Below are 124,630 nucleotides of genomic sequence, written 5' to 3' on the forward strand. Positions count from 1 at the left end.
AAAAGGTGCAAACTTCCCAGTACAAACTTACAAAGCAAGTTCTGGGAATGTTATGGACAGCATGGTAACTGAAGTTAACAATATTGTCTAGTATATTTTAAAGCTGCAAAGACAGTAGATCTTAAAAGTTTTTGCTCCAAGAAAAAAAACATTTATAACTATATGAGGTGATGGATGTTAGCAAATTTATTGTGGTAATCATTTTGCAAGGTATACTTATATCAAATCATCACATCATACACCTAAAATGAATGCAATGTTGTATGAAATCTCAATAAAGCTGGGTAAAAGTCATGTCTAACCCCAGTGATCTGATGTTGTCAAACATTTGGAAGTATGTGTACCTGGATCCCCAGTAGAAGAATAGGAGAAAAGAGACAGGCCAGGAAAGAGAAATGATTTTTTTTTAATGTTGGCCAAAATTTTGTCAAACTTGATCAAAAACAGTAATCCATATATGCAGAAAGCACTGTAAATGTAATCAGGATCAATACAAATGAAATGATAACTGAGAACAGCATAGTTAAATGGCTTAAAACCACCGATATACACAAAATCTTAAATGAAGCCAAAGCAAATTCTGCAATAGATACAAGGAAACAATGTTGCTTTCTTGTTGTTTAATTGTTGTTGGACTTCTGATTCCAAACAATGGAAGATCAAACTGTTGAAACCAAACCTTTAACGTACTGGGGAAAACAAAAAAAAAAAATCTATCACCCTAGAATTCAATATCCAGTGATTAGAATTTTCCATAATGAAAGTCAACTTGTGATAAATGAAGGCTGAAAGATTTTGTTGCTTGACTGTAAAGGCTGCTACTAGGAGTTTTTCAGGCTGGAAATAAACCAAAAGAGGATACCAAGTGGAAATCTATATCTAGAGAAAGAAACAAAGAGCCCTGGAAAGAGTAAATATGTAAGTAAATGGAAATATTATTTTGGTTTTATTCTTAATTTTTTTTAAATCTAAGTGACTGTTCAAAGTAAAGAAACAATAGCTCTAGAGTGGGGTATTTATAAGATATGTAGAAGTAAACTACATGACCACAGTAGCAAGCAGAACCGCAGAGGGCACACCTGGAATCATAATGTTGTAATATTTCTTGCGTTCTCGATGGAGTGCTACAACAGCAATCAAGGCAGACCGTGACTAAGTTAAGGGTACCTATTATAATCCCCAGAGCAGCTATAATGAAAGTAATACAGACATTTAGCTTAAAAAGCCAATAAAACATACGTAATGACATAATAAAAAAAATCATTCCAGAAAGAGACCCAAAAAGAGGAACAAAGATCATAAGAGACAAATAGAAAACACATACCAAGATGGTACATGTAACCTTGACCATATCAACAATTATAGTAAATGGAAATGCACTAAACACTTCCAATGAAAGGCAGAGATTTTCATTTAAAAGGCATTCAAGAAGGGGAACAGACATGCTCCTGTCTGAGGATGGACAGGTTGGCCTTGCCCACCTTCCCTCTGTGTTCAAGGGATGAATGTTAAATACAAAATGTTAAATACAAAGGCATGTGGACAGATTGAAGGAATAGAAAAAGATCATAGAAGCGGTAAGCATAAGAAGATTGGTGTGACTGTATCAGACAAAACAGAATTTCGGACGAGGACTATTGACAACACAAGACATTGCCAAGTGAAGAGAGCTTTGCTAGGAAAGTCATTCAAAACAGTGCCCAGAGGATATGAAGAAAGCCCGGCCAGTGCAGGTCTCCTGTTCCAATTCCCCAAACACCATGAACTCTCGACTTTAATGAATTTCAACTTGTGAGTTGCACCTGGACCACCTCCTAGAACACATCCCTCCACTCTGGACTGAAACAGAGATAATGCAGCATCTGTGAACTAAACAGCCCATCATGGATGAGATTGTCCATTTAATTCCACCAGCACCAATCATAATTCTTTCAAAACAAGTTATGTAACCCTGTGTTTTTTGCCTTTGTAAACTTGTACTCCCCACTTGCCATTCGGAGCACACTTTCAATTTGGGTCAACTCTGTGTCTCCCTGATTGCAATCCCTGAGACCCCAAATTAACCCTTCTGGTGGCTTTACGGCCCCTTCCTGGTTGACGCCAGAGAGAAGGAGAATCTTTTCATAAGGACAGAAAGGTCAAATAACCAAAAAGTTATAGCAATCTTCAATGTGCATGAAAATACATAACAGTCTGAAACCATGAGAAGAAACATGGACAGAACAGAAAGTACTCAAAGAAAACAGTCATGGCTGGAGATCTTAATGCCCCACAGATGATAGAATACTTTTGCAAACAAAAATTCACTAAGAATATAGGAGATACAAATAATATTCTCGACACAATTGACATTTGTAAAACATTACACCTGAGTCTGCAGAATACAAAATGTTTTCCAGGGCTCATGGAATATTGACCAAGAGAGATCGTGCTGAGCCACCAAACAAGCCTTTCAAACACGGCAATCATAAATATTTTGTTCTCTGACATTTCAATTACATTAAAATTCAATATTAGTGATTATAAAATATGTAGAAAACATTTTGGAAATTTTGCAGTAGCCTTGAATAAGAAATGGGTCCTCAAAAATAAAAAAATCCCCAGAAAAATTAGAAAATATTTTGAACTGAATGATGAGAAGGCATTTACTGGATGCAGCATGGCATTTTTTAAAGTAAAATTAGTAGTTTTTAATAGTTACATTTTTTTAAAGATTTTTTTTTATTGTTTATTGATTTGACAGAGAGAGATCACAAGTAGACAGAGAGGCAGGCAGAGAGAGAGAGAGGGAAGCAGGCTCCCTGCCGAGCAGAGAGCCCGATGCGGGACTCGATCCCAGTACCCTGAGATCATGACCTGAGCCGAAGGCAGTGGCTTAACCTACTGAGCCACCCAGGCGCCCCTAATAGTTACATTTTAACAGAGGAGTATAAAGTGACTACTGTAAGCTGCGCATATAGAAACACTAAGGAAAAAAGAGGGATGAAATAGAAAACAAATTGTAGAGCACATCAGTGGAGGCCAACGTCAATGTCTTTAAAAGATTGATGGGAACTTTCAAGGGAATAGGAAAAAACCCACGTTAGAAGGAAGAAATTGGAGTGACAACTACAGATTGGATTGTTCGGGTATTAAAAGGATGACAAAAGCACATTATGAACGACCCTATGCCAAAATAATTTGATAACCTAAATAAAACAACCAAACTTCTTGAAATTATCTTACCAAAGTGGTACAAATTAGATCGGAATTGTTAGATATTTATTTTTAAAATAGAATTTATAATTGAAAATCTACTCATGAGTGTTGGTTCACAGCCTCAGTAGCTTCCCCGGTAAGAGCTCAAACCAACCTGGCCTCAGAGGGCGGGGAAGGAAGAAAGGCAGTAGCCGGAGGTGGCAGGCAGCAGGTACAACGAGCAAGGTAACTTACAGGACCCTAGTCTCAGGGACCTTGAAATGAGGCGCTCCCTGTCCCTCTCCCAAATCTTAAGGAGGCATTAACCGGGCTCAGTCACTGTACCATTTAGGTGGTCTCTGCCACACATGACTATCTCAAGGCTGTGTCCTTGGGGCAGCTTCTGGGAGCATGAAAGGCAAGTGGGAGGCACATTCCCAGACCAGGGGAGGGGTAAGGAGCTACCAGCTGCCCAGGTCCGCTCTCGGGACCACTGGCAATCACGTCCTCTCGATGAGCTCCTCCAACAAAAAACCCTCCAGGTGTGGATGGCTTCGCTGATGAGTTACATCAAACACTCAATGAAGGTATCATTTTAAGCTCTTACATAAATGAGACGATGAGAAGATGCTTCACAGTTTCTTCTGCAAAGCCAGTACCCCTAACAGCAAAAACTGATAAAGCTCTCACAAGAAAAAAAAAAATGTAGACTAATATTTCTTGTGAGTATAAACATAAAAATCCACAAGAAATATTACCAGATTGAATCTGGCATTGTGAGCTAATGGGGTTCATCCCAGGAATGCAACATTTGTTCAACATTCAAAAATCAATCTGCGTAATTCACACGTTAGGACAAAATCTTATGATCAGGTTAACAGATGCAGAACAGATGGACAAAATTCAATACTTGTTCATCATAAAAACAATCAGCAAAGAAAAAATAGGAAGGAATTTCTTCAGTCCAATAAAGGAGAGCAGAGATAAAAAACCGATAGCCAGCATATTTAATCACGTACTTTTTTTTTTAAAGATTTTATTTATTTGACAGAGATCACAAGTAGACAAAGAGGCAGGCAGAGAGAGAGAGGGAAGCAGGCTCCCTGCTGGGCAGAGAGCTCGATGCGGGACTCGATCCCAGGACCCTGAGATCATGACCCGAGCTGAAGGCAGCGGCTTAACCCACTGAGCCACCCAGGCGCCCCTAATCACGTACTTTTGAATGCTTTCTATGTGTGATTGGAGACAAGGCTCTGAGTCTTTTATTCCACATTTTGTTGGTGGTCCCCAAAGAATGTAGGCAGGAATTAAAAGATAAAAACTAATAAGGATTGAAAAATAATTAAAGCGGGCTTTATTTGAAGTCCATATAATTTTTGCTTAGAAAATCCTGGGGAATGTAAAGAAACAATTAACAGAATTCCTAAGTGAATGGAGCCTGGGTAACAATAATACCCAGATTCATCAATTCTCCCTCTCAGAAAAATGGAAACCTATATTCACAAAAAGACTTGAACTTGAATGATCATATTGGCTGTTATTCTAAAAGCCAGAAACAACCCAAATGTCCCTTGGTGGGTGAATGGGAAAACCAACCCATCTCCCAGGACATATCACACAGGTAGGTGTCTTGAAAACATCACAGTGAGTGACAATTCGAGCCCCAGAAGGCTCTGCGGTACTCCAGGATGCCCACTATGGGAAGTGCCTACCCAGCAGAATGAAAGCAGTTCCCTGGGGGCGGCATGTGAAGAGCAGACAGGGAGGAGGAGTCTGATAAGGTCCAGCGGAGCAGAAAGTGAGCGGCGACCATGGCCATCTTGAGGGGGTGCTAGCCACACCCGCATATACCTCGCCAACATTCACCCAAGTAAATAAAAGCAGTGCGGTGCATTGTATATGAAGCAGGTCCCCAATACAGTTGGTTAGAAACCACAGCGTATGGGTAGACCCTCTGATGAGAACCTTAACAGAGGAGACAGAGGAGCGTGATGGGATTTCGTTTCCTGCAACTCACGTCTATCAATGAGCTTGCGGATTACCACGGTTGCTACAGCTGTTAACCCTGGCAGACTTCATAAAGAACAACAGTGACTCTTTATAAACACGTGTGGCTGTGTTCAGCAGAGTCCAGTGACTTTGTAAGAAGCCATGCTCATGGAGCTTTGAAGGAGTCTGAACAGAGAAACGTGCTGGAGAACCCAGCCGCCACGAGGCCCCAGTCTTGTCATGATACTGAGCTCAGAAGAACCGGGGTAGCTGAGGACACGAGCCTCCACGCTGTGAGCCGCCATCCCTCTCCTCTGTCCCCTTAACCCAAGGGGTCCGTTTCGGTTTCACTGGTTTTAGAGTTTCTTTTCTATCTGATCTGTAAATTCATTTTTATCGTTGCTTAAAAGCTGTAAGCCGAAGAGTCTGGAGGGTTTTAGGTTTGCATATATTTAAGTGGGATTACAATAAAAAGAATCTAAGTAAACATTGGGGGTCTGTGAGAATATTTTCTCCTTTTAAAGGGATCAATACATTATTCAGGGCTGGGAAATGCTGAGTATTTCTATATGGTGTTATAACTGGAAAGGATCCAGAAATCTCGATTGGATGCTGGGGCTGCCGGGGCGGGGGGAGAAAATGTAGCGGAGCTGGCAAGGGTGACTCTTCGCACAATTCGGGAACAGTTCTGCCTCTGAGCGCACAGAGGCAGATTGCTGGAACCGCATGAAAGGAATTCTTGTGCAAAAGGAAGCCCGGGCTTAATTGCCAAGTGAGGGGGCATTTTGGAGGCTGCCCAGGATGGGGCTGAAGCCATTTACAGTCTGACCATTGTGGTGGGATTTGGGGGGTCTGCAGATATGCTTGGGGCTGCCCTTTAAATAGGGATATTACTGAATTCAATCAGTGAGCTATTTTATTTGCCACGCCTTTTGCATTTGCAAGTGATAGAAAACTCCAGTCCAAACTCCCCTCCTCACCCCCCCAACCCCAGGGCAAAAGAGAAAGACATTGGCTTTGGCTAGTGGAGACCACAGGTGGAGCCTTCTTGAGGCCATGAGGATCTCGCATAAACATTTTGGGGATTTAATTTGTCCTCTTTTCTTGCTTTGGTTTTCTTCTGTGCTGGCTCCATTTCGGGTAGAACCTACGACTTTGAAAGCCCCCAGCGGATCTGGCCTTAATTGTTGTAAGACTTGTCCAACGGCTTCTGGGCTCAGTCGGCTGGGCGTCTGCCCTCTGCTCAGGTCAAGATCCCAGGGTTCTGGGATTGAGCCCCGCATCGGGCTCCCTGCTGAGCAGGAAGCCCGCTTCTCTCTCCGGATGCCCCTCCCCCATGTTCCTACTCTCTCTTTCTAAAATGCATAAATAAAAATCTTAAAAAAAAAAAAAGACTCAAGTCCAGTGGGAAAGAGAAAAACCTCCCGTTTTCATATGGTTCAAGCATGACTCTCATAGTCTTCACTAAGACAGCCAGAGCATCCCTGATCTCCCACTGTGGCCCAGGGACCGCCCAGACCAGTACCCATCCGACAGCTCTACCTGAGAAGCAGGTGGCTGAGAAGTGGGCTAGGGCTTGGTCTTCTAGAGGAAAATCAGGTTAGAGTTTGTTACCAGAAAAAAGAAAATGGGCAATGGGCTTCAAACAGTTTTATTTCTATAGTCATGGAAAGAACTATATCTATTTACCTGCCCAGGAGCTCCAATAAAATAACTCTGAGCACAAATAAGTAAACCTCGAATGAATAAATAGTAACAGTATCTTTGGGCCAGGAGGGAGAAGTGTGATTTGAATGCCAGTACGGACTGAAGGAAGGGAAAGAAAAACCCTTCGTCTACCCTTCAAGGTTTTCTGGATGGACCAAGAATTAAATTTACATGAGACAGATTTGCAGGAGAAGAAACCAAACTTTTATTATGTGTGTCTAATACTGAAGTCAGAACCTCAAGAAGTGACTAAGGCAGGCAGTTTTCATACTTTTTGGACAAAGAGACCATAAATCTACGAGGAAGTGACAGAACAAGGAAAACTTAACTTTGAAAGCTTTAGTGGATGAGGAATTCTAACCAGAATTCCAGCTGGGGAGATAAATGAGTGAAAAGTAACAAGGGTCCGGTAAATAGCCTTCTGGGCTCTAAATTTCCTTTCTCCGGTGTCAAGGACGTCTCTCTACCTTCTGGTACAGGGTAGTGCCTCCCACATGAGAGATTTATTTCTTGCTCTGAGGGGGCAGAGGAGGGTCTGGGTGTCCTTGAATAACGGTCTCTTACGTAACTTTTATCAAAGTGGCACATGGTGGGACAGCCTGCCTTTGGTCCCTACAATAACAATTTGAAAAACTTTGTAACAATTTGAAAAACTTTACTCCAAAAATACTAATGAGCGAATTAGCTTCAACCCAGAAGCAAACGAGCCATGGTGTGCTTTTTGAAAAGTCCCAAGCTTGATGGTGAGCCGCCAAGCTGCAGTCAGGAAACCTCTAGACGAAACAAACATTAGCTGGTGAGTTAGTTTGCAGGAAGATAGAACAAGGATCCCCAGATTCGTGGGCCACGTTGAATATCTCAATGTAAGTGGCTCATTCCCTGAGACCAACTCCGCAAGTAGGTAACAGGGAGTCAGTACCTATGGCCGCTTCAGGTGGACACCTCTTCATGACCAGCCATGGGGACTGGGATTTGAATCCCTCAATGCTTAGTCAAAGCTTCAAAGGACCTCTTCCTCGAGTGCTGGAAGAGAGTAGGGTATGACCAGGATACAGAATGTGTAGAACAGAATTCTTCTTGGCCCAGGACGGTGGGGAAATTTCAGGCCTCCTCATGTCTGGCGCTAAAAGGCAGGAGTGTCTTTTCACAGCTAGAGATAAAACCGTAACTTAAATGTTCTTGGATCAGAGGGAGAAGACTGGGAGCCTGGGAGCACTCAGGGCACTTGTGGACTGTCTTCAAGGTCAAGCGTAGTGTCGGGGGTGGGGCAGGAGCAGGGGATGGAGGCAAGACAGATCTCAAAACGCACTTCGTGTCGTGTTGTTGGAGCTTCTTCCTTAATTCATTCGATAAACGCTTGCCACAGCTCGTCTGCGAGCTACAGATGCCGCTGTAGAAGTGAGATGCTGGAAATACAGAAGTGACTCAGGGTAAGGAGGTTGGGGCATGGGGGGAGAGAGAGGTGATCGAATCAGCGTATGTAACATCATCTTACAAATGCTGAGGACTGTAGATTTGGGAGGGCAACAGAAGGTTGCTGGAGGCCTCTCCAGCAATGTGGTGGCAGCAATGTGGTGGCAGCCCTGTCTGCTCACAGGCCCAGATCACCGCCGGCTGCCCCCTCCCCCACAACTCCCATGAGGCCAGAACAGGTAGATTCCATAGAAAGCTCAGTGAACCCTGTTCAGCTGTGGCCATGCATCACTGTAGGGTCGTGAACCCATTACACACTTTCCTCACTACCCTGGGTCCCTGGTTTGTCCTGGTTTAAGTGCCGACCTGTGACCATGTCCTGAACAGCCTGTCCTTCCCACTTTGATTCCCACTGTCCCTCCCACAGATGTATTATGACTCCCTCATGCTCCTGTCCACACTAGTCCCAGATACCTGGGCGGTCCCATGTTCAGTTTCTATTCAGAAGCAGTCGGGGGCAGGGAAGCAACCCCTCATGACAGTGGGCCCACGCTTCGCACCGGAGCAGTTGCTCGCATCTGAGGCCCAGCCAGCCTCCCAGCCCCAACCAGCGTCCCTGCCTGTTTCCAGAACTCACTCCTGTAGCTCCCCATCCTCGAAGCTCCGTCACTAGAGTGGCTGATCACATCTGGGGAACATTGAGATGCCCCAAGCTACTTCTAAGTCCCCTTAATATACCATGGAAGGTTCCAGAAGCCAACCGGCTTGGGGCCTTTTGGAGAAGTCATCCCGGGAAGACACGTGGCCTGACTCTCCACCAGTCTGCATGTACCACCCATTTCTGTTCTCAGTCCACCTGGATACACCCTCCCTCTCACACTGCGATCAGCCATGCTCAGCCCAGCAAGGCACGTCCTGCATGGCCCACTTTGGGGGCCCTGGGAGCAGCGTATAGATAATGCTAGGCCTATGGTAGTGCCATAGCTGGGCCAGGTGCTGACACCAGGGAAGACCCCGGCCAGAGAAGCCATCAGGAGAAAACACACCTTAAATCAGAAGTGCCCCAGAGGGACTCCGGATTCTCTTCACCAACCCCAGGGAAACCCTGCCCTGAATTCCCGTGGCATACAGCACCTGCCACAGACTTTCTCCTTTGGAACTATCTAGAAGAAGGAGAAAACCTTAAGTAATGCAACTGAATGCTTTTCACTAGTACTAGGTGCACGCAGGCCGTCTCCTCCCCGGCCTCATAAGATGCCCACAGAATGTGCCAGCAGGTTCCCACACCCCTGACCTTACCACCTGTTGCCTCAGGCCAATGCACTCCGGTGGGCCCCTGTCTCCTAATGATTGCTTCTGAAACTTTCTTATTGGTCAATGTGTATGTGGTCTGTGATGTTAATGTGGCGGTTGACTTTAGAGTGTATGAACAACAGATCCCTGGAAACCTCCTTTCAAGGAACGCAGTTTTGCCACTGATTTGAGAAGGTTATCTGTGAGTCATACACCGGATGGTCTGAACAGATGCTGCTGACTTTTGGCATAACAAGAAGGGAGGAGCCTCCACGGTGCTTTGTAATCAGGCAGCCCGGGCCACCGGCTGCACCGGAGAGCAGTGACTCTCCCACCCAGGCATGGATCAAAGGGTAAGCAGGAATGGAACAGTTGCGTCCGTTGTCTACTAGCCCAGTCCAGAGCAGAACTTTAATTGTTGGCTCCCTGAACAGCCAGGCTTACTCAGGGCACATCCATAAGGAGCCATCAGAGGGCCAAAGGTGGCTTCTCCCACTCCTCGGGTTGAACGAGTGGTCCACTCCTGTCTGGACCACAGAAGTCCTGCTCCCCCTGGATTTCAGATGGAAGCGGTTTTCACTCCTCCTAACCCTGACCGATGAAGGCTGACAGCTTCTGGTTTTTACAGTTTTTCCTTTTCCTGTTTCCTCACTCCTCCTCTAGGTCTGAGAGGCTGTTCCTCAAGTTATCCTCCCTCAGTTTGTTCCCGCATTCCTAGGCAAAGGTCAGCTGAGCTCCTGTCATCGTTTTAAACAGGTGAACATGCGTGAGAGTGCCAGCAACTGACGTCTAGTGTCCACAGCCTGGTCTAGTCACTTCCATGTCCCAGGGCTTCTCCGCACCCTGGGGGTGCGCAGTCCCTTGGGAGTGGCCGAACAGTGGAGCCGGAGGAACGATGTAAGTACAGTAAGTGACTGACAGAGCGCCTCCCCCTGGAGACCACCTGTCTTGCTGCCCCAGGACAAGAGTCTGAGATTTCGGTGTCAGCTCGGCTCTAGCCCGGTTAGCCCTGACCTTAGTGAACTCACCACCTCGTTGAGGTATGGTTTCCCACCGGCAACATGGAAGACAGTAATGGTGCCCCCAAGACTTGGGAGCGTGGAATGGAAGTGAATGAGATGCGCCTGACCGTGCCCAGCATTGCATGAGGGATGAGTGTGTTTCTTGAAGATTTTTCTCCCCTTGCTCCCACAGATGTTCTTAATCTTCCCTCCTTCCCTCCTTTCCTTTCCTCTCTTGCCCTCTCCCTCCCTTCCTTCCATCCATCCGTCATTCCTTCCCTCCCGCCTTATTTGAGTCACTGAGGCCCTAGACTAAGCACAGAAAGATGAATCATGAGCAGCTCCAGCCCTCCACGGAGCCCCTGTTTCGGAGGTGGGTGCAGCTACGCAGCAGCTCCGAGAAAGTCACCTGCCTGTCACAGGGACATAAACCAAGTCTCGTTGGGAGAGGATGATAATATGTCATTGTAGACATATAAAACTCTGTCATAGTCTTGTTTAAAATAGAAGAGAGGACTGAAGAGTCAACCTAGATCTTGGCCTGGGACCAGCCTCCCCTCTCCACTGCTCAGGATGAACACCGGCTCTCAGACTCCCTGCTGAGCGGGGTGGTGCTCCTGCTGGTGGGTATAACTCGGGTGCCCAGAAGGAAACATGGACAGAACAGACTGGGTTCACCAGACAAGGGGCCAGAAATGGGCCACGGCGCCAGTGCATTTTTGGGGATTCATATCCATTTGGAGATTTTCTTTCCTTTTTCTTCTCTCAGTGAGAAAACAAAGCTCCCGAGACACCCAGTGATTCACCCCAGGTCCCCCAATCTACCCTTGGTAGAGCCGAGATGACACCCATGTCACTTCACTCCCTAACTGGAAAAATTTTCTGCTCTTTATCTGTAGCCTGAGGAGACAGTAGACAACACAAGAAGAAGAAAGGGGAGTGGGGGGGGGAAGGATCATTATTGCTAATGTAATAAATTGTAAATTCTTCTGATGCCTGCAAAGCCCCAATATTTCCTTGGATTTCTCAGCTAATCAAGGCTGCCTGGGTATTGTTATTCAGAAGGACAGAAATCCTTCTAAAACTGCTTTTCCCCTTCATTTCATCCCACCACCTCTGAGAGCATCTGACAGAAAGTGGTTTAGATGCTGGGCTGCACAATTAGCTCCTAATTTTATCAGGTTGCTTCCTGCGAGCCCCACTGTCTCCTAATCATGGCTCTCCACTGTGACCAGGAGGCTGGGACAAAGGCTTTCTGATTCAACAGGAGCTGTGATTGAGGCGGGATCGATACAGAGACATCACGATTCCCTCAGTCAGACCCCCAACCAATTTTTCAGCCAGAAGCACAAGCACGTATCGGTAGGGTTTTATTATTAGTCACATGCGCTTGGGGCTACCCCGATACCATGACTTGACGGTACCGTGCAAAACAAATGTTGTATTTAACAGGTGGCCAGGCTGCTGCATTCCAGGGGCACATGTGACTTGAGATGAGGCGACAGAGAGAAGAGACAGTAGGGATTCGAAGGCAGAAAGTCTCAAATCATTGTGAACACAGAGACCCTCTAAAGCCTTGTTTTTAATTTTTTTTTATTTTTTATGTTTTTTTGTTTTTGTTTGTTTGTTTGTTTGTTTTGTTTACTTTGTGTGTGTGTGTGTGGATAAGCTTCTCCCTGCCTCCTGTGGCCTCTTTGTCCTTTCAAGAACGGAAGGTACATCATCTTTGCCTAGGATAAGAGGTGGGAGAGGGGCACCTGGGTGGCTCAGTTAGTTGAACATCCCTCTCTCTTGATCTCAGCCCAGGTCATCATCTCAGGGTCTTGAGTTCAAGCCATGGTTGGGCTCCAGGCTCCACCTGCAGCCCACTTTAAATAATTAAACAAACAAACAAACAAATGAGGTGGGGGAGAACAGGAACTTGTCTTAAAGTCCTCTGCTCCCCAGTCCCCCAGTTCAAAGTCTGAGCTTGCCCCAGCTCAGAGCCTGTTTTGCCCCTGCATTTTCAGTGATTCTCAGATGACATTGCCCCGGGAATGCACATGCCTATAAAAATTCCATTTGTGGAGTTAATGTGAACAGGTACATTTTTTTCCTTTAATCCAAGAAAAGTAGCACATCCACTGGCCAAGATCAAAGGGTGAATCCAAGACCGCACAACACAGGGCTCTGCTTAACAGTTTAGCATCCTTACAAAATTAAACCGAAATGTTTCTATTTGTGGCAGAAGAGAGAGCGGGCAGGACAAGGGAGACCGAGGGATGGGGAGGGACACCGGCAGGGATTCAGAAAGTACGCTGTCCGGATTTTCATGAGTTCCTTCCTCCATACCTCTGGGTTTCTGATCATCAGGAGGAAAATAACTCCCAACGGTCTGCTAAGCCGACGCGGCCTTGGAATTCCAAATTGAACACAGTTTGGTTCAGGTTTTTCAAAGGCGTCAAAACCAAGCCGTCCAAGGGGAGGAAAGCCAGGGCGGGGGGCAATTAGGAAGGAAGAAATTAAAGAGAAGAATAAAGGAAAGAAGGAGGCGCGGATGAAAGGTGCCGTGGAGAGTGAGCGACAAGGCAGGAGTCGGGCAGGCGGCCGCGCGGGGGACTGACAGGTGGGTCTCGCGATTTGGGCAGGGAGGCTAGCGGGCGAGAGGTCCCCGACTCCCCGCAGCGCCGGCCGCCGCAGCGACGCCTCGCGAGAGAGCGGGGGCCGCAGAGGAGGGAGCGGGGAGCGCGCGGGGCGGGAGGAGGCGGGAGGCGGGCGCGCGGGCTCCCACGCCGGGCCTCGGTGCCACCCGCCCGCCCGCCGCGCTCCGGGCGCCTCCTCTCCCTCCGACGCGCCGCGGCGGCCCGGCATCCGGTTGCCTGGCGCGGAGATCTCCCCGAGCCCGCCGGGTGGAGAAAGCGAGGCCAAGCCTGGCGTCCCCCCGGGCGCGCTTCGCCGCGGAGACGCGGGGACGAGACCCGGGGCGGAGCGGCGGAGGGCGGCGCGGGCACTGACGCCAGTTGGGCAGCGCGCTGAGCCAGCCCGCGGAGACGCCCTAGCCGGGTGCACGCGCTGGGCGGAGCGCGCAGGTGGGGCTGCGCTCGCCGCGGTGCGCCCCGCGCGGGTACCCCGCCGGCCGGAGGATGGGCGCCGGCGCCCCGGAACCGCGCCCGCTGCTGCTGCCCCCGAGCCTGCCTCGAGCCCGGCGTCCGGCCCGCGCCCTGCGCTCATGTATGTAGGCTGGGCGCCCGCCCGCAGGACTGAGGGTGCATGTGGGGTGTCCGCACCCAGCGCGCGGGGAAGCGCCGGGGGCACAGTTCCACCTCTCACTGCTCGGGAGGACCTCCCCCGGACCCCGAGTTTGCAAATACGGGTGGGAACCGAGGTCCATATGGCCGGGGCTGGAAGTGAGCACAGGGCAAGATTGTCCTAGATCTCCGGGGGGGAGGGGATTTTCACCGGGTTAGGGGGTGTGAAGACCCCCTGCAGCGAGCCGGATGGAGGGCAGGGAGTAGGGGGGAGGGCAAGGGGAAGGGAGCTGGGTTGCCCGCACCCAGCGGCGTCTAGGGTTCTCTTGGCCCCTTTGGGCGACAGAAACTTTGGGATAATGGAGGCTTTCAGAGATGGGGAGAGTGAGAGGGACTCGCCCCCACCCTGCATCCCCAGCCTCCCCAACCGCGCACGGTGGTGCTGCCTGGGCACTTCTGCTTCACCGCTACGACCCTCTCCCGGGTGAAAGCGATTAGGAGCCCAGCGTCGCGGCCCGCACGGGGGTTTCTCATCAATGCTCCTGGTCGCCGAGTGGCTGGCTGTACACGGGGGTGGGGATGGGAGCGAGGGACGGCTGAGGCGCCGAAGCCTCCGGAACCCCCGACCCCGCCGCCGGGAGTGGTCGGTGACATCCTTCCGTGCTTCTGGGCCTGGGGAGGAGGGCAGGGAAGCGGCGTCTGCTCCCTGCACTCGAAGCATTTAAAAAGTTGTTGGAGATGAATCACAGGGTCCTGGGAGCTTTGTTAACCCCCTCCCGCCCCTTTCCCCAAACGCCCTAAGGCAAGACGGGGAGGGTTTCCCTCTGGTCTTCCCGTGCCCAACTCCACTGCGGAATCCTCCATTTAGCAACGTTTGGGAAAGTGTGGCTGGCACCCAGGGGGCACATCCCGGGCTCCCGGATTATGTGGCTCTCTCCGAGTTTCGCAGGAGGGCGCGGGCCCGGCTCGCTGCCTTCCCGCAGCTCCGGCTCCGCCACCCGCCCAGGGCCGTCCCCACCGCCTACCGCGGCCACAGGAGGAACGCGGCGGGCCGGTGATTCTCCCGGACTTCGCTTCCACGTCCGTCTCCACCATCTTCCCATCTCGGAAGCCGGCTGGGCGGCGGCGCTGGGCATGCTGCCCCCGCCCGCGTCGTGCGGCTCGTTAGTGTAGAGCGCTGCCGGGGCCGGGCGGCGCGGGCCGGGTGGGGGCCGGGCGCGCGCGGGCCGCGGGGCTCAGCTGTGCTGCTGTTCTCTCCGCAGGGACGGCGGCTCCCGGCTGGCGGCGGCGCGCCCCCGGGCTGTGAATGCGACTCGCCCCTCGGCCGCGCTCCCCGCCCGCCCGCCCGCCGGGACGTGGTAGGGGATGCCCAGCTCCACTGCGATGGCAGTTGGCGCGCTGTCCAGTTCCTTCCTGGTCACCTGCTGCCTGATGGTGGCTCTGTGCAGTCCGAGCATCCCGCTGGAGAAGCTGGCCCAGGCGCCGGAGCAGCCGGGCCAGGAGAAGCGCGAGCACGCGTCTCGGGACGGCCCGGGGCGGGTGAGCGAGCTCGGGCGCCCCGCGAGGGACGAGGGCGGCAGCGGCCGGGACTGGAAGGGCAAGGGCGGCCGCGGGCTCTCCGGCCGGGAGGCGTGGAGCAAGCAGAAGCAGGCCTGGGCCGCCCAGGGCGGGGGCGCAAAGGCCGGGGACCTGCAGGGCCGGCCCCGCGGGGACACCCCGCAGGGGGAGCCCCCGGCCGCGGCCGCCCAGGACGCGACCGGCCCGGACCTCGCGCCCACGCCGGAGCCGCCCGAGGAGTACGCGTACCCGGACTACCGCGGCAAGGGCTGCGTGGACGAGAGCGGCTTCGTGTATGCCATCGGGGAGAAGTTCGCGCCGGGCCCCTCGGCCTGCCCGTGCCTGTGCACCGAGGAGGGGCCGCTGTGCGCGCAGCCCGAGTGCCCGCGGCTGCACCCGCGCTGCATCCACGTCGACACGAGCCAGTGCTGCCCGCAGTGCAAGGAGAGGAAGAACTACTGCGAGTTCCGGGGCAAGACCTACCAGACTCTGGAGGAGTTCGTGGTAAGAGGCGAGCGCCCGCCGGGCCACTTTGCACCTTCCACCGCAGGGTGAGACCTCTCTGCGCACTATGCGCCCCCACTTTGAAGAAGAGGCGCGTTCGTTCTGGTCCTCAGAGGCGGACAGCGCTGTGCTCGCGTCCCCTCAGCGCGATCTCCCATTTCAGTGCGGAGGTAATCTCTAAAGCAATGTGGCCAATGCACGGCCTTTCCTTTGGTCTTCGGGTCTTCGCCTTAGAAGGGTACGGAGAGGGTGATGCCCGCAGCAGGGCAGGGACGCCCCAACACTCATTGGCTCTACCGTTAATGTTCAGCCACTGCTCCTAATTTAAAAGTGTTGCCGCTGAAATGCTCAACCTGTTTTCAAACACAGGGTAATTTGCCGTGCCATTTGGGATACATCCTTCAGCTAATAGCTAATTAAGGAAGACTAGTCATATAAATAAGCCATTTCCCTAGATTACATGTTGGGGTATCATGCAAATGTTCTAAAGAATCAAAAGGCAAAGAAAATGCTTGCTCATTGGATGCCAGCACATAGTGGAGGGCGAGAACCAGAAGCTCGGTTTACGGTTACAAATTGGTTTGAGGTCTGGACTGGTAAGGAGATTAAGAGCAGCTAGCCATGTCCCAGGGGCCTACTGTGTGGCAGGCTTGAGGCTGCATCTTCCACGTGCATTAACTTAGTTCAAACTCATATCACGCAGCGAGAGAGAGAGGTTATTACCTGTGATCTCCAGTTGATGGAGAAGAGGAGACTGAGGCACAGAATCTTTAAGTAACGTGGGGAAGGCAAGGCAGCTGTTCAGCGACTCTCATGCTAGGCCAAGCGGTTCTACTCCACACTGCCCCCTCTTCCCCTACATCCTATGGGAAACAAAAGTCCAGCCCCAGTGGGTGCAGGTTTGGTTGGATATGCTGGCCGCGTGTGTGCTGGGGGAGCGCTGACAGCCCTGACTCTCACATGTGGCCTGGGCAGGGATGCGAGACTCTCCATCCGGATGCCCCCGAGGGGGCTCAACCTATGGCCTGCTCAACGTGGCCTTGCCTTGGCACATGGGAGGTTTCCTGGGCGGAAGGGGCACCCTGGGGCTTGCAGCCTCCAAAGCTGAGCAAAAAGTCAGGAGTCCCCCCAGAACCCAGCCTCTGAGATCTGCACATTTAGGAAATGCCAGGATGTGAGGGCATCGAATGAATTTCAGGAATAAATCCCCAGGGATATAGAACTAGACAGCCAGGAAGGATGGATCTGGAGATAAGGTACAAACTATGGCAAGGATGCTAGGATTTAGTCAGGAAATGGGTGTCCCTCCTGGCCTTGCCACTAGCCAGCTGCATGACGGACACAAAGCGATGGTCCCTTCTGGGGTTCTTCTTCCTCATCTGCAAACCGCAGACTCCAGACCCGATGCCGGGAGTGTGTCTCCAGGCCCTCCTTGTCAGCACAGTTGTTTACTCCGGGCCTTCAGAGAAAGACAGATTTGTTGAGAAAATCCTATGAACAAGGCTTTGGCCATAGGCCGTGAGTCGGGTAGGAATCTTGTCCTCAAAATGTTCTCTGACTTGTGGGAACCAGGGCCCATGCCTCTCCAGATGTTTCCATGTGGAGGCAAAGGTCCTTGTGCAACGCAGACGTGGCACCTTCCCTGCTGGCCTGGGGCAGGGCTAGAGGAAACGGGCCCAACCTGCTAAAGCTTTTGAGTTTTGGGCTCATAGGAAAATCTAGGAGTTACAAGAACAAATGCAAGCTGTTCATTTTTAACTAATAACATGTATGGTTTGCACTGTATGTGGTGTTAAGAGTCCTTTCTTAAGAGTCTCATGAAGTTGGCCGAGGAATTATTGCATTTCTGATCTAAAAAGCCAGAACACATCACAAGGTGCCCGTTCATCTACCTGAGATGGCAGATAGAAGGGAGAGCCCAAACTTCTGTTTTTGTAACTCACTGCTAAGTGCTCACTGCCACGAAGCTGCCCTCCTTTGCAGGGATCGGGGCGGGGGAGTTCTTATCTGATTCTTGTTTGCAAAAATCCACGGTCAGTCAGTAGACTGCGTTTCAGACTCTGGAGACCAGACATGTCAGAGCCACAACGCACGTTGGGAAGATTATCATCTTGGGAAGAATGAAGATCCCAGTGAACCCATTTTTAGGGCATTAGTGCATCTTTTCATCTTCAAGTGACAGTTCATTTGTAACTTTCATCCCATCATTAGCGGCTGCTGGGAGGGACACGTGCGTGAGTGCATGTCGCCTGGCTGCTGCAAATGTTTGATTCTGTGCTTGCTCCTGTAATAAGCACAGCTTCGTCATGAGTTCAGTCCCAGACGTTGTACCTATCACGCGTCTTCCTTTCTCTTCCCGTCAGGGAAATTGTAGGCATGTCCCTAAGTCACCGTGGCTTTGTGCAAATCATTTTGTGTCCATGTTTTTGTTTCCTTCCGTGTCCAAGGAAGGATGCAGCATGTCGTTGGGGGTTGTGAGAAGAATGGCCTAGAATGGAGTAGGGTCCGTCCGCAGGGAGCCCGGGGTGGGGGAGGGAGGTGCTGTGGGTCTAAGTCCTGTGGAATCGTGGTACTGAGCACCAGGGCACAACCATTGTTCACCTGCCTGCTGGGGCTATTCTGGCTTCCGAGATCGAGAGAGAGAGAGAGAGACTGGGGTCTGTGGTTTGCACAGCACAGTGAACGCATACGCTGTTTGAAGCGCTTTGCTCTTCTTGGAAAAGGACATAATTGAAAGGGAGGTTGTGGGTACAGTAGGGTTCTGCTTGAGGTGCTGTTTACTATAGCAAGGAGGGAGGTGACAAGGAGGCCAGCTCTGGGCCTCCTTCCCTGGGAGGCACACAGGCACTTAAACCATCTGCTCTCTGCCCTCTCTCTGTCTGGGCACTGGAGGCTGGCTGCTCACCGTGGGCATGGGCAGAGCTGTGGATTGTGTCCTGTGCCTGTCATGCGCATTTGGCCCCAGGGAGGGCTCAGCCTCTCCTCTTTCTTGGACACGTGGCTCCCTGCCCAGTTTGCACTGCCAATTCCGCCTTTTCCTTTCTCTCTGAGCTCCCAACCCCATGACAGACTCCGTTCCTCACGGCCTGGTTGATCTCAGCCAGATGTCAGCAGAAGACCTCACTCACTGCTTCCGCGGAATCCCATGAGGCTGCTGGTAATAATTAGAGCCCTATCTGCATTTTTCTGGGGATATTTGCAACTTAATTTGTATATGCAAATAAAACCGTAGTTATGGATAGAATTTTCTCCACTGCTTCTCAAATTATACCAAGCGTTCTGTTTGTCACCTTAGACCAGCAGGTATCCAACTTTGAATAAGGAAACCTGTCTGTGGGTTGATGTTTTTTATACCTGAATGGTATTTTCATGTGCTGGCTGCTTCCTGGGGTCTATTCATTCGCTGGGGTTTCCATAACAAAGTACCACAGACCAGGTGGCTTAAACAATACAGATTTATTGATTTACGATCCTTCAGGCTGGAAGTCTGAGGTCAAGGGGTGGGCAGGGCTGGCTCCTTCTGAGGCCTCTCTTCTCGGTGTGCAGATGGCCGCCTTCTCCCCAGGTCCTCACCAGGCCCTTCCTCGGGGTGTCTGTGTCTAATCTTCTCTCCTTAGAAGGACATGTGTCCTCCTCACATCAGATGGGGGCCCACCTGTATAACCTCATTTTAACCGAATTTTCTCAGTTGAGACCCTGTCTCAAAATACAGTCATGTTGGGAGGTGCCGGAGGTTAGCCCTCAAACCTGTGAATTTGAGAGGGAGGACCTGGTCCGGGCTGTAATGCAGCTAGCTCTAAGGGGCATCAAAGGCCAGAGCTGACCTCATATGCATGAGCCCAAGGAGATACAAGGAATGGGGGGTGAGGGAGGCTTCATCAGCAAGCATGATGGAAGAAAGAATTTACAAAGAAAGCACAGTGATTGGTGATAAACTCAGTGCCCATGAACTAGAGTCAGGCAGCCCGCCCAAACCTCTGATTCTGTGTGCTTTCCATTCTGAGCCCGGAGTGGGAATGACTGTACTGTGCATGTCCCTGGAGCCGTGCATCGGATATAACCCATGGGTTGTTCTCAGGGTCTCTGTGGAGCCTTTCAGATTCGCCCCTGATCGGTACCAGGCAGACCAGCAGCAACCCAAATTTGCAATTTACATTTTGAGCAGCAAAAGAAGTCGTTCCCCTCGTGGGGGCCTCCCCAGCCCCTGGGGGGGACCGTGAAGTTAGAAGTGGGGTCTGCAAGCTTGTTTCCGTGTTTTCTAGAACTCAGTCAGTTTCCACGACTCTTTTGGCTGGTGGGACACCTGTCCGGTCTGTCCACACTCTCGTAGTTAGCAGGAGCTCTGATTGGCAATTGTGTTGGTCTTTGAGGAAAAAGGGAAACTGAATTATTAATAAGCTCTTGCTCACTCGACCGTCTTCCAAAGCGTGGAGGTCTGTGGAATGGGAGGCAGCTGGACAGAGATCCACAGGCGAAGTGACGCGGGGCCACTGGGCGATCCCAGGCTCTCCCTGGGCATCAGTGTCTGACCCGTGATCAGCTGTGCAGCAGGATCTCATTTCCAAAAGTTTAGTAATGAAAACATTCCTCCATGAAATTTGGAGTCAGAGCTCCCATAAGTAGATCTCTGTCACAGTTAGGAAAACGTGGCAGCAGCGAGAAGGACACAGTCATCATAGTTTTCAGTTCCCCAGTATTTATGCTCTTTTGGCCGATGGTCACTTCACAGAAAACAAGACTATCTTTACTTACGTTTGCAAAGAAAATAGTGTCAAGCTGTGTAAGGCTCCTGTTCGGAGGTCAGCCCGCTGCTCCTGCTTGGTTCTGAGTCAGATTTTCTAAGTTATGGACGTCTCAGCTTCTGCCTGTCTGTCCAAAGCCATTTAACCAGTAACAGGTTCTTTTTGTTTTGTTTTGTTTTAAATTTATTTGGTTTTTTAAAAGATTTATTTTTATTTATTTGGGAGAGAGAGTGCGTGCACACATGAGCAGGGAAGGGGGGCTGGAGGGAGAGGGAGAAGCAGACTCACCGCTGAGCAGAGAGCCCAGTGTGGGACTCGATCCAGGACCCTGACGTCCTGACCTGAGCCAGAGGCAGGTCAGACACTTACCTGACTGAGCCACCCAGGGGCCCCTAAATAGTAACAGTTTTTTAAAAGGGGGACATCTGTGTGCTGTCTCGGGAACTTTCAGATGTGGTTGGGTGTTGACCTTTTAAGATCTGGCAGTTTGGTGACCTGATCAAAGTCATAGAGCCTAGTCAATGGCGGAACCAGGCTCTGAGTCCTAGATTGTGGCCCGATGATGGCTGTGTGCTTCCAACCGTACTGTCTTATGTCGGCGACCAAATGGGGATGTGGTGAATTCTAGGTGGGGGAGGAAGGGACAGCTCCTACAGGTTTAGAACCTGCCCCACATTTGTGTCCAATAAATGCTCAATTAGCTTGGCCAAGTGTTTATCTATGTGGATTCCTGCTACATTTGACTCAGGCCATCTAGGACGAAATAAAGGCCTGAGATCCTGTCCTTCAAAGTATGACATCTTGAGTTGCAGTGAGAACAGAAGTGCTGAGTTCCAGGAGCTCCCTCAGGGTGAGGTGTGAGGATTCTAGGGGGCAGTGGACAGCACCATCGATCTCCAGATGTGGGCAAGACCCCAGACCTTATCAGGCCGACAACAGGCAGACTGGTGGCCTAAAGCCAACTCCAGCCCAATGAGGTGTCCTGTTGGGCTCACCACACATAAGACATTTCTTTGACCATATAGATATTTAACAAATGGGACATTCGTCTATATACCCAGATTGCCAATTTGCTGTCAAAATGGAATGATTCCTAAATGGTGGCCATCTGCCAGAGCTGTGCTGGGCTGCTCCTTTCGAAGGGCATTTTCTCCCCAGCTCCCCACATCTCCACTTGGCACGATGTACCCTTGGTCTTACAGCCACACAGCTTTGGAACGCCTCTTTGGCCACAGGGGGAGAAATGTCCCCTTAGGAGCCCAGATCCCGTGCTATCATATCCTACCCCTTCAGATGGAGCAGAAAGTCAGCACCTTCTAGAACTTTGAGGACAGAGTACTTACCATCTAAAGACGTCGTGTGGGTCATTTTCCTGTGGCATCTTGAGTCCCTGAGCAATTCTCAGACCTCTTTTTTTTTCCCCCCAGTGGTACAGAATGGAGAGTATCCTGACTATCTCTCCGTTTATGAAAAGTTAATGAAGTGTATGTGAAAGCAGTTTGAACCTACGAATCTCGGAACGAATTAAAAAAAAAAAACAAAACAAGAAAGTCTGCAGCTAGGTTAGTGTGGTGTTTAGGTATGTCCTGTTGAGTTTGCATCTTGGGGGAGATGACTACCCCCTAGCAGGGTGTTTGGTCCCTGGCAAGACTTCCTGCAAAGGCTCTCCATCAGGGAGGGGCTCTCTGGGGCTTGCCCATATGTATTTCCTCAGCAGGTGGGGTCTCAGAACCTGATAAATCCCAACAAAAATCTGTTCTTGCTTTTTTTAATTCAAAAACATTGTTTGGGACAAATATTTGCCAAGCACTGGACAAGATGCTGGAGACATAATGAAAGCTTTGGAGTGCATCCAGTAAACAGGCAGTGACCTGAGAGCGTGTGATGGGCTGTGAGGAGCATCATGGGGCTCTGCGGGGTACACAGGTGGAAATGGCCCATCCAGACTCTGTGGCTGATGGGTGGTTTTTAAATGATCGAGCAATCCTGGGGCAGGTTTCTGGGGAAGAGATAAGAGACTGTCTCAAATAGAGCTTGGGTAGAGGCTACGGTTTTCCACCCCAGCCTACATATCCTAAAGCCATCCTTCGTGGTATGGTTCTGACCACATAGCTGGAAATCCATTTTTTTTTTTTTTTTTTTGCTGCTTCTGTTCCAAGCCTGAGATCCTGCCAGCTGGATTTCACTTCTCATTCTATTTCTGTCGGGCACTGGGGTGCGGCCAGGACATGGAGTGCCTTTCGAATCTGCAGAAAAGGATGATGTCAGACATCTGCCCATGGCCCCGCGAGTTCTCTTGGAAGCCCTAGGCCCATAGAAAAGTATAGGGATGGAAAATTAAGATGCCACGTGGGTCTGAGCATTTCCAGAAATGATTTTGCCTTAAACACGACGAGACCACCCCTTGCTTGCCTGGGAATATGGAAGAATGATAGCCTGAACACCTACCGCTTACCAAACTCATGAAGTCCCAGATAGCATACACAACCCATTTTCTTAAAAGCACAGCTGAAACAGAAAGAAAAGAAAAGAAAAGAAAAGAAAAGAAAAGAAAAGAAAGAAAGAAAGAAAGAAAAGGAAAGTAAGAGAAATTAATCCCCAGAGGTAGAATCCAGACAGGAAAGTCAGCCCTATAATGATGGCCATCAGAAAGCACCCCCTGATGCCTGGGACCCAGGCCTTCAGTACTTGCGGCCAGGCTGGGGCACATGGCAAGCCCAGGGCCCCAAGCGGAGAGAATCAGATCAGGATGTGACTCATAAGGGTGTGCTCCCCCAAAGAGCATGTCCTACAAGGGGACAGTGCAGACAGACTGCCCCAGATGGGCCTCAGGGCTGAGTTGAGCAGACAGGTTTGCTCTGAATATTTGTTGTCTCTAGTGCCCACACTCTCTTACGGGCATGAAGCCCATAGTCATGCTTCCCTGAGTGGTCCAATAAAAAGTCCAGGTGGGATATTTTTGTTTAAAGGGGCCACAATTGCCTGCAAAACCAAATGCTCCCAGAAGGAATCCACTCTCCATGCAAGCTACAAAGAATCTCCACAAATAGTGTTTCAAGGAATGTGACCACACAATGAAAATTGCACACAAAAATGGGCATCATCCCCAAGGGTCCACCAAGACCAAGGTAGACCATTAAGACTCAGATGTTGGGATATAAATGAGACTACTTAATACAGAAAAATATATATGTTGAAGTAAACTGTATGAGTAAACAAAATGAGCATATTCCAAGTACTAGTCAGCTTCAAAAAGGAGTTAGAACTTGCATAAAGGAATGATACAATAGTTTGAACCGATATTCATGGGGGTTCAATAGCTCGACAGATAGTTTATGGGACAATTCAGCAAGCCAGCAGATAGATTTGAAGAAGTCACCCAGAGTGAAACACAGATGTGCAGGATCTTAGGAAGGAGATGTTTTCATACGTGGAGGACAGGGAGAGAAGATTTAATATGGGTCAGATCAGAATTCTGGAAGGGGGTTTGTAGGGACTATGGGAGGGGTTATGAGGGGTTAGCATCATAGACCTTCTATTGGAAAGACTGCCATTCTTCAATTCAGGAATCCCCATGAATCTAAAGAAAGATGGACAAAACGACATCCCTAGTCATATCATAGTGAGATGGCAGAGCACCCAACACAAGATATTTTCAGAGCAAACAGAGAGAAAAGACTTGACCTGCAAAAAAGCAGTAACTTAGCGGACATCTGACTTCTTGTCAACAGTGGAAAATCCCAAACAGTAGGAGAACACCTTTAAAGAGCAAAGAGAAAAGAAGAGTTAATCCAATTTATGTGTCCAGCGAAACTATCCTTTAGGAAGGCACCTCAATGAATATATATTTTTTTTAATTGTATTTATTTACTATTTATTTAGAGAGTGAGTTGGGGAAGGGCAGAGGGAGAGGGAGAATCTCAAACGGACTCAGCACTGAACGCAGAGCCTGACTCAGTGCTCTATCTCACAACCCTGAGCCCAAAGCAGGACTTGGATGCTTAACCAACTGAGCATCCTGATCAAAGATGTTTTAAAACAGAGCGTGCTGTCAAACAAATCATTGCTGAAAGAACTTCAAAATGCAATCGAAAAGATGAAATTCAGGAAGGAGGAACATGACCCTGGAAGCTAAGCCACAGAGCTAAGAAGGAACAGAAGAAAACTTTTTGCTCACTGAAGTGTAGACCCCTGGTTCTCCATTGGGGGTCATGTTGAGGGGACGTTTGCAATGTATGGGGACATTTTTGGTTGTCATAACTGGGGTGGAGTGGGAAGGTGGTCTCCAGGCTGAGTTTTGAGTTGGGAACTTGATCCTTGAACAACTACAAAATGCCATTAGATAAGATGTAAATGTTCTTGGAAAAAAGTTACTGTGGGTGGCCCAGCTAGCTCAGTCTAGGCTAAGTCATGCCACAGATGAGCAGTTCCAAGGGCCCTTCCTGCTTTCCAGGGCTGTTGGTCACAGATGGTGCCAAGTACTTATGCTCATCCACTAGGTAACCCAGAAATAAATAGTATTGTCTCTACCAAAATCTACCACATGGACTGGTCCATATGGACCGGACCTTCAGTATGGTCCCTTTGCTATCCCCATAGGCTGACAGGCTATACTAATGTATTTACCTCGTTCAGCTTTAAGAACAATTTCTGACTTAAATTTGACTTTCAAATCTCATGTGACTTTGAAAAAGTTATCTCAGTATCTCCGTAGAGGCTTAAAGCAGATAAGACACAAACTTAGTTTCAAGCAAGCCATGACTCATTTATTAATTCCCATTAAGGAGTCAGAAGCGATAACTGTGCTCCTTGGTCACACTCTTGAATAGTTGACAGTCCTGGGGACACAGAGCCCTCGGCCAGTGGACAAGCTGTCACAGTGGCATCTCTGTCCCCACAGCCACAGCTGCAGGGAGTTCTCAGGTGGCCAGGATGCAGCGGTCCCTTGTCTCACAGGGCAAGTCTCCCCTGTGCACCTGTTCCTTGACCCACTGCTGGCTTCGCCGTGTCACACACACAGACACATCAGGGGTGCATGGGTTGGAAGAGAAAGAAATCGCACAAGGCCACTGCCTTTCCTTGGGCCTGTGCAGAGCAGGGAGGCAGGTAGCCTGAGGGATGAGCTGTGCTGTGACATCAGCTTGTGACTCTCAGCTTGGGTCACTTCCCACTGATGGCAGAGATCCCCTCTTGTCCCCCCGGCTTCCAGGATGCCAACAAAGAAAGTTCTTCTTGCTCCTAGTGACAGCACGGGGCAGCTGCCACAACTTCATGGTTAGCCCTCAGGTGCCACGTTGCCCATGCCTGAACCCAAAGAGGATGTTTCTTGTGAGAGAGCCCTGCGGCGTCTTCTCCACCCAAGCCGAAAATCCTACGGGAAGGGACTTCATTCACCGGAGAAGCGGCTGACAGTGTCCTGTTGTGATTCTAGGATCCTCTGGAAGAGGCTCAGATTCAAGAGGAATGCGAGGCCACTGGTGGGAGCTGACAGCAGCCCCCTCCCGGGCTTGGGCTCCAGCACCCCCTGGGTAACTGGCCGCTGACACACGCCAAACGGAGCTTCAGGGCCACCAGATTCTGACCTCAGATGCTGTCCAGACAGGTGCCTGCGTGGCCACCTGATAGTTGGGGAGGGTGAGCCCTGTTCCTGGAACCTGGCTAGCTTTGGGCAGAGGAAACGGACACCCTCCTTTGGTCGTCTTCATTCCTCCCTGCTGAAGATGAGCATTATTACTGTCGTTTCAAATGAGGAAGGCCAGAAGGAGCAGCACGGTTTAGTTTTCTTCTGGGGTGAGAGTGCGTGTGTGCATGTGAGGGTATGTTAGGTTGAGGTACGCCTCTTGATTTCAGTGCATTGTTTTTTCTATTTTTTTCTAGTTGGTCACAGTCCCCACCATTCCCTATTATGCACCTCATTCACCACCTTATTTCCTTACCTGAGAGGCCCCTGAAAAATTTTGAATTTGTGATCCTTGGGAGAACCGATTGCATGTTATGCCCTCATACCCACCTTTTCAAAAGCCTCCTCTTTGGAAGACATTTAATTCCAGTCCTTTTTATATTAAGGGAGGACCAAGCTTTCTGCTCAGGGATTACTTTTCACCCTTTACTCTGATTCTAACACAAGAGGCTTTCGATCTTCCCTTTTTTTTTTTTTTTAAAGATTTTATTTATTTATTTGGCAGACAGAGATCACAAGTAGGCAGAGAGGCAGGCAGAGAGAGAGAGGAAGGGAAGCAGGCTCTCTGCTGAGCAGAGAGCCCGATGCGGGGCTCGATCCCAGGACACTGGGATCATGACCTGAGCTGAAGGCAGAGGCTTTAACCCACTGAGCCACCCAGGCGCCCCTCGATCTTCCCATTTTTAAAAACAGAGAAGTTTGGCTTTTACAACATTTTCACAGGGTCAGTATCGACCCGGTCTGCCCCCAGGTAGGTGGGAGAACCCCGTAGGGAACGTGTCCCTTCTCTTAAGGGCTTAGTTTATGAATCTGTGAATGAGCAGAGCTTCTGTTAAAGTATCTCCACCAAAAATGTTAACATCACCTGCTGCTGGGGTGAGTGGATAGGGGCCCCGGTGGTTCTCGAGGCCTGCGGTCATGGCGCCTGGTCTCTCCCTGCCCTGCTCTATGTGCAGCGGCTGGGGGCTGAGGCACCGTGAGTACGCGTCTCCCTCCACCACAGAAATGGATAGACACATCTCTCCATTGTGGAGGCTGAGAGTGGGGTCTGGTTCTGTCGAGGCTCAAAGATGGCCATATCCACCCTGTGCCCTCCCACAGTGGGGAGAAAGCCCAGAGTGATCACCCGGCTCTTCCTTTCCCTGAAAGGGCACTAATCCCACTTAGGCGTCTAGCCCCCGACCTCAGCTCCTGACATCCCCACCTCCTAATACCATCTCACTGGGGGGTGAAGGCTCCAACCTATGAATTTTGGAGGGAACACAAACATGCAGTCCGTAACAGAAGGCCGGCATTCTTTGTTCTGCTTCGGACCTGACCGTGTAATCACGGCATTCCAGAATGTTCCCCAGGTCTGGACCTTTAGCCCAGAAGGAATAACCGTCTTCGGTTCTGTCAGCTGCTCAGCTGTTGGCTGCAGAGGCGAAAGGGCATGTCGACGCTGCCGGCGTCCTCCCCGCTCTCTTCGGTGAGATCCCCCATGCTCTGTATTAATCTGAGGGAGTTCGTCACAAGAGGATTTGAAGGGCGTCCCTAGACAGCCGGTCTTGCTACAAACTAAGCCCTAAAGAAGGAAAAGTCATTCTTTGATGTGGCGTTGGGTTGTCAGACTGTTGCACTGTTGATCTGTGGAGCGGTAGGTGGGGCGGCTTTCTTCCCAGCACTGGAGACCTGACAGCTTCTGGGGACAGTTCTTCATTAAGTCCCTTTGTGTGCAAATCCGCTCTCTGACAGAGAGTGGAAAGACAAAGAGAACAAAAACATAATCTTTCCCGAAGGGCGCAGGAAGCAGAAGCTTTCTGTTGCTACAGGGCCAGTGGCTAGTTTGGGGGGCTGGAAGGGGGCTGAGGACAAAACCCCATTAATTTGGGGTGCAGAAAAGAGGGCGGAAAGGCACGCAGGGGTCCGGAGCCATCCTTGCTGCTCTGACTGTTGGAAGGAGCCTGGAGGACAAGGGCCAGCAGGTGCCTCAGTGTCCCTGCTGGACCCTGCTGCTGTCCTGTGTGGAGACAGAGCTTTGCAGGGCCTTGGCTAATTTAATAAGAAGGTTTCCGGTAAGGAACCAGAGGTAACCTCGGAGGAGGATTTAGTTCCAGGTGACAGCACACAGTCCCCGTCCCAGCATTGTGCAGGGAGTCGGGAGAGGCTGGGGAGAGGCGGGAGGATGAATTCAGTGAGGTCAGGACAATCGCACACGAGTGGCCTGGTGGTCCGACCGGACCCAGCGTTCAGGCTGCTGCGGGGGACTTGGGTGTGGTCCTTGGCAATGCACCAGACCTGTGGGTGTGTTTCGTTTGGGGGCGGGGAAGGGGGGAGGAACCACAGTTGAAAGGCAGCAGTCCCGAGTTTTTCTCCAGCTGCGGAATAACACAGCTCCGGGCCGTGGGAAGCTGGTAAGACCTGGTGGTTTACACAGAAGCCGACTCTGATTTCCCTCCAAGTGCAACTTGCTAACTAGTGTGACGCCAGGCCCTTTGGAAACAGGCTCAGCCGCTGGAAAGGACGCTTCCGCCATCTGGTGATCAAAATGTGACAGTGACTTTTGGGGAAGCTGCTCGTCATCCCCAGCAAAGACCGCGGTTAGTCGCCCGCCTCTTTGCTTGGTGTCTCTGGCAACTTGTGTCTTAATTCACCGTCATCGGATTAATTCCGTAACAGGGTCAGGATGTGTAAACAAAACACAGGTACGCAAACACCTAAGGAACGCTCCTTAGCTTTCGGAGAAGTCCTGTGCTGTGGCTCCCCACATCTGCTGGTGGTGGAAAGCGTGCTCCTTTGAGGTCTTAGGAATCTCATCATTTGGGGGTAATTACTCAGCGTTTCCAAATCTGCCCCTGGAAAATGTCTCTCACCTTCTTTTCGTCTCCACTAAATGGTTCTGGGAGCTCATGTAGCCCCACGACAGGGGGAGGGGTGTTGTGCTGCCTCCGGGGCTGTGGCTGTGGGCGTCCTTTCTGCTCCCTGCAGCATCATCCCCAAGCTCTCAGGATCCCTGCTAGGTTGTCTGGCCGTAAAGCTCCTCCCTGTCCTTATGGCCATCCCTCTTCTCTACCTGTCCCATCCTCCTCACCTTCTTAACCATCTTCCCTCTTTTTTCAACTAGAAACCACAACTTCGCCTCGGAATTTCTTACTATGCGCCTGCAATTCTCAGCATCTGTGACTTTCTTCCCTTCTGTTAGTTTCTTTTTCACTTATTTATGCCTCAGCTCCCAAGCCAGACGGAGCACTGAGGCGAGCAGTAGATTTTTTCATATCTGTCCTCGACATGCAGGATTCCACAGGGCAGGGGGCCGGTGGGGTTGCACAGAGGATGGGGGCTGGCGATGGAACCCAGGGAGGCCAGTCCTGGTGTTGCTGTCCCAGGACCTGTGTGTCCATCATCCAGTCTGCAGGATGCACGAGTCCAGACCTTGTATCTTCCATATTCAGATTTGAAAAGAAGTTTGTCCATTGCCTGAGTAACAGAATCTGAACCCCCAGCAGCTCAGTACAAATTTGAGCTCTTTAAAGGCAAACCTGGCAAACAGAACAGTTAGAAAATCTGTAGCAGAAAGCACATGTGACATCTGTCCACTGGGCTCAGGACTCGACTCCTGCAGAATCTGGAGGCTCTGCTGTCTGATCTCAGGCATGCAGCGAGGTCCTCAGATCCCATACATGCTTTTGACATTCTCAGGTCCCTTCTGCGAAGTTGCTGCCTTAGTGTTCATGTTGCGCTGGCGACCGAACCTTCTCTTCCATTTGTGGATGACATGTGTCCTCCAAATCCCGATCCCTCTTAGTGGAAAGATTTGTCCTCCTTCCTTCGTCCCCAGATGTGGGTGTCTGATCCTGGCGCAGCTTGTGGGGTGCTGAGCCAATTCCTACTGCAGCAAAGCTGTAAATTTTATTTTTTTTATTTTTTTTAAGATTTTATTTATTTATTTGACAGAGAGAGATCACAAGTAGATGGAGAGGCAGGCAGAGAGAGAGAGAGGGAAGCAGGATCTCTGCCGAGCAGAGAACCCGATACGGGACTCGATCCCAGGACGCTGAGATCATGACCTGAGCCGAAGGCAGCGGCTTAACCCACTGAGCCACCCAGGCGCCCCAATATAAATTTTATTTTTTATTTTTATTTTTTTCGTCATGTGCCATGCAAGTTCATTTCAGCTCTTCCCAGCTGTCTCTTTCTTGACTCCATTAATATCTAATGAGCCTGGATATTTGCACAGGGTCAGTCACCGTAACAATCCCATACGTGATGGACACATGGCCCTAATATTGAGGGGTCCTGAAAGGAGCTGCTGGCCCACTTGCAGCCTGGGATCCGGGCTCTCGGTGCCTAGGGCTTTGTGCTCTAAGCCAAGTGCACCCGAAAAAATTCAAGGGATTTGGAAGGAAGGGAAGCACGGGGAGGGAGGAAGGGAGAAGGAAGCCCAGAATTCAGCGTCCTTTGTTTTCACGTGAATCTTACTTCGTGTCATTACAGCATCCCAACAGTTTGGGGGTTACTAGTGGGACACCTCTGCCGAAGGGGGAAACAGAAATAGGGAGAAGATTTTATCTAATGGTGAAGGTTTTCATTGTGAAGGTTCTATGCTACTAGCTCCTCTTCTCTTGCTTCTCTGTGTGGAAATTAATCCCATCTGTGAAAACCCTACAATTGTTCGGGAATGTTCTGCCTTCTACTTGTCTGTTCCTAAGGAAGTGTCTGCACCCAGCCTGGAATTGTCCCCTGGCCATGAGGAGCCCGTGCATTTCGTGGCATGGGGCTTTCATGGCATTTCCTCCAGCAATCCCAGCAGAAAGTTCCAGATCACAGTATAACAGAGGTTGCCATGCAGGCAACATGGGATTGAGGGGACACACGGCATTGTCTGCCCCTCCCCCTGCCAGGGGCCCTTTGTGGCAACATAGAACATGAGGGCGAGTTTAAGTGGATTTGAGGAGAGCGGGTGGGTCTTCTGGTGCGTGATGCGAATCTGATCTGTAGGAAGGATGGAGGGAGCTTGTACCTTCCAGAGTGGAAAGAGATTTGGGCCACGGACAAGACCAGGATTCCCTATTCAACACGCTTTCTGCAATATTTCAGAGCCTGGTCCTTCTCGTGGTGATAATGATTATAATCACAGTTGCGAAATCACGCAAGGCAGCGTTTCCTACAATCGGTGCCTCACTGCACCTCTTCATTAACGTAAAATATAGGTGATAAATGGGAAGCCACTTATGTACTCCTTGCTGAGACGTGTCCCACTCAGCCTCTGACCCCCTCCCGTAGAGATCTTCAATCTGTACGTACGGGGCACTGGATTTCAGCAATATCCGTTTGAGCAGGCGTCATTTCACATTTGAGAATTGTCTCTGTAAATGACGGTTCCTGTTCCTACTTCTTTGTTAAGAAATAGGCGCAATCTTTACTTTATGGTCCTTACAGCCAACACACGTGCGATGGAGATATGCAAATAATTACCGAGCATTCCGGGGGTCTAATTACGAGCTGCCCTCAAGGTGATAGCACCAGAGCTTCCGCGATGCGTTGTGTTTACGGTGGCTTTGCCAAGCACATGCTCGAAGGGTTGGTCCTTCACTGCACTGCCTCAGGTTGGACCTTCTCGGATGCACATTGAAGATGCCCATTTGGCACAGTAAGCCAGGCCAGCGGCCTCCGCCTGGACCCTGGATCTGAGGCTGGGCCTGGGGTGCTCGGCCGGCTGGCAGTCGTGCTCGCCAGCCCAGCTCCCGCCCGTGCTCTTACCTTCCAGAAACATGGCGGAAGCGGTATTTGTCAGTCTGGTTTCAGGACAGGGATGACTGCACGAATCCACAGACCTTGTCTCACTCCCGGTTCCTATTCTCTTTCCCCAACACAAGTCCTGTCTCCTCCCGGCACGTGGGGGCGGGGGGGGGGGGCGCGAGAACGGGGACTTTTCCTCACATGCTGAGCTGTTCTTCTAGGTTGAGTATTTAAATTCTGTCTATGCGGAACCGGGGTTTGTAACCGGAGGATCGCAGGGAAGGGTGTTTCCATCAGCAGGCATGCCACCCAGGATGTAGGCTGTGACTTGCTAACGAGAGGGGCTGCTGTTTCAGAACTAGGTTACCCCTGGTGAAATATCTTTTGGGGACTGAACAACATGGGAGGCACATAAAGGATTGCCTCGTCTGACTGCAGGAATGCAACTGGCAAGTTCACCTTGCTGGTCACAGGCGCAGTGATGCACAGGCATGCTCAGTTGTAGCTTCCATGGTGGGATGGAGAACATGGGGATGGCGGGAAGCCATCTGGTGCTCATGCTGGTGCATGAGGGCTCTGCAGCTTTGGGGCTGCTCCGACCTGGTGGCTACAATCAGAATTTCCTCATGGGACAGCCAAACCTCCACCAGAGTCCGGCTGCTGGAGTCAGCTGCCTGCACCTGCTGCCGTGGGTGGGGGGCAGGGGGCAGGGACTCCATCCATAGGTGGCTTAATGAAATGAGCCAGAAAGAGGGTCATGGGCACCTGGAATGCCAGATGCACCCCATGACTGCTGACCCAACCTCTGTGTTGAGGCCACAGCCCGTGCTGGATCCTGGGCTGCGGCTTCCTGTCTTCTGGGCAGCCCCCGCACCTCCATCTCAGTCACGGGAAGGCACGTGGCTGCCTCGGAGAGGAGTCTGAGGATGCGACAGACCCAGGGACAGCGCTTGCATGGGAGTCGGGGGTGCGGAGGTGGGGTGGGACTGGCCACAGGGAGAACAGCTGTCCCGAGTGCAGCGGGGTGCTGTCACATCTCTCCTTTGTGACGTGGTGACGCTGAACTCATATGGCTGTGACTTCCTGAGTTCACGTAGGTTTTTGGAGTGGTGGCAATGGCAGTGGTTTGCACTTTAGTGAACTTTCCTGCTCCATATGAGGCATTGGTGGGAAATAAGGTGATGGGCTTAATGAGGGGAGGGGCCGGTTGTAACTGTGCTTCTGAGCGGAGAGCCAGGTGAAGCCTGACCCTTAGTGATCAGAGCCAGACATGCACAGAGGGGCCGAGGGGCTCAGCTGGAGTTCTGTGGGGTTGGATTGCATGCCCCCCCGCCATGCCCTGGGACCTGGCTGCCAATGGGAGACTGCCATCCTGGGCAGGGAGTTCCGGGAACCGTGATCACATGGGGAGCTCTAACTCAGGGCAGGCAGGAAACCTATGAACAGGGTGTGGGGGCCTTTGCCCAGATGGGACTGTAGTGGCCACGGTGTTCTCTGAGCGGACGGGCAGGGCTTGGCCACTTTGTTCTGTGTGGGACTCAGCAGAGCTAAAACTCTTTTTACGAGGGACAGGAGCCTGGTGTGGGGTGTGGCGAGGATGGGCAGAGCAGGTGGCAGGAGGAGAGGCCTGAGTGTGACATGCTTGCTTGTGGTGCTCCCGCTTCTGAGCCTCAACTCATATATATATTTTTAGATTGATCGATTGATTGATTGGAGAGTGAGAGAGCGAGCAAGCAGGGGAAGGGGTAGAGGGAGAGAGGGAATCCCAAATAGACTCCATGCTGAGCACAGAGCCCAACAGGGACTCGACCCCAGGACCCTGAGATCATGACCTGAGCTGAAACCAAGAGCCTGACGTTTAACTCTCTGAGCCATACAGGTATCCCTCAAACTCCTGTTTTTGAGACATGAACCCATCTCCAAAGAGCTGAATCAGGATTTCTCAGTGTTCTATGAGAGCGAAGTTCCCAGTAGAACTTTTAATCAAGTTGCAGAATCTTTCAGAAGGTAGCAGTCAGGGCCGTAGGCATGCACTGTCCATGCCTCACTCTGTGCATGGACACAGGGAGGTCGTGGAGCCGGGAGCGGGAGGGAGTGTTCGGTTCTGGGCTTCTCACCCAGGATGTGCTCCCTCATGTGGGGAGCTGCAGGGTGAGGCCGCCTCCAGTCCTGCGTCCTAGGGTCTGCCGTCTTTGGGACCCACGCCTGCTCCTTTGTGGTTTTTCCTGGAGCTCCCCTCAGGGACAGCCTGGAGACCTGGTCTCCCCTTCCGTCAAATTCCCAAAGCAGAATGGGGCTTTTTCCTGTATCCCCACAGTGCAGGCAGCGTGGGGGTGGTGTCAGGCTGTGCCCCTTTCTGGAGGACAGACCCCAGTGATTGTTGACTTTCTTGTTCCTTTTGGACTACCCTGCCCTCCAGATGGAACTGTCCTCACCTCTTCTGGGGCTGGGGGCCTGGCTCTGCATCGTGGAGCCTGCCTTGTCTGTGCTGTGTGGCTTCGGTCCCACACCTCACACTGAAGGCTCGGACACACAATGAACCGTGTCTCTTGTGACTCAAGGTCTCTCCTGTTAAAACTCCAGATCCTTTTCTTATCCTGCTTGCTAAGGCAATGCAGCCTTGACAGAAGGATGCTACAGGCTGACAAACGAGTTAGTGTAGGCAGAAAGAAAAGAGAGCAGCAAAGAGCAAAGTCCGTGACAGCATCATGAGAGCCTCATGGTGCCCACCGTGTTCCTGGAAATCGTGCCTTGTGTTGCTGCAAGACTGGCAGCAGCTTCTAAGGCTGTCCTGCACACCAGCTCAGAGCGTTACCCTGGGCCGCTCTGAAGTCTCACTGACACGTACTCACTCAGTCTACAGGCTCGTGTGTATACACATACAGTCACACACACCCATACACACACACTCAGACAAACCCCATACTCACAATACACACTCACATATACACACAGTCACTCACACCCATACACTGACACACACTTATACACTCTGACAAACCCCACACTCACAATACACGCACACACTCTTAACATAGTTACACACTCACACACATACACAGGCTCACACACAGTCACACACATGCACTCACAGTCACACATACACACACATACAAGCACACAGTGATTCATTCTCACACACTCACACATACATCTAGTCACAAACTCACACACTGACACACACAGTCACAAATACACACACACAGTTACAAACTGACGTTCACATACTGACACACTCACACCCACACACACCCCGACAACTCACACATATACACATGCACCCACTCATACACCTACACTCACAAACTCACACACATACATACCCACACACGCACTCACACTCACACAGATAAGCCTCAGCCCTCACTCCCAGCCAGACTGACTGAGGGCTAGAGCTAGACAAAAGACTAATTTTACATAAAAAATGAGCTTCTGTTTCATGAAATAACCAGGTATTTGGTAGAGATTTGGGATCTTAAATTTGGCGTTGGCTAGACGAAGGAGGCATCGTGAGTGTTGTTTGCGTTCTCTCCCTTTCAAGTGCTGGTTAGTCAGGGTGTGCTGTGCAGAGCAGAGCACCCAGGACCCCCCAGTCCAGGATGCTCTGCCTGACACCCTCCCCACTATCTTTCAAAGCATCTATTTCCACATGGTGGCTCCTGCTTCTGACTGCTGGGTCCGCATATGCCGTTTCTGCTTTGTCCTGGGTCAGCCCCATGGACAGTCACTCTAGTGGTGATTTCCAGGGGAAAAAAATCATCTACATCACAGCCTGTGTGTGGCTATGGCCGATTGAGTTGGTGTCGTGCAACCCTTCCAGGAATGCCATCATGCTTGATGGGAATGATCCAAGAGGTAGAATCTGGGCCAGCTGCTGGGCGTGCAGCACAGAGAAAGCCCCTGCTCACTGAGTGGCAGAGGGAGGGCCCCCTGGAGGCAGTGGGGGAGAGAAAGAAGACCTGCCAGGCTCTGGAATCAGGCCCCTTGGCAAGCTGCCTGCCCCTGAGTCTGCTTCCGCAGCAGCACACTGGGCGAGGGTTCCATTGAGTGCTGCTGTGAGGGCTCCCTGAGGTCACCTTCAGCCAGCTCTTGGCTAGGTACCTCCTTCCCTCACCCGGTCCCATCCCCCTCTGCTATCTGCTCAGCTCCCGTGTGGCAGTGTCCCCGACTAGCTGGGTGGCCCTGGCAGAGCTGTGCGAAAGGGGCTTTTGGAGGGAAACCCGCTCTGCTCCAGCATCCTGGCTCTGCACTTTGCAAACCACAGGGCTGCATCGTGTGTGACACTCCTGAGACACTCGGGCGTCTTCACAGAGGATTCTGGGATGGGGGGGTGGGTAGGAAAACCTGAGTTTGTCCGGGGAGGATGGCGGGAGGTCTGAGCCTGACCGTGGGCTTGTGTTGCAGGTGTCTCCGTGTGAACGGTGCCGCTGCGAAGCCAACGGGGAGGTGCTGTGCACCGTGTCCGCGTGTCCTCAGACGGAGTGTGTGGACCCCGTGTACGAGCCTGACCAGTGCTGTCCCATCTGCAAAAACGGTACGTGAGGTGCACGGCGAGCGCGGGGCTGCCTCCCCCACGCCCCCTGGGGGTTCACCCCAAGTTCGCAGTCTGCTTCGTGGCGGATGAAAGATGTGTGCATGTGGGTTCAAACACGTGTCTGCACACCCTCATGTGTGCACCATGTGGCCGCTGGGCCCTGGGGCGCACTCGGAAGCTATTCTGCATGGAGGTGTGGTATCAGTCCCCGTGTTCCACAGACCGCATCAAGAAGCTCTTTGGGGAGAAATTTCCATTTCCAGAGCGAGGAGAGTCACTTATTTTAATTTAACTCTGTTTGTTCTTGCAAAGCAGTTTTTCTCTTTCCAAGACAAATCAAACATGCTGGTTGGGCTCATTTACTTTTCATTACTAAGTGAATTAAACTTGGGACGTAATTGAATATTTTTCATAAGTAAATTAGGCAGGAAGAGCACCCCCTCTCCAGTAAGAGCCGGTGTTGGATCAAAAGCCTCATCTGGTTTATGGAAAAGAAATGGCAGTATGTCCTTGATCATAATTTATAAAGGGAGAGCGTTTCCTCATCCTGAATAATGAGAATGACTTTGTACCTTAAAGTACTGAGTGCCATCCTGGGCATCACATTTTAAGAGGGTATTTGACAAGAGTGCGTTCCCAGGGACAGTGGGCTTCACCGTGATGGCTCGAGAGGGAGGCTTGATGAGGCCATTGGGTTGGAAGTGAGCTGGCTCTGGATTCACCTCTTCAAGAGCTTGAGTCCCTTCCCTGCAAGAGGGATGGAGGAGGGGAGTGTCTGTGTGGCCACAGGACGTGGTGCTAGGACTCAAGACCAAAGCCACAGATTGGCTCAGAAAGATGGGAGCATATCCCTGACCTGAGGACTCCAGAGAAGGAGGTGGTCCACTGGTCACTGCGGCGTTGCTGGACCACGCAGGAGGACCTGAGATGTGGGCTTTGTAGGTGGCCAATGGTGACACAGGGGCTATTGTTAGAGTCTGGGAGGATTCAGAGTTTCCGCAATCAAACTTTTGTAGGCCGTGGGGTGCCATGGATGCCCTGCCTGCTCGAGGTATAGGCAGATACCAGATTTCACCACGACTGTAAATAAACAGAAGAGGGAATGTAACTAAGTTTCCAATGTAAGTTTCCAGTGAAAGTGGAAGGAAGGTCCCCAAAGAACAAGCTCACTGCAGCTGGGGAGGAAAGGGCCACCCTATGAGGCTCAGCTTGTACGGTCCTCTGCATGTGAGTGGACCGTGTCAGAGCTGTTGGGGAGTGCATCTGCTATGGGGTGGGCTGTTCCGTGTGCACCCATCTTGAAGAATGAAAACCACGAGGCATAATTCCATGAGACAGAGATGGAGGGAGTTTCCGAGCAGACTTCACAAATAAGGTTTCACCGCCAGCTATGGGGTGGGAGGGACATCAGTATGCCTTTCTTTGCGAGTGTCAGTTAGGACTGGCAGAATGGAGTTGGGTTGGGGATGGGAGGGGAGGTAGAGAGGGCAGCAGCCCTCAGAGGGGTGTGGAGTGCTGTGAGCCTGCTGAGGAACTGGTGAGCTTGTGGCATCCCTCAGGAGATCAGGGCGGTTCCTATCCAGGTAGCAATACCTGCTGGTGGGCAGGGGAGTGCACTGCACGAGAAACCTCTCATGGAGTCAGTCTATTCAGTAGAAGGCTCAAATGTGGGGTGCTCACATATTTGGTTATGTTAAATATCCAAGATACAGTGTGTTTTCTCTTGCCAAGCACGGTAAGAAACAATGTTTTGGCATTTGATAGGGTGTCTTTGGATATTTCCAAAAGTTGGGAAGATGTGGTTTCAGTCTCTGAGGAAGTGCTAGTCCTTGAAACTGTACAGCTTCCAAACCACAGAAAAGTTGAAATCCTTGTACAATGAACAAGGGTAGACCTTCCACTGCATTTACCTATCACGAATGTTTTGCCATTTTCGCTGTTATCTCTTTTGGTCTGTCTTTGTCCCCACTTTCCCCCATCTCTGTATATAACCCAATGCCATCAGCACATTTCTTTCTTTGTTCGTTCCCATCATAGAAGCTGGAGACCTTCTATTTATACCAATGCCAGCATGAAGCCTACTGAATAGAGTTCAAGACTTTTTTTTTTTTTTTTTTTTTTTTGCAGTTCTGTTTGCTCTTAGGAAGGATTTATCCCAGTTAGGGTAGAGAATCAGTGAACTATGATTAGAAAGTATCTGGATTAATTCTTTTTTTTTTTCATCCCCAGGATATTGATTTTATCACTGAAAGTTTATACCCCTTTCTCCCATACCCCAGCCCCTCCCCTGTAGCAATCACCTGTTTGTTCTTGAATTAACTCCTTATTGGTGTGCATATGCTAAAATTTTAAGGATTCTTACTTTGAGAGACAGCATGGGTTGGAATAGGGCAGGATTTGGGGGATGGCATATTAGAGATTCTTAGAAGGAGCATAAATATGTTTTTTTAAAAAACAGATTCAAGAAGGATTACAGATTCAAGAAGGATTTGTATTAAAAGGTTTTGATCCAATTATGTCAAAACATCAACAACTTCTTATTTTCAGGAGTGCCAAGGAGAAAGAAGTTTAAATGAGCCTAATCACATACCATATTCACCAGATGGAATGGCTTTCTGCCGCCTATAGTATTCTGACCCTGATAGGGTAAATGGTGTTTTGAATTCTTACCAGAAGATTGGTTTGAAAATGAGAAGAATTTCTATGGAACGTGAATGCTCTGTAGTAATTAACTGAGATTAACAAATAATTTATGGTAGTCTATCTCTGCCCCCTGCACACACAAAACAATGGTGTCATAAGAAAATACTACCAGTGGGCTCACAGATTACAGACATCAAAACCAGTCCCTTACCCAAAATTAGATGCCAGGATAGAAGTTGCTTGGATGGAGTACGAAAGTTCTGAGTCCCAATCTTGTGAGGCAGGCCTTTACTCTGCATACTCTAATGTCTTCCCTGTAGCACTGAATACCTCCTCCTTCTTACAGAGGGAAAATTTCAGATCTGTAGCAAGCTGCCGAAGTCACTCATGTCAGAGGAGCAAAAGTTGGAAACCAGGAATGCAAGGGATACAAATAAAAGATCACAAACCAAGTACGACTTAGTATTTCCACTTTGATGATAGTATAGATGAGTCTCCCAAGGATTTTCTTTCCATAAAATGGCTTGTGTGGCACTGCTTTTTTTTTTTTTTTTTTTTTTGCTTTTTGGTTTTTTGGGTTTTTTGTTTTGTTTTGTTTTGTTTTACTTTTCCCCAGTGATACAAACAGCAAATGTTATTTATACGGACTTTCAAGATTTCAGGTTCGCTCTGGCGACAGGGGCACCTCAGAGGTGAGTTTCACAGCACTCGTGCCACATAAGCCCCTTGGTCTCAGAGCACCTGTGACGGCAGAGGTGAAGCCGCTCTGCTCTGCACACGCACACGCTCTTCCTTCATGCACAGGAACAGGCACGACCTTGACTCTGAGCCTTGTTAGGATCCACTCTGATTCTCTGAAGGGGAATAGCCCAAGGTGGTAGGAGGTAGTTCGAAAGCACTAAAGTCCTGAGTTAAGAGATTGTGCATCTCACGACAGTATCATGGTCACTAATGATACTGTTGACCCTTGAACAACATGGGTTTAAACGGTGTGGGTCCACTTATATGCAGGGTTTTTTTTTCCCCCCAATAAATACAGGACAGTTCTATAAATGTAGTTTTGCTTCCTCATGAGTTTCTTAACATTTTCTCTGTTCTAGCTTACTTTCTTTTTTTTTTTTAAAGATTTTATTTATTTATTTATTTATTTATTTATTTGACAGAGAGAGAGATCACAAGTAGACAGAGAGGCAGGCAGAGAGAGAGAGAGGGAAGCAGGCTCCCTGCTGAGCAGAGAGCCCAATGCGGGCCTCGATCCCAGGACCCTGAGATCATGACCTGAGCCGAAGGCAGCGGCTTAACCCACTGAGCCACCCAGGCGCCCTAGCTTACTTTCTTGTAGGAGTACAGAATATAACACAGCTTACAAAATACGTGTTAATCAATTCTTTGTGTTATTGTTAAGGCTTCTGGTTAACCGTAGGCTGTGAATTAAGTTAAGTTTTGGGGGAGTCAAAAGTTATACACAGACTTTTGCCTGCAGAGAGGTCAGTTCCCTAAACCCCCACATTGTCCCAGGGTCTATTAGCTATTTGCAACTTTATTTCCCCAAGAAAATAAATATGGCTTTTTGGAGAAGAAAATGAAAATTTTCATAAAATTTGTAAGAAAAATACTGAGACTTCAAATTACTAGAATCACTTTCATGAAAAATATGAGAAACATTGACTAAGAATTAGAGTTTCTTTTTTTCCCATGTATTTCAAAGAATAGGATAAAATAATTAAACTGCATGTAGTGAGTTGGGCAGAACTGAATGGTGTGTGTTTACGTGTGAGAGAGAGAGAGAGAGAGAGAGAGAGATTCATATCAGGATCCTTTTCACAAGGAACAACCGACTCTCATTGGCCTCACCATCGAATCTTTCCAAAATCTTTACCAGAGACATAAAACCAATCTTTTGGAAGTGCTTGGTTGCTATTTAGAAATGACATGAATTTTGTCTATTAAAAATATCAAGGAAACTATAAGTATCAGAATTAATCCTTGATACAAAATTGTTGTACAAGGTTAATATGTAAAAATCAGTCATGTTTCTATATACCAGCAACCAATAGAAATGTATTGAAAAAAAATAATCTTTCATGTAATATATAAATATATAAAATATATGTATTATACACACATACACACATGCACACACACAGTGGAATATTATTCATCCATCAAAAAGAATGAAATCTTGCCATTTGCAATGATGTGAAACTAGTGGGTATTATGCTAAGTGAAATAAGTCAATCAGAGAAAGACAATTATCATATGATTTCACTCTTATGTGGAATTTAAGAAACAAAACAAAGGATCATAGGGGGAAGGAGGGAAAAATAAAACAAGATGAAATCAGAGATGGAGACAAACCATAAGAGACTCTTTTTTTTCCTAATAAAATTTTTATTTATTTATTTATTTATTTGTCAGAGAGACAGACCGAGAGAGAAAGAGCACAAACAGGGGGAGCAGCAGGCAGAGGGAGAATCAGGCTCCCTGATGAGCAAGGAGCCTGATGTGGGACTTGACCCAGGGATCATGACCTAAGCTGAAGGCAGGCAGTCAACCAGCCACTCAGATGTCCCAAGAGACTCTTAATCATAGGATACAAACTGAAGATTGCTGGAGGGGAAGGAGGGTTGTGGGATAGGGTAACTGGGTGATGGACATTAAGGAAGGCATGTGATATAATGAGGACTGGGTGTTATATAAGACTGATGAATCACTGAACTCTACCTCTGAAACTAATAATATACTCTTTGTTAATTAATTGAATTTAAATTAGAAAATAAATAGGAGAAACAAAAGATAAAAATATAAAAAATAAAAACTAATCTTTCAAATAACATCATACATATTGAATACTTAGAAGTAAATCTAACAAAATTTTGCAAGATTACCACAGTTAAAAATCTTAAATTTATTGAGAGAAATTAAAGAAGTCCTAAGTGAATGGAAGGATATAACATGTTCATAATTGGAAGACTCAATAATGTGAAAAACGTCCATCTGCCTCAAAGGAAGCTCTTGTTTCAGCACAATTCCAGTTTAAAAAAAAAAAAGCAAAAACAAGACAACAAAAATGATGCTGTGTCTGTGTGTACATGTGTGGCTATTACCAAACAGATTCTAAAATCCACATGGAAATATAAAAGTTAAAGACTAGCCAGTGAAATGCTGAAGGACAGCAACAAAGCTGGAAAATATGCACTACAAAAGAAACTCAAGTACTGTGATATTGTCTCAAAGATAAAAAGACTAACAATTGGGAGAAGAAAAGAATCAGAAAAGACACAGACATGAAGATCACTAGATATGTGACTAAGCTGGCACCGCAGTACACTGGGGTAGGAGGATCTTTTCAATTCATGTTGCTAGGTTGTGTATAAGACCTAAGTACCAGGTCTTCTACTTCACACTGTACGAAAAAATCAGTTCCAGATAGCATTTAAATATGAAAGTTAAACTAATAACGCTTTTAGAAGAAAACATAGGAGACCACTGTTATGATTTTGAATAGGTAAAGATTAATTTAAAAGGACACTGAAAACATTAATCATATTGAAAGGAATTAATAAATTGGACTTTGTTAAAATTAAGAACTCCTGGGGTGCCTGAGTGGCTCAGTGGGTTAAGTCGCTGCCTTTGGCTCAGGTCATGATCTCAGGGTCCTGAAATCAAGCCCTGCCTCGGGCTCTCTGCTCAGCAGGGAGCCTGCTTCCTCCTCTCTGCCTACTTGCAATCTCTCTTTCTGTCAAATAAAAAATAAAAATCTTTTTTTTTTTTTATTTATTTGACAGAGAGAGATCACAAGTAGACAGGGAGGCAAGCAGAGAGAGAGAGGAGGAAGCAGGCTCCCTGCTGAGCAGAGAGCCCGATGCGGGCCTCGATCCCAGGACCCTGAGATCATGACCTGAGCCGAAGGCAGCGGCTTAACCCACTGAGCCACCCAGGCGCCCAAAAATAAAAATCTTTTTAAAAAAAATTTAAGAACCTCTGTTCATCAACAACACTTATTAAGCCAGGGCAAAGCAACCCAAATATATAGGGGAAAAATGCAACACATAAATCTGATAAATGACTGAACAACTCCAACACATAAAGACAAAGCTGAGAGATAAAAAAGAGAGAAAACCATAATGGGCACTCCCACCTCTCTTTGGACCTCTGTGTCCTTTTCCTCCTTCCACTGATCAGAGAGACATATCTTCTCAGTGAGTTTTGAGTACTGCCACTCCCCACAACTTCCATAATATTACAGTTTTGTGACAGGGCCTATTCTTGGTGCAAAGACATGAGAGAAAGGAAATTGGATTTCCTGTTTTCGTGAAATTAAATTAGAATTACTCTATAGTAGATTGTGATAAATTGAGATGCATATTTTAATTCTTAGAAGAGTAATTAAAATCAACATGAGAATTAAACATGACACACTAAAAATATTTATCTAACATAATAAATGTGGTCAGGGATGAACAGAAAATTAAAATCCAGGAACCTTGCAGAAAAAAATAAAAATGTATATGCACTTAATAACACAGCCCCAAAACACATAAGGTAAAAATGGATACAATTCAAAGGAGAAATAGAAACTTCAAATAATTGTAGTTAGAAACTGCAAAAAAACAATGCAACAATCATAGAAAACCTAGATAGAAAATAAGCAAGGATATAGAAGACTTGAATGACACTCAAGTAACTTGACCTGACATATGTATGGAAAATAGTACCCAACCACTGGAGAATTCTTTACAAGTGCAGGTGGACATCTCTAGGGCAGACCATTTGTCAGGACATAAAATAAGTCTTAAAATAGTAATATAAAGGATGATCACATAAAGTATGTTCTTTGAATACAACAGAATTAAACAAGCATTGTAAAAAAATTTATGATACTTAACAAAAACTTACTATATGTCCACAAGATTGAGAGCATATGTCCACATAAAGATGTGTATGTAAATGTTCATAGCAATATTATCCTTAATAACAAAAAAAAGAAAGAAAAGAAAAGAAAATGGAAATAGTCCAAATGTACATTAACTGGTAAATGGATAAACATGTGGTAAAACCACATGATATAATATAATTCACCAATAAAAAATGAACAATGATATGTGCTAGAAAGGATCAAACCTCAGACAAACCATTCCATATCACAAAAGACGGCCTGCTGTATGATTCCATTTTTTGAAAGGTCTAGAGTAGTCAGATATACATAGGGAGAAACCCCTCACTGATGGCCTAGTCCTGGGGTCAGAGAGGGAATTCTTTGCAAATGGCCATGAGGGGATTTATTCAAATGATGGAATATTTTTAAATTGGGTTGTTATGATACCTACAAAATTAAATAAATTTACTAAAATTATTATATTGTGTACTTATAATGGGTGAGTTTTATGGTGTTTAAAATATACCTCAATGCTGCTAGAAGTATTCACAATCTCTTAAAAAGATGGACAAAGTTGGGTGGTTCAGTCAGTTAAGCATCTGCCTTCGGCTCAGGTCATGATCTTGGGGTCCTGGGATTGAGCCCCACATCGGGGGCTCTGCTCAGTGGGGAGTCTACTTCTCCCTCTGCCTCTGCTGCTCCCCCTGTTGTGCCCTCTCTGTCTTTCTCTCTCTCTCTTTCTCTCAAATAAATAGATAAAATCTTAAAAAAAAAAGACAATGTAATTTTTGTAATTTGCCTTGACTCCCTCCTAAGGCTAGTATGAAAATATTTCCTTTCATCTTTCCTCGGAGACTGCCTTTTCAGATCCTGGTCTGGTGCTTTTGATAACTATGAAATGTTCTCATTAGGCCTCTTGAAGCTGAGACCCTTCTAAGCATGTACCGTTATTGACCTTCAGGAGCTGGGAGGTTGTCAAGAAGGACAGACATACACACTCAACTAGGTGGATGGCTCCTCATACACTTCTGTATTGTAGATTCCCTGTACCTGGAACAGAAGTCAACTCCCCACACAACACCTGTCTAGTTATTCGTCGCTTGCTCTGTGGATACCTCTCTGCCTCCTTTAATGGCACTCCTGTAGTCATTTTAGACTCTTCCTTTCTATGATTCAACTTCCCACGGCCTGGGGCTGCGAATACAGGGAGAATAAGGGTCACTAGGTGCCTTCAGGTCTCAGGTGGGAGCCCAGACTCCAGGATGCACCTTTCGCCCAGCTAAACCCTGGTGAGCATCAGAATGGCTTCCAGGACTTACGAAAAAACAGACCTTCTGGGCACCACTGCTGAAGTTCCTAATCTGGAAAGTTTGGCCCGGGGCCTGAGAATTTGCATTTTTTAAAAGTAAGCTTTATGCCCAACATGGGGCTTGAACCCCACGCATTGATCAAGAGTTGCATGCTTCTGTTTCTGTTGCTGCTGGTGCGGGGACCGCCCCTGCAGAACCAGTGAGTTCAAGCATGTGTCTTCTCACTCTGTCTTCTTGGTCAAGTATAAGAAGAGAAGCTGCGAGGCTTTCGCCATGCAGGAGGTCATTCAGAGATTGGGAAGCATTTCCAAATGCCTTATTTTGTACTTGGTGTTCCTCTAGAGATTTTAGAGTTTAGAGAAATAAGTACCATGTAATAATATTTTAAAAATGGAAATATCATGGCAGAAAGAAAATGACTTGCCTGGACAGTCAAAAACGTTGCTCATGATTTATGCTCTCTATCACCCTACACACCGGCTAGGACAGGCGAGCAGCAGATTTGACTGTAAGCTTCCTAGAAGCCAAAGCAAGAGCGAGAAGTGTAATAAATTCGACCTGCAAAGAGAAATATACCCCAGTTTTGCTTTTCAGCAGACACGACTTCCTCGTGAAGCGTTTGCCTAGGAACAATAACATAAATGGTTTTTTTTTTACAATTGTAAAAGTTTTAGGGGCTCCTGGCTGGCTCAGTTGGAAGAGCATGTGACTCTTGATCTCAGTGTTGTGGGTTCAAACCCCATGTTGGATGTAGAGATTATTTTTTTTTAAGTCTTTAAGAAAGAACAAATGAATAATTATGAATGTTTTATTCAACTTCGGTTAGCATTTCCCAACATAGATCAAGAGCTCAACTCCAGAACGCTAACATGTTTCTTCCTCATGTGTCTTCTGTTTTACTTATATTTTGGTGGTGTGGGAACAGTGATGCAGACGGCATCCCATTAATGCTCATAAAGCTCAGTGAGCATCAGTCACTTGTTCTTTCTTTTTAAAGATTGTATTTACTTATTTTTTAGAGAGAGAAAGAGTGTGAGTGGGGGGAGGGGCAGAGGGAGAGAAAAAATCTCAAGCCGACTCCTCCCAGTGTACAAGTTGCTGACACGGGATTTGCTCCTATGACCCTGAGACCATGACCTGAACCAAAACCAAGAGTCGGACGCTTAACCGACTGAGTCACCCGGGCTCCCTTAATCATTTGTTCTTTAGAGAAGGTCTTAAATGTCCCCTGGTATTCCTCCTCCCTGCCCTGAGAGGCCCTAGATCTGGGCTGGAGATCGCTCAATCCAGGCTTAGATCCTCAGGGTCGTCCGAGAAGCTTGGACGGCTCTCAGGTCTTCCCCTTTCTGATAATTTAGCCAAAGAGGAGGAATGGGTAGAGTGTGAAATCCTAAATCCAGAAGCTTCATTTGTTTTCATCTCCTCCTGAAATCTCTACAATAGCCGCTCTTCTTTGGAAATTTGTCAGTAGTTCTAAAGGACACTTTTGTGTGCAAACACTTGGGACAGAATCCTATTTGTTGAGATGAATAAATCAAGTGAGACCCAGACTGCCCCAAAGTGGTGGCAAGTGGATAATGATGGAGAACTGCTTTTCTGAGTTAAACTTCTAGACAGAAGCTGTATGACCGTGGCTTTTTTGTTTTGTTTTGTTTTTAATGTTTCCTAAAGTCAGACTGCATTTGGCCACGAATTTCAGGCAGGCAGGGACTCTGGTCACAAACTAGTGTCCACCAGGCTTGACCATTTCCATTTTGCCCGGCACATTCGATCTTGCTGAGGGCCAGACCTGGAGTCCCTTTTTCGTCTCTCCTCTTTGTGAAGACCCGTATTCAACTGTCCTCACCTGGGAAATCTTCTCTAGCCTATTTCTTAAGGCAAGTTTGTGGCCCTGTTGATTCTTCTCCAAAGCCAGAGCCCTAATCACTTTGTATTCTGATGCAGGAACTGGGGCGACACCGTAATGAAACACGGTCTTTTGTTGACCATTGGGCTCTTTTTTTTTTCTTTCTTAAGATTAATGGAGAGTAGTGTGTGAGTGCACATGTGTGTGCTCATACAGGTGTGTGGGCACATGTGTTTTAGAAAACTTTGAGGCACATCTTCCTTGTTTAACTGCAGAGACAAAGATGAGTCAAGTGATGGTGCCCAGCCTTAATGACCTCATAGTCTGGGGCAGGGGGGAGTCCTGTAAATAACTTGTGTCTGCTACTTTGCTGGAATTTATGATGACAGCAGTGAGGGACATAGGGGGGAAATCCTGAGTAAGATGGCAGTAAACATTACCATGTGTATGGCCTGTATTTGTTTTCGAATCATGTCCTTTGGATGCATTCCCAGCAGTGAGATGATTAGGTCAAAGGGTGAGAACATTTTTATGATTAGGATACATAACTTCATGTGGTTTTGCAGAATGGTGCATGCATTTATAAAGCTTCTGGTTTTATGATAACCTTGCTAAACCTTTTGTTATTTTAACTTATAGAAAATGTTGCTTATTTGTATTAAGGACCTAGACTTTAAAATATTTCATGGCATTCGCCACCCCCTCTGCTGCCATAATGTATTCTACTTTGCTGCCTTCTTAACAAAATAATTTTGAGTAATATCCCATTGTGTATATGGGCCTCATCTTTATCCATTCATCTGTTGAAGGGCATCTTGGCTCTTTCCATAATTTGGCTATTGTGGCCATTGCTGTTATGAACATTGGGGTACAGATGGCCCTTCTTTTCACTGCATCTGTATCTTTGGGATAAATACCCAGTAGTACAATTTCTGGGTCATAGGGGTAGCTCTATTTTTAATTTTTTGAGGAACCTCCTTACTGTTTTCCTAAGTGGCTGCACCAGCTTGCATTCCCACCAACAGTGTAGGAGGGTTCCCCTTTCTCTGCATCCTCACCAACACCTGTCATTTCCTGACTTGTTAATCTTTGTCGTTCTGACTGGTATGAGGTGGTATCTCAATGTGGGTGCATACCCAACTTCTGTATCAACATGGATGGGACTGGAGGAGATCATGCTGAGTGAAATAAGTCAAGCAGAGAGAGTCAATTATCATATGGTTTCACTTATTTGTGGAGCGTAACAAATAGCATGGAGGACAAGGGGAGCTGGAGAGGAGAAGGGAGTTGGGGAAATCGGAGGGGGAGATGAACCATGAGAGACTGTGGACTCTGAGAAACAACCTGAGGGGTTTGGAGGGGAGAGGGGTGGGGGGATGGGTGAGCCTGGTGGTGGGTATTGAGGAGGGCACGGATTGCAGGGAGCACTGGGTTTTATACGTAAACAATGAATCAGGGTGCCTGGGTGGCTCAATTGGTTGGGTGACTGTCTTCTGCTCAGGTCATGATCCAGGAGTCCCGGGATCGGGTCCCGCCTCAAGCTCCTAGCTCCACAGGGTGTTTGCTTCTCCCTTTGACCTTTACCCCTCTCATGCTCTCTCCCATTTTCTCTCCCTCAAATGGATAAATAAAATCTTTAAAAAGGAAAAAAAATAAACAATGAATCATGGAACACTGCATCCAAAACTAATAATGTATTTTATGGTGACTAACATAGCACAATAAAAAGAAAAAGTCCCTAAAAAAATAAATAACTTTGAGCAGGACTTCACAAGTCCTTGGTGTCTGGAAGTCATTGCTGTGCAAACAAATTCTTGCAGTGCTCTGTAATACAGCGAGGTGTGGGGGCGAGGAATTTAATCAAGTAACCTGATTTCTCCGTATCCTTTCTGTATCTGTAGAGTGGACATCCAGCTTCAGCTGTGGCTGCCTTGAAACAGCAAAGCCACAGGGTGGGTTTACAAGTGTTTCATTCATTCAGATACTGGCTGAGCCTCGCTTCCTGCTATAGGAGATACGTTGGCAAAAGGGAAGGATTCTAGAAACCCAGGTCCCGTGAGGGAACTGGGACCCACCCCTGACCCCTGTTCCTCCGAAACCGAGAAGCATGTGGGAGAGGAGGGGGGAGCAGCCCTCGAGCTCTGGAAGCAGGAGGAGCCAGGAGGGTGGCCCTGGGTGGGGCATGCATGGGAGTGAAGGGGCTGGGAGAGTCCCACAAGCCCGGAGGTAGGAGGGAGTGGGCTCCTGCGAGACAATGGGCACACACAAGCTCACCAAGGACCTTTATACCACATGAGAGGTCCAATTCAATCCCAAGGCAGTGAGGCACCCCACAAGGGGCTTTAGGACGGAAGCGGCACAAAGGTATTTGACCTGCAGCAGTCACTCTGGGTGTGGGCTCAGACCCCGCGGAAGAGCAGGCTGTAGGCTCTGTTGGAAGACAATGCCTCTGTGGATGCCCTTGTGCGGTGTTTTGCATGGTCGAGTTAGACTAAATTCCTTGCAGGAGTAGCGTGGAAAGCCCCGGCTCTGGAGTCCAGCGGATGTGACTTTCTGGCCGAGTCCCGGTCACCTTGCTGCGTGTCCGTCTTCCGCTTCTTCACCTGCAGATGAGCACCGTCTGTGCGCACCCAGCAGGCTTGGAGAGAGGGTCGAACACACCAACTCCTTCTGCCCGGTCAGGACTCAAGGACCATTTCCTCCCTTCTTTGTCCTCCTAGGGCTCTGTCCACCTGGGCTCCTTAAAACTAACCTGGCCCCAGATTTTCTTGTGAGGAGCCCCTGAATTGGTACCGTGGATGCTGGGGCAGTTGGCCCAGCCTTAGGCAGACGAAGGTTGCAAAAGAGCTTGCGTTTCCCTTTGTCCTCCAGATTACCCATTCATAGTCTTTGGCCATTATTCATCTGGTAAAAGCCGCTTGGTCATTAATACAGTGGCCAAAAAATACCCCTACCCTGTGTCCTTAGCCAAAGGGAAATCAATTGTCACGGTAGACAATAAAGCTATTCATCCTGAGGCAGGCAGATATCTTCGCCACCTCCAACAGCATGATCAATGGTGCCATTACCAGAGCAAACTCGAACTGCATCCAAAATGCTTACATGGGCTGCATTTGGGTAGAAATGGGCTGACAGTGTGAAGACAAGTAGCCCCATGCACGGCTTCCCCAATCCGTCTCCGTCTGCAGGAGAATGAGCCAATGAATATTCTTAGAGAGGGCTTTCGGGGATGCACCAGGGAATATAAAATCCTGTCTCAGTTGATCGGAAGACACTTTCCGCTCTTACACCGACAGAAAACTCACACCTTTTATTTGTCTTGCGGGAAGATAAACTTCAGGTATGAAAGAGCCCATTACCCCAGGAGGGATCCATAAACCACGGGTTCTGAAAATTGTATCTCATCTTTTCTAAAACAAATGCCTTCGCTTAAGAGCGGTTACAATTTGGTAACCCTGACAGCTGTGCACTGAATTCATCCTTAATCACACATTTGTTGAGTATCTTTTCAAAGCCCGTCAGCCAACACCAAGAAAAGTATTATCCTATGGGAGGAAAACATCACCAATTCTTTAATGAGAAGCCGTCACATTTCATAGAATTGCCGGCCCCTGAAAGGAGGGTCTCTATTTTAACCCATGTTATAACTCGATTCTCCTAACAAGGGGAGACGGAAGCAGTTGTTGGAACAACTCTGGTCACACAAGGCGGGATTGAATACATCTTGGGCTTCACCCCCAAGAGCCCCAAATGCTGGTGCGTCTGCATTCAGGTCACTGTGGAGAGAAAGGCTAAGTGGGTGGCCCGTGGAAAAGCAGATGGGGGATGCCTTTGACTGTCGGGACAATCCCTCGAAGGTGTTCAGAGGCTGGGAAGCCCAGTTCAGAGACAACCAGACCAGAGGACTTGCAGGACCCTTCAGGGCTAAAACATTATTCCTATTTGGCTCTAACGCACAAGCATCTCCAGCATCATTACTCAGCAGTGCACTCTGGGTGCCCAGTAAGAGCAGTATTCTTTTCTCTGGTAAATTCACGCGTTTTCTTGTCTTTCCCCATCTTCCTTTTGTCAGTAAGTCATTTTGTAAAGGAACACGATAATTGCTGAAAACAAGATACGCACTTATTTTTTTGAAGACCCACAGAGAGCAGGGCGTGTGTCGCCTCCCAGTCTTGTAGAGGAGATCCACGGAGATGCCCGGCACGGGGGGGGGGGGGGATCTGAGAGTTCAGGCAGGGCTGCTGGCTCCTGTTCCACCCCCTGCCGCCCACCTGAGAGAGACCAGCTTGGTGACAGTGACTGTGCCATGCTTCTGGAAACCCCAGGAGGAATTTGTGTCTCTTTAACTCTCATGAATACTTTACTGACCATCTACCCCATAGCTTCTCTGGGCTCTGAACCATCTTGAGTGCCAGAAATGTCTCTAACGCAATCGCTTCAAACCCCAGACTCCACGAAACGATCACCGAGGCAGCCTGACATTCATTATCTCAGAGAACAGCCTCAGAATAATGAAGACGCTGGGACTGTTCCCTCCAGGCCCTGTGAGTAATGAAAAGCCTGAAGGAAAGGCTCATTCACTAAGATTTTATAAGCAGGCAACAATAAAAAGATACTTGTTTTAAGGAAATCCATTTTTGTCTAGTCTAGTCTTACCTTAGAAGAACTTTGCAGAGACTATAACGTATTTTAAAAAATAATAATTACAACAAAATATAGTGTCGCCAAAAGGCGGTCTTTTGCCCACATTTTGTTCACAAATTCTGATCAGTGTGACCAATTTTGCTTTTGTCTTGTGGTTCTGAAGGAATGGAAATACGTTCCCAGGCATATGCTGGGAATACGAGTAGGGTCCACCCCACCAAAACCGGCTCTTCCTGTCACTAAAACAGGTAGTGCCTTTACGGCTTCTAACCACACTGGTAGAAATCGATCATTTGAAATGCCTGAAGAGTTGAAAAGGGACAATCGCACCCCAAAGAAGCCGTGCAAGCCTAGGCTTGTGAGTATATGGGGAGTCTGGCACTCCGGGGACCCCGAGGAAATGGTCGTCATGCACAGAAATGAGCAGCAGTCCCACAGCCGGAGCTGCGCTCCACAACCCTCTGTTTTGTAACTAATCATTTTATTAGCAATGAGCTAAAAAGGGGGGGGGAGGGGAGAAAAAAAAAGGAAGGGGTAAAATTAGGAGGAAAGTGAGCATTTACATTTTTTAAAGATTTGTTTATTTACATGAGCAAGAGAGAGAGCACGGCGGTGGAGGGGTCGGGGGGGAAGCTGCCCATCGAGCCAGGAACCCAGTGCAGGACTCGATCCCAGGACCCTGGATTCATGACCTGAGCCAGTCAGACACTTAACCAACTGAGCCACTTGGGTGGCCCAAAAGTGAACATTTAGCAAACAGGGTTGACTTTCCATTTCTCGAGGTTCTTGATGGTGAACTTGTAATTTATAAACTTTGTCTAGTCATTGATGAGGTCACAGTGAATTCTCTGAACAGATACAGATAAATCGGAAACATGAATCTGCTTAAGACACATTGCTTTCAGGGGCTCCTGCGTGGCTCAGTGGGTTGGGTATGCACTCTTCATTTCAGCTCAGGTCCTGATCTCCTGGGTCGTGAGACTGAGCCTAACATCCAGCTTCCCCCTCCGTGGGAATCTGTCTGGATGTGGACTCCCTCTGTTCCACTTGTGCTCTCTCTGTCTCTGCCTCTCTCAAATAAATTTTGAAACATTAAAAATTAAATTTAAAAAAGGAAGAAATATTGCTTTCAGTTCAGAAGTTAGTAGTAATTTTAAGAAGACTGTCTAAAGACAATGATTTAAGATGGGTGGTGACAAAGGCATACTTACTTACCTGTTCATCTCTGAACCATGAACTCTCACGGTGAGCCACTTACTGTGGGCTAACGTCACTCATTTTCAGCTGCGTGTTTCTTTTGTTTTTGTACAAAAGCTAAAACAGTTAAAAATGTTTTCTCCAATAGCAGAAGAAAAATGCAGTGCAAAAAAAAAAATGTCCATTTTCTATCAGTTTATCCTAAGACTAAGATAGAAAATGAATTCAGTTATTTTCTTTTTCTTTTTTTTGACAGAGAGATCACAAGCAGGCAGAGAGGCAGGCAGAGAGAGAGGAGGAAGCAGGCTCCCCGAGAGAGCAGAGAGCCCGATGCAGGGCTCGATCCCAGGACTCCGAGATCATGACCCGAGCCGAAGGCAGCGGCTTAACCCACTGAGCCACCCAGGCGCCCCTGAATTCAGTTATTTTCAAAACCAAAGTCAGTTTTATTTGGTTTTTTGTTGAAATTCAATTCCTGGAATCAAAGCAAAACTTTTGGAAATTAATCCTATCAAAGGTAAAACATCTAAAGCAATCACTAATCCTATTTTAGACGTGTTTTAATAAGTTCAAGGTTGAAAGTAAAATTATTGTTTGACTGCTATTATGAATACATTTTTGGCAGAGCAAAGTATCATTGTGAAAACATGATCACAGGCGCCTGGGTGGCTGAGTCAGTTAAGCATCTGGCTCTTGATTTCAGCTCAGGTCATGATCTCTGGGTCGTGAAGCCTGCTTAAGATTCTCTTTCTCTCTGCCTCTGCTCCTATACCTTCTGTCCCCCACCCCTGACTCACCCACTCTCTCACTCTGTCTCTTTTCAAAAAAACAAAACAATACAAAACAAAACAAAAACACCATGATCTTGCTAACCTAATAAACCGGTACGGTAGAAATACATTTGAAGTTGAATGTGGCATGCATGGTATTTGTAACTGCATCCAAGCAAACTGTGGTATCCTAGAAATAGATACAGAAGATATAATTGTCAAAATTTTAAAATAATCTAAGCACATTATTTTGTGAAGAAAAAAACCTCTTGGGCAGATTTGTGGGTGCCACTTTCACCAGTTGGGTTCTCTTCAGAAACGGGTGAACTTGGAAGATTTGTAAAGTCAACCTTGAGTGCTTAACAGTGTTTTTTAACATTTTTTGTTTTAAACATAAAGGCATTATCTACATTTTGGCTGTGTATTTCTTTCAAAATCAGTTGGGAGTCTTTAGTCACAGTATTCCACAAATAGAAAAAAGACTTCAGCTTTTGAAGTTTTAGAGAGGAAGGGTTGTGAGAACCAAACTGGTCAGCCAGACAGTAGGTAGATGGCTCTAGAGAGAAAGAGTGGGGCCACCCCTGTGTGTGATTTAATCTTCAGATCATTGTGTGTGGGGACATATCAGTGTGTGGGAAGAGTATTTTAATTGAGCTCATGTAAAATTGGATCCCTAGATACTGTGTACTGAAATGACACAAAGTTGAGAAGCCCTGTGATTTTTCTAACATTTGAATTCAGTGAACACACAAAAAAAGTCATAAACAGAGACAAAATATTTGTTGAATTGAGTCTTAAAATATATTTATTAAGGAAAGTCACTCTATAGTGCTGTATAGTACCCATGAAAATATTTGGCATATCCATGAAAACCGTGATTAGAAATGAGGATTTTTTCCATTTCACAAATTTTCTCTGAGTTTGCCAGGTAGTAGCTCAGCACCGATTGAGAGAGAATTTCCTCGATTAAAAATATACTCTCAGAGAAGCCAATTCAATATGCTAATCATTACAAATTCATAAGCTATAAAGGTAACTTGAAAAAAAATTCCAGGAAATTTTATGGAAACATTTAAAATAGTTAGGACTATAAAAAATTTCTCTCAAAAATCAGATTGTATGGTTAAGACACTGAAAATGAAGTTTGTTATTAACTCGACAAAAGATAATTATTCCTAGTGTAAGGGAGGAAATAGTTTTCCTTGGCCCTTTTAGAGTCCCTGCCTGGGTCTGAAAAAAAAAAAAAAAAACTGACAGAGATCAACAAGAGAAAACAAGGACACAAATTTTATTAAATGCTTACACATTCATGGGAGTCTTCACAAGGGAATGAAGAGCCAAAGAATGACCAGAGCAGTCAGCTCTTTGACCTTTCAGACAAACAATACCTCTGTGGAGATTTGCCTAGTGCATTGGTTGTGGGGTCGATGGTGAAGGGTACAGGGCGGGGCTCCTGTCTGGCTCATTCACAGGAGGATGGGACTCTTGCTTTCAGGGTCATGAGTTCAAGACTGGAGCAGGAAGACCCTCAGGCAGCAGATTTTTTTTCTTTTAAGATTTTGTTTATTTATTTTAAGAGAGAGAGAAAGCATATGTGTGAGTGGGGGGAGGGGCAGAGGGAGAAGGAGAGAAGCAGACTCCCTGCTGAGCACAGAGCCTGATGCAGGGCTTGATCCCACAAGCATGAGATCATGACCAGAGTCAAAGTCAGGTGTCGGTTGCTTAACCAACTGAGCCATCCAGGCACGCCATCCCCCGCAGCAGCTTTTAAAGTGGGCACATATATAATCCTGTGGGACCACAGTTTTGTCCTCCTTGCTGGTCACTAGCCTGGGTGGTCTAGAGGTGTCTCCTGAGTGCTCATTGCAAAAATCAGAGCCCTAGACAAGTGCATAAGCTCCTTTCTGGGAGGTACTGGTGAGATTTAATGAAGTTGAGGGAGAATGCAAAGATGGTGTCCCCTTGCTCCCCAAAACACCTTCATAGCCTCTGTGACATAAACCTGAAGCCTGTCCCTCAGGCTGAAGCTGTAGGACAAGTAAATAGACCTTTTTCACAGAAAAAAAGGGGGTTACACTTCAGTCCACTGTGTGAAATACTTGGGGGTTCTAGCCTGCCAAGAACTCTTTCCAATTGTCCCAGATCCATGGGGCCGAGAAATACACCCCCCCACACACTCCTACCAGAGCCATGTGGGCTGGCTGTGGCAAGATGTCAGGACAGCACAAAGCCAAGGTGCATCTGCCAATGTTAGAGCACCAGCAGGAGACTCAGGGCTGCAACCCACCTGCCTGTTCTAGTGGGGGCTGCAGGAGAGCTTAGGGACCGTGTGCACCTGCCAGTGCTAGACAGGTAGAGAGAGATAGTGCACAAATGGCAACCAACAGTGCCTCCATTTCTGGAGACCGTTCTGATGGGTCCCTGCCCTCCAGCAGATCCTTCACGATTAGCCGATAAATCCCCCTCATGATAGTCTTGGGGCTTCTGGAAGTACTGCCTTAGTGCCAGTCCAGGGTGAGTTGGTCTGTACACAAGGCCTTTAAGAGTAATGTTGCAGTTCCCTATGGCCCTTTGGGTCTCCTGGACATGAGCCCCATTGGTTCCCAAAGCCAGGTGTTCTGGGGGCTCCTCTCTCCAGTGCAGCTCCCAAGGGCTGGAGTGCCTGATGGGGGGCATGGACCACTTGCTTCTCAGAGAGAAGCTCAGGATTTCTGAGATCTCTCCTCGTTGTAGGTCGCCACACCAGGGGTGGGGTTTGTCAAGACCACATCTCTGTCTCTCTTCCCCAGCTCCATGTAGCCCCTTTATCGTTCGTTGAGAAGGAGCTGGTCAGCTAGTTTTCAGGTGTTTCTCGGAGGAAATTAGGGGATATGGAGCGGTAGATTCAGTGTTTCTGTGGGAGGAGGCGAGTTCAGCATCTGCCTGTGCCGCCATCTTGGACTGCCTGTCAGCTCCTTTTAGTTCTGTATTCACTATCTGTGGAACAGTAACCACCTTTTTCTTCATGTAAGACGAGAGGTAACTGCATTTATTCTCTAGATTTATTTTGAAGGCAGTTGACACACAGTGTTATGTCAGGGGTCCAACTTACTGACTTCACAGATTTATACGCCATGCTGTGTTCACCACAAACGTACCTTCCAGCTACCCTGCTACATCATCACAGTATCGTTGACCTTATTCCCTATGTGGTGCCTCTTCTACCTGCGACTTGTTCACACCACAACCGGAAGTCCGTATCTCCCACTCCTTCTCACTCATTTTTGTCCATCCCCCACTCCTTTCCCTTCCCCCTTCAGTTCTATTTATAGATCCAATGTGTTTATTCTACTTTTTTAAGTTTTATTTATTTATTTGAGAGAGAACGCAGTTGTATGGAGGGACAGATGGGGATGGAGAAGCAGACTCCCCACTGAACAGAGAGCCCACATGGAGCTCAATCCCCAGACTCCAGGATCATGACCTGAGCCCGAAGGCAGATACTTAACTGCCTGAGCCACCCAGAAACCCTATTTATTCATTTTTTTTATTCCACTTAAAAGTTGAGTTATACAGTATTTGTCTTTCTCAGTCTGACTTATTTACTTAGACTAATATTACATTCAAAAACAGTTGCTTTGGGGCGCCTGGATGGCTCAGTTGTTAAGCATCTGCCTTTGCCTCAGGTCATGATCCCAGCTTCCCGGGATTGAGTCCCACATGGGGCTCCCTGCTTGGCAGGAAGCCCGCTTCTCCCTCTCCCACTCCCCCTGTTTGTGTTCCCTCTCTCACTGTGTCTCTCTCTGTCAAATAAATAAAATATTTTTTTAAAAATTGCTCTCTTTTTTCAACATTTTGAGGAAACTCCATGCTGTTTTCCAGAGTGGTTGCACCAGCTTGCATTCCCACCAACAGTGTAGGAGGGTTCCCCTTTCTCCACATCCTCGCCAGCATCTGTCATTTCCTGACTTGTTCATTTTAGCCATTCTGACTGGTGTGAGGTGATATCTCATGGTGGTTTTGATTTGTATTTCCCTGATGCCGAGTGATATGGAGCACTTTTTCATGTGTCTGTTGGCCATCTGGATGTCTTCTTTGCAGAAATGTCTGTTCATGTCCTCTGCCCATTTCTTGATTGGATTATTTGTTCTTTGGGTGTTGAGTTTGCTAAGTTCTTTATAGATTTTGGACACTAGCCCTTTATCTGATATGTCATTTGCAAATATCTTCTCCCATTCTGTCAGTTGTCTTTTGGTTTTGTTCACTGTTTCCTTTGCTGTGCAAAAGCTTTTGATCTTGATAAAATCCCAAAAGTTCATTTTTGCCCTTATTTCCCTTGCCTTTGGTGATGTTCCTAGGAAGATGTTGCTGCGGCTGAGGTCGAAGAGGTTGCTGCCTGTGTTCTCCTCGAGGATTTTGATGGATTCCTTTCTCACATTGAGATCCTTCATCCATTTTGAGTCTATTTTCGTGTGTGGTGTAAGGAAATGATCCAATTTCATTTTTCTGCATGTGGCTGTCCAATTTTCCCAACACCATTTATTGAAGAGGCTGTCTTTCTTCCATTGGACATTCTTTCCTGCTTTGTCGAAGATGAGTTGACCATAGAGTTGAGGGTCCATTTCTGGGCTCTCTATTCTGTTCCATTGATCTATGTGTCTGTTTTTGTGCCAGTACCATGCTGTCTTGATGATGACAGCTTTGTAATAGAGCTTGAAGTCCGGAATTGTGATGCCACCAACTTTGGCTTTCTTTTTCAATATTCCTTTGGCTATTCGAGGTCTTTTCTGGTTCCATATAAATTTTAGGATTATTTGTTCCATTTCTTTGAAAAAAATGGATGGTACTTTGATAGGAATTGCATTAAATGTGTAGATTGCTTTAGGTAGCATAGACATTTTCACAATATTTATTCTTCCAATCCAGGAGCATGGAACATTTTTCCATTTCTTTGTGTCTTCCTCAATTTCTTTCATGAGTACTTTATAGTTTTCTGAGTATAGATTCTTAGTCTCTTTGGTTAGGTTTATTCCTAGGTATCTTATAGTTTTGGGTGCAATTGTAAATGGGATGGACTCCTTAATTTCTTTCTTCTGTCTTGTTGTTGGTGTAGAGAAATGCAACTGATTTCTGTGCATTGATTTTATATCCTGACACTTTACTGAATTCCTGTACAAGTTCTAGCAGTTTTGGAGTGCAGTCTTTTGGGTTTTCTACCCTATGACCCTGCAATTGCACTGCTGGGTATTTACCCTAAAGATACAAACATAGTGATCCGAAGGGGCACATGCACCCGAATGTTTATAGCAGCAATGTCTACAATAGCCAAACTATGGAAAGAACCTAGATGTCCATCTACAGACGAATGGATAAAGAAGATGTGGTATATTGGGGCGCCTGGGTGGCTCAGTGGGTTAAGCCGCTGCCTTCGGCTCAGGTCATGATCTCAGGGTCCTGGGATCGAGTCCCACATCGGGCTCTCTGCTCAGCAAGAAGCCTGCTTCCCTCTCTCTCTCTCTCTCTCTGCCTTCCTCTCCGTCTACTTGTGATCTCTCTCTGTCAAATAAATAAATAAAATCTTTAAAAAAAAAAAAAAAGAAGATGTGGTATATATACACAATGGAATACTATGCAGCCATCAAAAGAAATGAAATCTTGCCATTTGCGACGACGTGGATGGAACTAGAGGGTATCATGCTTAGCGAAATCAGTCAATCAGAGAAAGACAACTATCATATGATCTCCCTGATATGAGGGAGAGGAGATCCAACATGGGGGGTTGAGGGGGTAGGAGAAGAGTAAATGAAACAAGATGGGATTGGGAGGGAGACAAACCATAAGTGACTCTTAATCTCACAAAACAAACTGAGGGTTGATGGGGGGAGGGGGTTGGGAGAGGGGGTGGGGTTATGGATATTGGGGAGGGTATGTGCTATGGTGAGTGTTGTGAAGTGTGTAAACCTGGCGATTCGCAGACCTGTACCCCTGGGGATAAAAATATATGTTTATAAAGCTGTAAAAAAAAAAAAAAGAAAGAAAGAAAGAATGAATACCCAAGTTTTGTAGCAACATGGATGGACGGGACTGGAAGAGATTATGCTGAGTGAAATAAGTCAAGCAGAGAGAGTCAATTATCATATGGTTTCACTTATTTGTGGAGCATAACAAATAGCATGGAGGACAAGGGGAGATGGAGAGGGGAGTTGAGGGAAATTGGAAGGGGAGGTGAACCATGAGAGACTATGGACTCTGAAAAACGATCTGGGAATTTTGAAGGGGTGGGGGGTGGGAGGTTGGGGGCACCAGGTGGTGGGTATTGTGGAGGGCACAGATTGCATGGAGCACTGGGTGTGGTGCAAAAATAATGAATACTGTTATGCTGAAAAAATAAAAAAATTAAAAAAAAATTGCTCTCATTGCTTCTGCCATTCCTATGGGAAATCCTCTTGTTCATAGTCCTCACTGTCTGAGATGTCCACTTGCTACAAGGAGCAGTTGTACACCATCTGTCATGGCCCAGTGACTCCATGCCTCACGGACTTGCTAGGAAGCTTCTCTGATGGGGCATTGGGACCCCACCCCCACCCCTCCAGCCATGGACCTCCCTTCCCTTCTTAGTCCTTTCGTTTTGTTGCCCTAGGCTGATCTTTGAATATGTTTTCAGAGTGAATTTTGATCATTTCTCTATTCATATCGAGCGTGTATGGGGGCCTGATTTACAGGCCATGAAATGCACGTATCTTCATTATCTGGTTTGCTTCGACATGTGCATTTGTGTCAAGTACGTTGGCCTACCTGTCACTGCAGAAAGCTCCTTCAGGCACACAGCCTTTAATTTCCACCCTCATCCACTTGCCAGAGGAACCCAGGTTCTAGTTTCTGTCCCTGTAGATCACTTTTGCGTGTTTGTAGACATCGCATAAGTGGAGTCACACATGGGATACTTGGTGCACGGCTTCCTTCACTCAAGCATTGTTTCCGATGTTCTTCCACGGATCCGTGTTCCTTTGCATCTGGGCTCGTTTTTCTTGCTGAGGGGTGCCGTACAGTACAATCCACTGCAATCTGGAGATCTGCTCCCCTGCTGATGGACATGCGGTTGCTTCCCACTCTGGCTGTAATGAATGTGGTACACAAACACTTTGTAGCAGTCTTTGCACAGACTTGCACTTGTGTGGCTGTTAGGGGAACAGTGACCAGTGGACCACACATGAGGTCTATGTTTAAAGTCACAAGAGCGCCTGGGTGGCTCAGTGGGTTGGTCTCCTGCCTTCGGCTGGGTTCACGATTCAGGGTCGCGGGATCAAGCCCTGCATCGGGCTCTCTGCTCAGCGGGGAGCCTGCTTCCTCCCCGTTTTCTCTGCCTGCTTCTCTGCCTACTTGCGATCTCTGTCAAATAAATAAATAAAATCTTTGAGCACTTGGGTGGCTCAGTGGGTTAAAGCCTCTGCCTTCAGCTCAGGTCATGATCTCAGGGTCTTGGGATTGAGCCCTGCATTGGACTCTCTGTTCAGTGGGGAGGCTTGCTCCCCCACCCCCCTCTCTCTGCCTGCCTCTTTGCCTACTTGTGATCTCTGTAAAAAAAAAAAAAAAAAAAAAACTTAATTAAAAAAAAAATAAACTCGCAAGAGTTTATTTGACAGTTTGCAAGTGTTGGGTACCATTTCACGAGCCTGCCAACAATCCCAGTTGATAAACCTCTTCACCAGGACTCTGTATTGTCACTTTGGAAATCCAGCCTCCCTGGGGGTGGATGGTGGCATCCCCCCCCCACCATCTGCATCAGGTTGCGACCTTGGGGTGTAAGTTCTTCCCTGGTGTCAGGTGATTTTAGAGCTTGACCAGGGCTACCCCTTTACCAGGGCTTGGGATCTGAAACCAGTTTGACATGAAATTTTTTTTTTAAGTTTTATATTTCAGTGAGCAGCCTTCTGAACTACGGGAGTCTTTCTCGGTTCACAGCCAGGCCACTGGCTATTTGGTCCCTGGGGGGCTCCCCTTGCTCTGCGTCTGTGCAGCTGGTGTCCCTAGCTTTCATGGTTTCCTTCTACTCTGTGCCACTGCAGGGCATGCACAGTGCTCAGCAAAGACCCGGACAGCCTGGCAGAGTCTGTCAGCTCTGCTGCCCTGCCCTAGACGCCGTCTGGGCCATTGATGAACCCGTGGAAAAGAGCAAGTGTTGTGGGGGCAGGCTGGCTTCAGAGCTGGTGGAAAGCATCAGGCCATCTGCTGGTGGCTATTAAAGTTGGCAAATATTCTAGCCGCCCCCTCCTGGTCAGTCACTCTCTGTCACCAGGAAGGTGACTGTCCTCTCCTAGAAGGCTTGTCTTTTTCTGGATTTATCCACTCTGGGCCTTTGGGCTCCAAAATGATGAGCACATTAAACCTTAATCCCAGCTTTGGTCCTAGAGGGCGTGCGGCGCCTTCTGGTTCTGAGGGCAAGGACGGCGTACTGAGACTGTGCATTGGCTACCTGGAAGCTGAGCCTCCGAGAGAGTCATCTGGAGATGAGCCACTCTGTGCTGGGCTGCTGTGGTCTCTCCAGCTCCCCTGCTCTCAGATTGCTGTTGCTGCCTGTAGTGAGGTTCACGGGCGTGGGTTCGCAGATTTCTCTCGTGTCCTCCTGCTACTGAGACTGCCTTCAAAAGAACAGTCCACGGAACGGAGTGAGGCTTTTGCACCGGTGCCTCCCCTTCTCCTGGCTCTGCTCAGCTCTTCCCTGGAGGTCTCCCCTTCTTCCAAGTCCCCAGGTGCAAACCTGCGACATTCTCCTCTGTTCTATTCTCGCAAGTTGTAGCATCTTCATTTTCCCTGTAGAGTTTAAAAAATACACATATATTTAGCAAGTAGAAGTCCCAGCTTGGAAGCAAAGCCTTTTCCTTAGGAACTGGTCCTGCATGGGGTGCTGAGTGCTCCCTGTGGTTAGAGTTCTCTGATCTCTCTGGGATCTTGATTTCTGAGTGAGGGGAGTTTACTGGATGTGATTTCAGAATCTGTGAGTTCACCTTGTGTCACTCTTGCCTTCTTGTCCATTTGGCTGGTGATAGTTTTCCTGGACTACCTTGTTTCTCAGGTGAATCCTTTCATTGTTCCTCTCTAGTCCGTGGTTTGAACCTTCTGGAAAGTTCGTTAACCCTCAAGCCCCCGACTGCATGTTTAGCATGACCGATAAGTAGGATGTTCTTGTTACTTTCCCTAGGGAGTAACGCTGCTTCTTTTGCTTGGGAGGCTGCCCCTGGCCCCGAACGGTACTTGTCCCCAGCTGCCTGCTCTTCTCCTCTTGTTCCAACACACTTGTTCATGTGGTGGTTTTTCAGGTTGTTTTAAATAATGGTGAGTGAAGTATTATTCTTTTTGGTGAAATATTATTCTGTCCTTTAATTAAAAAATTTTCAGCCACTGTCATAAAAAGGAACATTCCATGGGGTATGGACAGCAGGGATGATAGGACAAATGTTGCGTTTCTTTAGCATAATTATTTAATCTGGAGAGGAGAAGATTTTGATGTTTCAAGGGAGAAATGTAATAACTGAGCACTTATTTAATGGGGAAGGAGCTAGATTTATTCTGTGTAGCATAGTAGGCCCTTATGGGTAGAATGAATGCACAGGTGGGAAATGTTGGCTCAGTGTAGAGACTCCTAATAATGACTAAGAGTGCACTGGTCGCGACAAGCACTGAGTAAAGTACAGAAACGTTGGGTCACTATAGTGTACACTTGAAACTAATATAACACTATGTTAATTTTACTGGAGTTGAACGAAAACATTTTTAAAAATTCCAACTTGGTAAAAATAGCCTTTCATTTAAGACAATCATTGCAAGGGGAGAAGGGACCATTGCAAAAAGCAAAACCACAGGTGCCCTCAGGCCAAATAGGCTTTCTTTGCTGGAGAGGGATAAGCCAGACAGAGACAACCGTGCGGGGGAACGTGGGACGGATCGGACCGTACATCGGAGAATATTCTACCCGAGGTCACTGTGTTTTGGGTAAGGGTGCTGCTGTCTGCCCCTCACGCTGACGGTGGGCCTGAAGAAAGGTTAACTCGAATTTTGTTCTGATCGATCGCTGGGGATAGATCAGTCCAGCTAATCATTTACGAAGGCAAGAGTGAAGATTTGGAAGGTCTGTGTCCGGCTTCATCATGGGTGAATAAGGGAGCATCCGTGAAACTCATCTAAATCACATGGGGAAGAGTCATCCTTGGTGGTCAGCCATTTTCCAGAATGCAAAATGATAGGGGGATTCCTCGACCTTCAGATAAAACTCAACATTGTCAAGACTTTCTTGTGTGTTCTTAGCTTCTTGACAGTGAGCAGTGCCTAATAGTCCTTTTGCTTTCCTGGACCATTTACCAAATGCCTAGCATGTGCTCCACTAGGTCCTGGAGTTAACAGTGTGGCCCATAAATTGACCCTTCCCCCAGGAGATCACACTAAAAACGTCCTAGGGAGAAAGACATTTCCAGAACTCCAGCTACTGACTATGTACATTTTGAGTGGGAAATGCCCAAAATTCAGGAAATCAGGATGAGTAGAGTCAGGACTAAAAGCACACGAGGAAGCCCATATGATTTGCCGATGGATTGGATTTGGGGCATGGAGAAGAGGCATCCCAATTAACTACAAGAAGTTCAGCGAAGCAGCTGGAAGGATGGGACTGATATTTGTTGATGCTGAGAATGGGTGGATCAAGATGGCGGGGATGGCTTAGGAGTCCAGTTTTAGGTGAGTTAAGTTTGGCAAGCCAATTAGAGATCCAAATGGTTTTACCACTTAGGGAACTGGAACCTGGAACCTACACGAGGCATCCCGTCCGGATAGGCAAATGTGGAAGTGGCCCTTGCACCATCACATGCACAGTCCGGAAAGTTGGCCTTGTGCCACGGGGACAGTAGATTGGTTGGGCAAGACCAGCAGTGGTCTTTCGGAGTTCTGGGTTGATGGGTAGGATCTGGGAGTGAGGTAGTGTTCCTGTTTTCCAAAACAATCTTCTCTGATCATTGAGCAGGGCTGTTGAGTTTAGCTGAACAACATTTTATGGGTTATACGGGCCTTGGGGCACACAGCGAGGTTGATTTGATGCAGCTCATTCGTATGTTCCTCTGTCTTCCATTCGTTATCTCCAGTGGCTAATTCATTTCCAGGAGGGACTCTGTGGGAATCAAAGAGTTCAATTATATGGAGAATGAAACTAGGCAGAGAGCTTTCACCACACATTAAGAAGCCCATGCTGGAAATAAAGTACAGAGCTTTAAGAGTAGAATTCTGGTGATGTGAATATATATTATTCCAATAAGCTGGTGAGCAAGTTGATTACTTGGCAATTTCGTCAGTCCTACTGTGTGTCAGTAGAAAATACAAGGTTTTCTGGCAACATGGCAGGCAGAGCTGAGGCTCATGAAACCCCTCCTACTACACACAAGAAATGCTGGGTAAATACATACTTTTTGGTTTTGTTTTTGAAATATGTAGCTGGTCTGAAAGAGAAAAAGTAAGTAAAATCCCCCAAGTGTTAGACATGAAGTGGAAACCAGTCAATCAAATCAGACAGTCAATACCAGTGACCTGGCAGTTTGGGACTGGCTGGAGGCCCCAACGATTGGCCTTCTGATCCCCTTTGGGGACAGGGCATTTGGCTGTGGGTGACGCAAGTAGGGAAGAAAAATAAGTCCCTCTAACCTTATGAGCTCTTGCCTGAGACCCCTGTAACAAAAGACAGATTTAAATGAAAGAAAAATAGGCTTTTTAACTGTATACATCATGTCTACTTGGAGAGATCCAGAAAAACTGAACAAGTCTCCAGGACGGCCCAAGCCATTTTTGACTAAAGGCAGAGATGTTGGGGTGTGGAAACCAGTTATGGGAGGTGACTAGGAAAACAGCAAACTAGGGTAAGTTTGTTGAGAGATTTAAGGCCCTGCCTTTGTCAATGGTAAGAGTTTCTTGTGATGTAGCCTTCCTTCTCTTCCGGATATGAATCATGATTTCTCTTATAAATATAAATTTTCCTCTGAAAGGGCAGTTTCTGTTTGCATAGCGTCTCCTGTGTTTGCAGCCTCTCAAAAATAATCAGCCCCCAAAAGTCCTTATGCCAAAGAGGCGCATTTTAAGGTGAGAGAATTCTGCCCCCCACCACACATGTGCTTGGGCTTGGGGTACAACTTTTTCTGTGCACAAGGTGGGGATCGGAAAAAACACGGTTGGAAATTGTCAAGGGGCAGCAAACAGCATGGGAAACGTGTTGCCAGGGGCAGTGCAAGGCTGATTCTCTTCAGCCCACTGCTGTTGGGGAGAGAGACCAGTGTAGACTGAGCTCAACTGCACCCAAGGCAGGTAAGAGGGTTTCTAGCGGAGAACAGTGGGAACAGAAGGGGATACGGGGAAGTGAAAAAAGAGGAGTGAAGAGGGTTTGGGAGACTGGGGAAAACAGGAAGTGCCAGGAGAGAGGACCGAACGTGGCTTGGCTGAGGGTCGGATGAGGTGGTGTTTGGCAGCTTTGCGTTTTCTTGAGTGAGGACTCCCCGAAGACTAGAGGAGCTGGGGTGGCCTTGGTGGGGCACCCAGGTAAAAGCCAGCTATAGACTGGTGGGGGTCAGCACAGTCTCAGAGGTCCCATCCCACCAGGGACTTCAAGGTCCACAAATTAAAATTTAGACCCATGGAACCCTGGTGGAAGGAAGCTCACACCAGTCCGGGGACATTTCCACAAATCAGGTGGAAAGCAATCCCTGAAAATATTAAACTGTACCGAGAATAAGGTCACATGAAAAATAATAGTGAACTCACAACAGGGAGCATAAAGTAGAGAAAAGGCACAAACAGTGTTCAGGAAGAGAAAAGTCATGAGACCTAGTCACAACCATAATGGAGTTTACACTATTTCGAAGAAGAACACAGTGAATAATTTTAAGCAAAAATACTGAAAATGTGAGCGAAATAAACATTTTTGGAGAAAGATGAAATTCCAAAATTGATCCAAGAGAAGAGTAAAAATCCAAATAGCCATGCAAGCATTGGAAAAAAAAAATGGAATTAGTGATTTAGTTTTTAAAAACCTGCTCCCGAGTAACAGGTGCAGATTGTCTTACAGACTTTGAAGAAGCAGGGAACGGTTGTGCGGCTCTACAGCGTGTGGGTGGTGAAAGGATGTGAAAGCCCCTGAGCGCTTCATGAGGGAAAGAGAGTCCTTGGACAAGGTAGTGTCTGTCACTCAGTCTCACAAACACAGATACAACAATTAATACATAAAATGTCATCAGACCGAATCCATCAAAGTGACAGGAAAACCCTTTGGTGATCAAGTAGCGTTCCAAGGCCAACGTAGGAACAGCAGTTGAGAGATGAGGGGATTCGGCGTGCGATTTTTTCCCGGCCTTGCAAGAAGTGTCCGAGAGCGCTCGTTCCTGCTCCGACCAAGTCATAACCACCGCGGCAGATGAGGGCAAGAGCCAGGTCGAGAACCCGACGCAGATGCGAGCGCCACGGAGGCCCGCAGCGAGCGCAGTTAAAGGTGGAACACGGTAAGCATTCTCTTCAGGAAGGGGAGAGACTACCCCTTCTCATCATTTTTGTGTTCGCCCCTTACTGGAAGTCCTCGCACATACACGGGGAGAAGCAGCAGACGCACAGGAGCGAGCGCCCGCGGAGGAGGAGCAGGGGAGGGGAGGAGGGGAGCGCGGCGCGGTAACCGCGCTGCGGTGCGTCTGCTGCGCGCTGAGCTGCCGCTGACGGTATGCCACCGTGGAGAGTCGTCGCCAAAGGTGACTTTCTTTGCAGCAGATAAGGAGATCGCGGGGAATGACTTCCAAACCCCTGGCTCCCCAGGGAGGGGTGAGCGGGTTTCTTTTATTTAGGGTCAGAATGATTGTCCCATGTAAAGGTGGCCGTAAGGTTGCGCGGGCGCACGAGGAAACGTGGCTATTGTCTGTGATCCCCATGACGCTGGTGCTCCTGCCAGGGTGAGGACTTCACCCTTACGACGAAGCCGAGCTCAAGCCGGCTTGGCCTGCCTTAGCCCCGCTGGCTCTTGGGAATCTAGGGCGATGCGGGGGTCTAAGGCCATAACAGGAACGCAGGACCTTGTTTGCTCTTGGGCTGGAACCATATCCGTTGACCTGGAGTCCAGACATCATACGATTTCAGTCCTATTCACAGAAGACAGAAAGTGGGAAATCCAAACGGTCTAAAGAGAAGCCATCGGAGTCAGTGACTGTTGATACAAAAGGAGGAAAAAAAAAGGAAAGAAAAGAAAAAAATCAGTGGCTTTCCTATACAACAAAAACAACTAGTTAGAAAGTGTGATAAACGGGTTATTGATTGAGTGTCACTGCAAGGACATATACGACCTATCGTCATTGGCTGTCTGGCTTATTAATACTTTTCGTTTCCTTCTTGACACATTTTTTTCCCAATTTGTTATAATGACCATCAGACAGAAGGAAAATATTGAAACCTTTACCGTGATGTAGATTCCTTACAAAAAGCAATTGAAGATCAATTCAGTTGCTTTATATGAAAATACAATTCCTTGGCTTTCCATTCCTGGACGTTACATGATAATTTCAGGTAGTAATGAACAGAAGCTGGTGGATGAGTCTTCATTAAGTGTTTGCTTTCATTCTGGGTTTAACCGAAGACTGAGATGCTATTCCCAGATTAATCCAATACAGGACCCAAGCCATCAGTTTAATGTGGAGACAGTATTTTAACCAGATTACTCACAAGGTATATTGGTGGGCATAAAACAAATTGGTAACAATGTTTGAGTTAAAATAAATTAAGAGAGAAAGGAGTAGGTTGATGACTTCCATTAATATCTTTACTATTAAAGTAATGTTTTGGTCTTTGGCTTTTATTACAACTTCATTTGAAATCTATATTCAAGCATGCACACAATTTACAAAAATCTTTCTTGGAGCCTGGAAAAAATATTTCAGAATTTTGAGAAGCAAAACGATATCTGTGCCCTCAAAAATAAACCAGATGCTGTTTCGTCATGGATACAGTTTGTATTACGTATTCTGCTCAGAGAGAAGTCGGGTGGGAGGTTCGCACTACCTTTGTCCTGCCCTTGAACAGAATTTCAAAAGACATGAGGGTTTGTGCACAATTAACTGCTAAAGAGTGTAGTCAGTAATTACTCAAAGTCTGAGTCTTTGAAGTCTAAGTTACTTGGTTTGTGTGACATTAAAAATTGGCTTTTGAGATATTATATGGCAACTATTGAAGTGAGTTGAGGAACTTCACAAAAATGACCCAGTTCTTTTCAAACATTTTTATTAAACATATTCCATAGAGATGTGAGGATTTTAAATTAAGAATTGCAACTGTGATATTCAATGAGGGAATACTGAAACCACCGGAGCTCTGTGAAACTCGGCGGACCATGCAAACGTTTTTCATACTGCCTTGTGTAATCAAGCTTAATTAAATTCAGACATTCCTAGAATAATTGCTGAAAATTGTGTCTATCTTCTACAAAAACTGGTATTCGGTGTGAGGAAACCAATAACAACAAGTGATCTGGTTTATGTCCTTTACTGGATCAGGCGAGAGCATGGGTGGAGGAATTTTGGATCCCCTCTTCTCGGCTACAAAAAAAGATCCGTCATGCAAAGCTTGTCCTGGAGGCCCGGAGGCTGCTCATGGCATGGAAAAGCTCAGAACAAGACTCCAGTGCACCTGCTCAGAATAGGACTCTCACTGGACACCTGTCCTCAGAGCGATTCCTGGTATCTGGAGGGACATGTTGACACTCACAATTGGGAAATGTACACGAAAAACAAGGAGCTCTGTCCTCTGCACTCCTACTTCCTTTCAGAAAGGACTTGCAATGATATCGCAATAAAACTGGAAAAGAAGGGAAGTCTTGATGACATGCGCCCCAGATACAGAATACCGGGAGGTTTGAAATCTAAGAAGCGATGTAATCTGGGAGGAAGGGGAAGAAAAGATCAATCTAATAGCAAGGCTGTGACCCTGAATGCTTTCCAAAGGTCACTCACACTTCTTCGAGATGACACACAAATTCTGTTTTGCATTTTCTAGAACCCAAGGTGGGGGAATCTAAGCCATCACATGATGTGTGGTGCTCATAAGACAAACCATGTTCCTCAGGAGAAGCCTTCCTCTTTATTTTTTTTGAGAACTCAGAAATTCCCATTAGTCTTTATGATCTAATAAAAATAATAATAATAAAGTATCTGAAATCTTTATAGAAAATGCAAGCATAAAGTTCAAGGATATGCTTTTAACCTTCTTCTGTGGACTTGGTGGGTCAGGACCAAGCACTGCTCAGTGGAAGCGAATCAGAGAGAAGTCTGAGCTCTCCAACCCAGACAAGGGAGTCTCAGATGGCCTGGTTCATCCAAGTATTAAATGTACACGTACACATGCTGTGGGGTTGCAGGGATTTCTAGAAGGTTCTGTTCTGTATCCCTCTCTCATGTGTGAGCCTCTGATAAGAACCGGGGGGTAGAATCAGGCTTCTCATTTTCTGGTAACTATGCACTGGGGACCCATAACCAGGAAAGGGGAACGGCGGTGTGAGTGTGACGCATTTTTCATCAGAGACTCTTGAATGATATTGTGTGGAAGGCTTACAGTGTGATTTACCTACACTCTCTTATTTAAATCATGTCTTCTTCTGCACATCAGCCCTCTGCTTCATTTCCTAGGATAACAGGTTGGACCTTTGGAAGGATCTGGCTGTTGGCAGAGCCAGGGCAGAATGGAAGCAGACTCTTGTCGCTTTGCATCTTGACCCCTTGACGATGGGAGTACAGTGCAGGGACAGGTGTTAAGGATGTGAGGCTCACAGCTGGCATCCTTCCAGGGACTGGGGGAGGGAGGGCCCTCATCGATGGGGCTCCAGGGCAGTCTGTCCTGGAAATGGTGTGTGGTTGGATACTGCTCTTGGAGTAGACCATCCCGTGTGCAACAAATGATCAGAGGGAGGGATGGACTAACATCCTGGTAAATCCTGAGGGTCATAACTACAGTGATTTTTCAAGAACTTTAAAGTTTGTGGGATTTTCTAGGACTTTTTATTTTATACCATATCACTTAAGCCTCATGGTGACTCTCCAAAAGAAATGTACTATATATTTTATAAATCAAGAAACGAGGCTTAGATGGGGTTATCTATGATGCCCAGCATCACACAACTATGAGGAGGTTCTCCAGACTGAATTACATCCTTCCAAAATTCATGAGTTGCATTCCTGACCTTCAATAGGACTGTATTTGGAGACAGCACCTGTGGGAGTTGATAAGGCTGAAAAAGGTCATGAAGGCGGGGCCCTCATCAGATAGGGCTGTTGTCCATATGAGAAGAGGAAGAGACACCAGAGTGCTCTCTCCATGTGCAGACATGGCCAGAAGGCAGCTGTCCACAAGCGAGGAAGAGGGCTCTCCCCAGAAACTGAGTCCCTAGCACCTTGCCCTTGGACGTGCTATCCTTCTGAATTTGGAGAAATACATTTCTCTTGTTTAAACCCTTTCCCAGTCTGTGATGTTCTGTTAGGGCAGCCTAACTGTGTAACACCAGATCCAAAGGCAGGAGTTGAATTCGGACTCTGTATCCCCGGAAGTCTTTAACGGATGCCCTGGAATCTCACAGGCAATAATGATGACTCCCAAGAAGCAACATCACGTGATTTACTCTTCTCTGGCACACATGCTCTTAGGGCCCTGGAACTGCAGGGGAACTGAGGCTTTGCTGGTTAAGAAATGTCTGGGATCCCATTTCACATGTTTGGGACTGAAGTGCAGAAAGAGAATGTATGACTGGCGCCTTGCACCTAGGCATGATCTGGGGAGGAAAGCACCTTCAGAATGGCAGGGCTATCCCCCGGGAACTGGGTGTGTGGTTTTCCTTCAGCAGTGCCGGAGGTCCCTCACGTGGTGCCCTCGCTTGGAAGGCCCAGGACAACACACTCTGGGTCAGTGCACGTGGGAGCTCAGCAGGTAGCTGCAAATGTCCTGAGATAAAAGAGCCTGACGAAGGAGGGTCCTCTGACCCGATCTCAAGGTTAATGCTGGGGTTTGAACCCCGTGTTTCTCATTGTGAGGTCTTGTATTTCTAGAACCTCAAGTTACAAACATTCAACGCAGGCGTATTGTTTTCTAAACTAATTGTCTGTCATTGTTTTCCCACATGAATGATTTTAAGGGCCATATCGTGTCTTCCTAAGCTCAAGGCCATGGTGAGGGCTCAGGGAGTTGGACATAACGTCTCTTTCCATGAGGTGGATGCTGGGACACTTTTCTCCCACTGTAGGCACCACTCGGGCCCACATGGTCAACTGAGCATCCTGCACACAAACCCACTCCCCCCCTCCTGTCACACTGACTCGACATGAGGAAGGCTACCCTAGAGCAACCACCGTTCTTTGGATAGTGGTGGAGTAAATCTTGGAAGTTATTTCCTAACATGGCTCATAGATGAGTGAATATTTCTTTGGATACTAAATGCAGATTATTAGAATCGCCACCATGGTCTAGAACTGCGGAGAGCATGGGGTTGAGGGGGGCAGTCTCTCCAGACTGAGTATAAAATATTCTAATAGTCCTGGGGAATACGCACCTCAGCATTGAAGTCATGGTCATTGAAGGGACGCCTGGGTGGCTCAGTCAGTGAAGTGGCTACCTTCAGCTCAGGTCACGATCCCAGGGTCCTGGGATTGAGCCCTGCGTCGGGCTCCCTGCTCCTTGGGGAGCCTGCCTCTGCCTCTGCCTCTCTCTCCCCATCTCTCATGAATACATAAATAAACTCTTAAAAAAAAAAAAAAACTCAGGAAGACTCCAGTGCTGGTGGTAATGTCCGGCGGTGGGAGCAGGTGTTTTGGGTCACTGAGCGCCGTCAGCATTAGGTTCCCAAACAAGCAGATGTTTTGGAAATTCCTTTGCTTTTATTTATTTCGAGAATAGAAGGGATGTGGTAAGATTTTTTTTTTTTTTCTTCCTAAATATCTAAGGCCCTGACTTCAATGCAGCGTCAGGAGCTTTATGCCTAATAGGCTGCCCATTCCCTGTCTTGTTCATTTCTACGGATCAGGCCTTCAGGAGAATTCTCACAAGTTCCCGCCGCAGCTTCACTGGGGTTCGGGTTCACAAGGAGCCACGGCCCCCTTATATTTGGTTTGTCTCTCGCCACCATCGTCTCTCTAACCCCCAAGGCCGTGGGTAGCCTCGGCATGTGGGCAGGTCAGCTCCACCACTGGTCAGTGAGGCAGCTGCAGGAGAGGACGAGGGGGAGGGCAGACTGGAAGGGCATCAGGGGGAGAAGTAGAAGGAACACTTTCTTCTGGATCAGATCCCCCCAAAGGAGAGGAAGTAGAAACACTTGGTCTTATTTGAGTGCACGTAGGAGGGTAGCTTGGGATTTTTTTCTGTCTGTTGAGACATCATACGTGTGGGAGTGAAGCTGTATGTTCCGGTCTGGGAGGAATTCCAGAGAATGTGGTCTTTAAGTGCCAGGCTCATGGGGCACCGTGGAGGCAAGGAAGGGGACCCTGACAGTTCCCTGTTGATACAAACACAACCGAGGCTTATGGCCACTTATGAGAACTAGAGTTTGTCAAGGGAGCCTAAGACATCACATGTGACATTTCTTGTAAGAAGAGAATCAGGCAAAAGCAGTTAGCAGAACTGTCAGTGCGAAGTACCGTAGGCAAGCAGAAATAAAAGATTTGAGTGGAGAAAGGAAATTAAATGTGTGGGTGGAATTTAAGTGAGGGATTCACCACTTAAATGTGGATATAAAAGTTTCACCTAAATGCAAGCGAACAAGTATCTTTTCTTCTGGAGTTTCATGCCTCAGAGGTCCAGTTTGGCAGGGCATATTGGAAATCTCTAAGAATCAGTACAGCAAATTTCCTAAAATAAGGTGGACGTGGAGTGTATTCCATCCGACCTTATAGTTGGCGGGGACACATGTGAGAGGCCCTGCTGTATACATGTACTCAGCTTGGCTCCCTTTTCTTCTAATGTTTCATCCCACTCAATGTCCTTGTCCACTCGTCTTATAATTGTGTCATAATTTAAGGAGACGTTTGCACAGAGCCTGCTTCTGTGGGAAATCAGTGCTCGCCTCTCTGTGTTTCTTAGCACCTGCCTTCACCCCTTCGTAATCAGCAAGACAAGCGCAACATTGCACCTGATAGAAAATCAGCCACTCTTGTGAAGAGAACCTTTTAAAGTCAGCTATTCTAGCGATGTTGTTAGCATCACAGAAATCTTCAGGAAATACACGCTAAGTTCTCATTCATGCACCTGCGTGAATGAACGATGGCGATTGTGACACCGTAGCGCGTATGAGAATACTGTCATTTGGGAAATAAAAAAATATTTAAAAATCTATTGTCCACCCATTTTTTTTTTAATTTTTTTTTAAAGATTTTATTTATTTATTTGACAGAGAGAAATCACAGGTAGGCAGAGAGGCAGGCAGAGAGAGAGGAGGAAGCAGGCTCCCCGCTGAGCAGAAAGCCCGACGCGGGGCCCGAACCCAGGACCTGGGATCATGACCTGAGCTGAAGGCAGCGGCTTAACCCACTGAGCCACCCAGGCGCCCTATTGTCCACCCATTTTAATTTAGAACCGAAAAAAAAAAAGCCATGACTTTTAAATTTTATTTTACTTTACTTATATTTTATTTTACCTCATTTTATTTTCTTTTACTTTAATTTTTTATTTTATTTCCTTTACTTTTATTTTTAAGTGGATGGATGCCTGTTAGATATGATAGTTTAGACAAATCAGTATGGTAGAACATAAAAACTCAGAGGGAACATGTGCACCAAGCATGGGTTAGGTTACTAATGTTGGGAAGTCCACCCCAGAAATACTCGATGACAGGAAAGGAACCTCACCTTCATCTAAAGGATTCTTCCAGAAATAGATCCTTCCGGGCCTGTGTTAGTGAGCTTAATTAAGAAGTACTTGTCAGAATATTCTACGCACTTGCATACTGATTCTCATTGACGTTATCGAAAAGGAATTTAGGAGATGATGCAATAATTTGTGCAAGTCCAAAGTGAGTGATCGTCATGGAGCTGTTGAGATGGAAGAAAATCTTTGTGTGAGTTTGGTGATGTTTCCACCAGAGCGTGGAGGCCAGTGTGACCCACTGGGAAAGACTGCATTTCCCTGTGCTCTGTCATGGGTGCTAGATGCCCCCGTGAGATCATCCACAGGCTCTTGTTTGAAAACTTCTTGATTCCTATAACAAGGAGAGGCACATGTGGGAATTCCAGGACTTGGCCATACTCATGAAACTCCAGATTCAAATTCTGCGTTCAACTTCATTTCCTTATGAATGAGCCACTTTTCTTGGTGCCACCAGATAACTCCAGGCCCATGAAGGTCTTGGACCACAGATCAGGAATTATCAGACCCATGGCTTTGCTGAGTGAAGGGGGCTGTGGCTCCGTGAGGCCCATCGGCTGATGAGGCACACATTTTTGGAGATTCAGGGGCTTGTGCCCCTGGTTCACATTCAGGAGAGCGGGGACCTGCCCTTGATCAGCTCAGTCCGCAGAGAAGCAGCCCAATCCGCGGACCCAGGAACATTCTCCTATTCCCTAAAGTGAATGATTTCCGGAGGTCCAGAAAAGGGTTTTTATTCAAAGTGCCCACACTTCACCTGTTGGCTGTTTTTCGCTCTTCCACGGTTCCCGGGCAAGCAGCAGCCCTGGCCCGAGGACACCCGTTATGAGGGTAGCTCCAGTACCTGCAGAGGGGAGAGGTCTGGAAGCAGGCCCATGTGTTCCAAGGGACAGGGCACTCACGGGCTCCTTCAGGACCAGTAGCTCTTGCAGACGGCGGGACAGTGTCAAACAAGAGGATGCTTGTTTTGGGAAGCTGCCTCAAGTGTCTGTCAGGAAGGGAGGATGATAGATCAGCTGTAGAGCAGAAAGCCGTGATTTATGATGAGCGTGCCAAGGAAGGATCTAACCAAACAACCCACGGGCATGGGTTCCAGAGACACCGTAGTGAAAAATCTCTACCCGTCAATACCTAATAAGAGAAAATGAGCGTGCACGCATGCACACAGACACACACACACACCCTCCTTTCTCCCTAGATGCTTCCACGTACGACTCCAACAGGACAAGCTTCGGGAACTGTGGCCCCTCTGAGACTTGCCATGGGGGAGGAGAGAGCTCACTGTTTTGTACCGAGAAGTGTTCATGGTTTCCATGGTGTTAAAATGTCAGTATCTTCTACTAGGAACTATAATTTGTCTCTGAAGTACCATGGAGGGTTGTTGTCTTGACATTAGGGATTTCTGGTTTTGAAGAGTGACCACTGTCCCTGGCCCCAAATATTCCGTCTGGTGTTAACATCTGACTGGTTTCGCAGACTAGCCCTTTCTCCTGTGTTCTCACTCCCTGTCTCTCATTGTTTACACTTCATTCTTTAAAAAAAAAAAAAGTATTTATTTGAGAGAGAGAGTGAGAGAGCAAGTGGGAGGAGGGGCAGAGAGAATCTCGAGCCGACTCTGAGCCTAGCACGGAGCCTGAGGGGCGTCTTGATCTCATGACCCTGAGATTGTGACCTGAGCCAAAATCAAGACCCAGATGCTCAACCAGCTGAGCCACTCAGGCACCCCACGTTAGTCTTTTTTATACTGAAACTATTAAATGTCAAGGGTAACTCTCTTACTAGTGTTTGGATGGTTATAATCACAAATGTTATTATTGAAATTATTGGTTGTATATGAAAATGTGCATTTCGGTAGAAATTATAGACCAGTAAGCACCTGGACAGAGTCCTAGACCTTCTCCATTCTTCGGGATCTCTCCAGACTGGCCTCCCACTTCTGCTTTCCTTTCCTCACATGGTGTCTAAGGTAAAAATAATCTCACGTCACTACCCACTGTGCGTCCGGAGGCATCCGGCGGAACACAGACGCCAGCTTCTCAGCCAAACTCTCTACCATCAGCCCCAGCCTTGGCTGCTCTCCAGGGGCAGGCTGCTCCCTACTCCCGTGGGGGTGTCCCAGAGCCCTGCAGAGCGGCTTACCTTCCCCCTCCCCTCGGTTTCTGCACCTGCTCTCCCCTGTGCTGGCTCTGCCCTTGCCACCTTCCTGGTTTGGCCGTGACCCTGCAGGACTCAGCTCAAGCAGCCTTTCTTTAGAAAGCCGGAGGCACCTAAGACGACTCCCCGCTTTCATTCTAAGGACACTGTTATTAGCATTGCCTTACAATCCTTTATTATTTTAATATTTTAATATTCTCTTTCCTGTGTTCAGCTGTTAACACCACACATATTTCTTCATCTTGTATCCACAGGGCCTAAAGACTTGCTGACACTCTAGTCCCCCATGATGTATTCCTTGAATTAATTCATCATCTCACAACAGAGGAATGCACGCCTTTTCCCTCCCCGTGTCTGGCTGCATATGTAAATTTCCCCCACATCCTCTGACAGGCAGAGAAGCACGCTCACTCGCTAATCACCCTGACACCTTGGCAGTTTCTCCTGGATGCGGAAAAATATTATGATACAAATATCTGATTGTTTTTCTTTGAAAGAATAATTAGCAGTTTGACAGACCGCACATGTGAATTATTCAGTGTGAGGCTGTGAATTTTCTGCACGCGGAGTTTAACTGTAGCTCGCAGTGAGCAGAAGGTCTGTGTTACAGACTGTGGATGTCTTTGAAAATGTAGGCTTCTTACTTGCAAAGTGTTTTAAAAGAACAGCAAGCTGCAGGGACAGGAGCGTGATAAGAAGAGATGAGTTTTAAAAGGGCCTCTCCCAGGTTGGAGGAAGCTTCTGCGTTATGTGAGTTTAAGACGTGAACAGGGAGAGCATTTTATAATCCAATGACTGAGCCGGGCGACACATTCCTTATCTGACCAGGATCAGGCGTGTGACCTCCAACAATCTGCATACTGTCCATTACCCTCATTGTTCATATGTAACTCGGGGTGCTGATGGGACCCGTGTGGCAGGATTGTCGCGAGGGTCCAACAGCGCTGAGTGTGGGGGTCTGAATGCAGAGCCAGCCGTGGTCCCTGCGTATCAGCCCCCTGATGTCCCTGCAACCCTCCTGGGGCCATGTGCTTTACGGGGTGCCTTCCGTGATGATTACGGGTGGCAAGCCAATGCATGCGGAGATGAATGCCGAAGAAAAAGGGTGCACCAGCCATAGGGGGTCACACAGGGAATCACCAGCGTCCGGCGGGAGGCCTAGGGAGACGGAGGAAACGTCCCCCAGCCCTTTCCTGTGGTCTCCCTAGGAAGGAAGCAGGTGAACAGGCTGAGGACTGTGAGTAATTCTATGCGCTCCGGGCACCGGCTGCCCTGATGCCTGGTCCCTGGCTCTGCAGTGATGAGGGCAGGAGATAGCCTCCCCCCTCCACCGCCCCGAGGGTGAGAGCCCACCATAGAGGACGGGTGGGCTGTGGCTTGGGATCTGATGTTGTGCTTCTGGAAAGCACCGCAGGGAGCTGTTGGCTACCTCCACGTAGCTTCGAGACCCTGGGAGGGGCCATCTCTCCAGGCCCCAGGGCCCCTGATGACCAAGCCTCAGAACCCGGCAAACAGACCAGGCTGATGCAATGTGGCACGCCCCATGGGGCATCTGTGTGTGTCCTGTGTGTCCAGCCACCACCCAGCTCCCCCGCTGCAGGCATCAGATCTGCTCACAGCCATCTTGCCCCTGCCCTGCCGCCTTTGTGCAGCCCCAATGAAGAGAGGAAGCAGGAGACGTTCTCCCCCGTGGGAGCCAGGGCAGGGGCTCCAGACAAGGGTTCTCTAGGTGATTCCAGACCACCGGGCCCTGGGGCAGACATCCCCATACCCTGACACATCCTTGTGTCCCTAGCAGAGGTCTCAGCCCCCGCTCCCCACTGGCCTGCCTTCTCCCCTCTGGCTGCTGGCAAGAATTATCACTTGCATTTGCCAGTTGTGAAATCTTGCCCCAAAGTGTCCATCTATAAACCATTGACTGTCCATTCCTGCTTCCCCAGATCCCATAGGTTCAAAATCTACGAAGCAAACTTGTTTTTATGTTTCATATAAAGAATTTTTCCCACATGTTGATGACATCAAAGGACATTTTGGTAACTAGTCTCTGGTCCTTAAATTTTATATATATATATATATGGACTTATTTATTTATTTTGGTGGGGGCAGAGGGAAAGGAAGAGAAACTCCCGCTGATTCTGGGTACTGAGCGTGGAACCTGACGGGGCGCTCGATCTCACAACCCTGAGATCAGGACTGGATCCAAAACCAAGAGTTGGAGGCTTAACCCACAGTGCCACCCAGGAGCCTCCTTAAATTATTTTCTGTTCCACAATAAAAAAAAAAAAAAAGAAAAGAAAAAAAAGAAAGAAAGAAAATGCATTTTAAAAGTATAATCAATGTAATGAGTTCCAGAAAGGAATCTAGGCGATAAGTACCACTAAGGGTATTTCCAGAATTGTTTTAAAGCTCCGTATCTGTGATGCATTAAGATCTTACAGGGAGCGTACAAACATACTGATACTTGTCAAGTGTGTTTTTTATGGCACTTGATCCTTGAAGTAGCAAAGTGTTTCATGGGCCCCGGAACATGTGTCTGTATGTGGCAGAGCCAAGAGTTGCAGCCTTGGGGTTTCTTGTCCAGCTGTGACCCATGTCCTCTTCTCCCACTTTACCCCCGAGGCCCCACCACCTGTTTCCGGTCTGCAGCCCCGGGAAGAATACAGAGCTCAGCTGTGCCATCCACCCCACTGGGGGAGAAATGGACACAATTGCCAGGAGTTGAGTCCATGCTACTTAGGTTGTTGACAAACAGATTGTCCTTTAGATAAGCATAGCGTCCTCCCAGCTCTGAAATCATTCATCAGGGCAGTCAGGTGGGCAAGGGGAGCATTGGGGACAGAGTAGCCAAGGAAGGAGCTGTATGTGTGGCCCAGAAGGCTCTGGAAGCAGGGCTGGGAGAGGGCACCTGCCTGTGGGGCCTGTGGGAATCATGGGGCTTGCGGGTCTCGTGGGGCTCAGTGTCCATGGCCCCCAGGCATCTGTGCTCCTGTTCCACAGGGGGTTGGGCCAGATGTCAGCACCTCCAGAGACACACCCAGCCTCCGCCTGCCTTCCTGCACCAGCTCAGTCTGAGAACAGCAGCTGTCGGTCAGGGTCTGAGGTGTACTCACCCTTCAGTTATCACGGGAGGACTGCACATGGCCGCCTGGGCCAGCACCACGGGCAGCCGCCCTGACTGTGCCCTGACTGCGCATCTAGCTGTCCAGATGGGGCTCCTGCGCTCCTCGTGTCCCAGGCTGGATCACAGCTTGTCTTCCAACCTGTGAAGGCACTGGAAACCCAGTTGGTGGGATTAAGAAGAGTTCAGGAGGACAGAGCACATACCACGATACAGTACTCAGGAAAAGTAAGGGTAGAACCCTATAGCATAGTGCGCAGGAAGACTGAGCAGAGTCCCATAAACGAGTACCCAAAACAACCGAGCACAGCACCACAGCACATTGCATAGGAGGTCTGACCGCAGTCATGTAGCACAGTAGGTAGGAAGACTGAGCAGAGTACCACAGAATAGTACAAAGGAAGACCAAGCACTGACCCATAGCATATTGGATGGGAGGACTAAGCACAGTACCATAGCACAGCTGGTAGGAGTACTGAGCAGAGTACCACAGAACAGTACACAGGAAGACTGAGCACAGTACCACAGCACAGCTGGGAGGAGGACTGAGCATAGTCTTGTAGCACAGTAGGTAGGACTAAGCACGGTACCACAAAACAATATACAGGAAGACTGAGCACAGTACCACAGAAAAGTACATAGGAGGACTGAGCACAGTTCCCCAGCACAGCACACACTAGGGGTCTGTCACCAGTGAGGGTCTGACAGTAAAGACCCCTGCTCGGGCCGCACCCGGGCCCTGAATTACATCCCCCTTTACTGCAGACACAGTGGCTGACTTGACTCTGCTCCCTGCGGGGCTCCGTGGGCGGCTTCAGGATGAGCCCGGCAGGACCAGATCTAGGGACTGGGACGGGCCTGGAACTGAGAGTCCTTCAGAGACGCAGCGGACGGCGGGGTGGACTTTCCCTGTCCCCGCTCGGGGACGAAGTTGGCCGGCTTCTCCCACAGTGGCTCCCTGTGGTCCCGGGTGCGGAGGTGCGGGGGGAGGACAGGCGCACCCGCATTGATGACACGCGCACCCCACCCCGAGCCCCGCGTGAGCCCGTGGGCAGCGCACAAGAGCTGCCCGAGAGCTGGGCCTCGACGCCGGCCGGGGGCCAGCCGCGCAGTCGTTCCCCCGTGGACACGGCGGGCACGAACGCGCCACGCCCCCGCCCGCCTTGTGTGGGACCCTCCCCACCCCCGCCCGGCGCACGGGCAGCCGCAGAAGCCCGGCCTGCGTCCAGCCGAGTGACCAGAGTGACCCCGGGCCTTGGGACTCCACCCGCATCCTTGGTCTTGGGGCGTCAGGGCAGCCGGGATGACCCGTGCGGGTCACTTTCTGGGCCCGGGCCACTTGCTGTCAGTGGCGCGTTTGCTGATCGGCCGCTGGTCTTCGCGCCACTCCGCGAGTCATGCCGCTCAGCCCTTTACCCAGAGGATCTCACTCCGTCCGCAAAGCAAACCCTGGGGGCCGCGGGCTGAATGAGTGAGGGAGGGGGGGTCCGAGCCGTTCATTTGGGACGAAGTGATGGCCTGGGGGCAAAGCGACTGGTCCGTCCTCAGCGGGAGCGCGGTGACCCAGCAGCAAGTGGACTGGGCTGGGTGTCGCTCCTGCAGACCTGTATCTGGGGGGTGGGTGTCTCTGGCTTCATCAACCTCCCCTGGAGCCTGGTCCTGCACAGGCCTTTGGGGTCTGGGCTTTCCACCCAGGTCTCGGGCCTGGACCGCCCCTCTGCCCAGGAGCCAAGGTTGGGTCGTGCCCTGGACGGCAGTGCCATCTGGTGGCGGCATGCTTGAACTGCGTGCTCAGTGCGACTGCCCGTGGTGAATCCCCGCAGGGGGCTGGGGACCCCCCCGCCCCCGTGAAGATGAGAATAAGCAGGGCGTCATCAGCTTCCATAAAACTACATACAGCCCTTCATGACCCAACACCCTGCCCTCCTCCTCCTCGCCCCACGCAGGAAACACAACAGCAACAAAGGACAGAGGCAAAAGCCCCAGGACCTCAGCCTTGGCCCAAACCTTGCTTGAGGTTTTGATGGGGTCACAGGCCGAGGGGCGGGGGCCCCTGGCGATGGCCATAGTGTCTGCTCTGACCCCGGTGGGAAGCAGGGAGCACCGTCGGGAGAGGAGGGGCCCCTCGCAGGTGACTGCGGGCTTACTCTCTACCTACCTGTTGCTGGCATACCCACACGGGGGAGGGATCTGGCGGCGTGGCCATCACACCTGCTGAGGTTGCTGTCACTGTCCACACAAGCTCCAAGGACAGAGCAGGAGCAGTGTGGCCAGTGCTGGCTGCTGGAACTGCCTGGTTGGGGGCAGGAGAGAAAATTTTTTCGCCATCAGAAGAGAAATGTGGGAGCCTGGGAGGCTCAGTCCTTTAAGCACCCCACTCTTGGCTGTAGGCTCAGGTCACGGTCTCAGAGTGGTGGGATGGAGCCCCGCGTGGGCCTCAACACTCAGCGGGGTGTCTGCTTGAGATTCTCCCTCTCCCTCGGCCCCTCCCCCTGCTCTCTCGCTTGCTCTCTCTCGCAAATAAATATATATATATATATATATATATATATATATATATATTTTTTTTTTTTTTTTTAAGAGAAATAGGAAGTATGGTAAAGATGCAAGGACTGCGTGTCTGTTTGGAGGGACCAGGACTTCCCTGCTTCTGTATTCTAAACCAGAGAAATGAATATGCTTCCCAGTCAAGTGTGACCGAGGCATAAACGTGATTGTAAGAAGTGTGCTCCTGTTATGTTCTTAACAGTGACTGCGACGAGCCTATTTCACGGCTCCTAAAAGTCACCTCCTTCTGTTGCACACGTCATGCATCCCCTTTGGCAGTGGGATGTGTTGCAGTCAGTGGCCGGAGAAAACATCGGGTCCTGGTGAATTGACAGTCCATGTTCCTTTTTAGGGACTCCTCATGTTCCCTCCCATCCCTGACAGCCCAGAGTTGGTGGGCTCCCGATAGCCTGGACTTGGGGGGTGCGTGTGCTAGATGGGGACTGGCTGCTGCCGCTGGACGAGACTGACTCTCCCAGAGCCCACTTCATGGGAGGATGTGGCAGGGCGGTTCCGAGGGAAGGAGGAGGGAGGTCCAGGAGAGAGGGGAGCAAGCCTCAGTGAGGACAGGGTAAGCCGACAGTGGGGAGGGGCCCGTGTATCGAGGGTGACCCTGTTCCTGGGACTCAGGGCAGGACAGCATCCAGGGTCTCATAGTGGTTTCAGTTGTCTTCATAAGATGTGTTGATGGCGGGTCCCTACATCTCGTGTTGGCTTTGTCTCATTTTCACAAGTTACCCTTCCTTCATATCGAGAAATACTTCATGGGGTTTTTGACAGAGGATCAAAAGAGCGCTGCCCTGGGGTGCGAAAGCCCACATTAGATGATGACTTCCCTTGGGCATCGCCGAACCGGTTTCCAAATCTGTAAGATGGGAACGAATTGGTCCCAACTCCCTGCTTCACAGGGTCAGAAAAACATCAGAAATTACATGTGCAGATACATTTCAAGAACTCTATGTTATGTGGGGCTTCCTAATGCTAGCTCCATTGTTGTTCATTTACTTGTGTGTGAATCTCCCATCTCCTTTCTGCCCTCCCCAGCCTGCCTAACACCCTTCCCTGAATCTGAGCTCCAGGAGAGAAGGAAACTTGTCTGTCTCGTGTATCAGTCTACTTGTGTGTCTACAAGGGTAGGATCTCCATAAACAGTTGCTGATTATATTGTATGAATAAATGAATTAATTAACTCTCCTTTTTTTGAAGATTTATTTATTCATTTGAGAGAGAGAGAGAGGGCACGTGCATGAGTAGGGGAGGGGCAGAGGGAGAGAGGATCTTAAGCAGACTCCGTGCTGAGCAGGGAGCTCAATGTGGGGCTTGATCTCATGACCCTGAGATCACAACGTGAGCCCAAGCCAAGAGGCTGGACCCTTAACGAACTGTGCCACCCCGGTGCCTCAAATTGCTTCTCCTTTTGTTCCTAAAAACAAGAAGCATGCAGATCCCATTAGTGTCAGGTAACTTACTGATGAGGAAGGTTCTCTGCTATGCTTCTGAGCCCACTGAGTGCCCGCACCGGCTCCCCGAGAATCAGCGAGCATCAACAAGGGGCTCCCCCCAGAGGCAGTACCCTGGCCAGAGAGCCCCTGTATTTTCTGCTGCACCCCGAAATATGTTGTTAGCACATGCGTTGACAATTAATTTCTCTCTCACCAAATAAATCCAGACCACGCTCTCCACCGTTTCAGGTGTGGACTGACATGAGAGCGAAGGGGTGCCCTGCCTCATAAGGAGGGGGAGCTGGAAGGTTCTGGAAGGCCTGTTGGTCCCTCCTCTGTGTGGTGGACAAGGACCACTAGCCTGTGGAGACACCAAGTGGCCGGAGAAAGGCCATGGCGCTTCTGCTGAGTGTAGGGATCAGTCAGCCTGAGCTGGAAGCTTAGGGTCTTTTCGGGATATTTCTGACCGTGCATCTTGCTTCGGGTGCATCCATGGTTTTCTAGATCTCCTCCTCCCCACCCCCGTGTGCGTGGGCACTTTTGAATGCTCCAACATCACAAATAAACGTTTCCCTGGGCTTCCTTCCTTCACTGGAGGAGGGGGCGGCGTGCTGCACGTGTCCGACACCCAGGTGGCTGCAGGCGTTTGTCCCAGTACAAGGGTTTCAAGTTCTGTGTGGGGCTTTTCCACCCCGAGGGAGCAGGTTCTGAGCTAGAAGCAGACTTGGTCAGGGCCCCACAGGTAGCCCCAGGCAGCTTCAAACACGCATACACAATGGTTTGCAAATACACCCCTTCCCCCACACCAGGACCAGGCTCCCCCTGGGGAGAGCAGCTTGCAGTCTTCAAGGGAAGCCACAAGGGGAGGGGAAGAGCTTTCCTTCCATTCTCCCATTGCCTTTTTCTTGCGTCGGTGCTCCCGTGGCTGCTGTAGACCGTTGACGGTCTTCCTCTCCTAAGTTCTGTCGGATGTTTCTGACCGCTTCTGCTTGCTTCCCAGCGCTTCTGCAGGAGGATGGAGTGCAGAGCCCTCTGGTCCGCCACTTTGCTGAGACCACTCTATTTACTCCCAAAGGCCTCCTGGGCCACTGTAAATAATTGTAAATGGTACGTGGTTTGTGCCACGTTTTCCAACTGAAATTTGTCATGTAGAAATGTAATTTTGTATATTGATTTTATAAGAATGTGGAGTTAAAGACGAGGGGACTATTGTGGAAGGGTCCAAGGGCGAGGCAGGGAAGTTGGAAGCGTCTTCATGGGTTGTGATCAGAGATCAGATTCCTTCAGATCAAATCATGGATTCTCTCCCAGCCATTTGGTACTCTTTGATAAGTTAAACTTCAGCCCTCAATTTCCTCACCTGCTGCTTCCCAGTCCCCCAGGTTCTCAGCCAGTACCCCCTGGTCTCCACACCGGGGTGGCCCTCTACACTGGTAGCATGTCATGATGATGTCGGTGATGACTTCATGAATCCTGGCAGACATTTTGAGTCATTGACGGACTCACTGACAACCTCCTGAAGCCTTGTCGGTCTTAGTTTTAAAAGCTGTTGCTTTATGTATCTCCCAAAGCCAGTTCTTCCTTCTTCCTGGAGTCTTTCTCTAGTTGACGATATGGGAAATGGGAAACTTATTTTTCAACCCAGAAAATCCTGGCTTCCCATGTTTCCTGTCCATACTGCCTATAAGCTAAATAGTTCTTCTCAGGCTCATGCCTCCCCTGCCGCACGTTAGTCCCTTGTCAGACACAGCTGGGAGCAGCCGACTCTCAGACACATCCCAAAGCAAGTGAGGTATGTGTGTTCCTGTCGAGTTTCCCTGAGGTCACATAGGCTAATTGTGTCACCATCACCTGACCCCGGCTGTCCTTCTTCCTGTCTTGACCAGCAGTGTCCACGCCACTCGCCCAGCCTCTGCCTGCGGCCCAGTCCTTATGCTGATGCCACACAGAAGCTCGTGGCTGTTCCCTGGTGGCCTCGGGGCTGTGGAAAGAGTGAGAGGTTCAGGCTTGTGTTAGACTTGCTGGTGCTTCTCAGACCAGAGCAGGTCACACAACCACATCCCGGCTCCAAAGATGGGGGAACAGACTCCAGTTCTTCCTGTGAGGAGACATGAAGTCTCATCGCAAAGGGCTGGTGAGGGGCCTCCTTTGGAGGGCGCTGGAGAGTTGCTGATCTCCCATTTGGTAAAAGGAGGGAGGACACCTGAGCAGCGGCTTCCCCAGGGGCTGTAATCACTGGCTCATTGTTGGAGTTCTGAGCAAAGCCGCTCTGCGTTGGGTCTCTGGGCTTCTGTGTGGTAGGGATGGAACCACATTTGCTTCCTTTCAATTTGGACAGACCGAGGCAGGGACGTGCCTAAGGTGGTTCCAGTGGGCCACGGCAATGAAGCAAGGCCTCCCGTCTCAGAGGGACAAGAGATCGGAAAGCCCTTCTGTGGCCTCTCCTTGTCGAGAGGCCCCTAAGGGAGACTTTCAATCAGGGCAGGATCACCCAGAAAGGATTACACTCCTTATCCTGTGGCTCCGTGTAGAGAGACAGATGGCTCATGAAATTTAAATGACAACACCCAGGGGTCCTGCGAATATTCCGGGCCCTTCTCTCTGGAGTCCAATGTATACAGAACGGAGTGTGAGAAACATCTTTCCCCTCAGCCAACTTGCCCTGTGGAGATTTAGCCTGTATCTGTCCACACCCTTTATTGATCCCACAGAGACATTTTATTGACCAGAAGTATCACTACTAAATATTTATATATTTGAGGATTTTTCACTCCTGAAGATGGGTGGAAAGGAGGAACAAGGACAAAGTGAGGAAAAGCTGTGTTCTCATGAATTCATTTAGTGCCGGATTGGGCTTCTGAGCCCAGACGGGAGCAGGCCGAGAGCGTGGTGGAAGGCACGTCAGGATGACCCCGGGGCGTCCTGCTGTACAGCCACGTGGAAGGAAAAGGTTAGGAAATGGTGCACCAAGCTAAATAAACAGTGTCGCACGCGCTGACACCCAACACTCGTGGGTTACAAATGAAGGGATGTACGGCTGCCCACAGGCTCTGTGGAGGTCAAGGTTCTGGGCTGTGTCGGGGGGACCTGGGAGCCTGAGGAGCTCATCTTGCTGAGTTCTGGCTCTGGGAGAGACCTGGGGCCAGAGGTGCAGACAACCCTGGTCCTAAGGTACCCCTGTCAATCTTCCCCACACAGGGGCTGGGAATGTGCCCCAAGACACCTGTAGGAAGGATGGACTCTTTCCAGGTGCCAGCTGTCCCCAGAAGCACGATTTTTTTTTTTAATGAAAATTACATCTTGATCAGGAAGACTCCATATAATCCACTTTCCCTGCAGTGATGGTGCTCCTGTCCCTTGAGGTAACATTAAGGAGAGCTCAGGGAAAGATTAGGTCCAGCTGGCAGAAGGCATATATTTTTGTTTATTTACTTTTGTTTATTTTTTTCATTGTTTTTAAGGCAGACACCAAGTTTGGTCCTCTTGAGCCACAGGAATTTTGCATAAATTTCTAACTATCCATGGGTGGTTCACTTCTCTGCCCACAGACCTGTGGACGGGGACATACACACTTAGTACTGGTGAGATGAAGCTCATCTAGTTCAGGTCACCATGCCCGTTGAGGGCTTATGGTTATGTTTCATAAAACCATGCAGACCACCCAGAAGGAGAGAAAGTGCTGGCAGATGTTCCCGTATGTAGATTATCCTACACCTACGATGAATTTTCCTGACATTCACATGCACCATTAAAATGCTCTCATGGAGGGGCTTCCAGGTGGCTCAGTCAGTTAAGTGTCTGCCTTCGGCTCAGATCCTGATCTCAGGGTCCTGGGATAGAGTCCGACGTCAGGCTCCCAGCTCAGCGGCAAGTCTGCTTCTCCCTCTGCCTCTGCCGCTCCACCCCTGCCCCCTCTCTCGCTCATGCTCTCTCTCAAATAAATAAATAAAATCTTTTAAAAAGATGCTCTCATGTAAGGAGGTATGAAAGATGGTTATATGGCGGGAAATGTTCTTGTATCAGATATATGTGGGGTATTCTAGAATATAACTTTCAGAGGGAAAAGCAACAGTTTAAGAAAGCGTTGGGGTTCCCTCTGAAATGTGAGTTTTTGGAAATGCTGCAAGTGAAGGCCTGTTGACATGTCCACACAATTTCCCCGTACCTCTCCTCGGAACACTGGCCCCACGGGTAAGCCCTGCAGGAGGTCGAGGGCATACATTTGAGGGACACATGGCATCCTGTAGCTTGGAGAAGAGGTGGACATTGACTCTTCCGTTTTGTGCGGTAATTGCTGTAGGTTAAGCCCGTACCAAGCGTGGGGTAGACGGAGAAACTCCTTCATCCGGGCTCCAGGGCATAACAGTGGGAAGTCGTACTGAGCAGGGCAGGAAGGGGGCACTCACTGCTCCAGGTGGAGGAGCAGGAGTCCAGATGAACGATTTCAAAAATCAGGGCCCAGCGAGGGTAGGAAAATTCCAGGCAGGGAAAAAAAAATTGTCTCACTTACGATAAAATGAGGTGCTGCCATCGCTGTATCACAGTATTTCTAGGCCATGAGTAGCTTAGATGTTTATATGTCCATCATCTCTTCTCAAAAAAAAAATTACAGAGAGCGATCGGGGCAGGGTGGGCAGGCAGAGGGACAGGGAGAGAGAGAATCTTGAGCAGGCTCCACGGCCAGCAAAGAGCCCGATGCGGGGCTCAGTCTCATGACCTTAAGATCATGACCTGAGCTGAAATCAAGAGTCAGACATTCACCCACCTGAGACACCCAGGCACCCCAATCTTTTTGCAAAATTTTAAATCCCTTTTTATTTTATTTTATTTATTTATTTGATAGACAGAAATGACAAGTAGGCAGAGAAGCAGGCAGAGAGAGAGAGCAGGGGGAGGCAGGCTCCCTGCCGAGCAGAGAGCCCAATGCGGGGCTCGATCCCAGGACCCTGAGATCATGACCTGAGCTGAAGGCAGAGGCTTAACCCACTGAGCCACCCAGGTGCCCCTTAAATCCCTTTTTTGATACACTTTGATCAAAGTCATTGGAATAAGAGTCCTAAAAATGAGTGTGTTCCTCCCTAGAATGGTTAAAATGCAAAAGCCTGCACGTGGCAAGCGACAGCGAGGGCGTACAGCAGGGGGCGCTGTCTCACTCAGCAACCGTCCCCCTGGGCCCGGCCTAGGGCCAGCACTTCACTCCTGGAGACCCGGCCAGGGGAAGGAGTCGCACCTGCCCACCAGGAGACATTTACAAACGCGTGCACATCCGTTTTAGTCAGAGGAGCTCAAAACTCCAGACTTAGCCTACGTGCCCATCCGGAGGAGGACAGATTAACACACTGACCAATTCCAGAGGTCAAAACCAATGAACCACTTCTCAGATGCAACACATGGTGGAGTCCAGAAATGCTCTTCTGAGGAAGAGAAGCTGTGAGCAAAAGAGCACGTTGGAAGTCTGCGCTAGTGAGGGCCGTGAGGAAGCGTTCGGGGGAAATAAGAAGTTTCTGCTGTGACCGGGGTCATTGCTGCACAAGTACGTACGTATGAAAATACTCATCCGGCCTGTAAGGTTGCTATTTTTTAACTGTATATAAATAACCAAAAATTTCAAAAGATGACTAAATGATAGGGACACCTGGGGGGCCCCATCAGTTGAGTGTCTGACTCTTGATTTCAGCTCAGGTCGTGAGATCAGAGGGTCGTGAGATCGAGCCCCACATTAGGCGCCAAGCTCAGTGGGGAGTCTGCATGAGATTATCTCCCTCTCCCTCTGCTCCCGCCCCACAGGCACACATGCTTGCTGTCTCTCTACAATAAATAAACAAATAAAGAAAATATTTTGAACAAAATTTAAAAGATGAGTAAATGGTAGGTGATAGCAGTGACCATTACTTGGGTACTAATGGACAGATCTTGCCTTAAGGGTTGTGAGTCTCATCCCTGCACAAGTGAGCTAAGGCTACAGGTGTCTTGTACATGAGGGAAGGCAAAACCGGCCCCCCTTTGGGTGAAGGAGCCAGGAATCCATGACATTATCATGGAGAGATGACTGAAAATTTCCCCAATGAACCTGGGCTGGGGAGACACCCCATGCATAGTGAGTCATGAGTCCAACCCAGTCCCTTCCTGGAGAGGAATGTCTCTCTTCCGTCTCATTTTACACTGATCTTTGTGAGGGTCTAATTCAAGAAACTTAAAAAAAAAAAAAAAGCTGACTAGTGACAGGTGAATTCCACAGGGCCTGAGCAAAGCACCTGTGAAACCGCTCTGGGATGTGTCAGACCCTCTTAGAGGAAAATCTTTTGGAGGAGTTGATAATTGAAAATGAGGAAACATGCTAAAAACTACAAAGCTATGGAAAACATCCCACAGAACCAACGCATTGGAGAACTTACCCCTAAGAATGCAGAGATAACGGAGATTACAAAACAAACCTCAAACAACTAATCAGAAATAAATAAAGGAGGGCGCCTGGGTGGCTCAGTCGGTTAAGCGTCCGACTCTTGATTTCAGCTCAGGTCGTGAGCCCAGGGTCGTGAGATCGAGCCCTGCGTCAGGCTCCAGTAGGGAGACGGTCCTTCTCCCTCTCCCTTGGCCCTTCCCCCCGACTTGCACACACTGTCTCTCAAAATAAATAATTTTTTTTTTTAAAGTTCAGAATATGTGACCTAGGGCTTGTACTTCTAGAAGCTTATCCAAAGGAAATAATCCTTTGTAGACCACAACTTAGAGAAGGCCATCTCAGGCATATAAGTCACTGGTGAGGACTTCTAAGCTAAGAGACACTGTCTGGGTCAGTCCTGTCAGTACGGTAGGATGCTAAAATGTATCATGCAAGGAAATTGGAAAATGGGCATTTTCTGCATGGGGAGCAGTTACGGTTGCTTCAGTGAAAAATCCGTACATCCTCCATTTAAAAAAAACAGATTTTGATTTTTTTCCGTCTGTTGCTTTGTCATTGACAAGCTTGGGCAAGTCAGGTTTAAACTTCAAGCCTCAGTTTTCATATCTATAAAGTGGGAACATAACACCTGTCCCACAGAGTTCTAAAAATAACTGAACGTATGCCAAATCTCTTTTAAGACCACAAACTCCTATCTAAGTATAGGGGAAATCTTAAGGAGTGTCCAGAGAGATTTTTTTACATGATTAGTATTTAATTTAGTACTTCAGTTAGAGACCTATTTGCAGGAAGAGTATGAGTATAACTGAGGGCAGCTCTAGAACAGGGGTCAGGGGAGGAATTTTCCTTTTCAGGAGCCTTGACATTTTATCCTATTTTAAGACCCCCTTCCTCCTCCTCCTCTTTCTGACAGTCTGCATCTGTGTTCAGTCTTCACCTGTCACCACAGTTTTATTTGGTATGCATAAATGCGGCATAATTAGCCTGAAAACGCATCTCCTAATTACAGTTGTGGAGTTGCTTTATTTGCTCAACCCTCACAGCAAAGGAGTATGACACAACCTGCCAAGTCAACTTAAAACACAAGGTCTAAGTCTGTCGTGCAGGGCGTCTGATGTGCTCATTTCACGGAGCCTTTGCTCTGTTCCTTTTGACGGGATTGGAGGGTGCGCACTTAACCACATTTATTCCTTCGCTTGCCCTGGCATTGGACTTTCTGCTCGAATGCCAGCCTCTTCCAGAATTAGGGGCGATGCCAGAAGGAACTGGAAGGAAAGATGCTGCCGCTGGCATCCGTCACGGGTGGCGTGAGGGTTGAATGAGAAAACACGTGGGCAGACACAGGACGCTTGTCTGGCACGTAGTGGGTGCTCGGAAGTCTTCCCCGAGCCCCCCATTCACTTATTCATTCTCTTTTCCCTCCTCCTTCGCCCAGACTCATGGGTGGGCAGATTCTGATTGGTCACCGCTGCGGTGTGTCTGCTAGGGTTGGGGGGGTGAACACAGAGAGTCAGGAGTTGGGTTTTACAGCCTGTCAGGTCCTAACTTTAAACCCTGGACAGCCGCTATCAGCTACTTTCACTTAAGCCTCTTATCATTAATTATAATAGAGTTATAATTAATATAATTGTAATACATTATTATTACTGTAATGATTAGTATGGTGGTGATTTTGAAACCGGCGGTGCCCACTCCCCATCTCCCCCACCCCCACGAGCAGGCACCTGCTTCCTCTCCCCTCAGACCCGGGCTCAGCGTTGTGGTTGTGCTGTAGGCTTGCAGCATCCTGTGTCCCTCGCATTAGGTTTCCCTGTCCTTTCCTGATCTCTTCTGGATATCTGAAGGTATTTTATTCAATGCGGCCCATCCAATAGCTTAAGAGCTGTTCATCCCTATATGTATTATATAGTTAATTATTTTTCCGGTGAGAACACGTAAGGGCTGCTCCCGTAGCAAATTTCAAATGGGCAATACATTCGGACTACCCGTAGCTACCACCTGTCCCTCGGGTCTCAGAACTTACTGATCTCGAAACTGAGGGTTTGTATCCTTTGACCAGCACCCCCCGACTTCCCCACCTGCAGCCCCCGGTGAGCACGGCGCTGCTGTTTCTGTCAGAAAATTCCATATATAAGTGAGAGCCTGCGGTATCTGCATTCCCGTGTCTGGCTTATTTCTCGGAGCATAATATCCTCCAGTTACATCCAGGTGGTCGAAAATGGCAGGATTTCCACTTAAGGCTGAGTCATATTTAATTGTAGATATGCCACATTTTCTTTTTCTGTTGATCCAACATCAAACATTTCTGTTGTTCCGTATCTTGGCTGTGGTGAATGATGCTGCAGTGGACACGGGGTGCAGGAACTCTTGAGACGGTGATTTTATTTCCCTTGCATGATCACGGGATCCTGTGGTAGTTCTGCTTTAAATTGTTCGGGAACCTCCGTACCATTTTCCACAGTGGCCACACCCGTTTACATTCTGGCCCACAGTGGAGAAGAGTTCCCTTTAATCTTTCCTTTTTTAAAATCACTTTCCTTTTTTTGTTTTGTTTGGTTTAACAATGGCCGTCTTAGCAGGTGCGAGGTGGCATCTCATTGGGGTTGTGATTTGCACTTCCCTGACGATGAGTGATGCACAGCACCTTTTCACGTACACGTCTTCCTTAGACAAATGCCTGTTCAGGCCCCTGCCAGTTTTTTATTTGGGTGATTTGTGTGTTTTTGCTGTCGAGTCCCATATGTTCCCCACGCATCTCAGATACTGACCCTTATTGGGTTATATGCTTTGCGACTGCCTCTCCCATTCTGTAGGTTGCCTTCCATTTTTGTTGATTATTTCCTTGACTCTGTAGAAGCTTCTTAACTTGATATGGTACCACTTGTTTTTGTTTTTGTTTTGTTTTGTTTCTGTGCTTTTAGTGTCCCATCCAAGAAATCCATGTCAAGGAGCTTTTTCCTCTAAGTTTCCTTTTAGGAGTTTTATGGTTCCAGATTTTATGTTTAATGAAGTCTTTAATCCACTTTGAGTTGATTTTTGTGTATGGTGTAAGGTAGGGGTTCTTCCATTCGTATGTGGAAATCAGTTCTCCCAGCCGTTTGTGGAAGAGATTTTCCTTCCCCACTCTGGGCTCTTGGCACTTTGTAGAAGAGTAAGTCTCGCATACATACACCTACCTACCTACCTATCTATATCTCATATCTATATATTCATATCTATTTCATATCTATATACCTATTAATAAAATCTTTTTAAAAAGAATGAACAAATATATTTTTTAAAGATTTTATTTATTTATTTGACAGACAGAGATCACAAGTAGGCAGAGAGGCAGGCAGAGAGAGAGGGGAAAGCAGGTTCCCCGCTGAGTCCGATGTGGGACTCGATCCCAGGACCCTGAGATCATGACCTGAGCCAAAGGCATAGACTTAACCCACTGAGCCACCCAGGAGCCCCAAGAATGAACAAATACTAAGATAAAAATGTTTATCATTTGGTATAGTCAATCTTGAGTTAATTGAGTAAAGTTTTGCCATTCTTTGTTTAAACTTGTCCTGAAAATAAATTATATTTTTATATCAGTTTCCATGCCTGAGACCAAACGAAAACAGCTTCTCAATAAGCAACCAAGTGCCATCTGCTTGCTTAACTGTGGTGCACTGAGGGTTTTTTTTTTTTTTTTCTGTTTTAAAAAATTTTTAACACAGAAAATGATTGTGCATAAATATTTAAGAATAGATTTACATGTGCCATAACACTTAATAAACTAGAGATACAATTAATATTCATTCTGTTCTTCTATTAATTTAACAGAAAACAGAATGAAGGGAGAGGCCCTCTCTTCCTCACAGGGAACTCGTCCAATATCTGCAAGTAGAAGGAGGAACATAGCTTGCTGGATATTTCTTTCCGTTCTGTAAGGCCTGTCCCCCAGCCCCACCTCATCTCATAACGTTTGCACATATGTTACAGCAATAAAAAGCCAGTGAGGAAAAGAGAAAGGAAAACATTGTTCTTTCGTAGCAATAAGCCACCACTGTCTTCATTTCTGTGTTCTCTTCTATTCTTTTCCCAAGTACATCATGTCGTTCAGACTTCCACTGTAATGGTTGGATACAACAGTGTAGCTGGGGAGGGAGAGTGACAGACAGACAGATGTGTGTCTTCGCCACCCCCAGGTTTCAGTTGGGGAGATGAATGTGGGACCCTTCTTGAAATGCCTGTTCCAGAAGCATGGGGAAAACTATCTAAAGGAATCTGATTATTCTAATTCCTAAAAGGGAATTAAGGCAATTTTTAAGCAAGATTTATGTATTTTTCTCGTCTGAATTCTCCTGAGACTTGTCCTCTCTGAAGCAGCAGCCCACCCAAGGCTGAGTCATCCCTATCCCTGGACCTGTAGGAGGGATGAGGGCTCCTCTCGCCCCTGCCCCACCGCTCTGTCACTGGGGGTGTCTCTCCCCCAGTCTGTCCTCTGAGACAGTAAATAAAATCTTAAATAAAAAAAAAAAAAAAAAAACGAAACTCAGGAAGAGATTTCTTTGACCAAACCAATGAAAGTACAACCTCTAACGAGTCAAATAAAGACAAAGATGGGAAGCATTAACCTACAAAATTACATTAACCTACAAAAAAAAGGGGGGGGGGACATAAAGAGGATATAATAGTGGTGGGGCTGAGTTTACAATATTAAAGAATCCATTGTACACATGTGAGGTTTAATACATAATTGATCATTTAATTAATAAAATATGAAAGTCTCAAAGATGTGAAGTATTTGGGGGTTTACTAAAAATGCCGCCAAAGGAGAAGTGAAACGTTGGAACGGTCTTAAAAGCTGAGAAGAAACTGAAATGATTATTAAATAATTTAGTTTCAGGAGCATTTATGTGGTGACTTTTTGAAAGCTTTCAAGAAACAGATAATATGTCTCTAGCTGGAGTGGCGTCCGGGCGGCTCAGCCGGTTAAGTGTCTGACTCTTGGTTTCTGCTCAGGTCATGATCTTATAAAAGGAGAGAAAGTTTCTCAATTACATTTCATAAGATTAGGATGATTCTACCACAACCAAATTTAAAAAAAGGTAGCTCTGTAGGAAAGCTACAGAAAAATCCAACTTACTTATATGGATAGGACAGTAAATTAAAATTTTTTTTTAAAGATTTTATTTATTTATTTGACAGAGAGAGATCACAAGCAGGCAGAGCGGCAGGCAGAGAGAGAGGAGGAAGCAGGCTCCCTGCTGAGCAGAGAGCCCGATGCGGGGCTCGATCCCAGGACCCTGAGATCATGACCTGAGCCGAAGGCAGCGGCTTAACCCACTGAGCCACCCAGGTGCCCCCTAGGACAGTAAATTAAATATAAGCAAAACACATCCTAAAAGATAGTCATTCTAGAAACGATAAGAGTGGTTCTAAAAACATTTTAAACACAAGGAATGTCTGTTTCAACTCAAGCTTGCTTAAAGAGTGAGGCGCCAAGAGACACCTCTGAGACTGAACCCCTGTTCGAACACCGTTTTATCTGGAATTCTTCTACCAAGCCTAGGAAGACACGAAACCCGAGTAGCAGTTACATTACTGGGGGCGAAAAGGATCATTTTCCACTAGCTTTCAATTATTCAATTAAACAGCCTAAAATAAAGTACTGGGCAGCTAACATACCTCATAATGGAGTTCAGTCATTTCTCCCGGCAAACGACACAATGTGGAGTTTTGTGTAACAGCCAGGAACAGTGACAGTGGAGGAGAGACTCTCGTTCCTGGCGAGAGGAAGTTCAGGGACGACCAGATGCCCCTTGGGTGTCGCGTGGACAGGTGGAGAGGTCAGGCGAGTGGAAGCTGGGCAGAGGGAGGGAGCACCCGGGGGCTGGGGGCTGGTTGGGGTCTGAGGCCACCAGGCTGGGTGAAAGCCAAGTGCGCCCTGGCCGCCACCACGCGGCCCCAGAAGAGGGGACCCTGGCAAATTGTGTTTGCATTCTGTTTACTGAGATCGTCTGTGGGGCTCTGAGTCCCTTTCAGTAAAAGCCCTTGAATATTCAGACACGAAGAATATTCATATCAGAAGGGGTTGCTTCTCCGTATCAGCCCGACCTCTACAATGATAATGTCTCCTGGTGGCCGTAAACCCTCAGCTAAAATGCCTCCCGGTGTGGAGGCGTTGACCTCAAAGGGATTTTTTCCTCCGGTATTTCATACGTACCCTCTTCAGTATGTGTACAGCCTAATTTTAGATTTCATTTTTCTGACAAAATGTCTATCTCATTCTTTAGGTAATATGACGAGTCGTGTCCTATAGGAATGGCACCCTGTTTGAAATTCATCTTTCTGTTCAGGTTTTCTGATCGTTGGTCTGTACTGCTCCTTGTGGGCCACACTTCCCGCTGCTTCCCTCAGCTTCCCTTCCTCGCTTTTAATGGAAAACACTCAGCTTGTCCCTTACCTCACCATCGCAGGACCCCATGAGACTTTCTGCTTCCTATCTCGTGGGTCCTTTTTTGGTTTTGTGTTTTTTCCTTGGCTTTCAACCCGTGCGGTTTGCTTTTATCCCTTTGGTGTCTTTTAAATGTATCTTATGTAGGTTCCTGTTGGAGTTTCTGGAACATTCTGAGAGTACATGAGGCAGAGTCTTTCTCCGGGTGGTCTGTGTGGCCCCCTTGCTTGTGGGCCCCAGAAGGCTGAACTTCCTCTGTGTCTTCCGCAGATTCTGCCTTGACTCCTGATTGACTTTTAGGAGGGATTTAACAGGATGTTCCTTTTGTATCCAATTCACCATTTTCTTGTGTGCTGTAGGTTTTATTTTTCCATAAAATGGCATGAGCTAGGTAGAGGGACTCAGCCCTTCCTGTCGTTGGCACGTGGGATTGTTCAAACCGAACCGTGTGGGTTTCAGGCCTGGCCCAGCCCAGCCGCACACACTGGCAGCTCCAGACCGGACTCCGTGAAGGGAAAAATGGGCATCTCGCTTTCCTGCATCTTTGCAAACATGTTTTTTTCTTTGTTTCTTTTCTGAGAGCCTGTTGTCAAACCCTCAGCAGGGCACCCTGAGATGCCCTTTTTTCTTCTTTTCCTCCTGCATGCAGTCCTGGTCTGCCTAATGGGGGACCACCCTTGTTTCACTTTTCCTTATTTATACATGATAATTAGGGGTTAATCTATTTTGTCAGCTCGGTAGCTGTGGTTCAGTGGGTCACCGAACGTTCTAAGTTTAGTTCTTGCTAAGTAAGTTTAGGTATTGGGCTCTAAAGGTGTGGTTCTAGTACGTTCTATTCTACTAGAAATATAAGTGTTTTCCCACCCTCTTTCATAACTTGCTGGTCAGGTTTGGTGACGTCCCTCAGCCCTTGTGGGCCCTCTGTGCAAAGGGGTTGCTGCAAATGCTGGGCCCTGGGAGGCCTGGCCATAGTGGGATCTGTGTTCCAGCACAGCCCCAGTCCCAGGGGGTTCAGAGGCTGAGCCCCGACACCTGTGTGGCAGGGGGGAGGCCTGGTGGGAGTGTGCACACAGACCAGGCACTGCCTGTAGCCATCAGAGTGGGCCCTGCTGAGGACACGAGACGTCCATGGCAAGTCTCTTCCAGTTCCACTGGTACAGCCCTCATTTTGGGGTGACATGTGCTCACTTCATGATGACCTCAGATATGTTTGTCTCCCGTGACTGCTTAGGTGTGTCCATGGCCCTGAAAAGGGTCATTTCCTGGTCTGCCCCACGTCCATGGGGTTTGCAGGATGCCACATAGGGTCCGTATTGAAGGCTGACCTGATGACATGGCATTGGACAGAGCTGGGTGCCAGGAGAAGAGTCAGGTGACGATGCTGGTGTTATCCCGTGTGCTTGAGGGGTCTGTGCCCCGTGTGTAGGGACAGCGGGAAGTTTAGCACAACAAGAGGAGAGGGCCAGCAGTCAAGACGGACAAATGAAGGAGGATGTCGCAGGTGCGAGGACCAAGGATGACAAAGTGAGCGAACAAGGAGGCGGCGCAGGGGAGTGGCCTGGGCAGAACTCTGGGGGCACACGGGGATCTCCCTGCATTCCCTCTCTGGTCCCCTCCTCTTCAGGGCTCCCACAGATGGCTTTCCAAGGTGACCAGTAAACTTTTGTTGGAGGGAAAAGTGCATATTGGAAAGGACTGGCAGGCCTAACTAACATGGCTTTTAAGTTTCCCATTTGAATTCCAGAAGCCTTTGCTGGTCCCAGCAACAGCACAGACATATCCCCGTGTGTCACCGTCATTCACACTTGTGATTTTGAAACAGGGAGGCCATCTGGCACGGTAGAAGGCATCCAAAAGTTCAAGAGACAAGGACACATTTTGCAAAAGAAAGTCTAATGTCTAATCTCACCTCTACTGTATTGGTATTTCGAGGCTTCTGTCCTCCCATCTGTAGGTCAGGGGGGTCTGAACACGAGAGTTCCAGGTCTGATGTTTGACATCCTAAACCTCAGCCTTCCCACCTTCAGTTAACACCCCATGTTCCCATGGGAACATACGGAGGCAAGACAAAGAGAGGGCATGAAGAACCACATACGTGTGCGGTGTTGATTATCCTACTAATGGTGGGGCAGATGTATTTGCTACAAACTTGGAAATTGTATTCCCATATACATTATATTTTTACTTAAGCAGATAGAGCATGCATGCAAACTTGTACTTAATTTGCTAAAGACCCAATAGCAGGAGGACAAAAGAGCTTCCTTCAAACCAGGGACGTGGGGCACCTGTTAAGCCTCTGCCTTCGGCTCAGGTCATGAACCCACGGTCCTAGGATCGAGCCGCACATTGGGCTCCCTGCTCATCAGGGAGTCTGCTTCTCCCTCTGCCTGCTGCTCCCCCTGCTTGTATGCATTCTCTCTCTCTCTCATAAATAAATAAATAAATAAAATAAAAATAAGAAAACAGGGACGTATATGGTTCCTGCAGAAAGGAACTCACACAGGAGATCCCTAAGTTAGACGAACATTCTGTTTCATGGTTGACAATAAATCAGTGCATCCCCGATGGTTTATATGACGTTAGCGTCTTCACGATGTCTACAGGTGATCGTCCCACCTTACAGGGCTACCTAGGGTCTGTTCCTCACTTGAGAACGGTCAGTCCAATAGGCTTTGATAACAAAATTATAAGCCCATGCTCTCCTCTCAGCCAGGACGATATAGGGCGGATGAAGAGAACCCCATTTAAGGTCACGCTAAGGGCAGGATAGTGTAGACCCACATTTAAACCCAAAACAAACACATAAAATGGTTTGGAGACATCGGAGAGCAAGTGCCCTCGGTCTTCCTGGGACAACGGTGCTGGGTCAGATGTCCCACTGAAAGCCAGAGCCTGGGCTTTGGGCTGAGCTGTGGGATGGAAGATGGTGTTGGGGCAGCCAGGGCAGCTGGAAACCGAGAGGGAACCTCTGCTGGAGAAGAGGGAGCCACCAGGAAGCGAGGCTGAAATTCTTCACGGAACTTCCCTTCCACGCACTTACGGGACCTGAGGCCGCTTGCGTGCAGGGCAAGGCCCGTGGAGCCCAAGCAGAAAGCAGTGGCGTGGCTGGGACCGGAGTAGAGATCTGTCTGGGAATTGCTGTGCTTAGGACAGAGATGACGTCCCGGGGCCCTCCGAGTCAGAGAGACCCTAGCAAACATCCAGGGCTTTCAACCGAGACTGCCCCAGGAGTGTGGGGAGATGGTCGGACCCACCCCAACAAAGCCAGCCGTCTACTCTCAGCCGGGTCCAGTACTCCTCCCGTCCCCTGCCAAAGGCGTCATCCCAGCCTTACAGTTCTGCCTTCATATTTCCTAAAAACAGCCAGGCAGGCCAAGAAATAAGACCAGATGACTAGAGAAACACAAAATAGAAAATAAGAAATAGACACATAGGTTATCAAGATACGGTAAATACCACACAGGGTTGTTTTTTGGGGTTTTGTTTTGTTTTTTGGTTTTGTTTTCCTTAAAACTCTGTTAAGATGCTCAAGGAACACAGAAGAGCTGGAGAATTTCCCAGAGAACTGGACTGCACTGAGAAAGTCATAAAACTGGCAAATGCAGGAAGAAATCCAGGATTCTGGGGAAGGGTTTGCCCAAGAGCTGAGGCGGAGCAGAGAGCAGGGTCGTGATCTGGAAAGCGCGTCTGTGGAAAATAGGTGAGGCAGCCCAAGAAACAAGAGGAAAACGGAAGGAACGTAAAGGATTTCTAGAAAGACAGAAGGTCTGATGCAGGACTGACCGAGCTGCAGAAGCAATAATGACAGGGACAGAATGGAATGGGAACGAACCTGAAGAGGCGTTGGCCCAGGAAGTCCAACCAGAGTCACAAGTCGCTGAAACCCAAAGCACGAAAAACCCAGAGAAATCCGCAGCAAGACGGAGACTAAAAACGCGGAAAACCAGAGGACACGAAAGTCTCAGGAGCGAGCAGAAGGACGACCAGCTGTCTTCGGGGGAACAAAGCCCCGTCCAGGCCGGCTGTCAGCAAGGATGCTGGAGAAGTCTAGGAGAACAGCATCACCCTTCGGAAGTGAAAGGCTCCATCTCCAGTCCTTCGGGAAACACCGCAGAAGAGGAAAGCGGAGACTGTCTTTTGCCAGCAGACGTGAGCTACTGAAGTCGCTCCAAGGAGCGTGTCAGGCGGCAGGAAAAGGAACAAGCTCAGAGAAGAGATCAAAAGGAATAAAAGTGCTTGATTAATCCACAAGAAGACAGCAAAGGGAGAAGAGGCGATGAAAACAGCTGGGACAAATAGAAAGTAAATCCCAAGACCATAGATTGAAGCCCAAATGTATTCAGCATTGCATCAGATAAAAATGAAGCAAGTGTGACTAAAAGATTAAGAATTTCACGCAGAACCTTTCTTACTCCAGATTTTTCTTTTGAGAGATACTTTAACAGTAGGGTCAAAAAAATGTTGAAAATAAATACAGGTCAAGACAGACCCTGTAATGTAGCCAATGGAAGCAGTTGGGTCTACAGGATATCAGATAATTTAGATTTTACGGCAAGAAGCATCCCTAGAGACCAATGAAAACGTGAACACACCACTGATCTAAATATACATGTACCTAATGGCATAGCCTTAAAATAGGTTAAAAAATTGAGATAACTGAAAGGAGAGACAAGAATCCCTTAATTATAATAGGGAATTTTATTCACAGTCATGTGTCAGAAACAGGACCCGTCCGCATATGTGAAGACTTCTTACAAATAAATAAAATCTGGATGACCCAATGGAAAATAAAGACAAAAGACTTGGATGTCACACTGTGAAAGGGAACAACGAAATCATTAGTGATCAGGGAAATGCAAATTAAAACCACCATCTAGAGATGCCTGGGTGGCTCAGTCTGTTAAGGGTGGGTGGGACTCTTGGTTTCGGTTCAGGTCATGATCTCAGGGTCCTGAGATCCAGCCCTCCAGGGCACCAGGCCGTGCGTGAAGCCTGCTTCAGATTCTCCCTCTCTCCCTCTCTCACCGTCCCTCTCCCTGCTCATACTCTCTCTCCCTTCCCTGAAAATAATAAAGACATAAATGTTTTAAAATTTTTTAAAAAACACAATCCAATATTTTGACACATGCACTTGATCTGATAAAATACAATAAAAACTAACAATGTCAGGTGTGGCCAAGGACCTGAATGAACTAAAATTATGACATACTAACTCTGGGGGACTAAAGTGTTACAGTCGCTTTGAGAAAACATGTATGCATGGGTTTCTACCAGGGCTGAAAGGTCACATACCCCCACGTGACCCGAGTGCCCCACTCTGGTGGGGGGAGTGCGGACTAGAATCAAGTCTAAGAATGTATGTAGCAGCTTGTATCCCCTAACAGCTAGGATAGTACTCTAGCCTGCCACTCAGAAATTTGGAAGTCAGACATCTATCAATAATAGGAAGGATAGACAGATTGTAGAATATTCAGAAAATGGAACACAAATGAGCTAAAGATGCATGATGGCGGGAACGTCGCATCGAGAAGAGCCGCCTGCCGCAGACGGGTCTGTGCACGGTTCTATTCCTACGAAGTGCAGACACCTATGAGGTCTGCGCCTCGCTGGGGCTGGGGCACAGGGGGATGCTCAGGTCACAGCCCTGTCCCCATCCTCGGTTCGTGTGGCAGGTTCATGGATGTGTTGACTGGGGGAAAATTCACCCAGCTTACAACCGAATATTTGGGCATTTTTTCTGGAAAATAAAACGATTGCGTTAAAAATGTCCCAGTAACAAGTCGTGCAGCGAGCTTGAATTAGGAAACATGTCGGGGGCGTGTGGGCTGTGGGATGGACCCGCGCACAGGCTTGCCTGCTGGAGAGCTGGCCTGTGCTGCCCCCCCGTGTCTACCTGTGGGCTCTGCGGTGCTGTGTAGGGTTTGGGGTGGGGGGAGACGTCCCCTCCCTGCGCTTATTCTTACTGCTTCCCTCATCAGACACGGCTCTGCGGAATAAAAATGCCCATCAGGATAGGAGTGACCGTTTGTGCACAAAGGCCTCCACGGTCAGCTGAGTTTTGACCAAGCTGCACACGTGAGCCCGTCGTCCAAGGCTCTCAGCGCAGATCCGGCAGTGAAGATGCCCGTCGGGTCTGCAGGGCACAGACCCCACGAGGCCTGCCGCGGGTGATTTGACAGTGGGGACTTCTTCCCAACTGCAGGCCTTTCACCATGTGTCAGAACTTTGGGAAATGCTTCTTTCAGGTCTCATTACTTAACTAAGGCATTTTCAGAGAATGCGTCACTTAAAGGGAAGGACTTTTTTTGGCTTCTTGAATTTCGGTGCAGGCTGGGGGTCAGAGGGTTAACTGCACCAGTTTGGAAGGATGGGGTAAGATGACCCAGGATTACCTATTCCTCAGTTCCAGGAATCGGGATAAGGGGATTCTCCCAGGAAGCTGAAGGGAACATCAGCTCCCAGGAGTGGAAAGGTGGGACATCGCGACTTCATCCACTCACTCCCGGATGCTGCCCAGAGGACAGTATATTCCTCCGGCAGAGTAGCTTTCTTAGAAGAAGGTCCGTTTTACAGACATCAAACCTATTTCCTTTCCGTGCACAATTTAGTGCCATTTTAAATTTATCCTTATTTTAATTGTCCTGCTGCTGCTTCCTGGTTAAACGATGATCTTGTACTAGATCCTTCCCTGAAGAACATGTGTGCACATGGACATGTACGCACACACATACGAACAGGTACTTGGTTATTTCATTTGACTTGGCCGGGAGATGAGAAGGCACATTAGGAAAACAGTATTTCCTTTCTGAGACCAGTGCCCTGCCAGGCTACCATATCTGCCAGGTGCACGACAAGGAAATTGAAACCATCGTTTCCCCTGTAAATACCAGCAGGGGGATTTGGTATTCAGAAGTCAGATTTATGGGTAGGGAGTGTGACTTACAATAGGGTAGAGAGAACATCATTGTTTCAAGCCAAGGAACCGGTGTGAAGTTCGGCATACTTGGAAATTATTCTTATACTAATGTCACGGTTCCCAGGGAGCCGATGCCAGTAATCTGGTGCCTCAGATAACTTGAGCTGCCCTGAGCCAGTGCTGGCCCCGCCGGGCACCTACACCATGTGGATTTCTGCTCCAGTTCCTTGTCATTCTCGGGAGCAGGGCTGTGCCTCAGTGTTTAGTCTTTGATGGAAGAGAAGGAGATATGCCTCCAGACACCTGTGTAGCTGTGCCTTCATTAACACCGGGTCGTCTTGCTGCGTACCACTGCTTGTAAAGATTCAAGCACATCGGCAACTTGTCCATCAGCCTGGACGTGTTAGTTTCATTTTAGTTAGGTCAGTTCATGACTTAATTCTAGAACTGTAACCCGATTGTGCACAAACTGAGCTCCATCCCAGACCCTGGGATCGTGGCTCCTGCCCGCCGGGACTCCCCATCAGGGAAAGCACCCGTCGTGGCCATGGAGGTTGTCACTGTGGAGGGAGTTTCCAGTGGAGATGCACACAGGCGCAGCCAGGGCAGTGGCTCATTAGAAAAGTCCCAGCAGGTGCAGCTGGATTTGGAATTTGTAAGCTCAGCCTCATGCCCTGAGCTGAGTACACACTGAGGGAACACACCTGTCATGGGCTACTTGTGCTGGTGACCAAGGCAGAACAGGGGGCTGGACCCAAACGGTACCTCGGGAGAGGCAGTGTGGAGGACCCTGCTGGGAGGAGAGACACTCCTTCCCGTGGACGGCCGTCCATGGTCAGACCTCCGTTCACCACGCGCGGACTGCTACAAGCTCTTCTGATGCCGTGCCTCAGGCTCGTCCAGCCGCATCTGGGTCCTGATGGTACAGATGACAGCTTTCATAATGCGAGCCCTCTGCCCTGACATCAGATTAGCACAGAGAAGTTTGATGTAGCCATGCCTGCCAGCTGTCCCCTTGGACAACTGTCGTGTTCGTTTTGAAATCGGCCATCTTTAGCTGGAAGGTCCTCTCCGAACAACCAGGCCAGATGAACATAACATATTGTAGCCGTAATTAATTAGGAGCCATGAGACTTGACTGATAGTTGTTCTAAATCTCGTTTTCTATATTTGTAAAATTGTTCTCTATGCTTCCTGTTTATGCTAAAGTAGCATATAAATATGAAAGTTAAATAGTATAATGAGATTAATTAATAAAGTTTAAAACCTATTTCGATTCCCATATTTACTAATGAAGTAAACTGTCTGGAGTTTTATTTGCCGCTAAATGGCTAAAGTGGCCAGAATCTATTTTTATACATCAGGATTCTCTTCAATAATTTATCTTTTAGTTTTACCAACTTTTACCAACTTAGCAGAAGCAGAAGTTGGTGGCTTTTTGTTTTTCCCTCAAGATTCTTAGTAGTTCTTGAGTTATAATTCTGTAAATCTAAGTGTTTCACGAAAAGGGAAAATACAGCCCATCCACACCTGTGAGACAGCAGCTAATGCAGTACCGGAGGGGAAACGGATGAAACCGAATGCTGACACTACAAAAGAGGAAAATTCTCAAATCAATTAAGTCACCACTTCAAGAAACCAGAGAAAGAAAAGCCAAATAAACCAAAAGTAGCAGCAAGATGAAAATAGTAAAGATAAGAAAAAAGTCAATAAAATTGAAAACAGAAGATCACTAGAGAAATGTCAATGAACAAAAAATTGGTTCTTTGAAAAGATCCATGAAGTTGATAAACCTCTAGCAAAATGAAGGACTTTGGTGGGGGGAGAAGGTGCAAATTACTAACAGGAATAAAACAAGATACACCACTCTACACCCAACAGAAATGAAAGGAGGGACAAAGAAATACTATCAGCAGCTCCACATGCATGAATTTCACAACCAGAGGATAAGCGCCAATTCTTTGAAAAATAAAAACAACGCCAACTCGTCCAAATGGGAAATAGATAATTTATATGAAAACTATTAGGGAAATTGAATTCATAATTTTAAAACTTCCCTCAAAACCCTAATGGTTTCACTGGGGAATAATACCAAGTATTTAAAGAATTAATATGACCTCAATGCAATGTCTTCCAACAACAGAGGAAGATGGAACTCTTTCCAATCCGGTGTTATTCTGATACCAAAAGCAGGTAAAGACAAGTGAAAAAGACAGTTTTTTAAAAGTACAAATCAATATCCTGCATAAATATAAATAAAATTTCTTAGTACAATATTAACAAAATACACCAATATACAAAAAGAATTTTATGCTGTGACCAAGTTGGGATTTATTTCAGGTTTGCAAGATTTGTTCAGTCTTCAAAAATCAGTCATTGTGGTTTCCAGTTCAACAGAGAAGTAAGGTCACAGGGCAAACTGCTCCCGCTAAATCCGGAGACACAGACAGATACAAAGAAGCCAACTTAGCAGAGCAGGAACCTCCATGGGAACCAGTGCTGGGCTAAAAAAACCTAAATTACAGTTGATGAAGACCCAACTTGTAATTGACAAGTTGCTGGAGGTTCAGTTGGTTGGTGAGTCTGAGAGTCAGAAACTCCAACAGGACCTAGTCATGGAGGGTTCCACTAATTTTCTGAGCTTTTATGTCTTAGGGAAGGGAGAAGGAGGAAATACCCATTTTGAAATTGTTCAGAGCATTCTGTTCCCTCAGGAGAAACTATTTGACAGAGTCTAACTGACCTGGGGTACAGTACATAGCCAACCCTATCTCGCCCTAGCCTTCCACATGGGAGAATGGAAGTACCCAATTCCAGGCCAATCTAACCAACCTGGACAGCCAAAGTGGGTGTAGGGATAAGAAACATTTGTGAGGTTCACAGTCCAGAGTCAATGGCTTGGGAAAAAACTGAGATGGAGTCATAGGCTAGAGAATGCTTCCTCTCCCCCACACCTTACCTCCATGCTACTATACTTCTATTCACAGGGCTTCCTTTTATCCAATATATTATGTCTTTAACTATCAAAAAAATGTTTAAAAATTATAAGGCATACTAAAAGGCCATAAAGATGAGACGAGCAAGCATCAGAACCAGAGTCAGATAATGTCATGTTGGAATTCTCAAACTAGGATTTTATTTTTACTCTTTTTCAAGATTGATTTATTTCGAAGAGAGGGGGTGGGGAAGGTCAAAGGGAAACAGAGAGGGAGGGAAGCAGACTCCCTGCTGAGCATGGAGCCCAATGTGGGGCTCGATCTCATGAGCGCAAGATCATGGCTTGAGCTGAAACCAAGATTTGGCCACTTTACTGACTGAGCCTTCCAGGTGCCCCTCAAACCAGGATTTTAAAATAACTATGATTAATGGGGAGCCTGGGTAGCTCAGTGAGTCAAGCCTCTATCTTTGGCTCAGGTCATGATTTCGGGGTCCTGGGATCGAGCCCCGCATAGGGCTCTCTGCTCAGCAGAAGGCCTGCTTCTCTTCCACTCTCTCTCTCTGCCTGCCTTTCTGCCTACTTGTGATCTCTCTCTGTCAAATAATAAATAAATAATTAATTTACAAGTAACTATGATTAATATGTTAAATGTTCTACTGGAAATAGACAACAAACAAGAATGGATGGGTAAGTTGAGTGATGGAAGCTCTAAGAAAGAACGAAAAATAAATTTCAGAATGCTAGAGAAATATCAAAAGCACCGACAAAAATGAAGAATGCCTTTGTTGGCTGATCAGCAAACTATGCAAGAACCATGGAACAGCTACAGAAGGTATAATGTATGCATAATGGAAATCCCAGAGAGGGGAGACACATAAAAAAGAACAAAAGCAATATTTGAGTCAATGACTGAGAATTCCCCCCAAATTAATCTTATACACACCAACCTATGGATCTAGGAAGCTCAAAGAACACCATGCAGAATAAGTGCCCCCCAAAACCCCAAAACAAACAAAAAAAAACAAAACAAAACAACAACAACCAAAAAACCCTACACCTAGGCATACCATAGTCAAACTTCAGAAAATTAAAGATAAGGAAAGACTCTTAAGAGAAACAGAGAAGAAACAGAGGCCAAAGCACCTCACCCATAGAGGAGCAAATATGGGTCAGACAGGGATCATGTCCAACTTGTCTTTGGAAACCACTGAAGCAAGTAGTGTATATTAAAATATTTCATATTGAAAGAATTCTATACCCTACAAAAATATCCTTGAAAACTGAAAGAGAAATAAAGACTTTCTCAGACTAACAAAAATTAAGGGAGCTTTCTGCCAGTGGACCTCCCTTGCAAGAAATGTTAAGAGAAGCTCTTTAGAGAGAGAGAGAAGGTAAGATGCAGGCACTTGGATCTACATAAATGAAGAGCATCAGAGAATGAATAAGGAAAGGTAGGAAAAAAAACTTTTATTTTTCTTAATCTTTTTTTTTTTTTAAGAGAGAGTGAGAGTGTGCATGCAGTGGGGAGGGACAGAAGGAGAGGGAGAGAGAATCTTAAGCAGGCCCCATGACCAGCATGGAGCCCAACTCGGGGCTGGATGTAGCGCTTAATCTCATGACCCTGAGATTGTGATCTGAGCCAAAGTCAAGAGTTGGACACTTATCTGACTAAGCCACCCAGATGCCCCTTATTTTTCTTATCCTTCAGTGATCTAACAGATAATAGTTCATTCAAAATGGCACTATTAACCATAGATCCAGTTACATATGCTGATACATAGTTGGATAGATACCTTTATTTATGCTTATGAATAAGTGAAATTAATAATAATATAGCTGCAATAGCTGGGAGGGAGGGATTGGTATTATTTGTTATTTGTCATTATTCACACTATTCTTGAAGCTCAATAGTGTTATTTGAAAGTGGGCTTGGATTACTTAAAAAAAAAAAAGGTGCAACATATGTTTAAGAAGGAGAGAAAATCTGATCCTATAAAGTGCTAAGTTAAATCAGAAAAGGCAGAAAGAGAAGGAAATAAAAATAAGAACAAAGAATAAAAGCAACAGGTAAAAAAGAGTAAAAAATACGGTAGCTAGAAATCCAATTATATCAATGATCACTTTATTTGTTTCAAAGATTTATTTTATTTTAGAGAGAGGGTGCATTAGTGTGCACAAGTCGGGGGAGGGAAAGAGGAAGAGAATCTCAAGCAGACTCCCCAACTGAGCATGGAACCTGACATGGGGCTCACTCTCATGACCCTGAGATCATGACTGGAGCCCAAACCAAGAGTTGGATCCTGAATTGACTGAGCCACCTAGGCACCCCTCAATAATCACTCCAAATGTTAATGGCCTAAGAGACAGAAGTAGAGCAGATCAGAACGTAAGATCCAGCTATGTATATGTATTGTCTATGAGAAACCCACTTTAAATATAAAACATATATATATTAAAAAGTAAGTGGATGGAGAAAAATAAATCATTCTAACACTAACACAAAGAAAGCAGAAGTAGCTGTATTTTTTTAAAAGATTTTATTTATTATTTATTTGACAGACAGAGATCACAAGCAGGCAGAGAGGCAGGCAGAGAGAGAGGGGGAAGCAGGCTCCCTGCTGAGCAGAGAGCCCAATGCGGGGCTCAATCCCAGGACCCTGAGATCATGACCTGAGCTGAAGGCAGAGGCTTTAACCCACTGAGCCACCCAGGTGCCCCCAGAAGTAGCTATATTAATTTGAGTAGACTTCAAAGCAAAGAAGCATATCCACGATAAAGGAGGTAATTACATAATGATAAATGGGTCAGTTTTCCAAGAAGATATAATAACCCTCAACGTGTATTCTTCAACAACAGAGTTTCAGATTACGAGAGGCAAAAACTGATGGAATGCAAGAAGAAACACATGAATTCACTGTATAGCGGGAGACCTCAACATCTCTTATTGGAAATGGACAGATCCAGGAGGCAAAAAATGAGTAAGGACGTAGTCGAACACAGTACCATCAATCAACTGAATATAGTTGATATTTATTGGCTACTTTACCCAACAATGGCACAATACACATAGTTCTCAAGTTCCCATGGCATATTTACCAAGATGGAGCTCAACCTGGGCCATAAAACACACTGTGTCACATGTAAAGGAACAGAAATCATACAGTGTCTGCTCTCCGACCACAATGGAATTAAATCAGAAATCAATAAGAGAAAGATATCTGAAAAATCCACAGATACTTGGAGGGGCACAACAGCCTTCCAAAAAAAACCACACCAATCAAAAAAGGAGTCCCAAGAGAAATTTTAAACATTTTAAAAATTTTAAAACTTTTTGAACTTCATTAAAATGAAAACACAATGATCAGAATTTGTGGGATGCAGCAAAAGTGGGGATTGGAGGGATACTTAAGGCATTGAATGTATATATTAGAAAACAAGAAAAGTACTGAAATCAGTTTGAACTCCCATCTAAGAAACATTGAAAGAGAAAAGCAAATTAAATCCAAAGGAAGCAGAACAAAAAATAATAATAAAAATTTGAGCAGAAATCAATTACATTCAAAATGAGAAACAGAGAAAGTCAAACAGACCAAGAGTTGGTTCTTTGAAAAAAAAAAAAAAATAGAATTGAGATGCCTCTAACCAGGCTAACTAGGGGAAGAAGAGAGAGGACACAAACCACTAATACCATGAAATAGGGGACATCACTCCAGATCCTACAGACGTTAGAAGGGTAACAGGGGAATACTAGGAACAATTCTGCGCCTATAAGTTTGACAACCCACATGAAATGACAGTCGTTGGTATTGGCAAAAGAATACATAGCCAGGTCGATAAACAGAATTGAGAACCCAAAAATAAATCCAAATACATAGAGTGACCTGATCTTGAAGTAAACACAGCATCATGAAGAAAAGATGATCTTTTTAACAAATGGTGGTAGAATAATTAGGCATCCACATGCATAAACATATAACCATATGGTATTTGCCTTTCTCTGAATGACTTATTTCCCTTAGCGTAATACTTTCTAGGTCCATCCATGTTGTTACAAGTGGCATGATCTCATTCTTTCTTATGGCTGAATAATATTCCAGTTCATATATATTCCACACCTTCTTTTTTTTTTTTTTTCAGCATAACAGTATTCATTATTTTTGCACCACACCCAGTGCTCCATGCAATCCGTGCCCTCTACAATACCCACCACCTGGTGCCCCCAACCTCCCACCCCCCACCCCTTCAAAATTCTCAGATCGTTTTTCAGAGTCCATAGTCGCTCATGGTTCACCTCCCCTTCCAATTTCCCTCAACTCCCTTCTCCTCTCCATCTCCCCTTGTCCTCCATGCTATTTGTTATGCTCCACAAATAAGTGAAACCATATGATAATTGACTCTCTCTGCTTGACTTATTTCACTCAGCATAATCTCTTCCAGTCCCGTGCATGTTGCTACAAAACTTGGGGATTCATCCTTTCTTTCTTTTTTTTTTTTTTTTTTTTTACAGCTTTATAAACATATATTTTTATCCCCAGGGGTACAGGTCTGCGAATCGCCAGGTTTACACACTTCACAACACTCACCATAGCACATACCCTCCCCGATATCGATAACCCCACCCCCTCTCCCAACCCCCTCCCCCCATCAACCCTCAGTTTGTTTTGTGAGATTAAGAGTCACTTATGGTTTGTCTCCCTCCCAATCCCATCTTGTTTCATTCACACTTCTCCTACCCCCTCGACCCCCCATGTTGCATCTCCTCTCCCTCATATCAGGGAGATCATATGATAGTTGTCTTTCTCCGATTGACTTATTTCGCTAAGCATGATACCCTCTAGTTCCATCCACGTCGTCGCAAATGGCAAGATTTCATTTCTTTTGATGGCTGCATAGTATTCCATTGTGTATATATACCACATCTTCTTTATCCATTCGTCTGTAGATGGACATCTAGGTTCTTTCCATAGTTTGGCTATTGTAGACATTGCTGCTATAAACATTCGGGTGCATGTGCCCCTTCGGATCACTATGTTTGTATCTTTAGGGTAAATACCCAGCAGTGCAATTGCAGGGTCATAGGGTAGTTCTATTTTCAACATTTTGAGGAACCTCCATGCTGTTTTCCAGAGTGGTTGCACCAGCTTGCATTCCCACCAACAGTGTAGGAGGGTTCCCCTTTCTCCGCATCCTCGCCAGCATCTGTCATTTCCTGACTTGTTCATTTTAGCCATTCTGACTGGTGTGAGGTGATATCTCATAGTGGTTTTGATTTGTATTTCCCTGATGCCGAGTGATATGGAGCACTTTTTCATGTGTCTGTTGGCCATCTGGATGTCTTCTTTGCAGAAATGTCTGTTCATGTCCTCTGCCCATTTCTTGATTGGATTATTTGTTCTTTGGGTGTTGAGTTTGCTAAGTTCTTTATAGATTTTGGACACTAGCCCTTTATCTGATATGTCATTTGCAAATATCTTCTTCCATTCTGTCAGTTGTCTTTTGGTTTTGTTCACTGTTTCCTTTGCTGTGCAAAAGCTTTTGATCTTGATAAAATCCCAAAAGTTCATTTTTGCCCTTGCTTCTCTTGCCTTTGGTGATGTTCCTAGGAAGATGTTGCTGCGGCTGAGGTCGAAGAGGTTGCTGCCTGTGTTCTCCTCGAGGATTTTGATGGATTCCTTTCTCACATTGAGATCCTTCATCCATTTTGAGTCTATTTTCGTGTGTGGTGCAAGGAAATGATCCAATTTCATTTTTCTGCATGTGGCTGTCCAATTTTCCCAACACCATTTATTGAAGAGGCTGTCTTTGTTCCATTGGACATTCTTTCCTGCTTTGTCGAAGATGAGTTGACCATAGAGTTGAGGGTCCATTTCTGGGCTCTCTATTCTGTTCCATTGATCTATGTGTCTGTTTTTGTGCCAGTACCATGCTGTCTTGATGATGACAGCTTTGTAATAGAGCTTGAAGTCCGGAATTGTGATGCCACCAACTTTGGCTTTCTTTTTCAATATTCCTTTGGCTATTCGAGGTCTTTTCTGGTTCCATATAAATTTTAGGATTATTTGTTCCATTTCTTTGAAAAAAATGGATGGTACTTTGATAGGAATTGCATTAAATGTGTAGATTGCTTTAGGTAGCATAGACATTTTCACCATATTTATTCTTCCAATCCAGGAGCATGGAACATTTTTCCATTTCTTTGTGTCTTCCTCAATTTCTTTCATGAGTACTTTGTAGTTTTCTGAGTATAGATTCTTAGTCTCTTTGGTTAGGTTTATTCCTAGGTATCTTATAGTTTTGGGTGCAATTGTAAATGGGATGGACTCCTTAATTTCTCTTTCTTCTATCTTGTTGTTGGTGTAGAGAAATGCAACTGATTTCTGTGCATTGATTTTCTATCATGACACTTGACTGAATCCCTGTACAAGTTCTAGCAGTTTTGGAGTGGAGTCTTTTGGGTTTTCCACATAGAGTATCATATCATCTGCGAAGAGTGATAGTTTGACTTCTTCTTTGCCTATTTGGATGCCTTTAATTTCCTTTTGTTGTCTGATTGCTGAGGCTAGGACTTCTAGTACTATGTTGAATAGCAGTGGTGATAACGGACATCCCTGCCGTGTTCCTGACCTTAGCGGAAAAGCTTTCAGTTTTTCTCCATTGAGAATGATATTTGCAGTGGGTTTTTCATAGATGGCTTTGATAATATTGAGGTATGTGCCGTCTATCCCTACACTTTGAAGAGTTTTGATCAGGAAGGGATGCTGTACTTTGTCAAATGCTTTTTCAGCATCTATGGAGAGTATCATATGGTTCTTGTTCTTTCTTTTATTAATGTGTTGTATCACATTGATTGATTTGCGGATGTTGAACCAGCCTTGCAGCCCTGGAATAAATCCCACTTGGTCGTGGTGAATAATCCTTTTAACGTACTGTTGAATCCTATTGGCTAGTATTTTGGCGAGAATTTTTGCATCTGTGTTCATCAAGGATATTGGTCTGTAGTTCTCTTTTTTGTTGGGATCCTTGTCTGGTTTTGGGATCAAGGTGATGCTGGCCTCATAAAATGAGTTTGGAAGTTTTCCTTCTATTGCTATTTTTTGGAACAGTTTCAGGAGAATAGGAATTAGTTCTTCTTTAAATGTTTGGTAGAATTCCCCCGGGAAGCCGTCTGGCCCTGGGCTTTTGTTTGTTTGGAGATTTTTGATGACTGTTTCAATCTCCTTACTGGTTATGGGTCTGTTCAGGCTTTCTATTTCTTCCTGGTTCAGTTGTGGTAGTTTATATGTCTCTAGGAATGCATCCATTTCTTCCAGATTGTCAAATTTGTTGGCGTAGAGTTGCTCATAGTATGTTCTTATAATTGTCTGTATTTCTTTGGTGTTCGTTGTGATCTCTCCTCTTTCATTCATGATTTTATTTATTTGGGTCCTCTCTCTTTTCTTTTTGATAAGTCTGGCCAGGGGTTTATCAATCTTATTAATTCTTTCAAAGAACCAGCTCCTAGTTTCGTTGATTTGTTCTATTGTTTTTTTGGTTTCTATTTCATTGATTTCTGCTCTGATCTTTATGATTTCTCTTCTCCTGCTGGGTTTAGGGTTTCTTTCTTGTTCTTTCTCCAGCTCCTTTAGGTGTAGGGTTAGGTTGTGTACCTGAGACCTTTCTTGTTTCTTGAGAAAGGCTTGTACCGCTATATATTTTCCTCTCAGGACTGCCTTTGTTGTGTCCCACAGATTCTGAACCGTTGTGTTTTCATTATCATTTGTTTCCATAAATTTTTTCAATTCTTCTTTGATTTCCTGGTTGACCCATTCATTCTTTAGAAGGATGCTGTTTAGTCTCCATGTATTTGGGTTCTTTCCAAATTTCCTCTTGTTATTGAGTTCTAGCTTTAGAGCATTGTGGTCTGAAAATATGCAGGGAATGATCCCAATCTTTTGATACCAGTTGAGACTTGATTTAGGACCAAGAATGTGATCTATTCTGGAGAATGTTCCATGTGCACTAGAGAAGAATGTGTATTCTGTTGCTTTGGGATGAAATGTTCTGAATATATCTGTGATGTCCATCTGGTCCAGTGTGTCATTTAAGGCCTTGATTTCCTTGTTGATCTTTTGCTTGGATGATCTGTCCATTTCAGTGAGGGGAGTGTTAAAATCCCCTACTATTATTGTATTCTTGTCGATGTGTTTCTTTGATTTTGTTATTAATTGGTTTATATAGTTGGCTGCTCCCACGTTAGGGGCATAGATATTTAAAATTGTTAGATCTTCTTGTTGGACAGTTCCTTTGAGTATGATATAGTGTCCTTCCTCATCTCTTATTATAATCTTTGGCTTAAAATCTAATTGATCTGATATAAGGATTGCCACTCCTGCTTTCTTCTGATGTCCATTAGCATGGTAAATTCTTTTCCACCCCCTCACTTTCAACCTGGAGGTGTCTTCGGGTGTAAGATGAGTTTCTTGTAGGCAACATATAGATGGGTTTTGTTTTTTTATCCATTCTGATACCCTGTGTCTTTTGATTGGGGCATTTAGCCCATTAACATTCAGGGTAAGTATTGAGAGATATGAATTTAGTGCCATTGTATTGCCTGTAAGGTGACTGTTATTGTATATTGTCTCTGTTTCTTTCTGATCTACTACTTTGAGGGTCTCTCTTTGCTTAGAGGACCCCTTTCAATATTTCCTGTAGAGCTGGTTTGGTATTTGCAAATTCTTTCAGTTTTTGTTTGTCCTGGAAGCTTTTAATCTCTCCGTCTATTTTCAATGATAGCCTAGCTGGATATAGTATTCTTGGCTGCATGTTTTTCTCATTTAGTACTCTGAATATATCATGCCAGCTCTTTCTGGCCTGCCAGGTCTCTGTGGATAAGTCTGCTGCCAATCTAATATTTTTACCATTGTACGTTACAGACTTCTTTTCCCGGGCTGCTTTCAGGATCTTTTCTTTGTCACTAAGACTTGTCAATTTTACTATTAGGTGACGGGGTGTAGACCTATTCTTATTGATTTTGAGGGGGGTTCTCTGAACCTCCTGGATTTTGATGCTTGTTCCCTTTGCCATATTGGGGAAATTCTCTCCAATAATTCTCTCCAATATACCTTCTGCTCCCCTCTCTGTTTCCTCTTCTTCTGGAATCCCAATTATTCTAATGTTGTTTCGTCTTATGGTGTCACTTATCTCTCGAATTCTCCCCTCGTGGTCCAGTAGCTGTTTGTCCCTCTTTTGCTCAGCTTCTTTATTCTCTGTCATTTGGTCTTCTATATCGCTGATTCTTTCTTCTGCCTCATTTATCCTAGCAGTGAGAGCCTCCATTTTTGATTGCACCTCATTAATAGCTTTTTTGATTTCAACTTGGTTAGATTTTAGTTCTTTTATTTCTCCAGAAAGCGCTTTTATATCTCCCGAGAGGGTTGCTTTAATATCTTCCATGCCTTTTTCAAGCCCGGCTAGAACCTTGAGAATCGTCATTCTGAACTCTATATCTGACATATTACCAATGTCTGTATTGATTAGGTCCCTAGCCTTTGGTATTGCCTCTTGTTCTTTTTTTTGTTGTGAATTTTTCCGCCTTGTCATTTTGTCCAGATAAGAGTTTATGAAGGAGCAAGTAAAATACTAAAAGGGTGGCAACAACCCCAGGAACATATGCTTTAGCCAAATCAGAAGAGATCCTGAATTGTGAGGGGGGAGAAAGGGGATAAAAAGGGGTTCAGAAAGAAAGAAAAAAAAAACTATTAAAAAAAAGAAAGCCGATAAAGAAAAAATATAAAAAGAGGAAAAAATATATATATATTAGATAAACTATTTAAAAAACGTTAAAAAAAAGAAAACGGTAAAAGTTAAAAAAAATTTAGCAGAAGAAGAGAAAAAGAAAAAAAAATTGAAAAAGAAAAAAAAATTAAATTAACTGCAAGGCTAAAAAATCATGGGGAGAAAGCCATGAGTTCTGTGCTTTGCTTTCTTCTCCTCTGGAATTCCGCCGTTCTCCTTGGTAGGTGAACTTGGTCCTGGCTGGGTTTCCCGTTGATCTTCTGGGGGAGGGGCCTGTTGTAGTGATTCTCAAGCGTCTTTGCCCCAGGCGGAGTTGCACCGCCCTTACCCGGGGCCGCGCTGAGTCATCCGCTCGGGTTCGCTTTCGGGAGCTTTTGTTCCCTGAGCGCTTTCCGTAGAGTCCGGAGGACGGGAATAAAGATGGCGGCCTCCCGGTGTCCGGCCCGGAGGAGCCGAGAGCCCGGGGCCCCACTCCTCAGTGCGCCCTCAGAGAACAGCGCCAAATGACTCCCGTCACCCTGGCCTCCGGCCGCGCTCCGAGTTGACCGAGCCTGCGACCGGTTCAAGGCAACCCTGAGCTGAGAGTCACTCCTCGGCTCTGTCTCTGCAGCCGGCTTCCCCGTTCTAATACCGGTAAGCTCTGCGACACTGAGACACCCCCGATCCTTCTGCGACCCTGCGGGACCTGAGGCCGCGCTGACCCCGCCTGGGCTTCACCCCAGTTAAGCCTCTGGAGCGATGTCCCTCAGCGGAACAGACTTTTAAAAGTCCTGATTTTGCTCCGTTGCTCTGCCGCTCGCCGGCAGCCGGCCCCTCCCCCCGCGGTCGATCTTCCCGTCGCTTTGGATTCACTTCTCCGCCAGTCCTACCTTGCAGAAAGTGGTTGATTTTCTGTTTCTGGAATTGCTGTTCTTCTTCTCTTCAATCTCCCGTTGGATTTGTAGGTGTTTGCAATCTTTAGATAAGCTATTTAGCTGATCTCCCGCTACCCGAAGTAGTCTCAGCCTGCTACTTCTCCGCCATCTTGACTCCTCCTCCCCTATTCCACACCTTCTTTGTCCATTCACCTATCAATGGACTTTTAGGTTGCTTCCATAGCTTGGCGATTGTAAGTAATGTTGCTACAATATGGGGGTGCATGTACACTTTCAAGTTAGTGTTTTTTGTTTTAGGGTAAATACCCAGTAGCGGGACTGTTGGCTTATATGATATTTCTATTTTTCATTTTTTGATGAACTTCCATACTGTTTTCCACTGGGGCTGACCCCGGTTGCATTCCCACCGACAGTGCATGAGGGTTTCCACCTCTCTACATCTCCACCAGCACTTGTTATTTCTTGTTTTTTGTTTGTTTGTTTTTGTTGTTGGGTTGGGTTTTTTTTTTTTTTTTTTTTTTTTTTTTTTGCCATTCTGACAGGTGTGAGGCGATAGCTCATTGTGGTTTTGATTTGCATTTCCCTGATGATGAGTGATGTGGAGCCCCTTTGCATATGTCTGTCGGCCATCTGGACGCCTTCTTTGGAAAAGTATCTATCCGGGTCCTCTGCCCTTCTGTAAATGAGGCTATTAAAGCTCAAAACAATGAAATTACTTAGTCAAAGATCACATAACTATAAAGCAGAGGTATCACATTTGAATCCAGATTTTTCTGGAGAGGAGACCTGTAAGGACCTACACCCACAAGTACAGGATTTCTGGACAGTTGTGTCTTCTATGTGTGTCCTCTGTGTGAAGAGCACACTGAGAGATATTAGGGAAAATGAGAAGGAGATTGTGTCCTTAGATTAAACTCTGCAAAAGAAACAATCGGAAATAAAGAAGCATGCTAAAGACAGCTAGAGGGAATGTAGATTTTACAGGTGTTTCACGTGCCAGGTGGCATAGTGTGGATAAAGTGGGTCCTACCCGGAGCAGCTGCCATGCCACTGTTGGGCTCTCACCTTGGACAGAGAGCTGAGGAAGCCATCCTGGGGCATGGAGGTCGGGAGGAGCCCCGAGTGGGTTGTGCGGGAATGAGCAGAGATGGAGGATCTCACGTTGGCCGACTGAGTGGGCGAGGGTCTGTATTTAAAATACTGTTATTCACCAAAACTGACGGAGGAGAGGGTCTTGACCACACCTGGTAAGGCTGGAAATACAGAACCAACGCTCGAGACAGAGGAGTGGAGCCACAATTTGGATTCATCCCCAGAGGGATGACTGTGAACGCTTCGAGGTCTCCAATGGAGAAACATTAAGTCAAGGGCTGAATCCTAGGGCCGTGTCTGAGTAGGAAGGGCTGAGGGCAAGAAGAAGCCAGAGCCCCGGCAGGGAGAAGGGGCTGTGAATACTGGGGTACAGGTTCCAGAGGATGACATCGACCCCTGGGCTAATGTGAAAAGCAGTAGCCACGAAACCATGAGTTTTTCTGCTTAGAATGATAAGAGCCAGTTTTTATCCTGGAGCTTGTTGGGATTAGTTTATTACAAAAACAAAAACTTGCAGGCGAATGTTTCTCATCTCTTTTATGGCTGGGAACATCACAATTAAACATATTTTGGTAGTGAGCATGTTATCAAAGACTACAGATGCAGAGAAGGGAGAATGAGACTGACTCAGTGTTGAAGTTCAAAGCTGGGGGTGGGGTGCCTTATTTAGGCCCCAGTAAGTACTCATGTGTCCATTTTAGAGGGAGATCCAGAGGTAGAGCAGATCTGGAAGCCTGTGGAAGGTACAGGCCTGGTCAGTGCTAAATGGTGCTTTCCGAAGGGGCTCCCAGACGGGCAGCGGGAGCAGCACGTAGCACTTGGGAACGTGTCACCAAAGCTTGTTCTCCAGTCCCATTCCACACCGAATGAGTCAGCGCTGTGGGGTTTGGACCAGCAGCCAGTGTTTGAAGAGCCCCCTGGGGGCCGATGTCCAAACACGGGCTCTGAGAAGTGTGGCAGTTACAGGGGGCTTACTATGACTCCAAGAAGTTTGCTTATTTAAACTTCCTCCTGTAAAGGTGCCATGAAGAATAAGGCTGGTTGTTTTTGAAAGTCACAGTTAATTAACTTTTTTCTGTGATTCCTTAGAATTAATTAAATCAAATGATTGCAGATTGGACTTCTGTAGAAGTCCCCCGAATGGAACAGTTAGTAAAAATCACAGTATGGCCTCTCAAAAAATTGAAATAACATCAGTTTCATTTCAGGACAAATGTGGGAGTGCCTCATGTCATTTAAGTTGTCACTTTGCCACTATCATTCATAGGAGAGGGAATAAAACATACTGTAAAGCTGGCTACCTAATTAAATGCATTACGTATTCATGCACACTGCTAATATAAACGTTTTTCTGCGTTGCAGGCCCAAACTGCTTTGCGGAGACGGCGGTCATCCCAGCTGGGAGAGAAGTCAAGACTGACGAGTGCACCATCTGTCACTGCACTTACGAGGAGGGCACATGGAGGATCGAGAGGCAGGCCATGTGCACGAGGCACGAGTGCCGGCAGATGTAGACCCGGGACCGCAAACAAAAACATAAACAAAAAAAAACGTTTTTCTAGAACATTTTACTGATGGGAACATTCTAGCTGATGACTGGGGAATAGCATTCAAGAGGAGAAGACTTTTGATGAGGACGATGGATCATGGTTGGTACTTTTGCGTTTCTTGCTAACAGTTACTGCAAAAGAAGGAAAATGGGTATATTTCCAAACATCCACAAGAACTTTGGGCATAAACCCCCTCTCTAAATAAATGTGCTATTTTCACAGTAAGTACACCGAAGTACACTATTCTATATTAAATGTGTTTCTATAATCCCTCTATTAGAGAGCTTATATAAATGTTTTCTATAGATACAGATTAAAAATGCCGTGTTGTCAACCGTGCTCACTGTGCACCTGCATATCGTCTTTAGTTCCCGATTCTCTCATGCGAGCTTTTAAGTGGTGGCTGGTTTCTGCTTCACATCTTGGAACAGTGCGCCCATCGATGGGCCCTAAGACAACGAAATACTGAAATCCTGCCCCCCACCCCGTTCTGTCTCGTTACAGAGACAGACCTCGTGTCTCCTTACAAGATCCGGTCTCCTTTGCTTCCCTCTCAGGATGACTCCGTGCTTTGCTCACCTCTGTTCTCAGTCATTTGGGAGAGGAAGGTACAAAGTCAACCGGCACGCACTTTTTCTGTGTATTCGAGGCTCCCGCGTTGGGGGCCAGAGATGGACACAAGCATAGGGCTCATTCTCATGCACATTACTTTCTCTTGTGGGCATGCCTTCAATCATCTCGTAAGCCAGGCGACAGGGCAGGACGGACAGTTTGCCATACCATCCTACCAGGCTGAAGCTCGCAGTGAAATAGGGGGGTTTCTTGAGTCTGGAGCGGAGTGGAGGAAAACCCAAGCCCCAGGCAGTCTCCACCTGGAATCCAGATGCAGTGCAGGGATCCCACCTGTCCACTCAGTGGATGTGTGTTTCTTACCAGAACGATCAACTCCCCTCTGTAAAGGGCAGCGTAGACTGTGAAAGATCACCCTGTATTAGGAGTCCTTCCTGAGCACAGAGAGGCGCGTCCCAGCCAGTTTGTGAACACAGCGCCGAGGCCCACATGTGCTCAGCTACTTTTGTGTGGTTACCTGTAATCCCAAACGGATTTTGCCTCTCCTCATTTGGACAGGGGGCAGGAGAAGCCACTGCAGATCCCGATCCTTGAGCAATGCATATATCAGAATATCTCTGCCTTTAGCAATCACACTGACCCCCGGCACACTGCTGGGGAAGGCAACCAGTGTTAATATAATGATTGTTATTATCTGAATCTTTAAAGGTTTTTTTTTTCCTCCATATTTTTATTTACTCCAAAATTTTGAATTAAGCACCGATTAAGTACAAATCATTTGATGACAAAAAAGAGTATAAAGCATGGTTTCTTGTCTTCATGGGCTTTTGGCCCTAGACCTAACACAAGTAAGAAATTATAGTGCATTGTGGCAGGAGGTCAATTCAAGGTCAGCAAAGGAAAGTTGGAAAACTTTCCTGAAAAGAGCAGAGAATACCAAAATATCATTCAGTATCTAAGAAACCCCTTCAATCATTAAAGGTTGACTAATGAAGAAAAATGGATATATTTGTCATTATTGAAAACATGAACCACTATGTACCTTAAAAAATGTACAGCCAGCACTAACCGAAGCCTCAAGAACTTTACATATGCTTACGTTTAATTTGAACCTTGTTTACCACGAACCGCCGTGGGCCAAATGGATGCCACACACATAGATCTTCAAGAAAACACTCAGGGGAATTACTAGCTAGTTGCTTTCCAAAACTTAAACTTCCGTACTAAACTAAAGGCTACTAGACATTGGCCATCATCACTCTATTATCCAAAGGTAGATTTTCTTTGGAGACAAGGTTATATAAATTATGATTTTGCCAACACTGGGCTCTAATCCCCACTGGGAGGTGGGTCATTGCCTATCGCTAACAGGACACAAAGCAGCCTCTTCTCTCCCCAGCAGACATGCTGCAGTTAGACTCGGTCAGAGGCCCAGGGTCTCCCTGCCTCCCGTGGTGATGTAAGTCCCCATCTGCATGCGTGGTGAGCTCTGCAGTAAGTGCAGGGGGACCTGTGAGAATTTCAGGAAACCTGGGACTTTGTCGTATACAGAGTGAACAGGAGAGCACCTTGGGAAACAGACTTGCTCATGCTCTAAAAGTGTGACCCGCCCTTGTCCCAGGTGCAGTGTGGAGACCTGGAACACAGCAGCTGTTGTTACGCTGAAGTCAATCCCTGTCCTTCTCTGGGATGAGCCCCTCATTCCTCTTTCCATGTAAGAACGCTACATAAACCACACATGTGGCCCAATCTGGGTTAATGACACTGCGTAACCTTAACGTAGAATGACGCTATTTGCATTTTTGTCTAGGACAGACTTTTCTTAGATTAGTTCTTGCCATGAGTGTGGGGTTCCCCGTCTAGAAGGTGGTAGCACGTTGAAATTTTTTCTTTTTTCCCATAAAATCTTTTGCAGAGGTTTTTAACAGTGACACTGTTCTATTCATTCAACCTTAATAACTGCATTATAAAAAGAGGAAAATACACGTCCAAGTTATCCAATTCCAAAATATTCTGGTTTGGACACAGTCCTGAAAAGGAGCCTCAAAGTTCACATGCAGACGTGTTGGAGAGCCATAATTCTTAGTATTCCCATCAGTCTGCTCCTTGGGTCCCTTTAATTGTTGTTAAGTGACTTCTTCGGGTTGAAAAGGGAAATAGTGCTTTAAGACATAACGCACACATGTACTTCAAGTTATTCAACCTGCATATCCGCCCATGCGAAGCGACGCATATTCTGGAAACAATCGAATCTGGCGTTCCAGACGTCCAAGCGAGACGCGCTGTTTCAGTCACAGGATCTTTCCTGTGTCATTGCGTGGGTCTGTCAGCCCTTGTACACTTCACGGAAGTCTGGGGTAATTTCAAAGCCCTGCATTTTATTCCTGCTCGCAGCACACGTGAGACGCGTCCCTACCCTGCGCCAGGGCTGGTGCAGAGGTGAGAGCGTCCTCGACGCAAGATTACATGCCTCGAAGCTGACATTTCAGCATTTTTCTTTGGGCTTTTTGACACTTTCAATTTCTTCTTCTTTGAACAATGAAACAGGTTTAAGAGATAGAATCTTACCGATTTTAAAATCTGTAGCAACATGAATATGTTTAAGAAACTCTCCTCTCTGTTCCCCCAACACAAATGTTGTATGTATACAATGTTTAAAAAATCCAGTTTCAGAGAATTCAGGTGTTTTCTATTTTTTTTTTTGCTTTGCTTTTAAGCAGTGAAAGGTGTTTAATGTATCCATTATTTGAAATGTTCCCAATATACACTAACTTAACCAAAAACTGAAAATTATATCCATTATTTTAAAATATAAACATCCAGAAAACAGAATTATAGACACAAGCCAAATTTAACAAATACCAGCAGTTTGCTATATTTGCTTTAATAGGCACGAGATCGAGTCTACTCTTAATAACTTTTAAAAAATCCGATGCTTTTCTGCAATGCCATGTAAAAAGGAAAGGTGAGGGGCGCCTGGCTGGCTCAGTTGGTAGAGCGTGTGACTTTTGATCTCGGGGTCATGAGTTCGACCCCACGTTGGGAGTAGAGTTTACTTAAAAGACAATTAAGGGGAGGTGATTAGGTGCCACCTTATCCACATAACAAGGCAGGTCAGGCACCTGTGGTTCCAGTGTCTGTGCTCCATTGGCCGGTATAATTGGCACATACTGTCATTACTAGACTTACCCACACAGTCCTCTGTTCCCACTAGCAGCCCCTGAGGATGGCTGGTGTGCTCACTTTTCCTGAGTACTCGGATGCAGAGAGAGCAATCACTCCTTCGGGAATACACAAAGGTTTCTAGCTCATATGTTCTGTGTGCCAGAGGCCACTTCTCCCTGTTCCCCGTAGGGTTGGCTCATCCTTGCCATTCCCGCCAGCCTCCCCAGTCTACCAGTTTCGTTCCCTGAACACAGATGGTGTCTTTGACTGAACAAATATAGGGCAAACTCCTCAGGGTATGGGCTGGCATCTTCACGGCTAGGTCGCAGCCCACACCCTGCCCGAGCCTCCACTGGCTGTGAGAGCCTCAGGCTTTGGGTGCCTCCAACCACTCTCTGAACGTGGCCTCTGCTTCCCAACTCCCTGGCTTTTCAGCACTTGTAGATGGTCACCATTTTTCAATATCCAACTAACGTGCTGTTGCTTCTGAGAAAGCTTCTTTCGTCCTAATGTGGACAGTCGCTCTGGGCCCCTACCATACTGTCTGTCTGGTATTTTATGCTAGCATGATTTAGAGATCATATCATACTTTGCAAAATAGTTCCTTTTGTCTGTTTGCTCTATTATTCTTGCTAAAATCTCTTTCTTTCAGGCTATGGAACATTCGGTCCCTAGACTCTCATCCAATACTTTTATGCTAAAGGCTTGCTGAATTGTGTTCGATATATTAACTCAGAATTCTTTGCTGTCCATGTTTAAGGCCAATGACTGTCTTGAAGAGCAACTCAAAGCTTCCGTGACTGTTTGCCCGACCTGTTGTCTCCTGCTTTCTCAGCTGATATGCAAACATCAGTGTCCCGGGTATCGCAAACTGAGACATAGCAAATCCCCACCGTTGCAGAGTTTATAGCGAACGGCCCTTGGACAGGCACTGGCCATTTCTGATGCAAGCCA

General features: G+C 47.1%; 1 protein-coding gene across 2 annotated transcripts; it reads left to right on the forward strand.

Moving 5' to 3' along the window:
• Positions 1-13,046: 13,046 nt before the first annotated feature.
• On the forward strand, positions 13,047-121,395 carry VWC2 (von Willebrand factor C domain containing 2). 2 transcript variants are annotated; one of them, XR_007121686.1, is made up of 5 exons: positions 13,047-13,185; positions 15,070-15,868; positions 36,413-36,542; positions 119,754-120,162; positions 120,248-121,395. XR_007121686.1 is itself a non-coding variant. In XM_047696089.1 (4 exons), exons 2-4 carry the CDS (start codon positions 15,173-15,175, stop codon positions 119,903-119,905), a joined length of 978 nt encoding a protein of 325 aa, XP_047552045.1. In that variant the 5' UTR covers positions 13,047-13,185; positions 15,070-15,172; the 3' UTR covers positions 119,906-121,395. The 2 variants fall into 2 exon arrangements, 1 of the variants encoding a protein (XP_047552045.1); XM_047696089.1 differs by having other exon boundaries at positions 119,754-121,395.
• The last annotated feature ends 3,235 nt before the right edge of the window (positions 121,396-124,630 follow it).

This window comes from Lutra lutra, chromosome 11 (assembly GCF_902655055.1).
Source record: "Lutra lutra chromosome 11, mLutLut1.2, whole genome shotgun sequence".
Lineage (NCBI taxonomy): Eukaryota > Metazoa > Chordata > Mammalia > Carnivora > Mustelidae > Lutra > Lutra lutra.

Excerpts from the sequence above, each read along its gene's own strand:
- VWC2 (XM_047696089.1), top strand. The coding sequence starts at position 15,173 with ATGCCCAGCTCCACTGCGATGGCAGTTGGCGCGCTGTCCAGTTCCTTC. Across the intron at positions 15,869-36,412 it reads AGACTCTGGAGGAGTTCGTG|GTGTCTCCGTGTGAACGGTG; the intron begins GTAAGAGGCGAG and ends CTTGTGTTGCAG. Across the intron at positions 36,543-119,753 it reads CTGTCCCATCTGCAAAAACG|GCCCAAACTGCTTTGCGGAG; the intron begins GTACGTGAGGTG and ends TCTGCGTTGCAG.